At 44.9% G+C, this 114510-nt stretch overlaps 1 protein-coding gene and 71 non-coding genes across 74 annotated transcripts; 1 reads left to right on the plus strand and 71 right to left on the minus strand.

The window, feature by feature from the left end:
* The first annotated feature begins 7935 nt into the window (after nucleotides 1-7935).
* Nucleotides 7936-31128, plus strand: LOC144681928 (N-acylethanolamine-hydrolyzing acid amidase-like). Of its 3 annotated transcripts, XM_078544117.1 has the most exons (12): nucleotides 7956-8166; nucleotides 9885-10049; nucleotides 15104-15230; nucleotides 16812-16902; nucleotides 20647-20723; nucleotides 22503-22675; nucleotides 23832-23894; nucleotides 24009-24075; nucleotides 28198-28226; nucleotides 29420-29464; nucleotides 30486-30576; nucleotides 30662-31128. In XM_078544117.1, exons 1-11 carry the CDS (start codon nucleotides 7994-7996, stop codon nucleotides 30553-30555), a joined length of 1080 nt encoding a protein of 359 aa, XP_078400243.1. In that variant the 5' UTR covers nucleotides 7956-7993; the 3' UTR covers nucleotides 30556-30576; nucleotides 30662-31128. The 3 variants fall into 3 exon arrangements, with proteins under 3 accessions (XP_078400235.1, XP_078400243.1, XP_078400229.1); XM_078544109.1 differs by lacking the exon at nucleotides 29420-29464 and having other exon boundaries at nucleotides 7936-8166; XM_078544103.1 differs by lacking the exons at nucleotides 28198-28226; nucleotides 29420-29464.
* A 1927-nt stretch (nucleotides 31129-33055) lies between these two features.
* Nucleotides 33056-33126, minus strand: trnag-gcc (transfer RNA glycine (anticodon GCC)). Its single transcript has one exon. It is a non-coding gene; the product is annotated as a tRNA-Gly (tRNA).
* Nucleotides 33127-39889: 6763 nt separating this feature from the next.
* trnag-gcc (transfer RNA glycine (anticodon GCC)) lies at nucleotides 39890-39960 on the minus strand. Its single transcript has one exon. It is a non-coding gene; the product is annotated as a tRNA-Gly (tRNA).
* Nucleotides 39961-40119: 159 nt separating this feature from the next.
* trnag-gcc (transfer RNA glycine (anticodon GCC)) lies at nucleotides 40120-40190 on the minus strand. Its single transcript has one exon. It is a non-coding gene; the product is annotated as a tRNA-Gly (tRNA).
* A 1559-nt stretch (nucleotides 40191-41749) lies between these two features.
* Nucleotides 41750-41820, minus strand: trnag-gcc (transfer RNA glycine (anticodon GCC)). The gene has a single exon. It is a non-coding gene; the product is annotated as a tRNA-Gly (tRNA).
* A 159-nt stretch (nucleotides 41821-41979) lies between these two features.
* Nucleotides 41980-42050, minus strand: trnag-gcc (transfer RNA glycine (anticodon GCC)). The gene has a single exon. It is a non-coding gene; the product is annotated as a tRNA-Gly (tRNA).
* A 1561-nt stretch (nucleotides 42051-43611) lies between these two features.
* On the minus strand, nucleotides 43612-43682 carry trnag-gcc (transfer RNA glycine (anticodon GCC)). Its single transcript has one exon. It is a non-coding gene; the product is annotated as a tRNA-Gly (tRNA).
* A 159-nt stretch (nucleotides 43683-43841) lies between these two features.
* Nucleotides 43842-43912, minus strand: trnag-gcc (transfer RNA glycine (anticodon GCC)). Its single transcript has one exon. It is a non-coding gene; the product is annotated as a tRNA-Gly (tRNA).
* A 1561-nt stretch (nucleotides 43913-45473) lies between these two features.
* trnag-gcc (transfer RNA glycine (anticodon GCC)) lies at nucleotides 45474-45544 on the minus strand. The gene has a single exon. It is a non-coding gene; the product is annotated as a tRNA-Gly (tRNA).
* A 159-nt stretch (nucleotides 45545-45703) lies between these two features.
* On the minus strand, nucleotides 45704-45774 carry trnag-gcc (transfer RNA glycine (anticodon GCC)). Its single transcript has one exon. It is a non-coding gene; the product is annotated as a tRNA-Gly (tRNA).
* Nucleotides 45775-47332: 1558 nt separating this feature from the next.
* trnag-gcc (transfer RNA glycine (anticodon GCC)) lies at nucleotides 47333-47403 on the minus strand. Its single transcript has one exon. It is a non-coding gene; the product is annotated as a tRNA-Gly (tRNA).
* Nucleotides 47404-47562: 159 nt separating this feature from the next.
* On the minus strand, nucleotides 47563-47633 carry trnag-gcc (transfer RNA glycine (anticodon GCC)). Its single transcript has one exon. It is a non-coding gene; the product is annotated as a tRNA-Gly (tRNA).
* A 1559-nt stretch (nucleotides 47634-49192) lies between these two features.
* On the minus strand, nucleotides 49193-49263 carry trnag-gcc (transfer RNA glycine (anticodon GCC)). The gene has a single exon. It is a non-coding gene; the product is annotated as a tRNA-Gly (tRNA).
* A 159-nt stretch (nucleotides 49264-49422) lies between these two features.
* On the minus strand, nucleotides 49423-49493 carry trnag-gcc (transfer RNA glycine (anticodon GCC)). The gene has a single exon. It is a non-coding gene; the product is annotated as a tRNA-Gly (tRNA).
* Nucleotides 49494-51051: 1558 nt separating this feature from the next.
* On the minus strand, nucleotides 51052-51122 carry trnag-gcc (transfer RNA glycine (anticodon GCC)). Its single transcript has one exon. It is a non-coding gene; the product is annotated as a tRNA-Gly (tRNA).
* Nucleotides 51123-51281: 159 nt separating this feature from the next.
* trnag-gcc (transfer RNA glycine (anticodon GCC)) lies at nucleotides 51282-51352 on the minus strand. Its single transcript has one exon. It is a non-coding gene; the product is annotated as a tRNA-Gly (tRNA).
* A 1561-nt stretch (nucleotides 51353-52913) lies between these two features.
* Nucleotides 52914-52984, minus strand: trnag-gcc (transfer RNA glycine (anticodon GCC)). Its single transcript has one exon. It is a non-coding gene; the product is annotated as a tRNA-Gly (tRNA).
* A 159-nt stretch (nucleotides 52985-53143) lies between these two features.
* trnag-gcc (transfer RNA glycine (anticodon GCC)) lies at nucleotides 53144-53214 on the minus strand. Its single transcript has one exon. It is a non-coding gene; the product is annotated as a tRNA-Gly (tRNA).
* Nucleotides 53215-54775: 1561 nt separating this feature from the next.
* trnag-acc (transfer RNA glycine (anticodon ACC)) lies at nucleotides 54776-54846 on the minus strand. The gene has a single exon. It is a non-coding gene; the product is annotated as a tRNA-Gly (tRNA).
* Nucleotides 54847-55005: 159 nt separating this feature from the next.
* Nucleotides 55006-55076, minus strand: trnag-gcc (transfer RNA glycine (anticodon GCC)). The gene has a single exon. It is a non-coding gene; the product is annotated as a tRNA-Gly (tRNA).
* A 1556-nt stretch (nucleotides 55077-56632) lies between these two features.
* Nucleotides 56633-56703, minus strand: trnag-gcc (transfer RNA glycine (anticodon GCC)). Its single transcript has one exon. It is a non-coding gene; the product is annotated as a tRNA-Gly (tRNA).
* A 159-nt stretch (nucleotides 56704-56862) lies between these two features.
* On the minus strand, nucleotides 56863-56933 carry trnag-gcc (transfer RNA glycine (anticodon GCC)). The gene has a single exon. It is a non-coding gene; the product is annotated as a tRNA-Gly (tRNA).
* A 1561-nt stretch (nucleotides 56934-58494) lies between these two features.
* trnag-gcc (transfer RNA glycine (anticodon GCC)) lies at nucleotides 58495-58565 on the minus strand. Its single transcript has one exon. It is a non-coding gene; the product is annotated as a tRNA-Gly (tRNA).
* A 159-nt stretch (nucleotides 58566-58724) lies between these two features.
* On the minus strand, nucleotides 58725-58795 carry trnag-gcc (transfer RNA glycine (anticodon GCC)). The gene has a single exon. It is a non-coding gene; the product is annotated as a tRNA-Gly (tRNA).
* A 1558-nt stretch (nucleotides 58796-60353) lies between these two features.
* On the minus strand, nucleotides 60354-60424 carry trnag-gcc (transfer RNA glycine (anticodon GCC)). Its single transcript has one exon. It is a non-coding gene; the product is annotated as a tRNA-Gly (tRNA).
* Nucleotides 60425-60583: 159 nt separating this feature from the next.
* trnag-gcc (transfer RNA glycine (anticodon GCC)) lies at nucleotides 60584-60654 on the minus strand. Its single transcript has one exon. It is a non-coding gene; the product is annotated as a tRNA-Gly (tRNA).
* A 1561-nt stretch (nucleotides 60655-62215) lies between these two features.
* trnag-gcc (transfer RNA glycine (anticodon GCC)) lies at nucleotides 62216-62286 on the minus strand. Its single transcript has one exon. It is a non-coding gene; the product is annotated as a tRNA-Gly (tRNA).
* Nucleotides 62287-62445: 159 nt separating this feature from the next.
* On the minus strand, nucleotides 62446-62516 carry trnag-gcc (transfer RNA glycine (anticodon GCC)). The gene has a single exon. It is a non-coding gene; the product is annotated as a tRNA-Gly (tRNA).
* A 1558-nt stretch (nucleotides 62517-64074) lies between these two features.
* trnag-gcc (transfer RNA glycine (anticodon GCC)) lies at nucleotides 64075-64145 on the minus strand. The gene has a single exon. It is a non-coding gene; the product is annotated as a tRNA-Gly (tRNA).
* A 159-nt stretch (nucleotides 64146-64304) lies between these two features.
* On the minus strand, nucleotides 64305-64375 carry trnag-gcc (transfer RNA glycine (anticodon GCC)). Its single transcript has one exon. It is a non-coding gene; the product is annotated as a tRNA-Gly (tRNA).
* Nucleotides 64376-65936: 1561 nt separating this feature from the next.
* Nucleotides 65937-66007, minus strand: trnag-gcc (transfer RNA glycine (anticodon GCC)). The gene has a single exon. It is a non-coding gene; the product is annotated as a tRNA-Gly (tRNA).
* Nucleotides 66008-66166: 159 nt separating this feature from the next.
* trnag-gcc (transfer RNA glycine (anticodon GCC)) lies at nucleotides 66167-66237 on the minus strand. Its single transcript has one exon. It is a non-coding gene; the product is annotated as a tRNA-Gly (tRNA).
* A 1561-nt stretch (nucleotides 66238-67798) lies between these two features.
* trnag-gcc (transfer RNA glycine (anticodon GCC)) lies at nucleotides 67799-67869 on the minus strand. The gene has a single exon. It is a non-coding gene; the product is annotated as a tRNA-Gly (tRNA).
* Nucleotides 67870-68028: 159 nt separating this feature from the next.
* On the minus strand, nucleotides 68029-68099 carry trnag-gcc (transfer RNA glycine (anticodon GCC)). Its single transcript has one exon. It is a non-coding gene; the product is annotated as a tRNA-Gly (tRNA).
* A 1558-nt stretch (nucleotides 68100-69657) lies between these two features.
* On the minus strand, nucleotides 69658-69728 carry trnag-gcc (transfer RNA glycine (anticodon GCC)). The gene has a single exon. It is a non-coding gene; the product is annotated as a tRNA-Gly (tRNA).
* A 159-nt stretch (nucleotides 69729-69887) lies between these two features.
* On the minus strand, nucleotides 69888-69958 carry trnag-gcc (transfer RNA glycine (anticodon GCC)). Its single transcript has one exon. It is a non-coding gene; the product is annotated as a tRNA-Gly (tRNA).
* Nucleotides 69959-71519: 1561 nt separating this feature from the next.
* trnag-gcc (transfer RNA glycine (anticodon GCC)) lies at nucleotides 71520-71590 on the minus strand. The gene has a single exon. It is a non-coding gene; the product is annotated as a tRNA-Gly (tRNA).
* A 159-nt stretch (nucleotides 71591-71749) lies between these two features.
* trnag-gcc (transfer RNA glycine (anticodon GCC)) lies at nucleotides 71750-71820 on the minus strand. The gene has a single exon. It is a non-coding gene; the product is annotated as a tRNA-Gly (tRNA).
* Nucleotides 71821-73381: 1561 nt separating this feature from the next.
* Nucleotides 73382-73452, minus strand: trnag-gcc (transfer RNA glycine (anticodon GCC)). The gene has a single exon. It is a non-coding gene; the product is annotated as a tRNA-Gly (tRNA).
* A 159-nt stretch (nucleotides 73453-73611) lies between these two features.
* On the minus strand, nucleotides 73612-73682 carry trnag-gcc (transfer RNA glycine (anticodon GCC)). Its single transcript has one exon. It is a non-coding gene; the product is annotated as a tRNA-Gly (tRNA).
* Nucleotides 73683-75240: 1558 nt separating this feature from the next.
* Nucleotides 75241-75311, minus strand: trnag-gcc (transfer RNA glycine (anticodon GCC)). The gene has a single exon. It is a non-coding gene; the product is annotated as a tRNA-Gly (tRNA).
* A 159-nt stretch (nucleotides 75312-75470) lies between these two features.
* trnag-gcc (transfer RNA glycine (anticodon GCC)) lies at nucleotides 75471-75541 on the minus strand. Its single transcript has one exon. It is a non-coding gene; the product is annotated as a tRNA-Gly (tRNA).
* A 1561-nt stretch (nucleotides 75542-77102) lies between these two features.
* Nucleotides 77103-77173, minus strand: trnag-gcc (transfer RNA glycine (anticodon GCC)). The gene has a single exon. It is a non-coding gene; the product is annotated as a tRNA-Gly (tRNA).
* Nucleotides 77174-77332: 159 nt separating this feature from the next.
* On the minus strand, nucleotides 77333-77403 carry trnag-gcc (transfer RNA glycine (anticodon GCC)). Its single transcript has one exon. It is a non-coding gene; the product is annotated as a tRNA-Gly (tRNA).
* A 1558-nt stretch (nucleotides 77404-78961) lies between these two features.
* Nucleotides 78962-79032, minus strand: trnag-gcc (transfer RNA glycine (anticodon GCC)). Its single transcript has one exon. It is a non-coding gene; the product is annotated as a tRNA-Gly (tRNA).
* Nucleotides 79033-79191: 159 nt separating this feature from the next.
* On the minus strand, nucleotides 79192-79262 carry trnag-gcc (transfer RNA glycine (anticodon GCC)). The gene has a single exon. It is a non-coding gene; the product is annotated as a tRNA-Gly (tRNA).
* Nucleotides 79263-80823: 1561 nt separating this feature from the next.
* Nucleotides 80824-80894, minus strand: trnag-gcc (transfer RNA glycine (anticodon GCC)). The gene has a single exon. It is a non-coding gene; the product is annotated as a tRNA-Gly (tRNA).
* A 159-nt stretch (nucleotides 80895-81053) lies between these two features.
* Nucleotides 81054-81124, minus strand: trnag-gcc (transfer RNA glycine (anticodon GCC)). Its single transcript has one exon. It is a non-coding gene; the product is annotated as a tRNA-Gly (tRNA).
* A 1558-nt stretch (nucleotides 81125-82682) lies between these two features.
* Nucleotides 82683-82753, minus strand: trnag-gcc (transfer RNA glycine (anticodon GCC)). The gene has a single exon. It is a non-coding gene; the product is annotated as a tRNA-Gly (tRNA).
* A 159-nt stretch (nucleotides 82754-82912) lies between these two features.
* On the minus strand, nucleotides 82913-82983 carry trnag-gcc (transfer RNA glycine (anticodon GCC)). The gene has a single exon. It is a non-coding gene; the product is annotated as a tRNA-Gly (tRNA).
* Nucleotides 82984-84541: 1558 nt separating this feature from the next.
* Nucleotides 84542-84612, minus strand: trnag-gcc (transfer RNA glycine (anticodon GCC)). The gene has a single exon. It is a non-coding gene; the product is annotated as a tRNA-Gly (tRNA).
* A 159-nt stretch (nucleotides 84613-84771) lies between these two features.
* Nucleotides 84772-84842, minus strand: trnag-gcc (transfer RNA glycine (anticodon GCC)). Its single transcript has one exon. It is a non-coding gene; the product is annotated as a tRNA-Gly (tRNA).
* A 1561-nt stretch (nucleotides 84843-86403) lies between these two features.
* trnag-gcc (transfer RNA glycine (anticodon GCC)) lies at nucleotides 86404-86474 on the minus strand. The gene has a single exon. It is a non-coding gene; the product is annotated as a tRNA-Gly (tRNA).
* A 159-nt stretch (nucleotides 86475-86633) lies between these two features.
* On the minus strand, nucleotides 86634-86704 carry trnag-gcc (transfer RNA glycine (anticodon GCC)). The gene has a single exon. It is a non-coding gene; the product is annotated as a tRNA-Gly (tRNA).
* A 1558-nt stretch (nucleotides 86705-88262) lies between these two features.
* On the minus strand, nucleotides 88263-88333 carry trnag-gcc (transfer RNA glycine (anticodon GCC)). The gene has a single exon. It is a non-coding gene; the product is annotated as a tRNA-Gly (tRNA).
* A 159-nt stretch (nucleotides 88334-88492) lies between these two features.
* Nucleotides 88493-88563, minus strand: trnag-gcc (transfer RNA glycine (anticodon GCC)). The gene has a single exon. It is a non-coding gene; the product is annotated as a tRNA-Gly (tRNA).
* Nucleotides 88564-90124: 1561 nt separating this feature from the next.
* On the minus strand, nucleotides 90125-90195 carry trnag-gcc (transfer RNA glycine (anticodon GCC)). Its single transcript has one exon. It is a non-coding gene; the product is annotated as a tRNA-Gly (tRNA).
* A 159-nt stretch (nucleotides 90196-90354) lies between these two features.
* On the minus strand, nucleotides 90355-90425 carry trnag-gcc (transfer RNA glycine (anticodon GCC)). The gene has a single exon. It is a non-coding gene; the product is annotated as a tRNA-Gly (tRNA).
* A 1561-nt stretch (nucleotides 90426-91986) lies between these two features.
* Nucleotides 91987-92057, minus strand: trnag-gcc (transfer RNA glycine (anticodon GCC)). Its single transcript has one exon. It is a non-coding gene; the product is annotated as a tRNA-Gly (tRNA).
* A 159-nt stretch (nucleotides 92058-92216) lies between these two features.
* On the minus strand, nucleotides 92217-92287 carry trnag-gcc (transfer RNA glycine (anticodon GCC)). Its single transcript has one exon. It is a non-coding gene; the product is annotated as a tRNA-Gly (tRNA).
* A 1561-nt stretch (nucleotides 92288-93848) lies between these two features.
* Nucleotides 93849-93919, minus strand: trnag-gcc (transfer RNA glycine (anticodon GCC)). Its single transcript has one exon. It is a non-coding gene; the product is annotated as a tRNA-Gly (tRNA).
* Nucleotides 93920-94078: 159 nt separating this feature from the next.
* On the minus strand, nucleotides 94079-94149 carry trnag-gcc (transfer RNA glycine (anticodon GCC)). The gene has a single exon. It is a non-coding gene; the product is annotated as a tRNA-Gly (tRNA).
* Nucleotides 94150-95710: 1561 nt separating this feature from the next.
* Nucleotides 95711-95781, minus strand: trnag-gcc (transfer RNA glycine (anticodon GCC)). The gene has a single exon. It is a non-coding gene; the product is annotated as a tRNA-Gly (tRNA).
* A 159-nt stretch (nucleotides 95782-95940) lies between these two features.
* Nucleotides 95941-96011, minus strand: trnag-gcc (transfer RNA glycine (anticodon GCC)). Its single transcript has one exon. It is a non-coding gene; the product is annotated as a tRNA-Gly (tRNA).
* A 1561-nt stretch (nucleotides 96012-97572) lies between these two features.
* trnag-gcc (transfer RNA glycine (anticodon GCC)) lies at nucleotides 97573-97643 on the minus strand. Its single transcript has one exon. It is a non-coding gene; the product is annotated as a tRNA-Gly (tRNA).
* A 159-nt stretch (nucleotides 97644-97802) lies between these two features.
* trnag-gcc (transfer RNA glycine (anticodon GCC)) lies at nucleotides 97803-97873 on the minus strand. The gene has a single exon. It is a non-coding gene; the product is annotated as a tRNA-Gly (tRNA).
* A 1561-nt stretch (nucleotides 97874-99434) lies between these two features.
* Nucleotides 99435-99505, minus strand: trnag-gcc (transfer RNA glycine (anticodon GCC)). The gene has a single exon. It is a non-coding gene; the product is annotated as a tRNA-Gly (tRNA).
* Nucleotides 99506-99664: 159 nt separating this feature from the next.
* On the minus strand, nucleotides 99665-99735 carry trnag-gcc (transfer RNA glycine (anticodon GCC)). Its single transcript has one exon. It is a non-coding gene; the product is annotated as a tRNA-Gly (tRNA).
* A 1561-nt stretch (nucleotides 99736-101296) lies between these two features.
* Nucleotides 101297-101367, minus strand: trnag-gcc (transfer RNA glycine (anticodon GCC)). Its single transcript has one exon. It is a non-coding gene; the product is annotated as a tRNA-Gly (tRNA).
* Nucleotides 101368-101526: 159 nt separating this feature from the next.
* On the minus strand, nucleotides 101527-101597 carry trnag-gcc (transfer RNA glycine (anticodon GCC)). The gene has a single exon. It is a non-coding gene; the product is annotated as a tRNA-Gly (tRNA).
* A 1561-nt stretch (nucleotides 101598-103158) lies between these two features.
* trnag-acc (transfer RNA glycine (anticodon ACC)) lies at nucleotides 103159-103229 on the minus strand. Its single transcript has one exon. It is a non-coding gene; the product is annotated as a tRNA-Gly (tRNA).
* A 159-nt stretch (nucleotides 103230-103388) lies between these two features.
* On the minus strand, nucleotides 103389-103459 carry trnag-gcc (transfer RNA glycine (anticodon GCC)). The gene has a single exon. It is a non-coding gene; the product is annotated as a tRNA-Gly (tRNA).
* Between the last annotated feature and the right edge of the window lie 11051 nt (nucleotides 103460-114510).

Here is a 114510-nt window from a genome sequence, read left to right on the forward strand (position 1 = left end):
TTTATCAGGGCACATACCCACCCCATCCCCCCACCCCAGATGGAGAATGGGAGTCTGTCAGAGAGCATAGCAGACCAGGCTATGGCTCTGACTGCGGCTGCGAATCCCTGTAGGGGCACTCCTGACAGTGTGGACAAGGTTAAACGAATCCCTGAAGATAACCGGGATTTTATATCTGAAGGAAGGGTTTCCCCATTTCCCACATTTCCCCAGGGTGAGGTAAATAAGCCTGTAGTTATACAAAAGGATACAGGGGCCAGCCACACTCTACTGCTGGGAAAAGGCATGACCTTCCCACCAGAGAGCACCATAAGTACCAAGGTGCTGGTAAAGGGGATTGAAGGAGGTTACATGCCGATCCCACTATACTGGGTCCATCTGGAGTGCGACCTAGTATCGGGCCCATTGACCATGGGAGTCGTCCCCAGTTTGCCTGTGGACAGGGTCAACCTGCTCCTCGGCAATGACCTGGCAGGATGAAAGGTAATAGCATCTCCACTGGTCTCAGAGAAGCCAACTGAGGTCAGGGAGACAGAACAGCTGCAGGAGAAAGTGCCTGGCATTTTCCCTGACTGTGTGGTAACGTGGTCTATGGCCAGACAAGCTCCAACAGAGGAAACTGAAGTGGCACAACAGACGGAAGACGCTTCGGTCCGGTTATCTGAAGCCTTTATCAGGAGTCTAGAAGACCCTAAGGAGGTAATAAATAAATCTTCCTTGGTGGCTGCCCAGCAAGCTGACCCACAGTAAAACATTAGCTCAGACTGCTCACAATGAGGCCAAGGCAGAAGCAGTGCCTGAATGCTACTACATTAAAAATGAGGCACTAATGAGGAAATGGAGACGCCCTCACAGATCTGTAAACGAGGAGTGGACAGTGATCCACCCGATAGTGGTGCCACCGAGGCACCATGGGGAAATATTGCGGCTAGCTGACGAAATTCCGATACGCAGAACTCAAGCCTGCATCAGCCAGCATTTCTACTGGCCACACCTCCACAGGGACGTAGTAAGGTTTTGCAGAGCCTGCCCCACATGCCAGATTGTGGGAAAACCCAACCTGCAATAAAACCCGCACCTATGATTCCCGTGCGGCTTTTGGGGAACCATTCAGCAAGTGGACTGTGTGGGGCCCCGGCCCAAAACAAAGGGGGCCACAGGTATATCCTTACCATCATGGACATGGTTACCTGTTTCCCAGAGGCTGTTCCCCTGAGAACCATATCTGCCAGAACAGTGGTGAGGGAAATGACCCAATCTTTTACCAGGTATGGTCTGCCCACCCAGATCCAGTCGGATCAGAGCTCAAATTTCATGTCCAAGATATTCCAGGAAGTCATGGGTAATCTGGGCGTGACCCAACTGAAGTCTTCAGTGTATCACCCGCAGTCCCGGGGGGGCTAGAATGGTCCCACCTAGACCCTAAAAACAATGATCAGGGCATACTGCCGCAAGTACCCCCATGACTGGGATAAAGGACTAGGTTTCCTTCTGTTCGCTACCAGGGACTCACTCGATGAGTCCACCGGGTTTACTCTGTTTGAATTAGTTTACGGGCACCAAGTGTGAGGACCCCTGAAACTAATCAAGGGAAGGCTTTTAGAACAGAAGGAGGAAGTTTCCATGTTAGACTACGTAACAGTGTTCCGGGAGCGACTCATGAGTGCCTGCAAGGTGGCCCGAGCGCACTTGAAAATCTCCCAGACGGCTATGAAAAAAACAGGCAGACAAACTTGCCAAGGCCTGAACCTTTCAGCCAGAAGACTATGTGTTGTGCTCCTCCCAATACCAGGTGAACCTTTACAGGCCAGTTTCAGTGGCCTGTACAGAATAGCAAAGAAACTCAGAGAAGTGAACTATCTGATAGAGACCCCCAGATCGGGGGAAAAAGCAAAGGCTGTGTCATGTCAACATGATAAAGTGACATCACAGCCGAGAAGGGAACAAGCAGGTAACGGTCTGTCCCATTGCCACCGACCTAGAGGATGAGGGTAGCAGTGGGGATGAATCAGAGGGTGATGTGGGTGAGGCCCACACTGAACCCCCTACTACCCAGCTAACCAATACAGAGATACGAGCAAACTTAGACTCCGTGTTCTCCCACCTAGGTGCAGAACAGCAAGCAGACCTGACGAGGCTGCTCACTGTATTTGAATGCTTGTGCAGGGACAAGACAGGCTGCACCACACTAGCCCAACATGATGTGGGTGTGGGAGGTGGCCCCTCCCATAAGGCAACATCCCTATCGTTGAGGCCCAGAGAAGCAGGCCCAGGTGTGGGAGGAGATTAACTACATGCTGGAGCGCCAACTAATAGAGCCTAGCACAGAGCTGGAGCTCCCCAATTGTGCTCGTGCCCAAGCCGGACGGCTCCACAAGGTTCTGCACTGACTACCGAGAAGTTAATGCAGTGACCAGAGCTGACTCCTACCCAATACCCCGGCTGGAAGACTGCATTGATAGGGCAGACAAAGCAGCCTGTATCACAAAGATAGATTTACCCACGGGATACTGGCAAGTTCCCTTGACGACCCGCATGAAGGAAATCTCCACCTTCGTAACTCCGGATGGGTTATACCAGTGGCGAGTTATGCCCTTCGGACTCCGAAATGCCCCTGTCACCTTCCAAAAGCTAATGAACCAGGTAGTGGCGGGCTTATCCAATTGTGTCGTGTACCTGGATGACCTCCTAGTGTGCAGAGACATCTGGGGAACTCACTTAGAACAACTGGAAGCCCTCTTCCAGAAAGTAGTCAGCTGGCCTAGCGGTGAATCTTGCAAAGAGCGAGTTCGCTAAGGCTAAAGTGACCTGTCTGGAACACATAGTAGGTCAAGGACAGATACTGCCCAGGGCTGCCAAAGTACAAGCTGTAGCATAGTTCCCCATTCACACCACAAAACAGGAAATCATGAGGTTCCTGGTGTGGGTTCTATTGCAAGCTTTAGCGCAGTTGCCTCCCCACTTACAAACCTACTACAGAAAAAAGCAAAGGTAGTGTGGACTGAGAAATGCCAGACAGTTTTCGAAAGGCTGAAGGCCATTTAAATAAGCGAGCCTGTGCTTGCAGCCCCGGACTTTAATCAGGCATTTAAAGTAGCCATTGATGCGAGTGACCTCGGGTTGGGGGCTGTTCTCCTACAGGAAGACGATTACAGAATAGAGAGACCAATCGGGCACTTCTCTAAAAAACCAAACAAGCATCAGAAACGGTACTCCACAGTACAGAAGGAGACCCTCACTTTACTACTGGCTTTCAAACACTGAGATATCTGTCCGAAATGTGTACAGAGAAACCACACTCTATACTGAGCACAATCCATTAACTTTTGTGGAAAAATTTAAGAGCAAAAATGCCAGGTTATTCCATTGGAGTTTGTTCTTCCAGCCGTACCACTTAAAAATCATCCACATTCCTGGGAAATCAAATGTGATTGAGGACGCCCGATCCAGAAATTAAAGGAACCCAGTTAGAACCGGAAAGGGTAAATTGACCATTGCTAAAAGAATTAATGTTTGTATAAGAGTATTTTGTTATAAGTTTTTCCCTTTTTTGTAATGAAATGAGAATGAATCTCATTTCATTCCGGGGAGGAGGGGGAAGTGTCATGATAATGAAGGAAAAACACCAAATTGCGTCCGGAAATATTGGACTTTAAAAATAAGACATGAGTTTTTAAAAATGCACACAAGCCATTGCTGGAATGCTGTAGGGTGACTGCCTAAGAGGTAATGGAACCCCAACTTGTTGCAAGACAAAGTACTTCGAAAGACATCTAGAAACTAATTGCTCCCTCCGATAGAGACAGTGGGACATAATGGGGGATGAGTATTACCTTATCAAGAAATCCTGTGAGCAATGCCCAAACAGATTTGTGAATTTGCTTCCAACTTGAAATATACAAAGAAGGGGTTAAAATTGAGCTGAAAAGCTGCCCTGGTGTCTGTCTATTGGTGGGTATTCTGAGAGAGAGCAAGTGCTGGAAGTTTGACTCAGAAGTAACAGCCACACACAGTACCCCTGCAAATCGTAATTTTGCAGGTATCCTGATCTCTCTCCCTCTTTACTGAGTTCAACATTACTGGAACCGCGAAACCGACTATTCATCTACTGGAGTCAACTCCACTGGAACCTCAAAACTGACTATTCATCTACCAGACTCAATTCTACTGGAATCTCGAATCGCAACGCTCAATCACCTACTCCCCAAGAGTCAAGAACTGTTCTATATACCCTTATATATATTCATTTACTTCAAGCTAAATTCTTACTTTTAACCTGTATGACCGTATATGCATATGTTTTTATCCTTTCTTGCCTTTAGTAGTTAATAAACTTACTCTTACATTTAACTCAAGAAAGTCTGATCAAATTGTCTCCCTCAAAAGCAGAACAATTGGGCCTGAGAAAAAGGTATCCGCGAAAGGGACCCTTTTTAGATTACATCTTCTTGCGACCGAGGTGGGGAGGGCTGGGGGGTAAATAATGACAGGGAGCCAGTTCATCCTTCCTTACCCGGGGTATAACAATTTGGGGGTGTCCCAGCCAGACAGTGACAAATTGAGGGGCCCGCCTGAACAACAACTTTGGGGGACCTCACTTGGAGGTGGGTATGGAGCATGGTGAATGTGAAAGTTAGAATTCCCCTGCACGCTATGGGGGTGTTTAACTCACAGTGACTGGATTAACAGCCCTGAAGCAGAATCATATTCAACTGCTTTTCTCTATCCACAGACACTGCCAGACCTGCTGAGTGTTTCTTTCTGTGTCACTTTGCTTTTACACCAACAGATTCCCTGCCTGGAGGCCAACCTGATTGATGTGGAAGCAGTCCAGAGGAGGTTGGAGGCCTTGTTGAGGGGGCAGAGTGGGTCACCTGCATCCCTGCCTGTCCCTCCTCCATTAAAACCAGAAGTAGATGGGTTGAGAACTAAAACAGAATTACCTGGAAAAACTCAGCAGGTCTGGCAGCATCGGTGGAGAAGAAAAGAGTCGACGTTTCGAGTCCACATGAACCTTCAACAGAACTGAGTATAGTTAGGAGAGGGGTGAAATATAAGCTGGTTTAAGGTGGGGGGCGGGGGGAGAGAAGTTGAGGGTGGGGTGGTTATAGGGACAAGCAAGCAGTGATAGGAGCAGATAATCAAAAGATGTCACAGACAAAAGGATGTTGAAGATGGTGATATTATCTAAGAAAAGTGCTAATTAAGAATGGATGGCAGGACACTCAAGGTACAGCTCTAGTGGGGGTGGGGTGGAAAGGCTGACAAGGTATTAGTTGTAGATTTAAAAATAATGGAAATAGGTGGGAAAAGAAAAATCTATATAAATTATTGAAAAAAACAAAAGGGAGGGGGAAGAAACGGGGTGGGGATGGGGGGAGGGAGTTTAAGATCTAAAGTTGTTGAATTCAATATTGATCCCGGAAGGCTGTAAAGTGCCTAGTCGGAAGATGAGGTGCTGTTCCTCCAGTTTGCGTTGGGCTTCACTGGAACAATGCAGCAAGCCAAGGACAGACATGTGGGCAAAAGAGCAGGGTGGAGTGCTAAAATGGCAAGCGACAGGGAGGTTTGGGTCATTCTTGCGGACAGACCGCAGGTGTTCTGCAAAGCGGTCGCCCAGTTTGCGTTTGGTCTCTCCAATGTAGAGGAGACCGCATTGGGAGCAACGAATGCAGTAGACTAAGTTAGGGGAAATGCAAGTGAAATGCTGCTTCACTTGAAAGGAGTGTTTGGGCCCTTGGACGGTGAGGAGAGAGGAAGTGAAGGAGCAGGTGTTGCATCTTCTGCGTGGGCATGGGGAGGTGCCATAGGTGGGGGTTGAGGAGTAGGGGGTGATGGAGGAGTGGACCAGCGTGTCCCGGAGGGAACGATCCCTACGGAATGCCGCCGGGGGGGTGAAGGGAAGATGTGTTTGGTGGTGGCATCATGCTGGAGTTGGCGGAAATGGCGGAGGATGATCCTTTGAATGCGGAGGCTGGTGGGGTGATAAGTGAGGACAAGAGGGACCCTATCATGTTTCTGGGAGAAGGCGTGAGGACGGATGCACGGGAGATGGGCCGGACACAGTTGAGGGCCCTGTCAACGACCGTGGGTGGAAAACCTCGGTTAAGGAAGAAGGAGGACATGTCAGAGGAACTGTTTTTGAAGGTAGCGTCATCAGAACAGATGCGACGGAGGCGAAGGAACTGAGAGAATGGGATGGAGTCCTTACAGGAAGCGGGGTGTGAGGAGCTGTAGTCGAGTTACCTGTGGGAGTCGGTAGGCTTGTAATGGATATTGGTGGACAGTCTATCATCAGAAATTGAGACAGAGAGGTCAAGGAAGGGAAGAGAAGTGTCAGAGATGGAACATGTGAAAATGATGGAGGGGTGGAGATTGGAAGCAAAATTAATAAATTTTTCCAGGTCCCGATGAGAGCATGAAGCAGCACCGAAGTAATCATCGATGTACTGGAGAAAGAGTTGTGGGAGGGGGCCGGAGTAGGACTGGAACAAGGAATGTTCCACATACCCAATAAAGAGACAGGCATAGCTGGGGCCCATGCGGGTACCCATAGCCACACCTTTTATTTGGAGGAAGTGAGAGGAGTTAAAGGAGAAATTGTTCAGTGTGAGAACAAGTTCAGCCAGACGGAGGAGAGTAGTGGTGGATGGGGATTGTTCGGGCCTCTGTTCAAGGAAGAAGCTAAGGGCCCTCAGACCATCCTGGTGGGGGATGGAGGTGTAGAGGGATTGGACATCCATGGTGAAGAGGAAGCGGCTGGGGCCAGGGAACTGGAAATTGTTGATGTGACGTAAGGTGTCAGAGGAATCACGGATGTAGGTCGGAAGGGACTGGACAAGGGGAGAGAGAAGGGAGTCAAGATAACGAGAAATGAGTTCCGTGGGGCAGGAACAGGCTGACACGATCGGTCTGCCGGGACAGTTCTGTTTGTGGATTTTGGGTAGGAGGTAGAAGCGGGCTTTCCGAGGTTGGGTGACTATCAGGTTGGAAGCTGTGGGAGAAGATCTCCAGAGGAGATGAGGTCAGTGACAGTCCTGGAAACAATGGCTTGATGTTCCGTGGTGGGGTCATGGACCAGGGAGAGTTAGGTGGAAGTGTCTGCGAGTTGCTGTTCAGCCTCCGCGAGGTAGAGGTCAGTGCGCCAGACAACAACAGCACCACCCTTGTCAGCAGGTTTGATGACAATGTTGGGGTTGGACCTGAGAGAACGGAGTGCAGTAAGTTCAGAGAGAGACAGATTAGAATGGGTGAGAGGAGCAGAGAAATTGAGACGGCTAATGTCACGCCGACAGTTCTCAATGAAAAGATCAAGAGAAGGTAAGAATCCAGAGGGAGGGGTCCAGGTGGAGGGAGAATATTGGAGGTGGGTAAAAGGATCCATAGAACGGGGAGAGGACTCCTGCCCAAAGAAGTGAGCACGGAGACGAAGACGGCGGAAGAAGAGTTCAGCATCGTGCCGAGCCCGAAACTCATTGAGATGAGGGCGTAAGGGTATGAAACTAAGTCCTTTGCTGAGCACTGAACGTTCAGCATCGGAGAGGGGAAGGTCAGGAGGTATAGTGAATACGCGGCTGGGGCTGGGATTGGAAGATGGTGGCCTGGATTCAGATGTTTTAAGCTGTCGCCTGATCCAAACCCACCTGTTTTTTGGGGGTTAAATTCCTCCCCCCCCCCCCCCCCCGAATCTGGCACCTTGCAGCAAGCTCTCGACCATGGGCCTTTGAGTCTTTTTTTTAGCTATAACTTTTTTTGTGTGGTTGACAGCTACGTTTAAAGTAGGATATGGTCCTTCATGATCAAAGGGGCTGTAGTAAAGGAGCAACAGATGGTGTATGCTCACACCAAGAGTGTGTATATTCCATATGGAGCAAACAGTAATCTTGACGACAGTGAGGTTTCTTCGACATGTCCGGCAGCGAGAGAGGTTGGACTTCCTGCCACTGGAAGCTGTGCCCGGGTTAATCCACTCTGGTTCCTGTCCCTGTTTCAAATGTTGCTGTATTTACAGTTGCTGTCACTCTGTTTATTGCCCGGGGGCCGGGGGGATTTCTCTCCCCCGCGTTTCAATGTGAGTTTGGAGATGCCGCCTGACCAGCGCTGGGAGCCGGTGCTGAGACATTACGATGCGGCGCAGTTACGGCGGATCGTGCACCAGGTTATCGGGTGAGGACAGGGGCTGCTGTCCCCAGGCAATGATACTTTGTGTATTCTCTTCATGGTCATGTCTTTATACCTGGAACATCCAGCCACTCTGATCTCTCTCATTTCTGTTGATAGGATGTTCTTTGTTTTCATGTTGTCCCACTTGATTCTGTTGGGTTCTTCTTTCCAGTGTAATTCTTCGTGTATGTTTTACATCTAGTACCTAAACTCTCACTTGTGCTTTTGATTTTACTTTCCTGCAGTCTCTAGGTTTGTTCCGAGTGGTTATATTGTTTAGTATTATTTACTGGCTGAGTGAGTGTGTTGCCCCAATGGCCCAAAGCTTGCAGACAGCGGTGGAGAGGATGTGTCCGCCGCTGACTTTATTTAATCTGCCCATTTCCCATTTTACGCTGGATCATTTACACCTTCCGGTCTCGGCTCCTGCAACAGTCACTAGGTCAAATGAGTGTAAATCCATGGAAGCCACGTCCCCTTTTCATCATAAACTGAAGACACGCCGTTTAAGGTCTGTCTTGAGTTTATTGACTTGTACTGTTTTTAACTAGGGCTGTCGCTCCAAAACTGCACAGCCGCCTGCCCAACGATGTCACCCCTTCCCTTATCCTGGACACTTTCCTCCCCCACCCTCATTCCTGACACTGTTTCCCCCTCCTTCATCACCTGATAACATTCACCCCTCCCTCATCCCCGACAGCACTCACCTCCTCCCTCATCCTCGACACTTCCCGTCCTCCGACAGCACTCACCCCCTCCCTCATCCTCAACACTTCCCCTCCATTCCTGACACTGTTCCCCCTCCCTCATCCCCTGACAGCGCTCATCCCCCGACACTGTTGGTTGGCAAGTGGACTCTCATTGGTAGAGGCATTGTCACAGAGAATGCACCAGTTAACTGACAACTGACAGTTAACTGCCAAGCTGCAACACATCTACCAATCAGAATCTACTTGCCAACCAGTCAGCACTCCTCTCATGCAGTATAAATTGTTGTTTCCTTTACAATTTGGTGTTCTTGTGAACTGTCCTGATGAGTGCGAGAAGACAGCATGTGTCTTTTTTCAGCAATATGTCAAAATAATGCTGTCAAACTAACAGCAAGGCCAATTGTGTTGGCCGTTATTTATACACAAATGGCACAACATTTACATTTCCTTTTCAGTATTTGCACTGTAAATTTCACAACCCTTCAACCTGACCGGTTAAGGAGATGTACGGTTGTTTGCCCTGTTCACTCAGATCTCAGATGCCCTATAGAGTATGATGTGCTATTTCCATCTTGCACTTCCAGCTACTTGGTATTGTCAATATTAAATAGGCAACATGGGTCTAACTAACAGTGGCACCATTTCTTGCCTGCCACAGGAAATTGATAATAGAAGGTTTGCAAAAATATGAAATCCAACTGAATTTACCATCTTCTAATCAGAAGTTCGTCTTTCAGAACAAGACTTTTATGTTGGATCTGAAAAAATTGCTCCAGAAGATAATTGAGCCTTGACAGACTTTCCTAGTCCAGCATGTAAATTTTATGCATTCAGTATTTCCCAAGCATTTGTGCTTGGTATCTTGAAATACTTGTAGATTAATATTTTGTTACTTGTGAATAAGCTATTCTGTTTAGCAAATGTAATTGTTCATACTTGTATATTTTTCAACTGTGTTTTAACAAAATTAATGACAAATGTTCTTGAAACAATCGAATCTTTATGTTACAGTTCTGTTGCTCCCAAGTGGGTGATTTCCATTGTTGAACAGCTAGCAACCCAACTAGGCCATATATTACCACAACCCTACGAAGCAGAAATTCAAGGAATAAGTAAAGCCCTAGGTTTAAGCCTTGGAGATGGACTTCTTATCAATCTTGTTTATGAAATTTCTGGGTAGGTATTCTTTAACATGTAACTATTTAACAGTCAAACTGTTAAATTTTGATCAATTTTACACCTGAGCTACTTTAGTTTGCCCTACAAAGAAAGTCACACAGTCAGGTGCTATTATCCAAATAGTAGTTGGATCTGTAGTCACTCGGGAATAATTTACCTCGGAACATTCATACTTGTTTTTCATTGGAGTCTTACAAGCAAAACCTATTAGAAGACCAGATAATACTAATGGCCTGAGAACAAATACCTTACAATGTAACAGTGAAGAAAACAGTGCAATATGAACAAGTTGAACCCTGTAAAGGTACTTTACGTTGACCAAAATCTTCCAGTTGGTATTATTTTAAGACCAACATTGACCCATATAAATGGATTAACAGCAGTGTTAAAACAATAACAATTGGAAAATTTAGGCAACTAACCCTTTCTCACCACAAAAAATAAAGATTAACAAAACAATAAAAATAAAGTTATTTAAGCAAACATCTAAATCACATACCTTGTGTTAAGAAGCATATAACCTTTAGTTGTCAGTGGTACTAGCATTCAATAAAAACAGTAAATGGTAGCATACATAGGAAGAAAGTAATTAAAGTAAATTAACTAAATAACTTAAGTTAGAATGTGTTACGTTGCAGCTGTGAGGTGTGGGAGTTTTTGGACACCAAGGCAATCCATGACAAACATGTCTGCAGGAAGCGTAAGCAACTTGAGGAATTCCGGATCAGGATTATTGATCTGGAAATGCAAATACTGCGCAGCATAAGGCAGGGGGAGAAATACCTGGATACTGTGTTCCAGAAGACAGTCACACCTCTTAGAAGAGGGACATCTGTTTTGGCCAGCAGTGAGGGACAGGAGGATGTGACTGTCAGTGAGGCAGGTAATGGGGCGGAGCAGATAATAGTGGAGGAGCCTCAGACTTTGCAATTGTCAAACAGGTTTGAGGTGCTCCCAACCTGTGTGGATGAAAGCAAAGTCTGCAAGTTGGATGAGCTGGCTGGCCATGTCACTGTGGTACAGGAAGCCGTTCAAGCAGGGGGAGCAAAAGGGAATGTAGTGGTAGTAGGGGATAGCATAGTGAGGGGGATTGATACTGTTCTCTGCAGCAAAGAGTGAGAGTCCAGATGGCTATGTTGCCTGCCTGGTGCCAGGGTTCAGGATGTCTGCTCAGGGCTGGAGAGGAACTTGCAGTGAGAGGGGGAGGATCCAGTTGTCGTGGTCCATGTAGGTACCGGTGACATAGGTAGAACTAGGAAAGAGGTTCTGCAAAGTATGAGGAGCTAGGTACAAAATTAAGAAGCAGAACCTTAAAGGTAATAATCTCTGGATTATTACCTGAGCCACATGCAAATTGGCATAGGACAAATAAGATTTGAGACAAATGCATGGCTCAAAGACTGGCTTGGGAGTAGTGGGTTGCGGTTTGTGGGGCACTGGCATCAGTACTAGGGAAAGTGGGGGCTATACCATTGGGACGGTCTACACCTGAACCATGCTGAGACGAGTGTCCTTGCAAATTGCATAACTAGGGAAGTAGAGAGGTCTTTAAACTAAACAAGAGGGGTGAGGGATCAAGCTTGGGTGGAGGTAGCAATTCAAGGTGTAGAGTCAAGACAGGAGAGCAAAATAGTAATATGAGAAATCAGGGTCAGAGAATGGGAAGGTGCAGAGCGAAAAACCTAAGAATGCATCAACAGTCAAGACTAGATATTATAAAGGTAACAAAAAGACAAAATTGAAGGTTCTCTATCTGAATGCACGTAGTATTCATAACAAAGTAAATAAATTGATGGCCCACATTGAAGTAAATAAATATGATCTTATAGCAATTACGGAGACGTGGCTGCAGGACGACAAAGATTGGGTCCTTAATATTGAAGGGTACATGACATTCAAGAAGAATAGGAAGCCAGGTAAATATGGAGGGGTAGCACTGTTAATCAAAGAAGAAAGTGGTGCAATAGTTAGAGATGACCATGGTTCAGGAGATCAGGAAGTAGAATCAGTTTGGGTGGAGATGAGGAATAGGAGGGGAAGTAAGTCATTAGTGGGAGTGGTCTCCCTAACAGGCCCCCTAACAGTAGCCACAGTATAGGACAAAGTATTCAAGAGAAAATATTGTGTGCTTGTGATAAAGGAACAGCAACAATCATGGGTGATTTTAATCTACACATAAACTGTAAAAATCAGATTGGCAGTAGTAGCCTGGATGAGGAATTCTTAGAATACTTTCGAGATAGTTTCTTAATGCAGCATGTTCTGGAACCAACCAGAGAGCAGGTTATGATACACTTGGTATTGTGTAACATGACAGAACTAATTAATGACCTCAGAGTAAAGGCACCCCGAGGTAGCAGTGACCACAATATGATTGAATTTTACATCCAGTTTGAAAGGGAAAAGAGTGGGTCTAAGACTAGTATCTTAAACTTAAATAAGGGCAACTATGTGGGGAGGAAAGCTGAGCTAGCTGAAGTGAACTAGGAAACTAGGCTAGAGGACAGATCAATAGAGAAGCAGTGGCAGACATTTAAGGGGATATTTCAGAGTATTCAGAAAACTATAAAGAAAATTTCTAAGGGGAGGACCCACCATCCGTAGTTAACTACAGATGTTAAGGAAAGCATCAAACTCAAGGAAAAAGCATACAACACTGCAAAGGTGAGTGGCTTGAGAGATGATTGGACAGAATATAAAGAATGGCAGAGAATGATTAAAAGGTTAATCTGGAGAAAGAAATTAGAGTATGAGAGGAAGCTAGCTAGAAATGTAAAAACGGATAGCAAGAGTTTCTACAGGTATTTAAAAAGGGAAAGGGTAAGTAAAGTGAGTGTTGGTCCTCTAGAGAGTGATAGTGGAGAGTTAATAGTAGATAATAAGGAAATGGCAGAAGAAATGAACAAATATTTTGCTTCTGTGTTCACTGTAGAGGATACAAAAAACATTCCAGTAATAGCTGCAAATCAGGAGGTGAGCGGGAGAAAGGAATCTGGTGAAATTGAAATCACTAGGGAAATGACACTGAGCAAACTGATGGAGCTGCGGGCTGGCAAGTCTCCGAGTCCCAATGGACTACATCCTAGGGTCTTAGAAGAGGCGGCTAATGAAGTAGTCGATGTGCTGGTGTTAATTTTCCAAAATTCACTAGATTCTGGAAAGATTCCATCAGACTAGAAAGTAGCAAATATAACCCCTCTATTCAAGAAAGGAGGGAGGCAGAAAACAGGAAACTATAGGCCACTTAGCTTGACGTCTGTCATGGGTAAGTTATTAGAATCAATCATTAAGGAGGTTATAACTGGGCACTTAGAAGAGCTCAAGGCAATAGGGAAGAGTCAGCATGGTTTTGTTAAAAGGAAATTGTGTTTAACCAATTTATTGGATTTTTTGAAGGAGTAACACTAGCAGTGGATGAAGGGTAGACGTACTGTACTTGGATTTTCAGAGGCATGTGATAAGATGCCACATCAAGGATTATTATGGAAAATAAAAGCGCATGGTGTAGTGGGTAATATATTAGCATGGATAGATGATTGGCTGGCTGGCAGAAAGCAGAGAGTATGAGTAAACGTGTCTTTTTCTGATTGGCGGGATGTGAAGTGTGGTGCCCTACAGGGGCCTGTACTGAGGTCTCAACTTTTTACGATTTACATCAATGACTTAGATGAGGGGAGTGAAGACATGGTAGCTAAATTTGCAGAAGATACAAAGATAGGTAGGAAAGTATGTTGTGAAGAGGACATGAGGAGGTTGCAGATGGATATAGATAGGTTGAGTGAGTGGGCAAAGATCTGACAAATGGAGTTTAATGTGGGAAAATGTGAAGTTGTTCACTTTGACAGGAATAACAAAAAAGCAGAGTATTACTTAAATGGAGAACGCCTGCATAATTCTGAGGTGCAAAGGGATCTAGATGTTCTAGTACATGAGTCACAAAATGTTAGTGTGCAGGTACAGCATGTAATTAAGAAGGCTAATGGAATGCTATCCTTCATTACAAGAGGGATTGAACATAAAAGTAATGATGTTATTACTTCAGTTATACAGGGCATTGTTGAGACTGCACCTTGAATACTGTGTGCAGTTTTGGTCTCCTTATTTAAGGAAGGATGTAAATGCATTGGAGGTGGTCCAAAGGAGGTTTACTAGATTGATGCCTGGAATGAGTGGGTTGTCTTTTGAGGAAAGATTGGACAGATGGGGCTAGTTTCCACAGGAGTTTAGAAGAGTGAGGGGTGATTTGATTGAAGTATACAAGATCCTGAACGGCCTTGACAAGATGGACGTTGAAAGGATGTTTCCCCTTGTGGCTGAGTCCAGAACTAGGGGGCACTGTTTTAAAATTTGGGTTTGCCCTTTTAGGACAGAGATGAGAAGAATTTTTTTCTCTGAGGGTTGAACAACTTTGGAACTCTCTGCCTAAGAGGGTGGTGGAGGCGGGGTCATTGAATATTTTTAAGGGAGAGGTAGATAGATTCTTGTTAGGCAAGGGAACCAAAGGTTATCGGGGCTAGGTGGGAACGTAGAAATCAAAAGACAAGAAGATCAGCCGTGATCTTATTGAATGGCAGAGCATGCTCGAGGAGCCGAATGGTCTACTCATTCCTATTTCTTATGCCCTTATGTTCTCACTTGGTCTTTGTATCTCCCTGTTTGTAGGGAAATACTTACAAATTATCAGAATAAAATGGACTCTGAGCACTCCAAGTAAAAGGAACACTTCCTTTGACTCCAGTCTGTTATGCATTATCCCCTCCCTTTGCCCACCATAACTGACTGATGGCCAGTTCCCACACTTTGGCCGAATAGTTCTACCTCTATAGCTACCTCTCCTCCTTTAAAACATGGTAAAACCATCTCTTTGAGCAGGTTTCTGGCCATGTATCCCAGTATATCCTTTTGCTTGGGCATCATATTTTTTATTACATCTCTAAGAAGGATCTTGGCCATTTTCCTACATTAAAGACTCTAAATAAATACATGTTGTTGTGTCATTACTGAAAAGTTTGGACTCTGAACTGATGTGTAACTCATGTTATTGTTCTCAGCTTTTGCACTAGCATTGTTGCTCAAGACTCAAGAGGAAATATTTACCATGGTAGAAATTTGGATTTTGAATTCAGCAATACTTTAAGATCTCTCACAGTTGACCTACAATTTGTTAAGAATGGTCAGGTAGGTGTTGCATTAAAATTACAAGGTGGAATTTTAGAAATATATTGGAATCTCTCAGTTTGCTATGCTAGTACTAAAATGCACTTTTCAGACAAATTTTGAGAATTTCTTTGTTCATCAGTGGAAAAGATTCAGAAATTAGACTTAAAACAAATTACAACTTTTTCTTAAACTTGAGAAGGTTAAAGGGTGATCTGAAAGATCTTCAAGTTTGAGGGTAAATCGTAATGGATTATTCGCATTGGTCAGTGAGATGGGTAATAAGAAAGCACGAATTAAAGTACTACCACTTTCTCAAGGGCAGTTAGAGATGGACAATAAATTCTGGCCTTGCCAGGGATGCCTATATCCCATGAACAAGCAAAGAATTAATAGGGAAGTTAGAAAGAAGATTCTTAGCATGAAATTGCTTAGAATGTGGAAATCCCTTGTCAAACATAATTATTGAAGCAGAGTCTGTCAGTGAGTTTTAAAGGGAATTAGTTACTTGAAACAGACAAATATTCAAGGTTCCAGAAAGTGAGCAAGAGAAGTGACATTAGATGTAGTTGGGGCGGAGAGAAACCACTGGAACAGACTTGATAGGCTTGAATGGCTTGTTCCTGTCCTGTTACAGAATATAATTCCATAGTGAATGTGAGTGCTGGGGAATAAACCCCTCAAGTTTAGATATACTATGTCTAGGTTAGAGCAAAAGCTCTTCTGACCCTTGCCCAGCAATGTGCCTACACTTCCTACATCAAGCATTCTTTTGTTGTTGCTGCAGAGCGTTGATATTTTAGTACAATTTCTGTTGAATGCTAAGCAATTTTGTGTCCAGTGCCCTCTTGAAACTGAGTTATTTCACTTGGGATCCAGTAGAGATCAGAGAAGTTTATTCATCCATCTGAACTAGGTTTAAACGCAGGCCTCTACAGTCAAGATGCACATCTATTCATGTAATGGAACGACTGAGACTTCTTTTAAACAAAATTTTTGAATAGCCTAAAACAGACTGATAGCACTAGACTTTAACTTGGATGTTTAGCTGAATCAGAAATTGAATTTCAGATGGGCTTGTGTGAATGCAGTTTGGAAAAGCCTAAATAATGCCTAAATTGTTAACCTGCATTTAATTAATCTAATCGTCCCAGTGATATCACATTGCTGTTTGTCTTGTAAGCTATATTAGCCATGATCATCTCATGTTCATTTTACCTGTAACGGCATGGTTAACACTACAATGTATAATATGTATATAACATTGAAATATTGTTCCTGGTTGTGAAAATGCTTGAGTATTAATTATTTTTCTTGCGGGAAGATATATTTAATTATTTCATTGCGGACAGAGGTAGAATTAAATACAGGCAACACACTTTACCAGGACAATGCAAAAGCTAATATGTTAATTGTTTTGTCCTAATTTACACTTTTTCTCCCTTGCCATTCAGTCACTGCATTCGAACATTTCTCTCCTTGCTGATGAGCTGTTTAGTTCTTTTTGTTGAGCTGATAGCTCATAATCTGTTGCAAAATGCTGTTTCATTCACTGCTGAAATCTGAACTGTGTGTCTATCTTAATTAAAATCTTTCATTCAGATCATCTACAAAGGGACAACATTCATTGGCTTTGTCGGTTTATGGACTGGGCAAAGTCCAAACAAGTTTACCATTTCAGGGAATGCAAGAGGTGTGTTGAACTTTCTGGTTCTTTGAGTTAATATACCTGTGCTGCTCTTTAGATACTTTGCCAATTATCACATTTTAAATCTGACTCAGCAAATTACCTTGGGAGTTTGATAAATATGTCAAGGTGTTAATTTTGAAATGTTTGGATTAATGTGTATTAATCCCACAGACTGTAAAAGAGATTTAATCACATTACATTCCTGCTCTGAAGAAGAGTCATACAGACTTGAAACGTTAACTCTGTTTCTCTCTCTACAGATGCTGCTAGACCTACTGAGTTTTTCCAGCATTTTCTGTTTTTGTTTCAGATTTCTAGCATCCGCAGTATTTTTATATTCCAAAACATGTCTGTTTTTGTTCTCCCGCAGCATGGGAAGAATTCCATAGGTTCTAACAAGCAGAATTATACCAGGCCACTGCAGTATTAGTAACATTGTTCAAAATTATAATGATGGGATATTCCCAGACACTACAAATAATGGTAGATAGTGGAAACTATCTACAAATGGCCACATTGGAAAACATTGTTAGCACCATTATGTGTCGTATTTGACTAAAGAAAGCCTTGTAAACACTATTTGAAAAATATTATCAAAATCATCTGAACATTAGAGCGACCTATTTTAACATGCATCCCATTAGCATTTGCTAAACCCAGTGGATTTTGCCCCATGGATTTTGTTCAGCACCATGAACCTGCTTATTTATGCTATGCATATACCAACAACAAAAACAACAATGAACACAGCACCTTTTAGAATATGGTTAAGGTTTCTACTCAATAGATCTAATTTTTCCTGACTCTATTGGGATTAAGTGCACCAATGTTTTGGCGTATCATAATACTTATATTGAAATTGCATACTTTTGTACATTCTACTAAAAAAAGACCCCTCAAATTATTTAGCACAAAGCAGTGCTATACTTAAGTGATTTAAATTACTTTGCACTCTGTGACATTTGTGAAATAATCAAGATTGTTAAAATCGAATAAAAGAGCATAATTTTTCCAGAAAACCCATTTAACTTCTGTGGTAAACAAACATTAGATATTCCTGTAAAACTATGTAGCTTAGAGGCCTAGTCCTGCAAATCCCTGTTTCATACATGATGTAAGACAATGTAAAACATGCCACCATAAGAACAGAAGGTACAAACTCCACTGGAGAATCTTGCCAATAAGTCGGAAATGAATAGGGAGAGGCTCTATGCATTGCAGCACAGCTGCTAAGAATGTGCATATCTGGTAACAATGCAGACTATGCAATTTTTATTCCTTGGTTTAAGTCGCACTAATACTATGGGCATCTTAAAAGAGAGCAGCACATGGACTGGGTATGTTTTAAAGCTGAAACATACTGATAAATATGAAATTGTTTGTCAAGTTTTTATCAGTGCTGCCTCAGCCATGAATAAGATTATATCTGTGAAACACATCAAGTCTGTAAGTTGTACAATAGTTATGGGTGAAGCTAATATTGCCATGTTTTTCTTAGTTTTGCTGACAGCAGTTTTGTTTTATTTAAATCATGATTTGAACTCTAGTGGTGTTGGATCTTTTGAATTGGCTCCAATGAGCTCCTCCTTCTTTCCATTGCCTATCATTGGGGCAACGTCACACTATATGCAGTAATACACAATTAAACTGAAAGTATAACACAGAAACTGTCAGTTGCCCAACCGGACCATGTTGGTGTTTATCTTTCAATAGTTCTAGTCCATGTGCCTGCCCTGTCCTTATCAATCTTTATCACCCTTTCCTCCAACCACTCATCTAAGCCTTTCTTCATAATTGTATTTCTTGATATCGGGCAGAATCATGGTGAATCTATATATAACTTTTTTGACACCGTAACATCCTTTCTGTGCCATGGAACTCAAAACTGCATACTGTACTCCAGCTGTGGTCTTACTGAAGTTTACTGACTGATGTATTCATATCTACTTTTATGTTCTATACCTCTGTGCTTGAATGACTTGCGTGTTTAGAACAATTTTGTTCCGAGGGAAAAATGAATATAACAACAAGAGTTTATATTTATATTACCTCAGAGTGCAGTGGATGTTGGGATGCTGAATAAATTTAAGGAGGAGATAGACAGATTTTCAATTAATAACGGGTTGAAAGGTTATGGGGAGAGGGCGGGAAATTGGAGTTGAGTCCGAAATGAGATCAGCCATGATCGTAATGAATGGTGGTGCAGGCTCGAGGGGCTGAATTGCCTACTCCTGCTCCTAGTTCTTATGTTCTTATATGGCATCTCTAATATATTAAAACATCCCAAGGTGATTCACGGGAGCATTATAAAACAGAATATGTCACCGAGCCACATAAGGAGATATTAGGTAAGATTACCAAAAGCTTGGTCAAAAAGGTAGGTTTTAAGAAATGTCTTAAAAGAGGAAAGCAAGGTAGAGATGGAGTGAAGTGTAGGGAGTGAATTCCAGAGCCTAGGGCCTAGGCAGCTGAAGACGAGGCCGCCAATGGTGAAGCGTTAAAATCAGGGATGCACAAGAGGTCAGAATTGGATGATCACCAATTATCTCAGAGGATTGTGGGGCTGAAGGAGATTACAGATATTGGGAGAGGTGAGGCCATAGAGGGATTTGTAAGCGAGGATGGGGATTTTAAAATCAAGATGCCGCTTAACTGGAAGCTAGTGTAGATCAGCGAGCACAAGAATGATGGGTGAATGGGACTTGGTGCAGGTTAGAACATGGGTAGCAGAGTTTTGCATGACCTCAGGTTTATGGAGGGTAGAATGGGAGGCCAGGCAAGACTGCATCAAAATAGTCACGTCTAGAGGTATTAAAAGCATGAATAAGGGTTTCAGCAACAGATGAGCTGAAGCAAGAGCAAAGTTGGGCAATGGAGACGGGAGAAGGTGGTCTTAGTAATGGCATGAATATATAATTGGAAGTTCATTTCAGGGTCAAATATGACACCAAGGTTGTGAACAGTCTGGTTTAGACTCAGACCGTTGTCAGGCAGAGGGATGGAGTCGGTGGCTAGGGAACAGAGTTTGGATTGGATGAACTTTCTGCAGGAAGAGCAACCAAACACATTGGCTTTGGTAGTTATGATTGGCATAAAAAGATCTCTTCAACTCAGCTAAAATTATAATTTGTCTTTAAAAGTAGCAGTGTCAAAAATGTGAGCAAACCAATCAAGTGTCTCTAGTGAGAATTTTTACAACACACACTGTTCATTTGGAGCAGCTACCATCACAATTCACCGGCCTCTGTGGATGTGTCTAGGTTAGCCAGAATTACATTAGATATTTAAAATGTTACTTGTGATGCTGTTTTTGATGTCTTCTGAACTTGAACCCCAAAATTTCTCTGCTTTTCCATATCATCTAATCCTTTCCTAATTAAAATATAATTCTTACTTTTTAAACTAAAACATAGCAACTTACACCGACTGACGCTAAATTCAATGTACACCAGGAAGGAAAGCAGTCTCAGAGTAGAACCCTTTGCAATATCACTACCCAGTTTCATGCCTTTTGCACTCTATCAGATACTTATTGGAATTATATTTTAGTACTTGACTGTGGGTAATTATGATGTTTAAAGAAGTACATAACAAGTTACTTAATAGCTGAGAGGTCCTGGTGTAAATCTCTTGCAACTTGCCTGCACTTCGATATGTATTAGCTTATTGTACTAGCTATGTGGCTCAAACAAGACTCCATTATGCAGAATTCAGAATGATGCGTATATAATTGTCTTTTTATTAAAGCTAGAGGAGAATGGTGGAAAATTATAATCGCTGCTCTTTTGAAAAGAAGTCTTCCTCCTAGCTGGCTTATTAGAGATGTAAGTAATTTTCATTTTAATTTTGTCTATGTTTTGTTGATGAGCACCCTTATGCATAGCATGGTCACATGATCAGAACTGATACTAACAATCAGATAAGCTGTTTAATGGTGTTGCTTGAGGAATAGATTTTGGCCAAGACACCAAGAAAATTCCCTTACTCTTCTGTGAATAGCTCCATGGGATCTTTTACATCCATGTGAGAGGGAAGACTGAACTTAGGTTTAATATTTCATTTGAAAGTTGAGATTTCTAAGAGTTCAGCACTCCCTCGGTATTGCGCTGCACAACCTTAGTACTGTACTGAAGGGCCAGATTGCTACCGAAGTGGGTAGTTCAAGTCGGGAAGTTTCCGTATTGGCAGACCTGCATCAGTATAAAGGCCCCCCTTTACCCGCTATTTTCATTCGAGGAGGTGGGTACGGGTTGGAGTTGGGCCCTCTGCCCCCAGAGGTAGATTGGAGGTGGCCACAGGGGTGGGCAAGTGCTGAACAGCCCGCCTCGGTTCTCTGGGATTTCATCCCAGTCATTTGGATACATATTAGACTCTCTGGCTCTCACCCCTCACACCTCATCCCCACTCTCTTGCCACCATGGCCCCTCATGCTCTCCATGTCAACGCATAGCCCTTCCATGCCCATTCACCTGGCCTACTCTCTGTATAGAACCAATGAACCCTATAGTAACTATGGCATGTGTGAAACTGCTTTAAAAAAAAGCCCATTCATAATTGTTTTGAAAAGAATTGCTGTTGCTACAACCCTATAAAAGTGCCAATTAACCAGACCATTAAACTATCAATAGGAGATGTTTTAAGCACTTGACACCTCTTAACATTGTGCAAATAAATATTGAGTCATTAACAAAGGATATTACAGAAAAATATCTTATTGTATCCTCATAAAGCTGTCAGTCAAGCAACGTCCGAACCTCTGTTCAGTTGTGTAAACAGAGTTAATCCTTTATGGGGCTGGGCTCTCAGCCAAGCCTCATTATGCTATAAAGGGTCATGGAGAAGGTGGGGGCATGAGTTGGCATGTAGTTGGCATGGAGCCTGCAAGGGGCCATGGGACTCCCCTGAGGGACCGTGAACCATGAGTCATCCATGAAAATTACTGAGGGCTAGGAGATGCCTACCCCCACAATGGAGCCGGCCAGGTCAGGAGTGCAGGTGTGGGCTTGCTTCCCATACCCTTAACCCATACCAGCGAAAATTGGGGTACTGGGAATGGGGTGGGAATCCCAGAATTGGATCCTATCTGCTATTTTTAAATGGCTGAGGAGGTTTTTTGGCTGAAAATCCAGCCCGAAGTGCCAGCCTAGATTACGTGCTCAAGCCCCTGAAGTGGAACTTGAACCAATAACCACCTAATTCAGGTCAGAGTTCCACCAGTGAACAAAAGCTGATACATATGGCTTTAGTTCTGATATTTGTTATAATGAGGATGAAAAATTATTTAATAGTGATATAACTAAATCTCCGTAGCATAAGACAGTTGAATAAATGGGAGAAAAGCTGACATGTACTTTATAAATCAAGCATTTTAATTGTTCGCATTACCAGTTAACACTTTAGACTTCACAAATAGTCAACTCAAAAATTGGTCTGTGCTCATGGACCTGTTGCAACCCAAGGAGATGTTTTGGCAGGAAGAGTCATCTACAGTCAGAAAGGGGGCATTGGGTTGAGGGGTTTGGTGGAGAAACAAAGGGCAATGACAATAAAAGGGGAATTGACAAACTGATGTTAAAAAAAAGCACTGTTTTTCATTTCCTCAGACCCTTGTAGAAGCTGTGGATTTTCAAGCAGCTTTGATGAAGTTGGCCAATTCCCCAATCACTGCAAATGTATACTACATTTTAGGTGGAGTTAAACCAACTGAAGGCGTGATTATAACAAGAAATCTCAATGGGCCTGTTGACATCTGGCCTTTGATGCCTAAGAAAGGACAGTAAGTAGCAAATATACAAATAATGTTCCTATTTAAATTGTTTAACTACCAGTGAAAAACAGCCACCAGCATAATGTAATATTTTGACTGTAATGTTTTCTAAAAGTAAATGCTAGAGATGGCATATTTTGTGGAGATGGCTTTTAATTGACAAAATGATTTTAATGGTGATCGGAATTAAGTGGATTAAAATGTGTGTTAACATATTGAGTACTAATTTCATTGAAATATTCAATGTGCTAAATGTTGAAAAATATAAATATGTGAGGAATATTGTGTGCTTGCATCAGGGTTATGTATTTCATTGCAATGTCTCCTGCCAACACGAGATGGCCACTGATACCCGACTGCGCACGCGCACTAGTCCACGCCTGTGCAGAAATACAATGACATCATGCCTGTCGGGCTGGTAGGACAATGTAACAGGTTTGAATTTAATACCCCACACGGACACAAAACCCCCTCCCCTTGCCTGGGAAAACTCCCCCTCAGAGGTCTGGGCTGTGTGCCGGGCGTGGAAGGCCATAGTAAAGGCTGCAGCTGAGGAACAGTGAGATTAATGTGGCTGGAAGGAAGAGCTGGGTCAAGGCTGGGTCAGTGATGGGGCGTTCATGGAGGAGAGGGTTCACAGGTCGGCTTCATAGCCATCAGGGTCAATCTCTTTCACAATATTCAGGACTGCGTTGTGAAACACGATTCTAAAAATCGACAAACATAAAATATGAATTTATTTAATATTATACGTTGAAGCTGTAACGATGGACTGAGTTAGGGTCACATGCAATTACATTATTATAGATCAACATTCCTATAACAGTTAATATTACATTAAATGCCTAATTTATTATTTCCCTTTCCTAATTTTATCTGAGAAGTTGTTTCACATTGGCAGGAATTAAAACACAAAGACGGTCAAAGAAATCCAGGCCTCCTGGTTTCCAGACTATAACTCCGCTGCCCAGTGCATTGGCATCAAACATAGCCATTTCATTGTTCTGGCTGAATCATACATTTTGCATTGAGGGCTTAGATAGGATTATGTTAATAATTCTACAACCATATTCAGTTTCTAGGCAAGTGTATTGCTTTTGTTTTTATTCACCTTAATCTTGAGTGCATATATTGTGGTGAGTTTTGCATTTCTTCATTTACTTAGGTGGTACAGAGTGGAGACAAACTATGATCACTGGAAAGCCCCACCCTCATCCGATGACCGAAGGTGAACATTCTAAGACCTTTAAATCTGCACAATTGCTTACACATAAAAAAATTGGACTTATACTTCAGCTTTTCATACCACTTTGATTTTTATATGTTGCATTCTTTTCTTTAGAACACCAGCTAACCACGCTCTCAATGCTACAGGACAAAATGACATCAACCTACGTGCACTGTTTAAGGTGAATGCCAATGGAATCTAATTTTGCTACTTAATTTATTTTATTGGCAAGGTTAACATCTTGAATTACCATTAAAGATAACGTGTAAATGTCAGTTAAAGGAGAAAGAAAGCGGAAGAGGGACAAGGAGAATATTTGTGGTATCAATTACTCTCCTATCTGTATAAATTTCTTGTTTTTTTTTTACTTTTTCCTTTTCTATGAAAATCATTGACTGCACACCGACTTACTGTTCCACAGGCATCAAGTACTTTGATCAATTAATCCTTGGCATGTAGATGTCCCTGGCAAGGCAGGCATTTATTGCCCATCCCCAGTTGCCCTGATAAAGTGGTGGTGAGCTGCCTTCTTGAACTGCTATGGCAGCTTGATATAAATGAATGGCTTTCTAGGCAATATCAAAGAGTAGTTAAGAGTACTGTACATGGCACTGGTGTCATATATAACCCAAACCAGATCAGGATGACAGATTTCCTTCCCTAAAGGACTTCAATGAACCCGTTGGTTTTTAATGAAAATTTAACAGTTTAATTCAGTCACTTTTACTGTACCAATTTTTATTTCTGGATTTTCTTTCAAACAGAAGTCAAATTCTCAAACTGCTTACATTCTCTGAATCATTATTCCAGGCTGCTGGATTGCTTGTCCATTAACGCAACTGTCATACCCCTATCTGTCCACCTGTACTTCTAGCAATAGAGATCAGGATCAGATCACTGACCAGTTTCTTTTACCCCTTCACCTTAGACCAATTGTAGCACCTTTGTAAATAACCCAATTGAAATCATCCAAAAGCACTCATTAACAAATCTAGGACCTTGCTGGTCTGTATAGCCCACTGACTCACTGCCTTAACTGACTGAACCAGTCTGAACTGGTGGAGCCCCCATCTGTATTTTATTTAACTGGGATATTTTCACACTCTCCCATGCAGACCAGCTAATTGTACCTAGACCTCAGCCAGGCTAGGATGTAATCTGATTCAATTTACTGACCACCAGTCTGAAGGCCAACCAGAAGGTGTCCTGCCCTGTAAAATGAACAACAGGACCCAGTCAATGGGAGCAAGAAAGAGGCTGATTCTGTTGGACATTGAGGATATGTGGAAGGGAGCAATGTGAAGTAACAACGGATAAACAAAAGATAAATGACAGAAGTTTGACACAACCGGATGATGGGTTATTCTGGTAGAGACAAAGACACATAGGAGTAAAAACTCTCTAATAGCCACTCTTTATACTGTAAATAAATTAACAAAGTAAAGTAATATTAAGATTTCAGGTTGCTCTTGATCTATTTCCCAAGCTTTTATTAAATATTTGAATTTTTGAGATCACATCGTAAACTGTTTCTACAAATACTTGGGGAGATATTTATTTTAATCACAAAATCACAATTATCTGGAATCAGAATGGGAAATTTCAAAAGATTGATGAGTTCAGCCAGGCCCAGGAGAAAGGATTGATGAATGTGAAAAAAATCTCTGCGGGGGTCAAAAAGGAGGCTGGTGCTTTTAAGAATATTAATAATTTTAACCAGTGATTCGTGTGTTCTGGAAACAAAAAACTGATAATGCCAGAAGTAGACAATACTTCAGTCAGCATTTGTACAGACAAGTTTTTGTTTCAGCAATTACAGCTCTTCCTTCAGAACTCAAAAGTAAGAGGCAGATGGGCACATTAATACAATCAGAAACAGGATGGATGGAGAATAAAAGACCAAACACACAGAACAATCATGACTGAAATAATGTAATAGATCTTCTCAGAAATAGCCTGAAGCATTAAGACTTTAAAGGAACAAAGGATGTGTAAATAGCCTGTGATATAAAATAAGAGTTTTGAAAATGAAGATATGCTAAAGTTTGAAAACAGCGTTATGACCAGAGGGTTGTGACCATATAAGAAAAAAGCTAGATATTGTTCATGGAGCTCATGTTGAGCTTTGTTGCAACAGTGCACAGAGCCAATGATAAGAGGTCTGAGTGAGAATTGCAGGAAGTTCAAAGTGGTGAACCACAGGTAATTCAAAAGTCGAAGATGGAACAGATAAATTCCTCAAAATGGTTGGCTTACCTGGATTTTGTTTCAACAACGTAGAGGAAACCACACCATGAACAGAAAATATGTTACTGTAGGTTAGAGGAAATGTATGTCAATCACAACTCATATGGAAGGAGTGATTGGAACTTGGACAGCCCTGTGAGAGGCGATGAATGAGCACACGTGCATCTCATTAATTTTCTATGGAAGAGTAAGTAGAAACGAGTGAACTAAGGTGTGAACGTGGCCATGAAGTGAACAGTCCCTCTGGAAAATAGAGGGAGAAGAAGATATGATTGGTGGTAGAATCTTGGTGTAGGTGGAGAAAATGGCTGATCTGTACTTTCCATACCAGAACTTTGGAAAAGTCCAGCTTTTCCCTCAGCTGAGGATTCCCCTCTGATGTGGGCAACAAGACTCTAAACCTAGCTGTTTGCCTTCCCCGTTGCTGCCCTGACCTTCTTCCCTCCTCTCTCAGCTGTAACAGAAACACCAGGATCCTCACCCTCCATCCCACCAGCTCCTGCATTTGACAGATCATCTTCCTGCATTTCCGTCACCCACAACACAATCCAACCAGCAAATACACCTATCACTCCCCTCCCTCCTCAACTCCCTGGAGAATCATTCCCCCCATGACACCTTAATTCACTCCTGCACATCGCTGCTTCCAACTTCCCTTCCCAGATGCAACAGGAGATACAAGACATGCTGATTCACCTCCCCTCACACAATTGCCCAGCACTGCAAACACTTTTTCCGTGTGAAACAGCTACTGTATTCGATAATTATGGTATGATTTCCTCTACATTGAGGAAAACCAAATGAAGATTAGGTACCTGCTCTGCTGAACACCTCTGTTCTGTGCAACCTTGTGCTACCACTAATTCTTCCCCTTTGCCATTCTACCTCATACACTGTTCCAACAAAGCTCAATGCCGGCTTTGAGAAAAATATATCATCTTTTTACTGGTTGCTAGGAGGACTAGACTTAACGCTGACTTAAGTAACTTCAGATTTTTGCCATCTTCTTTACACCACTTTTAATTTCACAGCACAAGTCCGTCACTTCCTTAGTGATTAGTGCATCTTTATTTCTTTAATGCCTTAAAGCTTCATCCTATTACTTGACACCGGTCATTTGCTGCATCATTTCATTCATAGTTTGTTGTGTTTTATTTTTTTCTGATGTAACATGCCCCTCCCTTTTATGTGATGGTTTTAACATGCCTGACCACCTCTTGTTTATTTCAGTTCTGAAGGATCAGTATGCAAAATATTAACTTATTTGTTGTTCTCCAAGGGGAGGTTTTTCTCCTCGTTGAGCGAGCGCAGCTGGCGGGACCGGGAGTGGCCGCGCAACAGTCCACCGCCCGCCATCAGGCCCCAACCGCGATTTCGTGCTGGCTGGCCAATTAACGGCCAACCGGTGTGAAACGCACACTGAGAAGCTCAGCGCTGCCAGGGTGGGGTCGGGAGGAGCGCGAGCATTGAAGCCTGCGCATACGCATGGGGTGCGCTCAGTGAAAGCTTCCTGAAGGGGCAGAGCTACCTCAGGGAGTTGAAGATTTTTAACATGAAAAATAAAGATTTTAAAAATAAGGAAAACATGTCCCCTCATGTGACTCCATCACATGAACAGGGACATGTGAAAAATGAGTTTAAATTTTTTTTTGTGTCACTGTTGGAAACCTTGTCCTGCCTGTGGATGAGGTTTCGCAAAAAATGCAAAGGCCACTTGGCTTATTCGCCCACCCACCAACTGTAAGGTTGGATGGGCAGTGGAAAATTCAATTTAATTAATTGATTAATGGGCTTAATAGCCCTCTTGATTGTCGGCAGGCGCGCTGCCGACTCTTGCGTGTGCCTGTCAACCAAAGTATTGTGCGAATGCACGATGACGTCGGGACGCTCGCCCGACATCATCGCACGCTATTTCACGCTCGTGTGTGTCGGGCGTGTGCCTGCACGCTGAGCTGAAAATCCTGCCCCAAGGATACTAACCAAACAGCTTTCTATTTTTGTTTCAGATGTACAGCATCTACAGCATTTTGCTAATAGTGTCTTGTTTACATTGCAGGTTCTCTCTATTAAACCAGTATTAAATGAGTAAGTATTGCTCTGAAATGTATATTTTGAAACATTTTTGGTTTGATGAACTTTAAAGGGGACACTGCCCAAGGTACTGAAAGGCATTTAGAATAGTATGACGGAAATAGGTTTACAAATTTGCTGTCACACTGAAAAGCTTGGCAAAATATAACCTTCTAACTTTTAGCATAAACATGTTGTTTATAGTCATAAAAAATTGGAGTTCAACATATACAGAGTTATTTGGGGAAATCATAATGCATGGGGGGGTGGGGGTAAGGGTTAAATACTTTTGGTAATGTCTAAATGCAAGTGGCAGATATTTATTGCTAATTCATGTTATATGTTATTGTCTACATCCTTACTAGTTATTGCCAACAGTATCACAGAATTGGCCTTGCACAGAAAGAGCCATTTGGTCCAGTAACTTGACCACTGGCCTCAATTTTACTTCATACACTCTGGGTCAACTGGTTTCTTTCAAAAAAAGAACTTTCCTATGCCTATATTCAACCGTATGTTACAGTACTTTTTAGGATAAATCCTTACAACCCCCATCTTTTTTGAAAAGCTTGCGTAATATTTGCTCAATCCATCACGGATGTCAAACATGGCGGGAGTAATTTTGAAAAACTAAGTCTTTTCAGTAAAATTGTAATAAACCGTGCACCAGTAATTGAATAAACCTGACTCTCTCTATCCTGTGAATCCTCTAAAGAAAGCCTATTGGATTCCAAACTGAAGGATATTTTTCCAGTTGCCCAGAACGTTTGCTTGAGGATTTTTTTTTCAGTGTAACCTTCCATTAAACAAGCTGATACATGAAGTGTATATATTTGCTGTGGCAATATTTTTGAAAAACAAAATGCGATTTGCAACTTCCCCACCCCATGCAATCTACAACTCATGCTGGCCTCTTTCACCACCACACCAAGCAATATCACCACCAATCATCTCCAACCTGAAATTCAAGATAACAAAGAAGAAGAAGCATAAGGGAGAGCAGTAGAGAAAGAGAGAGAGAGAGGAAACAGGCAGCAGAATGAGCATATTCTGTTACTTACCATGCCATACATTAGTAAGATACTAAAAATCTTGCTTCAGGGTATATCTTCTGTCAGTGTTTCATGATTAATTCATATGCTCAACATTTGTACAGTACTAGCAACTCCTATTTTAACTTGTCACATTGTAATTACACACTCCCCAAGTGAAGCTGCAACAATCACACGTGGCAGGAGATTGGAATTAGTGCGGTGAGTTTACATTGCCAGTTTCCACTATAAATGTGGACATTGAAATTTATAATGAAAATAAGGACAGAACACTTGATTGAAAAGTGGGGACTGAATTTTACCCGCAGCCTTGGTCCAATTGACTCCTACTTCTAATCACACTTCATCTAGACTACACTTGCAATGTCACAGGAGATTGACGAATACCTTGGTAAGAAGTCATGCTGAAGGAGAAATCACTTATCCACTGCTGCCACTTTAAGAAGTTGCAGATTTTTAATTGTGCCTTCTCCCAACACTGCTTCACTGATGTTTTGCATAGGATTTAGATAAAACCTTGTGAGTTCCAGCAGAGTCCATGCTGGACATGACCAAGCAGAAGTCCCACTCCTCCTGCAACTCTGCTTTGTAAAAGGTCCTGAGGAATTTTTGGGCCATAAAATCTTTGGTTATACCTTCTGTCCTGCTGTAGATTTTGAGCTGCAAGCCCCAGCTAATAATGCAAGAGGTAGGCGTGATGTTCCCAACACAGTATTGATGAGGGAGTACCACCTTGTGGGTGATAGAAGCTTGCCATGCCCTGCAGTATGTGATATCAAATCAATTTAATAGCTGCAGTTCTTTTTTAATCTGCTTCAGTTATTTAATAACATAAGCTACATGAGCTGTATATTAATATCTGTCTGTCTCACACACAGGCACATGCGCACGTATATATATTTTCTGCTAGTGCCATTACTTTTTGTCCCTTGCATGTTGACATTTTATTGCAGAGTTGTTGCATTGTCTATTAAGTTGCAGGAAATTCCTTGCGTGTATGCACCATCATACAGCTTCTCCAAAGCTTTACAACATTGTAATTATGGTATCATTGTGAGTTAATATTGTACCTCCTGTGCAGTGGTCTTTACAAAAATTAAAAAATAAATTAAACCTGATTATTGTTGTATCTGTGAACTAGATACTGTTTTGTAATTATTAAGTGTGTGTAATAAGATGAATTCATTTGGTGATGTTTTCTAAAACAATCTTTAAATTTTAGTTTGACTATCTATACTACAATAATGTGTGCTGCTCAGCCATATGACTACAGGACTTTAGTTCGGACCTAAAACAGAATACTTTGGAAGTTGGTAAGTAAAGATCGGATCTAATTTTATTTTGGAATTCCTTCGCAAATGTGTCTATGTATTTTAATCGTTATGTTGTTATTCATAGGCCAAGGGTAACAGTCAAAAAATTTACACTGCTGCACTGAAGTAGAAGCCAAAGCAATCAAAGAATACTGGAGTGCTACTTATCAGTTTTTCCACTTGGCGTGATGCTCCTTTACAAATGTTGTACATACCTTGCATACGGATACATTTGAGTTTACTCTGCTTTCTACTGGACCTTTTCCAAAGCATTCAGTTTGGAAAGTTAACAGCAACTCACAGATTTGAAGTTAAATTCCTAGCAATTTTATTATCTAAGAGATTTCTATTTTTACTTTTGATATGAATGAAACGCTGTCAAGTAACTTGATTAATTTTTTAATTCACAGACATTTAAGAAGTAGATTTGGATTTAAATTTTAATGCTACCTGATTATTGATGGCAATTCAAACAGTATCAATAAAGCCAAATCAGCTGGAGGATGTAAAATTTCTATTAACAATCTTTAATAAATTGGAATGCCTAAAGAATGTTACGTTTACTGTGAACTTACTTTAATTCCTACAAGATGTGCAGGGATATGGAAGTGACAACTCTCAGGTCATAATTCTATCAAACCAATGGTTGTTTGTAAAATAAATGAAGTTTTTTTCTATAAAATTTTAGTCACACTGTAGCGATTAAAATTTAAATTACATTTTTAAAGAAAATACCGTTTTTCTAAAAAGTGATTTACAGAAGAACAATCATTGCAATGTCCAGTTCCACATTACAGGTGGAAAGTTAACATACTGAATGCTACCTGCCAATGGACACAGCTTCATCAGCCAATGCACTCAAGACCACACTGACCTTGTTCAAGTGTATGGTTTGTGAAGCAAAGACCACCTTCAGAAGATAGTCTTGTACAGCTTTGGCTCTGGCTGCCATGTAATTGCAACGGTTGAAAAGCAAGAATGGCGGCGGACAAGTTGGCAACTAACAGGAGGAGAAGGTACCATGAACATGCCTATCCCCAGTTATGGTGATGCCCAGCACGTGCGACAAGTGCAGAGGGGATACCTTTACTTTCTGTTCTTCTGGGATTCCCACCATTATAGATTCCACCACATGGCCAGTTTGGTTCATTTCATGTGACATTAAGACACTGTTGAATGCATTGGACACAGCAAAGGCTGTCAGCTCTAATATCATCATAGCTGTAATGTTGAAGACTGCTGCACCAGAGCCGCCCAATCATCTTGCCAGGCTTCTCCAGCTGTGACAGTGGTATTTACCTGACAATATAGAAGATTGCCCAGAAACGTGCCACCCACAAAAGAAAATCAGGAAAACAAATCATGCTGATAGCTGCCCTATCTGCCTTCTCGCAATCATTAGTAAAATAAAGGAAGGAGTCATCAATAATGGCATCAAGCAACATCTAATTACCAATAACAGGTTTTGCCAGAACCAATTGGGTACAGAACTCATTGCAGCCTTGATTGAGATATGGACATTCGAACTGAATGCCAGGGGAAAGATGCAGATGGCTACTCTCGACACCAAGGCACATTTGACCAAGGGTGGCAGCAAAGATTTCGAGCAAAACTGGGGTCAAGAGGGACAAATGGGAAAAGCCTGAGGTAGTTGGAGTCATAGCTGACATGAAGGAAGAAAGATAGTTGTGATTGTCAAATAGAAATCATCGCAGGCTCAGGAGTTCCTCAGGGAAACATCCACAGCCCAATATCTTCAGCTACTTCACTAATGATCCTCCTTCCATTATGAGGTCAAGAGAGGTACTGTTTGTGATGATTCCAGAGTTCTCAGAGGGTTGAAGCAGCCAAAGGCAGTCCTACAAAATGCAAGTAATGACCATCTCAAATAAAAGAAACCTGATCCGTTTTACAATTTTTTTTGTATTCTATTTATTAAACCTTTCAAATACTAACGAGGATCTGAACACAAAACTGAAGTACTTGTTTTTGTTTATTCTAAAACATTTGTCTGTGGTTTCTGCATTTCTTGTATGATTTGTTCTTCATAAGTAAAAGAGGCCATTTAAGATAAAAAAGCTAGGTCTTGAGTAACGTCTTAAAGGAAGAGAGAAAAGTAGAGACTTAGAGAGAATTCAAGAACTTAGGGTCCTAAGTAGCTGAAAAATGGGAGCAGAGATTGTGGTCTGAAATTGTTGACCTTAACATTGAGTCCAGAAGACTGCAAAGTGCCTAATCGAAAGATGAGGTAGTTTTCCTCGAGCTTGATTGAACTTCATTGGAGCGAGGACAGAGTGAGAGTGGAACCTAGCTAGGAAAGAATTGGAATGGTGAAGTTTCAAGGGAACAAAAGTTTTGATGAGGGTTTTAGCAGCAGATGAGCTATTATAACAATTTTTTTCCTGAATGATTCGGGAAGATAAATACTTTCAAAGCAGTCAGGAAGATTAAATGTGAGAAATTAAATGAAAAGTATAGCTGCATTGGCCGGGAATCGAACCCGGGCCTCCCGCGTGGCAGGCGAGAATTCTACCACTGAACCACCAATGCAATGTGTATGGAAAGCTTTTGTGCAGAGATTTCGTAGCTTTAGATCTAAAGTTTCCCAAATGATTTATGCATATGGTTTCAATTTTGTTTATTTAAGAATTAAACTGAAGTTAGAAACATTATTCCTTCTTGCTGAACTTCAATTTTAAAACATCTCAATGCATTTAATTTTGTTCTAGAAGTGGAAGAGGTATTGCAGAAGTAAAATATTCGAAAAAAATAAATTTTTGCATCTACAATTTCACTCCATTTGAAAGTTGTATAATATTGGCTAATGAGAGTAAAGTTAAATAAAGTACAGATAAGCAAGAACAAACTTTTTATTCTAAGCAAGAACAAATGTTTTATTCTCAGCAAAATGGCAAGAGGCTGTATGTAAGGCAGAGAGGCTTTGAAATAAGTTACTCAACCTGAGTGAACAAGTGATAATCACTGGGGTGCTGCTTCTATAATAATGTGGACATATTTTTTAAAAACTGTGAGGAGTTATATATTTTTATTATGAGAGAATCAGAGAACCCCTCACTATGTTGCAAAACTAACTTGTTTATATTCTTGATATCCAGCTAACATAGAAGCTGCAGATCCAGTAATCTGTGCCACCGCTCAAAAGGAATTTTGGTCTCCAGAACAGCAGAAATACAGGCTGAGGCCCTGTGAGGGGTGGAGTGGGGGCGAGGGAGGCAGAATTTAAAAAAAAACACAACTCTGGCACCATCTAGAGGTTGAAAATCTTTGCTGCCTTCTGATTCCTCGTGTCCCTATTTATCAGAAGGTCACATATTATAGAACTAAATTTCATAAATCTATGATGAAAGAGAATTTCAGCAAATATGATTCCTGAAATCATTACATTTTGGAATATGACATACCATATACCATAAACAATAAAAAAATGTAGATGCCATATTATTCACATCAAAATTATGCTTAAGTAAAATTTACAGTGCAGGAATGGGCCATTTGGCCCTGCTGGTCAATGCCAGTGTGAATGCTCAATTAAATGCATCATTTCCTTTTGGTCCATAATAATACATGTATGGTTTAATACATAAAGATTGTTGTGAATATTAAAAAGCAGCAAAACAGGGATGATGTCATAAACCAAAAGAATGAAATGTAAGGAATTGGTTGATGCTACTGCCTCTACCTGAGATGAGATGCTGATTTAGTCGCACTAGTACAATGGCAGATCCTTACCATTGCAATAGCTTGGTGTAAGAAGATGCAATTTCCCATATGTTAACATGTTAGATTCCCTTGCTTTCCATTCTGTCCTTATCTCAATGGGCTAAGGCCTTTATCACCAAATCTCGACTTGCTCCGACCCTTCACCCCTCTGGCACTTCTGCCTCTGTTCAGCATCTCACCTTTTCCAACCCCCTTGCTCCTTTCAAATCATTTATCGAAACCATCCACCCTAGACTCATGCAAAGTTTTTTTTTACAAAGATGGAGATATCCTCTATCCTCCCCTCCCTTAGCTTCTGCACCAACAACTTCTCATCCTTGGGCATTGAAACCTCCATCTGAACTCACCCCGCCCATGCTTCTCTGAATACGCTGCCCTCCTATCCTCCCTTAACCTTACCCTCCATATAAACCCACATTCCCATATTTATGGCCAAACGCCCAAACTTCCCACATCAATTCGCCTCTCCAATTCCTTCATTGTAGTCAGGTTCTTGTATTCCACACTCTTCACGTTGCCAATTCTATCTTACTACCTCTGTGCCGCCCTGAAAATAAACTCTGCAAATTTGATCAAAAGAGATGCAATTTGTTTTATCGGTCTTCTGGGCTTGAAGTAAGTCCCAACAAAGGTCATCAATAACTCCTGCTGCACAACAGAAAAATTTGCCATCAAAACAAAAACAACTTGCATTTACATCATACCTTTAACATAGTAAAACAACCTAAGGTACTTGAAAGAAACATTGTCAAAGAGGTGAGAATTCTACCACTGAGCCACCAATGCAACGCAACACCTTCTAATGCTCTTCTTTTTTCAAAAGCATTCACTTCTGAGCAATCCCATTTCCTAATATTGTCCCTTTATTCCTTAAATTGCAACCAATTTTCTCACTAACACATGAGCCACAACACCACAAACATCTCTCAAGCCGCTCTACACCCCCATTTCATTCACAACCACATTTCAAGCTTTCAACATTCTTCTAACCCACCTGCGCTGTGCCTCAAGTCCTCTCTCATGCAATCTGATTCTCCCCCAGTGCAGTTCTGCCTTCACCTCATCAATGTAAAAATGCTAACAACTTGTTCAAATCATTTGCGGCCTCTATTTTGACTCTCACTTCACACCACTGCGTTAGCACTTCATGCAATATGTCACCTTCTTCAAGCCACTACATTTCTTTACAGCCGCCTGACTGTGCTAGCATCGAGCCAAGTTACAACTTCAAGCTTTTTAGACCATAAAACCATAAGACATAGGAGCAGAAATTAGGCCATTTGGCCCATCGAGTCTGCTCCGCCATTCAATCATGGCTGATAAGTTTCTCAACCCCATTCTCCCGCCTTCTCCCCGTAACCTTTGATCCCCTTACCAATCAAGAACCTATCTATCTCGGTCTTAAATACACTCAATGACCTGGCCTCCACAGCCTTCTGTGGCAATGAATGCCATAGATTTACCACTCTCTGGCTAAAGAAGTTTCTCCTCATCTCTGTTCTAAAAGGTCTTCCCTTTACTCTGAGGCTGTGCCCTCGGGTACTAGTCTTTCCTACTAATGGAAACATCTTCCCCACGTCCACTCTATCCAGGCCTTTCAGTATTCTGTAAGTTTCAATCAGATCCCCCCCTCATCCTTCTAAACTCCATTGAGTATAGACCCAGAGTCCTCAAACGTTCCTCATATGTTAAGCCTTTCATTCCTGGGATCGTTCTCGTGAACCTCCTCTGGACCCTCTTCAGGGCCAAAACATCCTTCCTGAGATACGGGGCCCAAAATTGCTCACAATATTCTAAATGTGGTCTGACCAGAGCCTTATAAAGCCTCAGCAGCACATCCCTGCTTTTATATTCTAGTCCTCTCGAAATAAATGCCAACATTGCATTTGCCTTCCTAATTATTGACTCAACCCGCAAGTTAACCTTAAGAGAATCCTGGACCAGGACTCCCAAGTCCCTTTGCACTCCAGATTTCTGAATTCTCTCCCCATTTAGAAAATAGTCTATGCCTCTATTCTTCCTACCAAAGTGCATGACCTCGCACTTCCCCACGTTGTATTCCATCTGCCACTTCTTTGACCATTCTCCTAACCTATCCAAATCCTTCTGCAGCCTCCCCGCCTCTTCAATACTACCTGTCCCTCCACCTATCTTTGTATCATCTGCAAACTTAGCCAGGGTGCCCTCTGTTCCTTCATCTAGATCACTAATGTATAAAGTGAAAAGTTGTGGTCCCAACACTGACCCCTGCGGAACTCCATTAGTCACCGGCCGCCATCCTGAGAAGGACCCCCTTATCCCCACTCTCTGCCTCCTGCCAGACAGCCAATCTTCTATCCATGCTAGTACCTTGCCTCTAACACCATGGGCTCTTATCTTACTGAGCAGCCTCCTGTGCGGCACCTTGTCAAAGGCCTTCTGGAAGTCCAGGTAGATAACATCCATTGGCTCTCCTTTGTCTAACCTACTCGTTACCTCATCAAAGAATTCTAACAGATTTGTCAGGCATGACCTCCCCTTGATGAAACCATGCTGACTTTGCCCTATTTTACCATGCACTTCCAAGTATTCTGAAATCTCATCCTTAATAATGGACTCTAAAATCTTACCAACGACCGAGGTCAGGCTAATCGGCCTGTAATTTCCTGTCTTTGGTCTCACTCCCTTCTTAAACAGGGGGGTTACATTAGCGATTTTCCAGTCCTCTGGGACCTTCCCTGACTCCAGTGATTCCTGAAAGATCACCACTAATGCCTCCACTATCTCTTCAACCATCTCCTTCGGAACTTTGAGGTGTAATCCATCTGGTCCAGGTGATTTATCCACCTTCAGACCTTTCAGTTTTCCTAGCATCTTCTCCTTGGTAATGGCCACCATTCTCTTGAAATTTGGGGATGTTATTCATGTCTTCCACCGTGAAGACTGACACAAAGTACTTATTCAGTTCCTCCGCCATTTCTTTGTTCCCCACTACTACTTCTCCAGCGTCATTTTCCAGCGGCCCAATGTCCACTTTTGCTTCTCTCTTACCCTTTATATATCTAAAAAAACTCTTGCAATCTTCTTTTATATTACTGGCTAATTTACCCTTATATTTAATCTTCTCCCTCATTATTTCTTTTTTAGTTGTCCTCTGTTCGTCTTTGTAGGCTTCCCAATCCCCTGGTTTCCCACTGCTCTTCGCTGCATTGTATGCTTTCTCTTTAGCTTTTATACTGTCCCTGACCTCCCTTGTCAGCCATGGTTGCCTCGTCCTCCCTTTAGTATGCTTCTTCTTCCTAGAGATGAATTTTTGCTGTGTCTCCCAAAATACTCCCAGAAACTCCTGCCATTGCTGTTCCACTGTCTTTCCTGCTAGGCTCATCACCCAGTCAATTCTGGCCAGCTCCTACCTCATGCCTCTGTAGTTGCCTTTATTCAACTGTAATACCGTTACATCTGATTCCAGCTTTTTCCTCTCAAATGGCAGGGTAAATTCTATCATATTATGGTCACTTCCTCATAAGGGTTCCTTCACCTTAAGCTCCCTTATCAAATCTGCCTCATTACACGTCACTAAATCTAGAATTGCCTGTTCCCTAGTGGGCTCCACCACAAGCTGCTCCAAAAAGCCATCTCGTAGACATTCCACAAATTCCTTTTCTTGGGATCCACTACCAACCTAATTTTCCCAGTCTACCTGCATATTGAAATTCCCCCATGATCACTGTAACCTTGCCTTTCTTACACGCCGTTTCTATCTTCTGGTGTATCTTGTGCCCTACATCCTGACTACTGTTCGGAGGCCTGTACATAACTCCCATTATGGTTTTTTTACCATTGCGCTTCCTCAACTCTACCCACACAGATTCTACATCATCTGACCCTACGTCATTTCTTGCTATCGATTTAATTTCATTTCTTACTAACAAAGCAACCCCACCCTCTCTGCCAACCTGCCTATTTTTTCGATAGGGTGTATATCCTTGGATATTTAATCCCAGTCCTGATCTCCTTGCAGCCATGTCTCCGTGATACCCACCACATCATACCTACCAATTTCAATCTGCGCCACAAACTCATTTACCTTATTTCGTATACTGCGTGCATTCAGGTACAACACCTTCAGTCCTGTATTTCCTGTCCCCATTCTCATTGTCGTACCTTTATCTGATGTGCTTGAAGGTAGATTCCTAGCCCTTTCCAAACAACCACATTTCAAGCTTTCAACATTCTTCTAACCCACCAGCGCTGTGCCTCAGCTCCCCTCTCCTGCAATCTGATTCTCCCCCAGTGCAGCTCTGCCTTCACCTCATCAATATAAAAATGCTAACAACTTCTTCAAATCATTTGCGGCCTCTATTTTTACTGACACTTCACACCACTGCATTAGCGCTTCATGCAATATGTCACCTTCCTCAAGCCACAAGATTTCTGTACAGCCGCCTGACTGTGCTAGCATCGGGCAAAGTTGCAACTTCAAGCTTTTTGATGGAATCCAGCTCCTTCCGACCAAAGGTATATTCCTTGCGCCATTCCTGATTTCCTGCCAGCTATATTATTTCCCCTCATTCTCTCCTAAGAAATCTGTCAAGGGCAGAATGGGCCGTGAAACAAAGGAAAGTGTCAGCCCAATCCTCCACCAAACAAGTGTCATTTGGAACCTATGTTTATTTACACAATTGTTTTAAACCACTAGCAGCCTTGCTGGGATCTTAACTCACATCAGCATTTGAGTTATCCGGGCCTCTGCATCATGATGCCAACAGCATTAGCATCGTGCTATCACCTCCTGTGCCCTCGTGCCCTGAATGTCATTCTGGTCACCAAGCGTCAGGAAGGAACTCAAGGCTCCCGACTGAGGGAAAGAAGAGGTCAACCAGCTTCAGCTCAGGATGACGAACTTTGGCTCTTTGCAAAGATTTGAGAAGCTGGGATTCTGCAAACTGCAGCAGGTGTGGCTGATTAAGGGGAAAACTTACACATTTACAAAGACTCTCACACTTTCCTACCGACATCACCTCAGGTAAATGAGGTGTGAAACTCTGAACGGACTCTGATAAGAAGCAAATTGACATTCCGCCTCCTCCCAATACGGTTGGAAAACAGCACTGGGAAGAGCCTCGGATTGTTCTCCGACATGAAAGGCGGCATTTGCAAGCACTTTGTTGTTGTTGTTGTTGTTTGTGTGCGCAGCCAGATATTGCATTCTATGCAGAATAGTGGTGCCTGAGAAACAATTCATGGTAAGAAGTGAATTGGGTTAGGAAGAGTGAAAAGTGGACAAGTCTGAAGATGTGAGAAGTTTGTTTTAATTTTGCAGACGGTGATGAAGGTAGAAATGTTGTGAAAGTTGATGATGAGAGAGTGGCTTTAAGAGAAAATGAAAGGAGGAGCGTGGTGTTTAAAGACAAGTGTGTGAAGTGGGAGTGCTGAAGTGAGCTGAAAGTAAAAGGAAGGCTGTTATGAAGCAGATGTTGAAAAGTTGCATGAGCAAAGTGCTGAAGATATTGATGTGGTGGGAGCGGGTGTGCAGAGCAGTGAAGTATTTGGAGGAATGAAAGTGCAGAGGAAGAAGAAAAAAGGAGGGTCTTGCATTGGCCGGGAATCGAACCCGGGCCTCCCGCGTGGCAGGCGAGAATTCTACCACTGAACCACCAATGCCAGAGGCTGTCAAAAGACAGCCGATGCAGTCCATTTCTTGACAGGCTTCAATTTGTAGCCCCAGTGAATCTGTCAATGACATTGAGTGGTTGCACAGGACACAGTTCCATTGCAAGCGAGACTGCAGCAAGAATTGAAAGAGCAACTAAAGGCTGACCTTGCATTGGCCGGGAATCGAACCCGGGCCTCCCGCGTGGCAGGCGAGAATTCTACCACTGAACCACCAATGTAATCGCTGCTTCCCCTTTTCATCTTCTCCTTTTTACAAATGCATTCACTTCTCACCGATCCCATTTCCTTCTGCTGTCTTTTCAATCCCTAAATTGCATCCAATTTTCTCACTAATACCTGAGCCACAACACCACAAACATCTCTCAAGCCGCTCTACACCCCCATTTCATTCACAACCACATTTCAAGCTTTCAACATTCTTCTAACCCACCTGCGCTGTGCCTCAGCTCCCCTCTCCTGCAATCTCATTCTCCCCCACTGCAGCTCTGCCTTCACCTCATCAATGGAAAAACGCTAACAACTTCTTCAAATCATTTGCGGCCTCTATTTTTACTCTCACTTCACACCACTGCATTAGCACATCATGCAATATGTCACCTTCTTCAAGCCACTACATTTCTTTACAGCCGCCTGACTGTGCTAGCATCGGGCCAAGTTGTAACTTCAAGCTTTTTCATGGAGTCCTGCTCCTTCCGACCAAAGGAATATTCCTTGCGCCATTCCTGATTTCCTGCCAGCTATATTATTTCCACTCATTCTCTCCTAAGTAATCAGTCAAGGGTACAATTGGCCTTGAAACTAAGGAAAGTGTCAGCCCAATCCTCCACCAAACATGAGTCATTCGGAACCTATGTTTATTTACACGATTGTTTTAAACAACTAGCAGCCTTGCTGGGATCTTCACTCACATCAGCATTTGAGTTATCCGGGCCTCTGCGTCATGATGCCTGCAGCATTAGCACCGTGCTATCCCCTCCTGTGCCCACATGCCCTGAATGTCATTCCGGTCACCAAGCTCCAGGAAGGACCTCAAGGCTCCCGACTGAGGGAAAGAAGAGGTCAACCAGATTCAGCTCAGGATGACAAACTTTGGCTCTTTGCAAAGATTTGAGAAGCTGGGATTCTGCAAACTGCAGCAGGTGTGGCTGATTAAGGGGAAACCTTACACATTTACAAAGACTCTTACACTTTCCTACCGACATCACCTCAGATAAATGAGGTGTGAAACTCTGAACGGACTCTGATAAGAAGCAAAGTGACATTCCGCCTCCTCCCAATATGGTTGGAAAACAGCACTGGGAAGAGCCTCGGATTGTTCTCCGACATGAAAGGCGGCATTTGCAAGCACTTTGTTGTTGTTGTTGTTGTTTATGTGCGCAGCCAGATATTGCATTCTATGCAGAATAGTGGTGCCTGAGAAACAATTCATGGTAAGAAGTCAGTTGGGTTTAAAAGAGCGAAACGTGGCCAAGTCTGAAGATGTGAGAAGTTTGTTTTAATTTTGCAGACGATGATGAAGGTAGAAATGTTGTGAAAGTTGATGATGAGAGAGTGGCTTTAAGAGAAAATGAAAGGAGGAGCGTGGTGTTTAAAGACAAGTGTGTGAAGTGGGAGTGCTGAAGTGAGCTGAAAGTAAAAGGAAGGCTGTTATGAAGCAGATGTTGAAAAGTTGCATGAGCAAAGTGCTGAAGCTATTGATGTGGTGGGAGCGGGTGTGCAGAGCAGTGAAGTATTTGGAGGAATGAAAGTGCAGAGGAAGAAGAAAAAAGGAGGGTCTTGCATTGGCCGGGAATCGAACCCGGGCCTCCCGCGTGGCAGGCGAGAATTCTACCACTGAACCACCAATGCCAGAGGCTGTCAAAAGACAGCCGATGCAGTCCATTTCTTGACAGGCTTCAATTTGTAGCCCCAGTGAATCTGTCAATGACATTGAGTGGCTGCACAGGACACAGTTCCATTGCAAGCGAGACTGCAGCAAGAATTGAAGGAGCAACTAAAGGCTGACTTTGCATTGGCCGGGAATCGAACCCGGGCCTCCCGCGTGGCAGGCGAGAATTCTACCACTGAACCACCAATGCAATCGCTGCTTCCCCTTTTCACCTTCTCCTTTTTACAAATGCATTCACTTCTCACCGATCCCATTTCCTTCTGCTGTCTTTTCAATCCCTAAATTGCATCCAATTTTCTCACTAATACCTGAGCCACAACACCACAAACATCTCTCAAGCCGCTCTACACCCCCATTTCATTCACAACCACATTTCAAGCTTTCAACATTCTTCTAACCCACCTGCGCTGTGCCTCAGCTCCCCTCTCCTGCAATCTCATTCTCCCCCACTGCAGCTCTGCCTTCACCTCATCAATGGAAAAACGCTAACAACTTCTTCAAATCATTTGCGGCCTCTATTTTTACTCTCACTTCACACCACTGCATTAGCACATCATGCAATATGTCACCTTCTTCAAGCCACTACATTTCTTTACAGCCGCCTGACTGTGCTAGCATCGGGCCAAGTTGCAACTTCAAGCTTTTTCATGGACTCCAGCTCCTTCCGACCAAAGGGGAATATTCCTTGCGCCATTCCTGATTTCCTGCCAGCTATATTATTTCCACTCATTCTCTCCTAAGTAATCAGTCAAGGGCACAATTGGCCTTGAAACTAAGGAAAGTGTCAGCCCAATCCTCCACCAAACACGAGTCATTCGGAACCTATGTTTATTTACACGATTGTTTTAAACAACTAGCAGCCTTGCTGGGATCTTCACTCACATCACCATTTGAGTTATCCGCACCTCTGCGTCATGATGCCTGCAGCATTAGCACTGTGCTATCCCCTCCTGTGCCCTCGTGCCCTGAATGTCATTCCGGTCACCAAGCTTCAGGAAGGACCTCAAGGCTCCCGACTGAGGGAAAGAAGAGGACAACCAGCTTCAGCTCAGGATGACGAACTTTGGCTCTTTGCAAAGATTTGAGAAGCTGGGATTCTTCAAACTGCAGCAGGTGTGGCTGATTAAGGGGAAACCTTACACATTTACAAAGACTCTTACACTTTCCTACCGACATCACCTCAGGTAAATGAGGTGTGAAACTCTGAACGGACTCTGATCAGAAGCAAATTGACATTCCGCCTCCTCCCAATACGGTTGGAAAACAGCACTGGGAAGAGCCTCGGATTGTTCTCCGACATGAAAGGCGGCATTTGCAAGCACTTTGTTGTTGTTGTTGTTGTTTATGTGCGCAGCCAGATATTGCATTCTATGCAGAATAGTGGTGCCTGAGAAACAATTCATGGTAAGAAGTCAGTTGGGTTTAAAAGAGCGAAACGTGGCCAAGTCTGAAGATGTGAGAAGTTTGTTTTAATTTTGCAGACGATGATGAAGGTAGAAATGTTGTGAAAGTTGATGATGAGAGAGTGGCTTTAAGAGAAAATGAAAGGAGGAGCGTGGTGTTTAAAGTCAAGTGTGTGAAGTGGGAGTGCTGAAGTGAGCTGAAAGAAAAAGGAAGGCTGTTATGAAGCAGATGTTGAAAATGTGCATGAGCAAAGTGCTGAAAATATTGATGTGGTGGGAGTGGGTGTGCAGCGCAGTGAAGTATTTGAAGGAATGAAAGTGCAGAGGCAGAAGAAAAAAGGAGGGTTTTGCATTGGCCGGGAATCGAACCCGGGCCTCCCGCGTGGCAGGCGAGAATTCTACCACTGAACCACCAATGCCAGAGACTGTCAAAGGACAGCAGATGCAGTCCATTTCTTGACAGGCTTCAATTTGTAGCCCCAGTGAATCTGTCAATGACATTGAGTGGTTGCACAGGACAAAGTTCCATTGCAAGCGAGACTGCAGCAAGAATTGAAAGAGCAACTAAAGGCTGACCTTGCATTGGCCGGGAATCGAACCCGGGCCTCCCGCGTGGCAGGCGAGAATTCTACCACTGAACCACCAATGCAATCGCTGCTTCCCCTTTTCACCTTCTCCTTTTTACAAATGCATTCACTTCTCACCGATCCCATTTCCTTCTGCTGTCGTTTCAATCCCTAAATTGCATCCAATTTTCTCACTAATACCTGAGCCACAACACCACAAACATCTCTCAAGCCGCTCTACACCCCCATTTCATTCACAACCACATTTCAAGCTTTCAACATTCTTCTAACCCACCTGCGCTGTGCCTCAGCTCCCCTCTCCTGCAATCTCATTCTCCCCCACTGCAGCTCTGCCTTCACCTCATCAATGGAAAAACGCTAACAACTTCTTCAAATCATTTGCGGCATGTATTTTTACTCTCACTTCACACCACTGCATTAGCACATCATGCAATATGTCACCTTCTTCAAGCCACTACATTTCTTTACAGCCGCCTGACTGTGCTAGCATCGGGCCAAGTTGCAACTTCAAGCTTTTTCATGGACTCCAGCTCCTTCCGACCAAAGGGGAATATTCCTTACGCCATTCCTGATTTCCTGCCAGCTATATTATTTCCACTCATTCTCTCCTAAGTAATCAGTCAAGGGTACAATTGGCCTTGAAACTAAGGAAAGTGTCAGCCCAATCCTCCACCAAACACGAGTCATTCGGAACCTATGTTTATTTACACGATTGTTTTAAACAACTAGCAGCCTTGCTGGGATCTTCACTCACATCACCATTTGAGTTATCCGCACCTCTGCGTCATGATGCCTGCAGCATTAGCACTGTGCTATCCCCTCCTGTGCCCTCGTGCCCTGAATGTCATTCCGGTCACCAAGCTTCAGGAAGGACCTCAAGGCTCCCGACTGAGGGAAAGAAGAGGTCAACCAGATTCAGCTCAGGATGACAAACTTTGGCTCTTTGCAAAGATTTGAGAAGCTGGGATTCTTCAAACTGCAGCAGGTGTGGCTGATTAAGGGGAAACCTTACACATTTACAAAGACTCTTACACTTTCCTACCGACATCACCTCAGATAAATGAGGTGTGAAACTCTGAACGGACTCTGAAAAGAAGCAAAGTGACATTCCGCCTCCTCCCAATACGGTTGGAAAACAGCACTGGGAAGAGCCTCGGATTGTTCTCCGACACGAAAGGCGGCACTTGCAAGCACTTTGTTGTTGTTGTTGTTGTTTATGTGCGCAGCCAGATATTGCATTCTGTGCAGAATAGTGGTGCCTGAGAAACAATTCATGGTAAGAAGTGAATTGGGTTAGGAAGAGTGAAAAGTGGCCAAGTCTGAAGATGTGAGAAGTTTGTTTTAATTTTGCAGACGGTGATGAAGGTAGAAATGTTGTGAAAGTTGATGATGAGAGAGTGGCTTTAAGAGAAAATGAAAGGAGGAGCGTGGTGTTTAAAGACAAGTGTGTGAAGTGGGAGTGCTGAAGTGAGCTGAAAGTAAAAGGAAGGCTGTTATGAAGCAGATGTTGAAAAGTTGCATGAGCAAAGTGCTGAAGCTATTGATGTGGTGGGAGCGGGTGTGCAGAGCAGTGAAGTATTTGGAGGAATGAAAGTGCAGAGGAAGAAGAAAAAAGGAGGGTCTTGCATTGGCCGGGAAACGAACCCGGGCCTCCCGCGTGGCAGGAGAGAATTCGACCACTGAACCACCAATGCCAGAGGCTGTCAAAAGACAGCCGATGCAGTCCATTTCTTGACAGGCTTCAATTTGTAGCCCCAATGAGTCTGTCAATGACATTGAGTGGCTGCACAGGACACAGTTACATTGCAAGCGAGACTGCAGCAAGAATTGAAAGAGCAACTAAAGGCTGACCTTGCATTGGCCGGGAATCGAACCCGGGCCTCCCGCGTGGCAGGCGAGAATTCTACCACTGAACCACCAATGCAATCGCTGCTTCCCCTTTTCACCTTCTCCTTTTTACAAATGCATTCACTTCTCACCGATCCCATTTCCTTCTGCTGTCTTTTCAATCCCTAAATTGCATCCAATTTTCTCACTAATACCTGAGCCACAACACCACAAACATCTCTCAAGCCGCTCTACACCCCCATTTCATTCACAACCACATTTCAAGCTTTCAACATTCTTCTAACCCACCTGCGCTGTGCCTCAGCTCCCCTCTCCTGCAATCTCATTCTCCCCCACTGCAGCTCTGCCTTCACCTCATCAATGGAAAAACGCTAACAACTTCTTCAAATCATTTGCGGCCTCTATTTTTACTCTCACTTCACACCACTGCATTAGCACATCATGCAATATGTCACCTTCTTCAAGCCACTACATTTCTTTACAGCCGCCTGACTGTGCTAGCATCGGGCCAAGTTGCAACTTCAAGCTTTTTCATGGACTCCAGCTCCTTCCGACCAAAGGGGAATATTCCTTACGCCATTCCTGATTTCCTGCCAGCTATATTATTTCCACTCATTCTCTCCTAAGTAATCAGTCAAGGGTACAATTGGCCTTGAAACTAAGGAAAGTGTCAGCCCAATCCTCCACCAAACACGAGTCATTCGGAACCTATGTTTATTTACACGATTGTTTTAAACAACTAGCAGCCTTGCTGGGATCTTCACTCACATCACCATCTGAGTTATCCGCACCTCTGCGTCATGATGCCTGCAGCATTAGCACTGTGCTATCCCCTCCTGTGCCCTCGTGCCCTGAATGTCATTCCGGTCACCAAGCTTCAGGAAGGACCTCAAGGCTCCCGACTGAGGGAAAGAAGAGGACAACCAGCTTCAGCTCAGGGTGACGAAATTTGGCTCTTTGCAAAGATTTGAGAAGCTGGGATTCTTCAAACTGCAGCAGGTGTGGCTGATTAAGGGGAAACCTTACACATTTACAAAGACTCTTACACTTTCCTACCGACATCACCTCAGGTAAATGAGGTGTGAAACTCTGAACGGACTCTGATCAGAAGCAAATTGACATTCCGCCTCCTCCCAATACGGTTGGAAAACAGCACTGGGAAGAGCCTCGGATTGTTCTCCGACATGAAAGGCGGCATTTGCAAGCACTTTGTTGTTGTTGTTGTTGTTTATGTGCGCAGCCAGATATTGCATTCTATGCAGAATAGTGGTGCCTGAGAAACAATTCATGGTAAGAAGTCAGTTGGGTTTAAAAGAGCGAAACGTGGCCAAGTCTGAAGATGTGAGAAGTTTGTTTTAATTTTGCAGACGATGATGAAGGTAGAAATGTTGTGAAAGTTGATGATGAGAGAGTGGCTTTAAGAGAAAATGAAAGGAGGAGCGTGGTGTTTAAAGTCAAGTGTGTGAAGTGGGAGTGCTGAAGTGAGCTGAAAGGAAAAGGAAAGCTGTTATGAAGCAGATGTTGAAAAGGGGCATGAGCAAAGTGCTGAAGATATTGATGTGGTGGGAGCGGGTGTGCAGCGCAGTGAAGTATTTGAAGGAATGAAAGTGCAGAGGAATAAGAAAAGAGGGTCTTGCATTGGCCGGGAATCGAATCCAGGCCTCCCGCGTGGCAGGCGAGAATTCTACCACTGAACCACCAATGCCAGAGACTGTCAAAGGACAGCAGATGCAGTCCATTTCTTGACAGGCTTCAATTTGTAGCCCCAGTGAATCTGTCAATGACATTGAGTGGTTGCACAGGACACAGTTCCATTGCAAGCGAGACTGCAGCAAGAATTGAAAGAGCAACTAAAGGCTGACCTTGCATTGGCCGGGAATCGAACCCGGGCCTCCCGCGTGGCAGGCGAGAATTCTACCACTGAACCACCAATGCAATCGCTGCTTCCCCTTTTCACCTTCTCCTTTTTACAAATGCATTCACTTCTCACCGATCCCATTTCCTTCTGCTGTCTTTTCAATCCCTAAATTGCATCCAATTTTCTCACTAATACCTGAGCCACAACACCACAAACATCTCTCAAGCCGCTCTACACCCCCATTTCATTCACAACCACATTTCAAGCTTTCAACATTCTTCTAACCCACCTGCGCTGTGCCTCAGCTCCCCTCTCCTGCAATCTCATTCTCCCCCACTGCAGCTCTGCCTTCACCTCATCAATGGAAAAACGCTAACAACTTCTTCAAATCATTTGCGGCCTCTATTTTTACTCTCACTTCACACCACTGCATTAGCACATCATGCAATATGTCACCTTCTTCAAGCCACTACATTTCTTTACAGCCGCCTGACTGTGCTAGCATCGGGCCAAGTTGTAACTTCAAGCTTTTTCATGGAGTCCTGCTCCTTCCGACCAAAGGAATATTCCTTGCGCCATTCCTGATTTCCTGCCAGCTATATTATTTCCACTCATTCTCTCCTAAGTAATCAGTCAAGGGTACAATTGGCCTTGAAACTAAGGAAAGTGTCAGCCCAATCCTCCACCAAACATGAGTCATTCGGAACCTATGTTTATTTACACGATTGTTTTAAACAACTAGCAGCCTTGCTGGGATCTTCACTCACATCAGCATTTGAGTTATCCGGGCCTCTGCGTCATGATGCCTGCAGCATTAGCACCGTGCTATCCCCTCCTGTGCCCACATGCCCTGAATGTCATTCCGGTCACCAAGCTCCAGGAAGGACCTCAAGGCTCCCGACTGAGGGAAAGAAGAGGTCAACCAGATTCAGCTCAGGATGACAAACTTTGGCTCTTTGCAAAGATTTGAGAAGCTGGGATTCTGCAAACTGCAGCAGGTGTGGCTGATTAAGGGGAAACCTTACACATTTACAAAGACTCTTACACTTTCCTACCGACATCACCTCAGATAAATGAGGTGTGAAACTCTGAACGGACTCTGATAAGAAGCAAAGTGACATTCCGCCTCCTCCCAATATGGTTGGAAAACAGCACTGGGAAGAGCCTCGGATTGTTCTCCGACATGAAAGGCGGCATTTGCAAGCACTTTGTTGTTGTTGTTGTTGTTTATGTGCGCAGCCAGATATTGCATTCTATGCAGAATAGTGGTGCCTGAGAAACAATTCATGGTAAGAAGTGAATTGGGTTAGGAAGAGTGAAAAGTGGACAAGTCTGAAGATGTGAGAAGTTTGTTTTAATTTTGCAGACGGTGATGAAGGTAGAAATGTTGTGAAAGTTGATGATGAGAGAGTGGCTTTAAGAGAAAATGAAAGGAGGAGCGTGGTGTTTAAAGACAAGTGTGTGAAGTGGGAGTGCTGAAGTGAGCTGAAAGTAAAAGGAAGGCTGTTATGAAGCAGATGTTGAAAAGTTGCATGAGCAAAGTGCTGAAGCTATTGATGTGGTGGGAGCGGGTGTGCAGAGCAGTGAAGTATTTGGAGGAATGAAAGTGCAGAGGAAGAAGAAAAAAGGAGGGTCTTGCATTGGCCGGGAAACGAACCCGGGCCTCCCGCGTGGCAGGAGAGAATTCGACCACTGAACCACCAATGCCAGAGGCTGTCAAAAGACAGCCGATGCAGTCCATTTCTTGACAGGCTTCAATTTGTAGCCCCAATGAATCTGTCAATGACATTGAGTGGCTGCACAGGACACAGTTACATTGCAAGCGAGACTGCAGCAAGAATTGAAAGAGCAACTAAAGGCTGACCTTGCATTGGCCGGGAATCGAACCCGGGCCTCCCGCGTGGCAGGCGAGAATTCTACCACTGAACCACCAATGCAATCGCTGCTTCCCCTTTTCACCTTCTCCTTTTTACAAATGCATTCACTTCTCACCGATCCCATTTCCTTCTGCTGTCTTTTCAATCCCTAAATTGCATTCAATTTTCTCACTAATACCTGAGCCACAACACCACAAACATCTCTCAAGCCGCTCTACACCCCCATTTCATTCACAACCACATTTCAAGCTTTCAACATTCTTCTAACCCACCTGCGCTGTGCCTCAGCTCCCCTCTCCTGCAATCTCATTCTCCCCCACTGCAGCTCTGCCTTCACCTCATCAATGGAAAAACGCTAACAACTTCTTCAAATCATTTGCGGCCTCTATTTTTACTCTCACTTCACACCACTGCATTAGCACATCATGCAATATGTCACCTTCTTCAAGCCACTACATTTCTTTACAGCCGCCTGACTGTGCTAGCATCGGGCCAAGTTGCAACTTCAAGCTTTTTCATGGACTCCAGCTCCTTCCGACCAAAGGGGAATATTCCTTGCGCCATTCCTGATTTCCTGCCAGCTATATTATTTCCACTCATTCTCTCCTAAGTAATCAGTCAAGGGTACAATTGGCCTTGAAACTAAGGAAAGTGTCAGCCCAATCCTCCACCAAACACGAGTCATTCGGAACCTATGTTTATTTACACGATTGTTTTAAACAACTAGCAGCCTTGCTGGGATCTTCACTCACATCACCATTTGAGTTATCCGCACCTCTGCGTCATGATGCCTGCAGCATTAGCACTGTGCTATCCCCTCCTGTGCCCTCGTGCCCTGAATGTCATTCCGGTCACCAAGCTTCAGGAAGGACCTCAAGGCTCCCGACTGAGGGAAAGAAGAGGACAACCAGCTTCAGCTCAGGATGACGAAATTTGGCTCTTTGCAAAGATTTGAGAAGCTGGGATTCTTCAAACTGCAGCAGGTGTGGCTGATTAAGGGGAAACCTTACACATTTACAAAGACTCTTACACTTTCCTACCGACATCACCTCAGGTAAATGAGGTGTGAAACTCTGAACGGACTCTGATCAGAAGCAAATTGACATTCCGCCTCCTCCCAATACGGTTGGAAAACAGCACTGGGAAGAGCCTCGGATTGTTCTCCGACATGAAAGGCGGCATTTGCAAGCACTTTGTTGTTGTTGTTGTTGTTTATGTGCGCAGCCAGATATTGCATTCTATGCAGAATAGTGGTGCCTGAGAAACAATTCATGGTAAGAAGTCAGTTGGGTTTAAAAGAGCGAAACGTGGCCAAGTCTGAAGATGTGAGAAGTTTGTTTTAATTTTGCAGACGATGATGAAGGTAGAAATGTTGTGAAAGTTGATGATGAGAGAGTGGCTTTAAGAGAAAATGAAAGGAGGAGCGTGGTGTTTAAAGTCAAGTGTGTGAAGTGGGAGTGCTGAAGTGAGCTGAAAGGAAAAGGAAAGCTGTTATGAAGCAGATGTTGAAAAGGGGCATGAGCAAAGTGCTGAAGATATTGATGTGGTGGGAGCGGGTGTGCAGCGCAGTGAAGTATTTGAAGGAATGAAAGTGCAGAAGAATAAGAAAAGAGGGTCTTGCATTGGCCGGGAATCGAATCCAGGCCTCCCGCGTGGCAGGCGAGAATTCTACCACTGAACCACCAATGCCAGAGACTGTCAAAGGACAGCAGATGCAGTCCATTTCTTGACAGGCTTCAATTTGTAGCCCCAGTGAATCTGTCAATGACATTGAGTGGTTGCACAGGACACAGTTCCATTGCAAGCGAGACTGCAGCAAGAATTGAAAGAGCAACTAAAGGCTGACCTTGCATTGGCCGGGAATCGAACCCGGGCCTCCCGCGTGGCAGGCGAGAATTCTACCACTGAACCACCAATGCAATCGCTGCTTCCCCTTTTCACCTTCTCCTTTTTACAAATGCATTCACTTCTCACCGATCCCATTTCCTTCTGCTGTCTTTTCAATTCCTAAATTGCATCCAATTTTCTCACTAATACCTGAGCCACAACACCACAAACATCTCTCAAGCCGCTCTACACCCCCATTTCATTCACAACCACATTTCAAGCTTTCAACATTCTTCTAACCCACCTGCGCTGTGCCTCAGCTCCCCTCTCCTGCAATCTCATTCTCCCCCACTGCAGCTCTGCCTTCACCTCATCAATGGAAAAACGCTAACAACTTCTTCAAATCATTTGCGGCCTCTATTTTTACTCTCACTTCACACCACTGCATTAGCACATCATGCAATATGTCACCTTCTTCAAGCCACTACATTTCTTTACAGCCGCCTGACTGTGCTAGCATCGGGCCAAGTTGCAACTTCAAGCTTTTTCATGGACTCCAGCTCCTTCCGACCAAAGGGGAATATTCCTTGCGCCATTCCTGATTTCCTGCCAGCTATATTATTTCCACTCATTCTCTCCTAAGTAATCAGTCAAGGGCACAATTGGCCTTGAAACTAAGGAAAGTGTCAGCCCAATCCTCCACCAAACACGAGTCATTCGGAACCTATGTTTATTTACACGATTGTTTTAAACAACTAGCAGCCTTGCTGGGATCTTCACTCACATCACCATTTGAGTTATCCGCACCTCTGCGTCATGATGCCTGCAGCATTAGCACTGTGCTATCCCCTCCTGTGCCCTCGTGCCCTGAATGTCATTCCGGTCACCAAGTTTCAGGAAGGACCTCAAGGCTCCCGACTGAGGGAAAGAGGAGGTCAACCAGATTCAGCTCAGGATGACAAACTTTGGCTCTTTGCAAAGATTTGAGAAGCTGGGATTCTGCAAACTGCAGCAGGTGTGGCTGATTAAGGGGAAACCTTACACATTTACAAAGACTCTTACACTTTCCTACCGACATCACCTCAGATAAATGAGGTGTGAAACTCTGAACGGACTCTGAAAAGAAGCAAAGTGACATTCCGCCTCCTCCCAATACGGTTGGAAAACAGCACTGGGAAGAGCCTCGGATTGTTCTCCGACACGAAAGGCGGCACTTGCAAGCACTTTGTTGTTGTTGTTGTTGTTTATGTGCGCAGCCAGATATTGCATTCTGTGCAGAATAGTGGTGCCTGAGAAACAATTCATGGTAAGAAGTGAATTGGGTTAGGAAGAGTGAAAAGTGGACAAGTCTGAAGATGTGAGAAGTTTGTTTTAATTTTGCAGACGGTGATGAAGGTAGAAATGTTGTGAAAGTTGATGATGAGAGAGTGGCTTTAAGAGAAAATGAAAGGAGGAGCGTGGTGTTTAAAGACAAGTGTGTGAAGTGGGAGTGCTGAAGTGAGCTGAAAGTAAAAGGAAGGCTGTTATGAAGCAGATGTTGAAAAGTTGCATGAGCAAAGTGCTGAAGCTATTGATGTGGTGGGAGCGGGTGTGCAGAGCAGTGAAGTATTTGGAGGAATGAAAGTGCAGAGGAAGAAGAAAAAAGGAGGGTCTTGCATTGGCCGGGAATCGAACCCGGGCCTCCCGCGTGGCAGGCGAGAATTCTACCACTGAACCACCAATGCCAGAGGCTGTCAAAAGACAGCCGATGCAGTCCATTTCTTGACAGGCTTCAATTTGTAGCCCCAGTGAATCTGTCAATGACATTGAGTGGCTGAACAGGACACAGTTACATTGCAAGCGAGACTGCAGCAAGAATTGAAGGAGCAACTAAAGGCTGACCTTGCATTGGCCGGGAATCGAACCCGGGCCTCCCGCGTGGCAGGCGAGAATTCTACCACTGAACCACCAATGCAATCGCTGCTTCCCCTTTTCACCTTCTCCTTTTTACAAATGCATTCACTTCTCACCGATCCCATTTCCTTCTGCTGTCTTTTCAATCCCTAAATTGCATCCAATTTTCTCACTAATACCTGAGCCACAACACCACAAACATCTCTCAAGCCGCTCTACACCCCCATTTCATTCACAACCACATTTCAAGCTTTCAACATTCTTCTAACCCACCTGCGCTGTGCCTCAGCTCCCCTCTCCTGCAATCTCATTCTCCCCCACTGCAGCTCTGCCTTCACCTCATCAATGGAAAAACGCTAACAACTTCTTCAAATCATTTGCGGCCTCTATTTTTACTCTCACTTCACACCACTGCATTAGCACATCATGCAATATGTCACCTTCTTCAAGCCACTACATTTCTTTACAGCCGCCTGACTGTGCTAGCATCGGGCCAAGTTGCAACTTCAAGCTTTTTCATGGACTCCAGCTCCTTCCGACCAAAGGGGAATATTCCTTGCGCCATTCCTGATTTCCTGCCAGCTATATTATTTCCACTCATTCTCTCCTAAGTAATCAGTCAAGGGTACAATTGGCCTTGAAACTAAGGAAAGTGTCAGCCCAATCCTCCACCAAACACGAGTCATTCGGAACCTATGTTTATTTACACGATTGTTTTAAACAACTAGCAGCCTTGCTGGGATCTTCACTCACATCACCATTTGAGTTATCCGCACCTCTGCGTCATGATGCCTGCAGCATTAGCACTGTGCTATCCCCTCCTGTGCCCTCGTGCCCTGAATGTCATTCCGGTCACCAAGCTTCAGGAAGGACCTCAAGGCTCCCGACTGAGGGAAAGAAGAGGTCAACCAGATTCAGCTCAGGATGACGAACTTTGGCTCTTTGCAAAGATTTGAGAAGCTGGGATTCTTCAAACTGCAGCAGGTGTGGCTGATTAAGGGGAAACCTTACACATTTACAAAGACTCTCACACTTTCCTACCGACATCACCTCAGGTAAATGAGGTGTGAAACTCTGAACGGACTCTGATAAGAAGCAAATTGACATTCCGCCTCCTCCCAATACGGTTGGAAAACAGCACTGGGAAGAGCCTCGGATTGTTCTCCGACATGAAAGGCGGCATTTGCAAGCACTTTGTTGTTGTTGTTGTTGTTTATGTGCGCAGCCAGATATTGCATTCTATGCAGAATAGTGGTGCCTGAGAAACAATTCATGGTAAGAAGTCAGTTGGGTTTAAAAGAGCGAAACGTGGCCAAGTCTGAAGATGTGAGAAGTTTGTTTTAATTTTGCAGACGATGATGAAGGTAGAAATGTTGTGAAAGTTGATGATGAGAGAGTGGCTTTAAGAGAAAATGAAAGGAGGAGCGTGGTGTTTAAAGACAAGTGTGTGAAGTGGGAGTGCTGAAGTGAGCTGAAAGAAAAAGGAAGGCTGTTATGAAGCAGATGTTGAAAATGTGCATGAGCAAAGTGCTGAAAATATTGATGTGGTGGGAGCGGGTGTGCAGCGCAGTGAAGTATTTGAAGGAATGAAAGTGCAGAGGAAGAAGAAAAAAGGAGGGTTTTGCATTGGCCGGGAATCGAATCCGGGCCTCCCGCGTGGTAGGCGAGAATTCTACCACTGAACCACCAATGCCAGAGACTGTCAAAGGACAGCAGATGCAGTCCATTTCTTGACAGGCTTCAATTTGTAGCCCCAGTGAATCTGTCAATGACATTGAGTGGCTGCACAGGACACAGTTACATTGCAAGCGAGACTGCAGCAAGAATTGAAAGAGCAACTAAAGGCTGACCTTGCATTGGCCGGGAATCGAACCCGGGCCTCCCGCGTGGCAGGCGAGAATTCTACCACTGAACCACCAATGCAATCGCTGCTTCCCCTTTTCACCTTCTCCTTTTTACAAATGCATTCACTTCTCACCGATCCCATTTCCTTCTGCTGTCTTTTCAATCCCTAAATTGCATCCAATTTTCTCACTAATACCTGAGCCACAACACCACAAACATCTCTCAAGCCGCTCTACACCCCCATTTCATTCACAACCACATTTCAAGCTTTCAACATTCTTCTAACCCACCTGCGCTGTGCCTCAGCTCCCCTCTCCTGCAATCTCATTCTCCCCCACTGAAGCTCTGCCTTCACCTCATCAATGGTAAAACGCTAACAACTTCTTCAAATCATTTGCGGCCTCTATTTTTACTCTCACTTCACACCACTGCATTAGCACATCATGCAATATGTCACCTTCTTCAAGCCACTACATTTCTTTACAGCCGCCTGACTGTGCTAGCATCGGGCCAAGTTGTAACTTCAAGCTTTTTCATGGAGTCCTGCTCCTTCCGACCAAAGGAATATTCCTTGCGCCATTCCTGATTTCCTGCCAGCTATATTATTTCCACTCATTCTCTCCTAAGTAATCAGTCAAGGGTACAATTGGCCTTGAAACTAAGGAAAGTGTCAGCCCAATCCTCCACCAAACATGAGTCATTCGGAACCTATGTTTATTTACACGATTGTTTTAAACAACTAGCAGCCTTGCTGGGATCTTCACTCACATCAGCATTTGAGTTATCCGGGCCTCTGCGTCATGATGCCTGCAGCATTAGCACCGTGCTATCCCCTCCTGTGCCCACGTGCCCTGAATGTCATTCCGGTCACCAAGCTCCAGGAAGGACCTCAAGGCTCCCGACTGAGGGAAAGAAGAGGTCAACCAGATTCAGCTCAGGATGACAAACTTTGGCTCTTTGCAAAGATTTGAGAAGCTGGGATTCTGCAAACTGCAGCAGGTGTGGCTGATTAAGGGGAAACCTTACACATTTACAAAGACTCTTACACTTTCCTACCGACATCACCTCAGGTAAATGAGGTGTGAAACTCTGAACGGACTCTGAAAAGAAGCAAAGTGACATTCCGCCTCCTCCCAATATGGTTGGAAAACAGCACTGGGAAGAGCCTCGGATTGTTCTCCGACATGAAAGGCGGCACTTGCAAGCACTTTGCTGTTGTTGTTGTTGTTTATGTGCGCAGCCAGATATTGCATTCTATGCAGAATAGTGGTGCCTGAGAAACAATTCATGGTAAGAAGTGAGTTGGGTTTGGAAGAGTGAAAAGTGGACAAGTCTGAAGATGTGAGAAGTTTGTTTTAATTTTGCAGACGGTGATGAAGGTAGTAATGTTGTGAAAGTTGATGATGAGAGAGTGGCTTTAAGAGAAAATGAAAGGAGGAGCGTGGTGTTTAAAGACAAGTGTGTGAAGTGGGAGTGCTGAAGTGAGCTGAAAGGAAAAGGAAAGCTGTTATGAAGCAGATGTTGAAAAGGGGCATGAGCAAAGTGCTGAAGATATTGATGTGGTGGGAGCGGATGTGCAGCGCAGTGAAGTATTTGAAGGAATGAAAGTGCAGAGGAATAAGAAAAGAGGGTCTTGCATTGGCCGGGTATCGAATCCAGGCCTCCCGCGTGGCAGGCGAGAATTCTACCACTGAACCACCAATGCCAGAGACTGTCAAAGGACAGCAGATGCAGTCCATTTCTTGACAGGCTTCAATTTGTAGCCCCAGTGAATCTGTCAATGACATTGAGTGGTTGCACAGGACACAGTTCCATTGCAAGCGAGACTGCAGCAAGAATTGAAAGAGCAACTAAAGGCTGACCTTGCATTGGCCGGGAATCGAACCCGGGCCTCCCGCGTGGCAGGCGAGAATTCTACCACTGAACCACCAATGCAATCGCTGCTTCCCCTTTTCACCTTCTCCTTTTTACAAATGCATTCACTTCTCACCGATCCCATTTCCTTCTGCTGTCGTTTCAATCCCTAAATTGCATCCAATTTTCTCACTAATACCTGAGCCACAACACCACAAACATCTCTCAAGCCGCTCTACACCCCCATTTCATTCACAACCACATTTCAAGCTTTCAACATTCTTCTAACCCACCTGCGCTGTGCCTCAGCTCCCCTCTCCTGCAATCTCATTCTCCCCCACTGCAGCTCTGCCTTCACCTCATCAATGGAAAAACGCTAACAACTTCTTCAAATCATTTGCAGCCTCTATTTTTACTCTCACTTCACACCACTGCATTAGCACATCATGCAATATGTCACCTTCTTCAAGCCACTACATTTCTTTACAGCCGCCTGACTGTGCTAGCATCGGGCCAAGTTGCAACTTCAAGCTTTTTCATGGACTCCAGCTCCTTCCGACCAAAGGGGAATATTCCTTGCGCCATTCCTGATTTCCTGCCAGCTATATTATTTCCACTCATTCTCTCCTAAGTAATCAGTCAAGGGCACAATTGGCCTTGAAACTAAGGAAAGTGTCAGCCCAATCCTCCACCAAACACGAGTCATTCGGAACCTATGTTTATTTACACGATTGTTTTAAACAACTAGCAGCCTTGCTGGGATCTTCACTCACATCACCATTTGAGTTATCCGCACCTCTGCGTCATGATGCCTGCAGCATTAGCACTGTGCTATCCCCTCCTGTGCCCTCGTGCCCTGAATGTCATTCCGGTCACCAAGCTTCAGGAAGGACCCCAAGGCTCCCGACTGAGGGAAAGAAGAGGTCAACCAGCTTCAGCTCAGGATGACGAACTTTGGCTCTTTGCAAAGATTTGAGAAGCTGGGATTCTTCAAACTGCAGCAGGTGTGGCTGATTAAGGGGAAACCTTACACATTTACAAAGACTCTCACACTTTCCTACCGAAATCACCTCAGGTAAATGAGGTGTGAAACTCTGAACGGACTCTGATAAGAAGCAAATTGACATTCCGCCTCCTCCCAATACGGTTGGAAAACAGCACTGGGAAGAGCCTCGGATTGTTCTCCGACACGAAAGGCGGCATTTGCAAGCACTTTGTTGTTGTTGTTGTTGTTTATGTGCGCAGCCAGATATTGCATTCTATGCATAATAGTGGTGCCTGAGAAACAATTCATGGTAAGAAGTGAGTTGGGTTTAAAAGAGCGAAACGTGGCCAAGTCTGAAGATGTGAGAAGTTTGTTTTAATTTTGCAGACGGTGATGAAGGTAGAAATGTTGTGAAAGTTGATGATGAGAGAGTGGCTTTAAGAGAAAATGAAAGGAGGAGCGTGGTGTTTAAAGACAAGTGTGTGAAGTGGGAGTGCTGAAGTGAGCTGAAAGTAAAAGGAAGGCTGTTATGAAGCAGATGTTGAAAAGTTGCATGAGCAAAGTGCTGAAGCTATTGATGTGGTGGGAGCGGGTGTGCAGAGCAGTGAAGTATTTGGAGGAATGAAAGTGCAGAGGAAGAAGAAAAAAGGAGGGTCTTGCATTGGCCGGGAAACGAACCCGGGCCTCCCGCGTGGCAGGCGAGAATTCTACCACTGAACCACCAATGCCAGAGGCTGTCAAAAGATAGCCGATGCAGTCCATTTCTTGACAGGCTTCAATTTGTAGCCCCAGTGAATCTGTCAATGACATTGAGTGGCTGCACAGGACACAGTTACATTGCAAGCGAGACTGCAGCAAGAATTGAAGGAGCAACTAAAGGCTGACCTTGCATTGGCCGGGAATCAAACCCGGGCCTCCCGCGTGGCAGGCGAGAATTCTACCACTGAACCACCAATGCAATCGCTGCTTCCCCTTTTCACCTTCTCCTTTTTACAAATGCATTCACTTCTCACCGATCCCATTTCCTTCTGCTGTCTTTTCAGTCCCTAAATTGCATCCAATTTTCTCACTAATACCTGAGCCACAACACCACAAACATCTCTCAAGCCGCTCTACACCCCCATTTCATTCACAACCACATTTCAAGCTTTCAACATTCTTCTAACCCACCTGCGCTGTGCCTCAGCTCCCCTCTCCTGCAATCTCATTCTCCCCCACTGCAGCTCTGCCTTCACCTCATCAATGGAAAAACGCTAACAACTTCTTCAAATCATTTGCGGCCTCTATTTTTACTCTCACTTCACACCACTGCATTAGCACATCATGCAATATGTCACCTTCTTCAAGCCACTACATTTCTTTACAGCCGCCTGACTGTGCTAGCATCGGGCCAAGTTGCAACTTCAAGCTTTTTCATGGACTCCAGCTCCTTCCGACCAAAGGGGAATATTCCTTGCGCCATTCCTGATTTCCTGCCAGCTATATTATTTCCACTCATTCTCTCCTAAGTAATCAGTCAAGGGCACAATTGGCCTTGAAACTAAGGAAAGTGTCAGCCCAATCCTCCACCAAACACGAGTCATTCGGAACCTATGTTTATTTACACGATTGTTTTAAACAACTAGCAGCCTTGCTGGGATCTTCACTCACATCACCATCTGAGTTATCCGCACCTCTGCGTCATGATGCCTGCAGCATTAGCACTGTGCTATCCCCTCCTGTGCCCTCGTGCCCTGAATGTCATTCCGGTCACCAAGCTTCAGGAAGGACCTCAAGGCTCCCGACTGAGGGAAAGAAGAGGACAACCAGCTTCAGCTCAGGATGACGAAATTTGGCTCTTTGCAAAGATTTGAGAAGCTGGGATTCTTCAAACTGCAGCACGTGTGGCTGATTAAGGGGAAAACTTACACATTTACAAAGACTCTTACACTTTCCTACCGACATCACCTCAGGTAAATGAGGTGTGAAACTCTGAACGGACTCTGATCAGAAGCAAATTGACATTCCGCCTCCTCCCAATACGGTTGGAAAACAGCACTGGGAAGAGCCTCGGATTGTTCTCCGACATGAAAGGCGGCATTTGCAAGCACTTTGTTGTTGTTGTTGTTGTTTATGTGCGCAGCCAGATATTGCATTCTATGCAGAATAGTGGTGCCTGAGAAACAATTCATGGTAAGAAGTCAGTTGGGTTTAAAAGAGCGAAACGTGGCCAAGTCTGAAGATGTGAGAAGTTTGTTTTAATTTTGCAGACAATGATGAAGGTAGAAATGTTGTGAAAGTTGATGATGAGAGAGTGGCTTTAAGAGAAAATGAAAGGAGGAGCGTGGTGTTTATAGTCAAGTGTGTGAAGTGGGAGTGCTGAAGTGAGCTGAAAGGAAAAGGAAGGCTGTTATGAAGCAGATGTTGAAAAGGGGCATGAGCAAAGTGCTGAAGATATTGATGTGGTGGGAGCGGGTGTGCAGCGCAGTGAAGTATTTGAAGGAATGAAAGTGCAGAGGAATAAGAAAAGAGGGTCTTGCATTGGCCGGGAATCGAATCCAGGCCTCCCGCGTGGCAGGCGAGAATTCTACCACTGAACCACCAATGCCAGAGACTGTCAAAGGACAGCAGATGCAGTCCATTTCTTGACAGGCTTCAATTTGTAGCCCCAGTGAATCTGTCAATGACATTGAGTGGTTGCACAGGACACAGTTCCATTGCAAGCGAGACTGCAGCAAGAATTGAAAGAGCAACTAAAGGCTGACCTTGCATTGGCCGGGAATCGAACCCGGGCCTCCCGCGTGGCAGGCGAGAATTCTACCACTGAACCACCAATGCAATCGCTGCTTCCCCTTTTCACCTTCTCCTTTTTACAAATGCATTCACTTCTCACCGATCCCATTTCCTTCTGCTGTCGTTTCAATCCCTAAATTGCATCCAATTTTCTCACTAATACCTGAGCCACAACACCACAAACATCTCTCAAGCCGCTCTACACCCCCATTTCATTCACAACCACATTTCAAGCTTTCAACATTCTTCTAACCCACCTGCGCTGTGCCTCAGCTCCCCTCTCCTGCAATCTCATTCTCCCCCACTGCAGCTCTGCCTTCACCTCATCAATGGAAAAACGCTAACAACTTCTTCAAATCATTTGCAGCCTCTATTTTTACTCTCACTTCACACCACTGCATTAGCACATCATGCAATATGTCACCTTCTTCAAGCCACTACATTTCTTTACAGCCGCCTGACTGTGCTAGCATCGGGCCAAGTTGCAACTTCAAGCTTTTTCATGGACTCCAGCTCCTTCCGACCAAAGGGGAATATTCCTTGCGCCATTCCTGATTTCCTGCCAGCTATATTATTTCCACTCATTCTCTCCTAAGTAATCAGTCAAGGGCACAATTGGCCTTGAAACTAAGGAAAGTGTCAGCCCAATCCTCCACCAAACACGAGTCATTCGGAACCTATGTTTATTTACACGATTGTTTTAAACAACTAGCAGCCTTGCTGGGATCTTCACTCACATCACCATTTGAGTTATCCGCACCTCTGCGTCATGATGCCTGCAGCATTAGCACTGTGCTATCCCCTCCTGTGCCCTCGTGCCCTGAATGTCATTCCGGTCACCAAGCTTCAGGAAGGACCCCAAGGCTCCCGACTGAGGGAAAGAAGAGGTCAACCAGCTTCAGCTCAGGATGACGAACTTTGGCTCTTTGCAAAGATTTGAGAAGCTGGGATTCTTCAAACTGCAGCAGGTGTGGCTGATTAAGGGGAAACCTTACACATTTACAAAGACTCTCACACTTTCCTACCGAAATCACCTCAGGTAAATGAGGTGTGAAACTCTGAACGGACTCTGATAAGAAGCAAATTGACATTCCGCCTCCTCCCAATACGGTTGGAAAACAGCACTGGGAAGAGCCTCGGATTGTTCTCCGACACGAAAGGCGGCATTTGCAAGCACTTTGTTGTTGTTGTTGTTGTTTATGTGCGCAGCCAGATATTGCATTCTATGCATAATAGTGGTGCCTGAGAAACAATTCATGGTAAGAAGTGAGTTGGGTTTAAAAGAGCGAAACGTGGCCAAGTCTGAAGATGTGAGAAGTTTGTTTTAATTTTGCAGACGGTGATGAAGGTAGAAATGTTGTGAAAGTTGATGATGAGAGAGTGGCTTTAAGAGAAAATGAAAGGAGGAGCGTGGTGTTTAAAGACAAGTGTGTGAAGTGGGAGTGCTGAAGTGAGGTGAAAGTAAAAGGAAGGCTGTTATGAAGCAGATGTTGAAAAGTTGCATGAGCAAAGTGCTGAAGCTATTGATGTGGTGGGAGCGGGTATGCAGAGCAGTGAAGTATTTGGAGGAATGAAAGTGCAGAGGAAGAAGAAAAAAGGAGGGTCTTGCATTGGCCGGGAATCGAACCCGGGCCTCCCGCGTGGCAGGCGAGAATTCTACCACTGAACCACCAATGCCAGAGGCTGTCAAAAGACAGCCGATGCAGTCCATTTCTTGACAGGCTTCAATTTGTAGCCCCAGTGAATCTGTCAATGACATTGAGTGGCTGAACAGGACACAGTTACATTGCAAGCGAGACTGCAGCAAGAATTGAAGGAGCAACTAAAGGCTGACCTTGCATTGGCCGGGAATCGAACCCGGGCCTCCCGCGTGGCAGGCGAGAATTCTACCACTGAACCACCAATGCAATCGCTGCTTCCCCTTTTCACCTTCTCCTTTTTACAAATGCATTCACTTCTCACCGATCCCATTTCCTTCTGCTGTCTTTTCAATCCCTAAATTGCATCCAATTTTCTCACTAATACCTGAGCCACAACACCACAAACATCTCTCAAGCCGCTCTACACCCCCATTTCATTCACAACCACATTTCAAGCTTTCAACATTCTTCTAACCCACCTGCGCTGTGCCTCAGCTCCCCTCTCCTGCAATCTCATTCTCCCCCACTGCAGCTCTGCCTTCACCTCATCAATGGAAAAACGCTAACAACTTCTTCAAATCATTTGCGGCCTCTATTTTTACTCTCACTTCACACCACTGCATTAGCACATCATGCAATATGTCACCTTCTTCAAGCCACTACATTTCTTTACAGCCGCCTGACTGTGCTAGCATCGGGCCAAGTTGCAACTTCAAGCTTTTTCATGGAATCCAGCTCCTTCCGACCAAAGGGGAATATTCCTTGCGCCATTCCTGATTTCCTGCCAGCTATATTATTTCCACTCATTCTCTCCTAAGTAATCAGTCAAGGGTACAATTGGCCTTGAAACTAAGGAAAGTGTCAGCCCAATCCTCCACCAAACACGAGTCATTCGGAACCTATGTTTATTTACACGATTGTTTTAAACAACTAGCAGCCTTGCTGGGATCTTCACTCACATCACCATCTGAGTTATCCGCACCTCTGCGTCATGATGCCTGCAGCATTAGCACTGTGCTATCCCCTCCTGTGCCCTCGTGCCCTGAATGTCATTCCGGTCACCAAGCTTCAGGAAGGACCTCAAGGCTCCCGACTGAGGGAAAGAAGAGGACAACCAGCTTCAGCTCAGGGTGACGAAATTTGGCTCTTTGCAAAGATTTGAGAAGCTGGGATTCTTCAAACTGCAGCACGTGTGGCTGATTAAGGGGAAAACTTACACATTTACAAAGACTCTTACACTTTCCTACCGACATCACCTCAGGTAAATGAGGTGTGAAACTCTGAACGGACTCTGATCAGAAGCAAATTGACATTCCGCCTCCTCCCAATACGGTTGGAAAACAGCACTGGGAAGAGCCTCGGATTGTTCTCCGACATGAAAGGCGGCATTTGCAAGCACTTTGTTGTTGTTGTTGTTGTTTATGTGCGCAGCCAGATATTGCATTCTATGCAGAATAGTGGTGCCTGAGAAACAATTCATGGTAAGAAGTCAGTTGGGTTTAAAAGAGCGAAACGTGGCCAAGTCTGAAGATGTGAGAAGTTTGTTTTAATTTTGCAGACGATGATGAAGGTAGAAATGTTGTGAAAGTTGATGATGAGAGAGTGGCTTTAAGAGAAAATGAAAGGAGGAGCGTGGTGTTTAAAGTCAAGTGTGTGAAGTGGGAGTGCTGAAGTGAGCTGAAAGGAAAAGGAAAGCTGTTATGAAGCAGATGTTGAAAAGGGGCATGAGCAAAGTGCTGAAGATATTGATGTGGTGGGAGCGGGTGTGCAGCGCAGTGAAGTATTTGAAGGAATGAAAGTGCAGAGGAATAAGAAAAGAGGGTCTTGCATTGGCCGGGAATCGAATCCAGGCCTCCCGCGTGGCAGGCGAGAATTCTACCACTGAACCACCAATGCCAGAGACTGTCAAAGGACAGCAGATGCAGTCCATTTCTTGACAGGCTTCAATTTGTAGCCCCAGTGAATCTGTCAATGACATTGAGTGGTTGCACAGGACAAAGTTCCATTGCAAGCAAGACTGCAGCAAGAATTGAAAGAGCAACTAAAGGCTGACCTTGCATTGGCCGGGAATCGAACCCGGGCCTCCCGCGTGGCAGGCGAGAATTCTACCACTGAACCACCAATGCAATCGCTGCTTCCCCTTTTCACCTTCTCCTTTTTACAAATGCATTCACTTCTCACCGATCCCATTTCCTTCTGCTGTCGTTTCAATCCCTAAATTGCATCCAATTTTCTCACTAATACCTGAGCCACAACACCACAAACATCTCTCAAGCCGCTCTACACCCCCATTTCATTCACAACCACATTTCAAGCTTTCAACATTCTTCTAACCCACCTGCGCTGTGCCTCAGCTCCCCTCTCCTGCAATCTCATTCTCCCCCACTGCAGCTCTGCCTTCACCTCATCAATGGAAAAACGCTAACAACTTCTTCAAATCATTTGCAGCCTCTATTTTTACTCTCACTTCACACCACTGCATTAGCACATCATGCAATATGTCACCTTCTTCAAGCCACTACATTTCTTTACAGCCGCCTGACTGTGCTAGCATCGGGCCAAGTTGCAACTTCAAGCTTTTTCATGGACTCCAGCTCCTTCCGACCAAAGGGGAATATTCCTTGCGCCATTCCTGATTTCCTGCCAGCTATATTATTTCCACTCATTCTCTCCTAAGTAATCAGTCAAGGGCACAATTGGCCTTGAAACTAAGGAAAGTGTCAGCCCAATCCTCCACCAAACACGAGTCATTCGGAACCTATGTTTATTTACACGATTGTTTTAAACAACTAGCAGCCTTGCTGGGATCTTCACTCACATCACCATTTGAGTTATCCGCACCTCTGCGTCATGATGCCTGCAGCATTAGCACTGTGCTATCCCCTCCTGTGCCCTCGTGCCCTGAATGTCATTCCGGTCACCAAGCTTCAGGAAGGACCCCAAGGCTCCCGACTGAGGGAAAGAAGAGGTCAACCAGCTTCAGCTCAGGATGACGAACTTTGGCTCTTTGCAAAGATTTGAGAAGCTGGGATTCTTCAAACTGCAGCAGGTGTGGCTGATTAAGGGGAAACCTTACACATTTACAAAGACTCTCACACTTTCCTACCGAAATCACCTCAGGTAAATGAGGTGTGAAACTCTGAACGGACTCTGATAAGAAGCAAATTGACATTCCGCCTCCTCCCAATACGGTTGGAAAACAGCACTGGGAAGAGCCTCGGATTGTTCTCCGACACGAAAGGCGGCATTTGCAAGCACTTTGTTGTTGTTGTTGTTGTTTATGTGCGCAGCCAGATATTGCATTCTATGCATAATAGTGGTGCCTGAGAAACAATTCATGGTAAGAAGTGAGTTGGGTTTAAAAGAGCGAAACGTGGCCAAGTCTGAAGATGTGAGAAGTTTGTTTTAATTTTGCAGACGGTGATGAAGGTAGAAATGTTGTGAAAGTTGATGATGAGAGAGTGGCTTTAAGAGAAAATGAAAGGAGGAGCGTGGTGTTTAAAGACAAGTGTGGGAAGTGGGAGTGCTGAAGTGAGCTGAAAGTAAAAGGAAGGCTGTTATGAAGCAGATGTTGAAAAGTTGCATGAGCAAAGTGCTGAAGCTATTGATGTGGTGGGAGCGGGTGTGCAGAGCAGTGAAGTATTTGGAGGAATGAAAGTGCAGAGGAAGAAGAAAAAAGGAGGGTCTTGCATTGGCCGGGAAACGAACCCGGGCCTCCCGCGTGGCAGGCGAGAATTCTACCACTGAACCACCAATGCCAGAGGCTGTCAAAAGATAGCCGACGCAGTCCATTTCTTGACAGGCTTCAATTTGTAGCCCCAGTGAATCTGTCAATGACATTGAGTGGCTGCACAGGACACAGTTACATTGCAAGCGAGACTGCAGCAAGAATTGAAGGAGCAACTAAAGGCTGACCTTGCATTGGCCGGGAATCGAACCCGGGTCTCCCGCGTGGCAGGCGAGAATTCTACCACTGAACCACCAATGCAATCGCTGCTTCCCCTTTTCACCTTCTCCTTTTTACAAATGCATTCACTTCTCACCGATCCCATTTCCTTCTGCTGTCTTTTCAATCCCTAAATTGCATCCAATTTTCTCACTAATACCTGAGCCACAACACCACAAACATCTCTCAAGCCGCTCTACACCCCCATTTCATTCACAACCACATTTCAAGCTTTCAACATTCTTCTAACCCACCTGCGCTGTGCCTCAGCTCCCCTCTCCTGCAATCTCATTCTCCCCCACTGCAGCTCTGCCTTCACCTCATCAATGGAAAAACGCTAACAACTTCTTCAAATCATTTGCGGCCTCTATTTTTACTCTCACTTCACACCACTGCATTAGCACATCATGCAATATGTCACCTTCTTCAAGCCACTACATTTCTTTACAGCCGCCTGACTGTGCTAGCATCGGGCCAAGTTGCAACTTCAAGCTTTTTCATGGAATCCAGCTCCTTCCGACCAAAGGGGAATATTCCTTGCGCCATTCCTGATTTCCTGCCAGCTATATTATTTCCACTCATTCTCTCCTAAGTAATCAGTCAAGGGTACAATTGGCCTTGAAACTAAGGAAAGTGTCAGCCCAATCCTCCACCAAACACGAGTCATTCGGAACCTATGTTTATTTACACGATTGTTTTAAACAACTAGCAGCCTTGCTGGGATCTTCACTCACATCACCATCTGAGTTATCCGCACCTCTGCGTCATGATGCCTGCAGCATTAGCACTGTGCTATCCCCTCCTGTGCCCTCGTGCCCTGAATGTCATTCCGGTCACCAAGCTTCAGGAAGGACCTCAAGGCTCCCGACTGAGGGAAAGAAGAGGACAACCAGCTTCAGCTCAGGGTGACGAAATTTGGCTCTTTGCAAAGATTTGAGAAGCTGGGATTCTTCAAACTGCAGCAGGTGTGGCTGATTAAGGGGAAACCTTACACATTTACAAAGACTCTCACACTTTCCTACCGAAATCACCTCAGGTAAATGAGGTGTGAAACTCTGAACGGACTCTGATAAGAAGCAAATTGACATTCCGCCTCCTCCCAATACGGTTGGAAAACAGCACTGGGAAGAGCCTCGGATTGTTCTCCGACACGAAAGGCGGCATTTGCAAGCACTTTGTTGTTGTTGTTGTTGTTTATGTGCGCAGCCAGATATTGCATTCTATGCATAATAGTGGTGCCTGAGAAACAATTCATGGTAAGAAGTGAGTTGGGTTTAAAAGAGCGAAACGTGGCCAAGTCTGAAGATGTGAGAAGTTTGTTTTAATTTTGCAGACGGTGATGAAGGTAGAAATGTTGTGAAAGTTGATGATGAGAGAGTGGCTTTAAGAGAAAATGAAAGGAGGAGCGTGGTGTTTAAAGACAAGTGTGGGAAGTGGGAGTGCTGAAGTGAGCTGAAAGTAAAAGGAAGGCTGTTATGAAGCAGATGTTGAAAAGTTGCATGAGCAAAGTGCTGAAGCTATTGATGTGGTGGGAGCGGGTGTGCAGAGCAGTGAAGTATTTGGAGGAATGAAAGTGCAGAGGAAGAAGAAAAAAGGAGGGTCTTGCATTGGCCGGGAAACGAACCCGGGCCTCCCGCGTGGCAGGCGAGAATTCTACCACTGAACCACCAATGCCAGAGGCTGTCAAAAGATAGCCGACGCAGTCCATTTCTTGACAGGCTTCAATTTGTAGCCCCAGTGAATCTGTCAATGACATTGAGTGGCTGCACAGGACACAGTTACATTGCAAGCGAGACTGCAGCAAGAATTGAAGGAGCAACTAAAGGCTGACCTTGCATTGGCCGGGAATCGAACCCGGGTCTCCCGCGTGGCAGGCGAGAATTCTACCACTGAACCACCAATGCAATCGCTGCTTCCCCTTTTCACCTTCTCCTTTTTACAAATGCATTCACTTCTCACCGATCCCATTTCCTTCTGCTGTCTTTTCAATCCCTAAATTGCATCCAATTTTCTCACTAATACCTGAGCCACAACACCACAAACATCTCTCAAGCCGCTCTACACCCCCATTTCATTCACAACCACATTTCAAGCTTTCAACATTCTTCTAACCCACCTGCGCTGTGCCTCAGCTCCCCTCTCCTGCAATCTCATTCTCCCCCACTGCAGCTCTGCCTTCACCTCATCAATGGAAAAACGCTAACAACTTCTTCAAATCATTTGCGGCCTCTATTTTTACTCTCACTTCACACCACTGCATTAGCACATCATGCAATATGTCACCTTCTTCAAGCCACTACATTTCTTTACAGCCGCCTGACTGTGCTAGCATCGGGCCAAGTTGCAACTTCAAGCTTTTTCATGGAATCCAGCTCCTTCCGACCAAAGGGGAATATTCCTTGCGCCATTCCTGATTTCCTGCCAGCTATATTATTTCCACTCATTCTCTCCTAAGTAATCAGTCAAGGGTACAATTGGCCTTGAAACTAAGGAAAGTGTCAGCCCAATCCTCCACCAAACACGAGTCATTCGGAACCTATGTTTATTTACACGATTGTTTTAAACAACTAGCAGCCTTGCTGGGATCTTCACTCACATCACCATCTGAGTTATCCGCACCTCTGCGTCATGATGCCTGCAGCATTAGCACTGTGCTATCCCCTCCTGTGCCCTCGTGCCCTGAATGTCATTCCGGTCACCAAGCTTCAGGAAGGACCTCAAGGCTCCCGACTGAGGGAAAGAAGAGGACAACCAGCTTCAGCTCAGGGTGACGAAATTTGGCTCTTTGCAAAGATTTGAGAAGCTGGGATTCTTCAAACTGCAGCACGTGTGGCTGATTAAGGGGAAAACTTACACATTTACAAAGACTCTTACACTTTCCTACCGACATCACCTCAGGTAAATGAGGTGTGAAACTCTGAACGGACTCTGATCAGAAGCAAATTGACATTCCGCCTCCTCCCAATACGGTTGGAAAACAGCACTGGGAAGAGCCTCGGATTGTTCTCCGACATGAAAGGCGGCATTTGCAAGCACTTTGTTGTTGTTGTTGTTGTTTATGTGCGCAGCCAGATATTGCATTCTATGCAGAATAGTGGTGCCTGAGAAACAATTCATGGTAAGAAGTCAGTTGGGTTTAAAAGAGCGAAACGTGGCCAAGTCTGAAGATGTGAGAAGTTTGTTTTAATTTTGCAGACGATGATGAAGGTAGAAATGTTGTGAAAGTTGATGATGAGAGAGTGGCTTTAAGAGAAAATGAAAGGAGGAGCGTGGTGTTTAAAGTCAAGTGTGTGAAGTGGGAGTGCTGAAGTGAGCTGAAAGGAAAAGGAAAGCTGTTATGAAGCAGATGTTGAAAAGGGGCATGAGCAAAGTGCTGAAGATATTGATGTGGTGGGAGCGGGTGTGCAGCGCAGTGAAGTATTTGAAGGAATGAAAGTGCAGAGGAATAAGAAAAGAGGGTCTTGCATTGGCCGGGAATCGAATCCAGGCCTCCCGCGTGGCAGGCGAGAATTCTACCACTGAACCACCAATGCCAGAGACTGTCAAAGGACAGCAGATGCAGTCCATTTCTTGACAGGCTTCAATTTGTAGCCCCAGTGAATCTGTCAATGACATTGAGTGGTTGCACAGGACACAGTTCCATTGCAAGCGAGACTGCAGCAAGAATTGAAAGAGCAACTAAAGGCTGACCTTGCATTGGCCGGGAATCGAACCCGGGCCTCCCGCGTGGCAGGCGAGAATTCTACCACTGAACCACCAATGCAATCGCTGCTTCCCCTTTTCACCTTCTCCTTTTTACAAATGCATTCACTTCTCACCGATCCCATTTCCTTCTGCTGTCTTTTCAATCCCTAAATTGCATCCAATTTTCTCACTAATACCTGAGCCACAACACCACAAACATCTCTCAAGCCGCTCTACACCCCCATTTCATTCACAACCACATTTCAAGCTTTCAACATTCTTCTAACCCACCTGCGCTGTGCCTCAGCTCCCCTCTCCTGCAATCTCATTCTCCCCCACTGCAGCTCTGCCTTCACCTCATCAATGGAAAAACGCTAACAACTTCTTCAAATCATTTGCGGCCTCTATTTTTACTCTCACTTCACACCACTGCATTAGCACATCATGCAATATGTCACCTTCTTCAAGCCACTACATTTCTTTACAGCCGCCTGACTGTGCTAGCATCGGGCCAAGTTGCAACTTCAAGCTTTTTCATGGACTCCAGCTCCTTCCGACCAAAGGGGAATATTCCTTGCGCCATTCCTGATTTCCTGCCAGCTATATTATTTCCACTCATTCTCTCCTAAGTAATCAGTCAAGGGCACAATTGGCCTTGAAACTAAGGAAAGTGTCAGCCCAATCCTCCACCAAACACGAGTCATTCGGAACCTATGTTTATTTACACGATTGTTTTAAACAACTAGCAGCCTTGCTGGGATCTTCACTCACATCACCATTTGAGTTATCCGCACCTCTGCGTCATGATGCCTGCAGCATTAGCACTGTGCGATCCCCTCCTGTGCCCTCGTGCCCTGAATGTCATTCCGGTCACCAAGTTTCAGGAAGGACCTCAAGGCTCCCGACTGAGGGAAAGAGGAGGTCAACCAGATTCAGCTCAGGATGACAAACTTTGGCTCTTTGCAAAGATTTGAGAAGCTGGGATTCTGCAAACTGCAGCAGGTGTGGCTGATTAAGGGGAAACCTTACACATTTACAAAGACTCTTACACTTTCCTACCGACATCACCTCAGATAAATGAGGTGTGAAACTCTGAACGGACTCTGAAAAGAAGCAAAGTGACATTCCGCCTCCTCCCAATACGGTTGGAAAACAGCACTGGGAAGAGCCTCGGATTGTTCTCCGACACGAAAGGCGGCACTTGCAAGCACTTTGTTGTTGTTGTTGTTGTTTATGTGCGCAGCCAGATATTGCATTCTGTGCAGAATAGTGGTGCCTGAGAAACAATTCATGGTAAGAAGTGAATTGGGTTAGGAAGAGTGAAAAGTGGACAAGTCTGAAGATGTGAGAAGTTTGTTTTAATTTTGCAGACGGTGATGAAGGTAGAAATGTTGTGAAAGTTGATGATGAGAGAGTGGCTTTAAGAGAAAATGAAAGGAGGAGCGTGGTGTTTAAAGACAAGTGTGTGAAGTGGGAGTGCTGAAGTGAGCTGAAAGTAAAAGGAAGGCTGTTATGAAGCAGATGTTGAAAAGTTGCATGAGCAAAGTGCTGAAGCTATTGATGTGGTGGGAGCGGGTGTGCAGAGCAGTGAAGTATTTGGAGGAATGAAAGTGCAGAGGAAGAAGAAAAAAGGAGGGTCTTGCATTGGCCGGGAAACGAACCCGGGCCTCCCGCGTGGCAGGAGAGAATTCGACCACTGAACCACCAATGCCAGAGGCTGTCAAAAGTCAGCTGATGCAGTCCATTTCTTGACAGGCTTCAATTTGTAGCCCCAATGAATCTGTCAATGACATTGAGTGGCTGCACAGGACACAGTTACATTGCAAGCGAGACTGCAGCAAGAATTGAAAGAGCAACTAAAGGCTGACCTTGCATTGGCCGGGAATCGAACCCGGGCCTCCCGCGTGGCAGGCGAGAATTCTACCACTGAACCACCAATGCAATCGCTGCTTCCCCTTTTCACCTTCTCCTTTTTACAAATGCATTCACTTCTCACCGATCCCATTTCCTTCTGCTGTCTTTTCAATCCCTAAATTGCATCCAATTTTCTCACTAATACCTGAGCCACAACACCACAAACATCTCTCAAGCCGCTCTACACCCCCATTTCATTCACAACCACATTTCAAGCTTTCAACATTCTTCTAACCCACCTGCGCTGTGCCTCAGCTCCCCTCTCCTGCAATCTCATTCTCCCCCACTGCAGCTCTGCCTTCACCTCATCAATGGAAAAACGCTAACAACTTCTTCAAATCATTTGCGGCCTCTATTTTTACTCTCACTTCACACCACTGCATTAGCACATCATGCAATATGTCACCTTCTTCAAGCCACTACATTTCTTTACAGCCGCCTGACTGTGCTAGCATCGGGCCAAGTTGCAACTTCAAGCTTTTTCATGGACTCCAGCTCCTTCCGACCAAAGGGGAATATTCCTTGCGCCATTCCTGATTTCCTGCCAGCTATATTATTTCCACTCATTCTCTCCTAAGTAATCAGTCAAGGGTACAATTGGCCTTGAAACTAAGGAAAGTGTCAGCCCAATCCTCCACCAAACACGAGTCATTCGGAACCTATGTTTATTTACACGATTGTTTTAAACAACTAGCAGCCTTGCTGGGATCTTCACTCACATCACCATTTGAGTTATCCGCACCTCTGCGTCATGATGCCTGCAGCATTAGCACTGTGCTATCCCCTCCTGTGCCCTCGTGCCCTGAATGTCATTCCGGTCACCAAGCTTCAGGAAGGACCTCAAGGCTCCCGACTGAGGGAAAGAAGAGGACAACCAGCTTCAGCTCAGGATGACGAAATTTGGCTCTTTGCAAAGATTTGAGAAGCTGGGATTCTTCAAACTGCAGCAGGTGTGGCTGATTAAGGGGAAACCTTACACATTTACAAAGACTCTTACACTTTCCTACCGACATCACCTCAGGTAAATGAGGTGTGAAACTCTGAACGGACTCTGATCAGAAGCAAATTGACATTCCGCCTCCTCCCAATACGGTTGGAAAACAGCACTGGGAAGAGCCTCGGATTGTTCTCCGACATGAAAGGCGGCATTTGCAAGCACTTTGTTGTTGTTGTTGTTGTTTATGTGCGCAGCCAGATATTGCATTCTATGCAGAATAGTGGTGCCTGAGAAACAATTCATGGTAAGAAGTCAGTTGGGTTTAAAAGAGCGAAACGTGGCCAAGTCTGAAGATGTGAGAAGTTTGTTTTAATTTTGCAGACGATGATGAAGGTAGAAATGTTGTGAAAGTTGATGATGAGAGAGTGGCTTTAAGAGAAAATGAAAGGAGGAGCGTGGTGTTTAAAGTCAAGTGTGTGAAGTGGGAGTGCTGAAGTGAGCTGAAAGGAAAAGGAAAGCTGTTATGAAGCAGATGTTGAAAAGTTGCATGAGCAAAGTGCTGAAGCTATTGATGTGGTGGGAGCGGGTATGCAGAGCAGTGAAGTATTTGGAGGAATGAAAGTGCAGAGGAAGAAGAAAAAAGGAGGGTCTTGCATTGGCCGGGAATCGAACCCGGGCCTCCCGCGTGGCAGGCGAGAATTCTACCACTGAACCACCAATGCCAGAGGCTGTCAAAAGACAGCCGATGCAGTCCATTTCTTGACAGGCTTCAATTTGTAGCCCCAGTGAATCTGTCAATGACATTGAGTGGCTGAACAGGACACAGTTACATTGCAAGCGAGACTGCAGCAAGAATTGAAGGAGCAACTAAAGGCTGACCTTGCATTGGCCGGGAATCGAACCCGGGCCTCCCGCGTGGCAGGCGAGAATTCTACCACTGAACCACCAATGCAATCGCTGCTTCCCCTTTTCACCTTCTCCTTTTTACAAATGCATTCACTTCTCACCGATCCCATTTCCTTCTGCTGTCTTTTCAATCCCTAAATTGCATCCAATTTTCTCACTAATACCTGAGCCACAACACCACAAACATCTCTCAAGCCGCTCTACACCCCCATTTCATTCACAACCACATTTCAAGCTTTCAACATTCTTCTAACCCACCTGCGCTGTGCCTCAGCTCCCCTCTCCTGCAATCTCATTCTCCCCCACTGCAGCTCTGCCTTCACCTCATCAATGGAAAAACGCTAACAACTTCTTCAAATCATTTGCGGCCTCTATTTTTACTCTCACTTCACACCACTGCATTAGCACATCATGCAATATGTCACCTTCTTCAAGCCACTACATTTCTTTACAGCCGCCTGACTGTGCTAGCATCGGGCCAAGTTGCAACTTCAAGCTTTTTCATGGAATCCAGCTCCTTCCGACCAAAGGGGAATATTCCTTGCGCCATTCCTGATTTCCTGCCAGCTATATTATTTCCACTCATTCTCTCCTAAGTAATCAGTCAAGGGTACAATTGGCCTTGAAACTAAGGAAAGTGTCAGCCCAATCCTCCACCAAACACGAGTCATTCGGAACCTATGTTTATTTACACGATTGTTTTAAACAACTAGCAGCCTTGCTGGGATCTTCACTCACATCACCATCTGAGTTATCCGCACCTCTGCGTCATGATGCCTGCAGCATTAGCACTGTGCTATCCCCTCCTGTGCCCTCGTGCCCTGAATGTCATTCCGGTCACCAAGCTTCAGGAAGGACCTCAAGGCTCCCGACTGAGGGAAAGAAGAGGACAACCAGCTTCAGCTCAGGGTGACGAAATTTGGCTCTTTGCAAAGATTTGAGAAGCTGGGATTCTTCAAACTGCAGCACGTGTGGCTGATTAAGGGGAAAACTTACACATTTACAAAGACTCTTACACTTTCCTACCGACATCACCTCAGGTAAATGAGGTGTGAAACTCTGAACGGACTCTGATCAGAAGCAAATTGACATTCCGCCTCCTCCCAATACGGTTGGAAAACAGCACTGGGAAGAGCCTCGGATTGTTCTCCGACATGAAAGGCGGCATTTGCAAGCACTTTGTTGTTGTTGTTGTTGTTTATGTGCGCAGCCAGATATTGCATTCTATGCAGAATAGTGGTGCCTGAGAAACAATTCATGGTAAGAAGTCAGTTGGGTTTAAAAGAGCGAAACGTGGCCAAGTCTGAAGATGTGAGAAGTTTGTTTTAATTTTGCAGACGATGATGAAGGTAGAAATGTTGTGAAAGTTGATGATGAGAGAGTGGCTTTAAGAGAAAATGAAAGGAGGAGCGTGGTGTTTAAAGTCAAGTGTGTGAAGTGGGAGTGCTGAAGTGAGCTGAAAGGAAAAGGAAAGCTGTTATGAAGCAGATGTTGAAAAGGGGCATGAGCAAAGTGCTGAAGATATTGATGTGGTGGGAGCGGGTGTGCAGCGCAGTGAAGTATTTGAAGGAATGAAAGTGCAGAGGAATAAGAAAAGAGGGTCTTGCATTGGCCGGGAATCGAATCCAGGCCTCCCGCGTGGCAGGCGAGAATTCTACCACTGAACCACCAATGCCAGAGACTGTCAAAGGACAGCAGATGCAGTCCATTTCTTGACAGGCTTCAATTTGTAGCCCCAGTGAATCTGTCAATGACATTGAGTGGTTGCACAGGACAAAGTTCCATTGCAAGCAAGACTGCAGCAAGAATTGAAAGAGCAACTAAAGGCTGACCTTGCATTGGCCGGGAATCGAACCCGGGCCTCCCGCGTGGCAGGCGAGAATTCTACCACTGAACCACCAATGCAATCGCTGCTTCCCCTTTTCACCTTCTCCTTTTTACAAATGCATTCACTTCTCACCGATCCCATTTCCTTCTGCTGTCGTTTCAATCCCTAAATTGCATCCAATTTTCTCACTAATACCTGAGCCACAACACCACAAACATCTCTCAAGCCGCTCTACACCCCCATTTCATTCACAACCACATTTCAAGCTTTCAACATTCTTCTAACCCACCTGCGCTGTGCCTCAGCTCCCCTCTCCTGCAATCTCATTCTCCCCCACTGCAGCTCTGCCTTCACCTCATCAATGGAAAAACGCTAACAACTTCTTCAAATCATTTGCAGCCTCTATTTTTACTCTCACTTCACACCACTGCATTAGCACATCATGCAATATGTCACCTTCTTCAAGCCACTACATTTCTTTACAGCCGCCTGACTGTGCTAGCATCGGGCCAAGTTGCAACTTCAAGCTTTTTCATGGACTCCAGCTCCTTCCGACCAAAGGGGAATATTCCTTGCGCCATTCCTGATTTCCTGCCAGCTATATTATTTCCACTCATTCTCTCCTAAGTAATCAGTCAAGGGCACAATTGGCCTTGAAACTAAGGAAAGTGTCAGCCCAATCCTCCACCAAACACGAGTCATTCGGAACCTATGTTTATTTACACGATTGTTTTAAACAACTAGCAGCCTTGCTGGGATCTTCACTCACATCACCATTTGAGTTATCCGCACCTCTGCGTCATGATGCCTGCAGCATTAGCACTGTGCTATCCCCTCCTGTGCCCTCGTGCCCTGAATGTCATTCCGGTCACCAAGCTTCAGGAAGGACCCCAAGGCTCCCGACTGAGGGAAAGAAGAGGTCAACCAGCTTCAGCTCAGGATGACGAACTTTGGCTCTTTGCAAAGATTTGAGAAGCTGGGATTCTTCAAACTGCAGCAGGTGTGGCTGATTAAGGGGAAACCTTACACATTTACAAAGACTCTCACACTTTCCTACCGAAATCACCTCAGGTAAATGAGGTGTGAAACTCTGAACGGACTCTGATAAGAAGCAAATTGACATTCCGCCTCCTCCCAATACGGTTGGAAAACAGCACTGGGAAGAGCCTCGGATTGTTCTCCGACACGAAAGGCGGCATTTGCAAGCACTTTGTTGTTGTTGTTGTTGTTTATGTGCGCAGCCAGATATTGCATTCTATGCATAATAGTGGTGCCTGAGAAACAATTCATGGTAAGAAGTGAGTTGGGTTTAAAAGAGCGAAACGTGGCCAAGTCTGAAGATGTGAGAAGTTTGTTTTAATTTTGCAGACGGTGATGAAGGTAGAAATGTTGTGAAAGTTGATGATGAGAGAGTGGCTTTAAGAGAAAATGAAAGGAGGAGCGTGGTGTTTAAAGACAAGTGTGGGAAGTGGGAGTGCTGAAGTGAGCTGAAAGTAAAAGGAAGGCTGTTATGAAGCAGATGTTGAAAAGTTGCATGAGCAAAGTGCTGAAGCTATTGATGTGGTGGGAGCGGGTGTGCAGAGCAGTGAAGTATTTGGAGGAATGAAAGTGCAGAGGAAGAAGAAAAAAGGAGGGTCTTGCATTGGCCGGGAAACGAACCCGGGCCTCCCGCGTGGCAGGCGAGAATTCTACCACTGAACCACCAATGCCAGAGGCTGTCAAAAGATAGCCGACGCAGTCCATTTCTTGACAGGCTTCAATTTGTAGCCCCAGTGAATCTGTCAATGACATTGAGTGGCTGCACAGGACACAGTTACATTGCAAGCGAGACTGCAGCAAGAATTGAAGGAGCAACTAAAGGCTGACCTTGCATTGGCCGGGAATCGAACCCGGGTCTCCCGCGTGGCAGGCGAGAATTCTACCACTGAACCACCAATGCAATCGCTGCTTCCCCTTTTCACCTTCTCCTTTTTACAAATGCATTCACTTCTCACCGATCCCATTTCCTTCTGCTGTCTTTTCAATCCCTAAATTGCATCCAATTTTCTCACTAATACCTGAGCCACAACACCACAAACATCTCTCAAGCCGCTCTACACCCCCATTTCATTCACAACCACATTTCAAGCTTTCAACATTCTTCTAACCCACCTGCGCTGTGCCTCAGCTCCCCTCTCCTGCAATCTCATTCTCCCCCACTGCAGCTCTGCCTTCACCTCATCAATGGAAAAACGCTAACAACTTCTTCAAATCATTTGCGGCCTCTATTTTTACTCTCACTTCACACCACTGCATTAGCACATCATGCAATATGTCACCTTCTTCAAGCCACTACATTTCTTTACAGCCGCCTGACTGTGCTAGCATCGGGCCAAGTTGCAACTTCAAGCTTTTTCATGGAATCCAGCTCCTTCCGACCAAAGGGGAATATTCCTTGCGCCATTCCTGATTTCCTGCCAGCTATATTATTTCCACTCATTCTCTCCTAAGTAATCAGTCAAGGGTACAATTGGCCTTGAAACTAAGGAAAGTGTCAGCCCAATCCTCCACCAAACACGAGTCATTCGGAACCTATGTTTATTTACACGATTGTTTTAAACAACTAGCAGCCTTGCTGGGATCTTCACTCACATCACCATCTGAGTTATCCGCACCTCTGCGTCATGATGCCTGCAGCATTAGCACTGTGCTATCCCCTCCTGTGCCCTCGTGCCCTGAATGTCATTCCGGTCACCAAGCTTCAGGAAGGACCTCAAGGCTCCCGACTGAGGGAAAGAAGAGGACAACCAGCTTCAGCTCAGGGTGACGAAATTTGGCTCTTTGCAAAGATTTGAGAAGCTGGGATTCTTCAAACTGCAGCACGTGTGGCTGATTAAGGGGAAAACTTACACATTTACAAAGACTCTTACACTTTCCTACCGACATCACCTCAGGTAAATGAGGTGTGAAACTCTGAACGGACTCTGATCAGAAGCAAATTGACATTCCGCCTCCTCCCAATACGGTTGGAAAACAGCACTGGGAAGAGCCTCGGATTGTTCTCCGACATGAAAGGCGGCATTTGCAAGCACTTTGTTGTTGTTGTTGTTGTTTATGTGCGCAGCCAGATATTGCATTCTATGCAGAATAGTGGTGCCTGAGAAACAATTCATGGTAAGAAGTCAGTTGGGTTTAAAAGAGCGAAACGTGGCCAAGTCTGAAGATGTGAGAAGTTTGTTTTAATTTTGCAGACGATGATGAAGGTAGAAATGTTGTGAAAGTTGATGATGAGAGAGTGGCTTTAAGAGAAAATGAAAGGAGGAGCGTGGTGTTTAAAGTCAAGTGTGTGAAGTGGGAGTGCTGAAGTGAGCTGAAAGGAAAAGGAAAGCTGTTATGAAGCAGATGTTGAAAAGGGGCATGAGCAAAGTGCTGAAGATATTGATGTGGTGGGAGCGGGTGTGCAGCGCAGTGAAGTATTTGAAGGAATGAAAGTGCAGAGGAATAAGAAAAGAGGGTCTTGCATTGGCCGGGAATCGAATCCAGGCCTCCCGCGTGGCAGGCGAGAATTCTACCACTGAACCACCAATGCCAGAGACTGTCAAAGGACAGCAGATGCAGTCCATTTCTTGACAGGCTTCAATTTGTAGCCCCAGTGAATCTGTCAATGACATTGAGTGGTTGCACAGGACACAGTTCCATTGCAAGCGAGACTGCAGCAAGAATTGAAAGAGCAACTAAAGGCTGACCTTGCATTGGCCGGGAATCGAACCCGGGCCTCCCGCGTGGCAGGCGAGAATTCTACCACTGAACCACCAATGCAATCGCTGCTTCCCCTTTTCACCTTCTCCTTTTTACAAATGCATTCACTTCTCACCGATCCCATTTCCTTCTGCTGTCTTTTCAATCCCTAAATTGCATCCAATTTTCTCACTAATACCTGAGCCACAACACCACAAACATCTCTCAAGCCGCTCTACACCCCCATTTCATTCACAACCACATTTCAAGCTTTCAACATTCTTCTAACCCACCTGCGCTGTGCCTCAGCTCCCCTCTCCTGCAATCTCATTCTCCCCCACTGCAGCTCTGCCTTCACCTCATCAATGGAAAAACGCTAACAACTTCTTCAAATCATTTGCGGCCTCTATTTTTACTCTCACTTCACACCACTGCATTAGCACATCATGCAATATGTCACCTTCTTCAAGCCACTACATTTCTTTACAGCCGCCTGACTGTGCTAGCATCGGGCCAAGTTGCAACTTCAAGCTTTTTCATGGACTCCAGCTCCTTCCGACCAAAGGGGAATATTCCTTGCGCCATTCCTGATTTCCTGCCAGCTATATTATTTCCACTCATTCTCTCCTAAGTAATCAGTCAAGGGCACAATTGGCCTTGAAACTAAGGAAAGTGTCAGCCCAATCCTCCACCAAACACGAGTCATTCGGAACCTATGTTTATTTACACGATTGTTTTAAACAACTAGCAGCCTTGCTGGGATCTTCACTCACATCACCATTTGAGTTATCCGCACCTCTGCGTCATGATGCCTGCAGCATTAGCACTGTGCGATCCCCTCCTGTGCCCTCGTGCCCTGAATGTCATTCCGGTCACCAAGTTTCAGGAAGGACCTCAAGGCTCCCGACTGAGGGAAAGAGGAGGTCAACCAGATTCAGCTCAGGATGACAAACTTTGGCTCTTTGCAAAGATTTGAGAAGCTGGGATTCTGCAAACTGCAGCAGGTGTGGCTGATTAAGGGGAAACCTTACACATTTACAAAGACTCTTACACTTTCCTACCGACATCACCTCAGATAAATGAGGTGTGAAACTCTGAACGGACTCTGAAAAGAAGCAAAGTGACATTCCGCCTCCTCCCAATACGGTTGGAAAACAGCACTGGGAAGAGCCTCGGATTGTTCTCCGACACGAAAGGCGGCACTTGCAAGCACTTTGTTGTTGTTGTTGTTGTTTATGTGCGCAGCCAGATATTGCATTCTGTGCAGAATAGTGGTGCCTGAGAAACAATTCATGGTAAGAAGTGAATTGGGTTAGGAAGAGTGAAAAGTGGACAAGTCTGAAGATGTGAGAAGTTTGTTTTAATTTTGCAGACGGTGATGAAGGTAGAAATGTTGTGAAAGTTGATGATGAGAGAGTGGCTTTAAGAGAAAATGAAAGGAGGAGCGTGGTGTTTAAAGACAAGTGTGTGAAGTGGGAGTGCTGAAGTGAGCTGAAAGTAAAAGGAAGGCTGTTATGAAGCAGATGTTGAAAAGTTGCATGAGCAAAGTGCTGAAGCTATTGATGTGGTGGGAGCGGGTGTGCAGAGCAGTGAAGTATTTGGAGGAATGAAAGTGCAGAGGAAGAAGAAAAAAGGAGGGTCTTGCATTGGCCGGGAAACGAACCCGGGCCTCCCGCGTGGCAGGAGAGAATTCGACCACTGAACCACCAATGCCAGAGGCTGTCAAAAGACAGCCGATGCAGTCCATTTCTTGACAGGCTTCAATTTGTAGCCCCAATGAATCTGTCAATGACATTGAGTGGCTGCACAGGACACAGTTACATTGCAAGCGAGACTGCAGCAAGAATTGAAAGAGCAACTAAAGGCTGACCTTGCATTGGCCGGGAATCGAACCCGGGCCTCCCGCGTGGCAGGCGAGAATTCTACCACTGAACCACCAATGCAATCGCTGCTTCCCCTTTTCACCTTCTCCTTTTTACAAATGCATTCACTTCTCACCGATCCCATTTCCTTCTGCTGTCTTTTCAATCCCTAAATTGCATCCAATTTTCTCACTAATACCTGAGCCACAACACCACAAACATCTCTCAAGCCGCTCTACACCCCCATTTCATTCACAACCACATTTCAAGCTTTCAACATTCTTCTAACCCACCTGCGCTGTGCCTCAGCTCCCCTCTCCTGCAATCTCATTCTCCCCCACTGCAGCTCTGCCTTCACCTCATCAATGGAAAAACGCTAACAACTTCTTCAAATCATTTGCGGCCTCTATTTTTACTCTCACTTCACACCACTGCATTAGCACATCATGCAATATGTCACCTTCTTCAAGCCACTACATTTCTTTACAGCCGCCTGACTGTGCTAGCATCGGGCCAAGTTGCAACTTCAAGCTTTTTCATGGACTCCAGCTCCTTCCGACCAAAGGGGAATATTCCTTGCGCCATTCCTGATTTCCTGCCAGCTATATTATTTCCACTCATTCTCTCCTAAGTAATCAGTCAAGGGTACAATTGGCCTTGAAACTAAGGAAAGTGTCAGCCCAATCCTCCACCAAACACGAGTCATTCGGAACCTATGTTTATTTACACGATTGTTTTAAACAACTAGCAGCCTTGCTGGGATCTTCACTCACATCACCATTTGAGTTATCCGCACCTCTGCGTCATGATGCCTGCAGCATTAGCACTGTGCTATCCCCTCCTGTGCCCTCGTGCCCTGAATGTCATTCCGGTCACCAAGCTTCAGGAAGGACCTCAAGGCTCCCGACTGAGGGAAAGAAGAGGACAACCAGCTTCAGCTCAGGATGACGAAATTTGGCTCTTTGCAAAGATTTGAGAAGCTGGGATTCTTCAAACTGCAGCAGGTGTGGCTGATTAAGGGGAAACCTTACACATTTACAAAGACTCTTACACTTTCCTACCGACATCACCTCAGGTAAATGAGGTGTGAAACTCTGAACGGACTCTGATCAGAAGCAAATTGACATTCCGCCTCCTCCCAATACGGTTGGAAAACAGCACTGGGAAGAGCCTCGGATTGTTCTCCGACATGAAAGGCGGCATTTGCAAGCACTTTGTTGTTGTTGTTGTTGTTTATGTGCGCAGCCAGATATTGCATTCTATGCAGAATAGTGGTGCTTGAGAAACAATTCATGGTAAGAAGTCAGTTGGGTTTAAAAGAGCGAAACGTGGCCAAGTCTGAAGATGTGAGAAGTTTGTTTTAATTTTGCAGACGATGATGAAGGTAGAAATGTTGTGAAAGTTGATGATGAGAGAGTGGCTTTAAGAGAAAATGAAAGGAGGAGCGTGGTGTTTAAAGTCAAGTGTGTGAAGTGGGAGTGCTGAAGTGAGCTGAAAGGAAAAGGAAAGCTGTTATGAAGCAGATGTTGAAAAGGGGCATGAGCAAAGTGCTGAAGATATTGATGTGGTGGGAGCGGGTGTGCAGCGCAGTGAAGTATTTGAAGGAATGAAAGTGCAGAAGAATAAGAAAAGAGGGTCTTGCATTGGCCGGGAATCGAATCCAGGCCTCCCGCGTGGCAGGCGAGAATTCTACCACTGAACCACCAATGCCAGAGACTGTCAAAGGACAGCAGATGCAGTCCATTTCTTGACAGGCTTCAATTTGTAGCCCCAGTGAATCTGTCAATGACATTGAGTGGTTGCACAGGACACAGTTCCATTGCAAGCGAGACTGCAGCAAGAATTGAAAGAGCAACTAAAGGCTGACCTTGCATTGGCCGGGAATCGAACCCGGGCCTCCCGCGTGGCAGGCGAGAATTCTACCACTGAACCACCAATGCAATCGCTGCTTCCCCTTTTCACCTTCTCCTTTTTACAAATGCATTCACTTCTCACCGATCCCATTTCCTTCTGCTGTCTTTTCAATCCCTAAATTGCATCCAATTTTCTCACTAATACCTGAGCCACAACACCACAAACATCTCTCAAGCCGCTCTACACCCCCATTTCATTCACAACCACATTTCAAGCTTTCAACATTCTTCTAACCCACCTGCGCTGTGCCTCAGCTCCCCTCTCCTGCAATCTCATTCTCCCCCACTGCAGCTCTGCCTTCACCTCATCAATGGAAAAACGCTAACAACTTCTTCAAATCATTTGCGGCCTCTATTTTTACTCTCACTTCACACCACTGCATTAGCACATCATGCAATATGTCACCTTCTTCAAGCCACTACATTTCTTTACAGCCGCCTGACTGTGCTAGCATCGGGCCAAGTTGCAACTTCAAGCTTTTTCATGGACTCCAGCTCCTTCCGACCAAAGGGGAATATTCCTTGCGCCATTCCTGATTTCCTGCCAGCTATATTATTTCCACTCATTCTCTCCTAAGTAATCAGTCAAGGGCACAATTGGCCTTGAAACTAAGGAAAGTGTCAGCCCAATCCTCCACCAAACACGAGTCATTCGGAACCTATGTTTATTTACACGATTGTTTTAAACAACTAGCAGCCTTGCTGGGATCTTCACTCACATCACCATTTGAGTTATCCGCACCTCTGCGTCATGATGCCTGCAGCATTAGCACTGTGCTATCCCCTCCTGTGCCCTCGTGCCCTGAATGTCATTCCGGTCACCAAGTTTCAGGAAGGACCTCAAGGCTCCCGACTGAGGGAAAGAGGAGGTCAACCAGATTCAGCTCAGGATGACAAACTTTGGCTCTTTGCAAAGATTTGAGAAGCTGGGATTCTGCAAACTGCAGCAGGTGTGGCTGATTAAGGGGAAACCTTACACATTTACAAAGACTCTTACACTTTCCTACCGACATCACCTCAGATAAATGAGGTGTGAAACTCTGAACGGACTCTGAAAAGAAGCAAAGTGACATTCCGCCTCCTCCCAATACGGTTGGAAAACAGCACTGGGAAGAGCCTCGGATTGTTCTCCGACACGAAAGGCGGCACTTGCAAGCACTTTGTTGTTGTTGTTGTTGTTTATGTGCGCAGCCAGATATTGCATTCTGTGCAGAATAGTGGTGCCTGAGAAACAATTCATGGTAAGAAGTGAATTGGGTTAGGAAGAGTGAAAAGTGGACAAGTCTGAAGATGTGAGAAGTTTGTTTTAATTTTGCAGACGGTGATGAAGGTAGAAATGTTGTGAAAGTTGATGATGAGAGAGTGGCTTTAAGAGAAAATGAAAGGAGGAGCGTGGTGTTTAAAGACAAGTGTGTGAAGTGGGAGTGCTGAAGTGAGCTGAAAGGAAAAGGAAAGCTGTTATGAAGCAGATGTTGAAAAGGGGCATGAGCAAAGTGCTGAAGATATTGATGTGGTGGGAGCGGATGTGCAGCGCAGTGAAGTATTTGAAGGAATGAAAGTGCAGAGGAATAAGAAAAGAGGGTCTTGCATTGGCCGGGTATCGAATCCAGGCCTCCCGCGTGGCAGGCGAGAATTCTACCACTGAACCACCAATGCCAGAGACTGTCAAAGGACAGCAGATGCAGTCCATTTCTTGACAGGCTTCAATTTGTAGCCCCAGTGAATCTGTCAATGACATTGAGTGGTTGCACAGGACACAGTTCCATTGCAAGCGAGACTGCAGCAAGAATTGAAAGAGCAACTAAAGGCTGACCTTGCATTGGCCGGGAATCGAACCCGGGCCTCCCGCGTGGCAGGCGAGAATTCTACCACTGAACCACCAATGCAATCGCTGCTTCCCCTTTTCACCTTCTCCTTTTTACAAATGCATTCACTTCTCACCGATCCCATTTCCTTCTGCTGTCGTTTCAATCCCTAAATTGCATCCAATTTTCTCACTAATACCTGAGCCACAACACCACAAACATCTCTCAAGCCGCTCTACACCCCCATTTCATTCACAACCACATTTCAAGCTTTCAACATTCTTCTAACCCACCTGCGCTGTGCCTCAGCTCCCCTCTCCTGCAATCTCATTCTCCCCCACTGCAGCTCTGCCTTCACCTCATCAATGGAAAAACGCTAACAACTTCTTCAAATCATTTGCAGCCTCTATTTTTACTCTCACTTCACACCACTGCATTAGCACATCATGCAATATGTCACCTTCTTCAAGCCACTACATTTCTTTACAGCCGCCTGACTGTGCTAGCATCGGGCCAAGTTGCAACTTCAAGCTTTTTCATGGACTCCAGCTCCTTCCGACCAAAGGGGAATATTCCTTGCGCCATTCCTGATTTCCTGCCAGCTATATTATTTCCACTCATTCTCTCCTAAGTAATCAGTCAAGGGCACAATTGGCCTTGAAACTAAGGAAAGTGTCAGCCCAATCCTCCACCAAACACGAGTCATTCGGAACCTATGTTTATTTACACGATTGTTTTAAACAACTAGCAGCCTTGCTGGGATCTTCACTCACATCACCATTTGAGTTATCCGCACCTCTGCGTCATGATGCCTGCAGCATTAGCACTGTGCTATCCCCTCCTGTGCCCTCGTGCCCTGAATGTCATTCCGGTCACCAAGCTTCAGGAAGGACCCCAAGGCTCCCGACTGAGGGAAAGAAGAGGTCAACCAGCTTCAGCTCAGGATGACGAACTTTGGCTCTTTGCAAAGATTTGAGAAGCTGGGATTCTTCAAACTGCAGCAGGTGTGGCTGATTAAGGGGAAACCTTACACATTTACAAAGACTCTCACACTTTCCTACCGAAATCACCTCAGGTAAATGAGGTGTGAAACTCTGAACGGACTCTGATAAGAAGCAAATTGACATTCCGCCTCCTCCCAATACGGTTGGAAAACAGCACTGGGAAGAGCCTCGGATTGTTCTCCGACACGAAAGGCGGCATTTGCAAGCACTTTGTTGTTGTTGTTGTTGTTTATGTGCGCAGCCAGATATTGCATTCTATGCATAATAGTGGTGCCTGAGAAACAATTCATGGTAAGAAGTGAGTTGGGTTTAAAAGAGCGAAACGTGGCCAAGTCTGAAGATGTGAGAAGTTTGTTTTAATTTTGCAGACGGTGATGAAGGTAGAAATGTTGTGAAAGTTGATGATGAGAGAGTGGCTTTAAGAGAAAATGAAAGGAGGAGCGTGGTGTTTAAAGACAAGTGTGTGAAGTGGGAGTGCTGAAGTGAGCTGAAAGTAAAAGGAAGGCTGTTATGAAGCAGATGTTGAAAAGTTGCATGAGCAAAGTGCTGAAGCTATTGATGTGGTGGGAGCGGGTGTGCAGAGCAGTGAAGTATTTGGAGGAATGAAAGTGCAGAGGAAGAAGAAAAAAGGAGGGTCTTGCATTGGCCGGGAAACGAACCCGGGCCTCCCGCGTGGCAGGCGAGAATTCTACCACTGAACCACCAATGCCAGAGGCTGTCAAAAGATAGCCGATGCAGTCCATTTCTTGACAGGCTTCAATTTGTAGCCCCAGTGAATCTGTCAATGACATTGAGTGGCTGCACAGGACACAGTTACATTGCAAGCGAGACTGCAGCAAGAATTGAAGGAGCAACTAAAGGCTGACCTTGCATTGGCCGGGAATCGAACCCGGGCCTCCCGCGTGGCAGGCGAGAATTCTACCACTGAACCACCAATGCAATCGCTGCTTCCCCTTTTCACCTTCTCCTTTTTACAAATGCATTCACTTCTCACCGATCCCATTTCCTTCTGCTGTCTTTTCAGTCCCTAAATTGCATCCAATTTTCTCACTAATACCTGAGCCACAACACCACAAACATCTCTCAAGCCGCTCTACACCCCCATTTCATTCACAACCACATTTCAAGCTTTCAACATTCTTCTAACCCACCTGCGCTGTGCCTCAGCTCCCCTCTCCTGCAATCTCATTCTCCCCCACTGCAGCTCTGCCTTCACCTCATCAATGGAAAAACGCTAACAACTTCTTCAAATCATTTGCGGCCTCTATTTTTACTCTCACTTCACACCACTGCATTAGCACATCATGCAATATGTCACCTTCTTCAAGCCACTACATTTCTTTACAGCCGCCTGACTGTGCTAGCATCGGGCCAAGTTGCAACTTCAAGCTTTTTCATGGACTCCAGCTCCTTCCGACCAAAGGGGAATATTCCTTGCGCCATTCCTGATTTCCTGCCAGCTATATTATTTCCACTCATTCTCTCCTAAGTAATCAGTCAAGGGTACAATTGGCCTTGAAACTAAGGAAAGTGTCAGCCCAATCCTCCACCAAACACGAGTCATTCGGAACCTATGTTTATTTACACGATTGTTTTAAACAACTAGCAGCCTTGCTGGGATCTTCACTCACATCACCATCTGAGTTATCCGCACCTCTGCGTCATGATGCCTGCAGCATTAGCACTGTGCTATCCCCTCCTGTGCCCTCGTGCCCTGAATGTCATTCCGGTCACCAAGCTTCAGGAAGGACCTCAAGGCTCCCGACTGAGGGAAAGAAGAGGACAACCAGCTTCAGCTCAGGATGACGAAATTTGGCTCTTTGCAAAGATTTGAGAAGCTGGGATTCTTCAAACTGCAGCACGTGTGGCTGATTAAGGGGAAAACTTACACATTTACAAAGACTCTTACACTTTCCTACCGACATCACCTCAGGTAAATGAGGTGTGAAACTCTGAACGGACTCTGATCAGAAGCAAATTGACATTCCGCCTCCTCCCAATACGGTTGGAAAACAGCACTGGGAAGAGCCTCGGATTGTTCTCCGACATGAAAGGCGGCATTTGCAAGCACTTTGTTGTTGTTGTTGTTGTTTATGTGCGCAGCCAGATATTGCATTCTATGCAGAATAGTGGTGCCTGAGAAACAATTCATGGTAAGAAGTCAGTTGGGTTTAAAAGAGCGAAACGTGGCCAAGTCTGAAGATGTGAGAAGTTTGTTTTAATTTTGCAGACAATGATGAAGGTAGAAATGTTGTGAAAGTTGATGATGAGAGAGTGGCTTTAAGAGAAAATGAAAGGAGGAGCGTGGTGTTTAAAGTCAAGTGTGTGAAGTGGGAGTGCTGAAGTGAGCTGAAAGGAAAAGGAAGGCTGTTATGAAGCAGATGTTGAAAAGGGGCATGAGCAAAGTGCTGAAGATATTGATGTGGTGGGAGCGGGTGTGCAGCGCAGTGAAGTATTTGAAGGAATGAAAGTGCAGAGGAATAAGAAAAGAGGGTCTTGCATTGGCCGGGAATCGAATCCAGGCCTCCCGCGTGGCAGGCGAGAATTCTACCACTGAACCACCAATGCCAGAGACTGTCAAAGGACAGCAGATGCAGTCCATTTCTTGACAGGCTTCAATTTGTAGCCCCAGTGAATCTGTCAATGACATTGAGTGGTTGCACAGGACACAGTTCCATTGCAAGCGAGACTGCAGCAAGAATTGAAAGAGCAACTAAAGGCTGACCTTGCATTGGCCGGGAATCGAACCCGGGCCTCCCGCGTGGCAGGCGAGAATTCTACCACTGAACCACCAATGCAATCGCTGCTTCCCCTTTTCACCTTCTCCTTTTTACAAATGCATTCACTTCTCACCGATCCCATTTCCTTCTGCTGTCGTTTCAATCCCTAAATTGCATCCAATTTTCTCACTAATACCTGAGCCACAACACCACAAACATCTCTCAAGCCGCTCTACACCCCCATTTCATTCACAACCACATTTCAAGCTTTCAACATTCTTCTAACCCACCTGCGCTGTGCCTCAGCTCCCCTCTCCTGCAATCTCATTCTCCCCCACTGCAGCTCTGCCTTCACCTCATCAATGGAAAAACGCTAACAACTTCTTCAAATCATTTGCAGCCTCTATTTTTACTCTCACTTCACACCACTGCATTAGCACATCATGCAATATGTCACCTTCTTCAAGCCACTACATTTCTTTACAGCCGCCTGACTGTGCTAGCATCGGGCCAAGTTGCAACTTCAAGCTTTTTCATGGACTCCAGCTCCTTCCGACCAAAGGGGAATATTCCTTGCGCCATTCCTGATTTCCTGCCAGCTATATTATTTCCACTCATTCTCTCCTAAGTAATCAGTCAAGGGCACAATTGGCCTTGAAACTAAGGAAAGTGTCAGCCCAATCCTCCACCAAACACGAGTCATTCGGAACCTATGTTTATTTACACGATTGTTTTAAACAACTAGCAGCCTTGCTGGGATCTTCACTCACATCACCATTTGAGTTATCCGCACCTCTGCGTCATGATGCCTGCAGCATTAGCACTGTGCTATCCCCTCCTGTGCCCTCGTGCCCTGAATGTCATTCCGGTCACCAAGTTTCAGGAAGGACCTCAAGGCTCCCGACTGAGGGAAAGAAGAGGTCAACCAGATTCAGCTCAGGATGACAAACTTTGGCTCTTTGCAAAGATTTGAGAAGCTGGGATTCTTCAAACTGCAGCAGGTGTGGCTGATTAAGGGGAAACCTTACACATTTACAAAGACTCTTACACTTTCCTACCGACATCACCTCAGATAAATGAGGTGTGAAACTCTGAACGGACTCTGAAAAGAAGCAAAGTGACATTCCGCCTCCTCCCAATACGGTTGGAAAACAGCACTGGGAAGAGCCTCGGATTGTTCTCCGACACGAAAGGCGGCACTTGCAAGCACTTTGTTGTTGTTGTTGTTGTTTATGTGCGCAGCCAGATATTGCATTCTGTGCAGAATAGTGGTGCCTGAGAAACAATTCATGGTAAGAAGTGAATTGGGTTAGGAAGAGTGAAAAGTGGACAAGTCTGAAGATGTGAGAAGTTTGTTTTAATTTTGCAGACGGTGATGAAGGTAGAAATGTTGTGAAAGTTGATGATGAGAGAGTGGCTTTAAGAGAAAATGAAAGGAGGAGCGTGGTGTTTAAAGACAAGTGTGTGAAGTGGGAGTGCTGAAGTGAGGTGAAAGTAAAAGGAAGGCTGTTATGAAGCAGATGTTGAAAAGTTGCATGAGCAAAGTGCTGAAGCTATTGATGTGGTGGGAGCGGGTGTGCAGAGCAGTGAAGTATTTGGAGGAATGAAAGTGCAGAGGAAGAAGAAAAAAGGAGGGTCTTGCATTGGCCGGGAATCGAACCCGGGCCTCCCGCGTGGCAGGCGAGAATTCTACCACTGAACCACCAATGCCAGAGGCTGTCAAAAGACAGCCGATGCAGTCCATTTCTTGACAGGCTTCAATTTGTAGCCCCAGTGAATCTGTCAATGACATTGAGTGGCTGAACAGGACACAGTTACATTGCAAGCGAGACTGCAGCAAGAATTGAAGGAGCAACTAAAGGCTGACCTTGCATTGGCCGGGAATCGAACCCGGGCCTCCCGCGTGGCAGGCGAGAATTCTACCACTGAACCACCAATGCAATCGCTGCTTCCCCTTTTCACCTTCTCCTTTTTACAAATGCATTCACTTCTCACCGATCCCATTTCCTTCTGCTGTCTTTTCAATCCCTAAATTGCATCCAATTTTCTCACTAATACCTGAGCCACAACACCACAAACATCTCTCAAGCCGCTCTACACCCCCATTTCATTCACAACCACATTTCAAGCTTTCAACATTCTTCTAACCCACCTGCGCTGTGCCTCAGCTCCCCTCTCCTGCAATCTCATTCTCCCCCACTGCAGCTCTGCCTTCACCTCATCAATGGAAAAACGCTAACAACTTCTTCAAATCATTTGCGGCCTCTATTTTTACTCTCACTTCACACCACTGCATTAGCACATCATGCAATATGTCACCTTCTTCAAGCCACTACATTTCTTTACAGCCGCCTGACTGTGCTAGCATCGGGCCAAGTTGCAACTTCAAGCTTTTTCATGGAATCCAGCTCCTTCCGACCAAAGGGGAATATTCCTTGCGCCATTCCTGATTTCCTGCCAGCTATATTATTTCCACTCATTCTCTCCTAAGTAATCAGTCAAGGGTACAATTGGCCTTGAAACTAAGGAAAGTGTCAGCCCAATCCTCCACCAAACACGAGTCATTCGGAACCTATGTTTATTTACACGATTGTTTTAAACAACTAGCAGCCTTGCTGGGATCTTCACTCACATCACCATTTGAGTTATCCGCACCTCTGCGTCATGATGCCTGCAGCATTAGCACTGTGCTATCCCCTCCTGTGCCCTCGTGCCCTGAATGTCATTCCGGTCACCAAGCTTCAGGAAGGACCTCAAGGCTCCCGACTGAGGGAAAGAAGAGGACAACCAGCTTCAGCTCAGGATGACGAACTTTGGCTCTTTGCAAAGATTTGAGAAGCTGGGATTCTTCAAACTGCAGCAGGTGTGGCTGATTAAGGGGAAACCTTACACATTTACAAAGACTCTTACACTTTCCTACCGACATCACCTCAGGTAAATGAGGTGTGAAACTCTGAACGGACTCTGATCAGAAGCAAATTGACATTCCGCCTCCTCCCAATACGGTTGGAAAACAGCACTGGGAAGAGCCTCGGATTGTTCTCCGACATGAAAGGCGGCATTTGCAAGCACTTTGTTGTTGTTGTTGTTGTTTATGTGCGCAGCCAGATATTGCATTCTATGCAGAATAGTGGTGCCTGAGAAACAATTCATGGTAAGAAGTCAGTTGGGTTTAAAAGAGCGAAACGTGGCCAAGTCTGAAGATGTGAGAAGTTTGTTTTAATTTTGCAGACGATGATGAAGGTAGAAATGTTGTGAAAGTTGATGATGAGAGAGTGGCTTTAAGAGAAAATGAAAGGAGGAGCGTGGTGTTTAAAGTCAAGTGTGTGAAGTGGGAGTGCTGAAGTGAGCTGAAAGAAAAAGGAAGGCTGTTATGAAGCAGATGTTGAAAATGTGCATGAGCAAAGTGCTGAAAATATTGATGTGGTGGGAGCGGGTGTGCAGCGCAGTGAAGTATTTGAAGGAATGAAAGTGCAGAGGAAGAAGAAAAAAGGAGGATTTTGCATTGGCCGGGAATCGAACCCGGGCCTCCCGCGTGGCAGGCGAGAATTCTACCACTGAACCACCAATGCCAGAGACTGTCAACAAACAGCAGATGCAGTCCATTTCTTGACAGGCTTCAATTTGTAGCCCCAGTGAATCTGTCAATGACATTGAGTGGCTGCACAGTACACAGTTCCATTGCAAGCGAGACTGCAGCAAGAATTGAAAGAGCAACTAAAGGCTGACCTTGCATTGGCCGGGAATCGAACCCGGGCCTCCCGCGTGGCAGGCGAGAATTCTACCACTGAACCACCAATGCAATCGCTGCTTCCCCTTTTCACCTTCTCCTTTTTACAAATGCATTCACTTCTCACCGATCCCATTTCCTTCTGCTGTCTTTTCAATCCCTAAATTGCATCCAATTTTCTCACTAATACCTGAGCCACAACACCACAAACATCTCTCAAGCCGCTCTACACCCCCATTTCATTCACAACCACATTTCAAGCTTTCAACATTCTTCTAACCCACCTGCGCTGTGCCTCAGCTCCCCTCTCCTGCAATCTCATTCTCCCCCACTGCAGCTCTGCCTTCACCTCATCAATGGAAAAACGCTAACAACTTCTTCAAATCATTTGCGGCCTCTATTTTTACTCTCACTTCACACCACTGCATTAGCACATCATGCAATATGTCACCTTCTTCAAGCCACTACATTTCTTTACAGCCGCCTGACTGTGCTAGCATCGGGCCAAGTTGCAACTTCAAGCTTTTTCATGGACTCCAGCTCCTTCCGACCAAAGGGGAATATTCCTTGCGCCATTCCTGATTTCCTGCCAGCTATATTATTTCCACTCATTCTCTCCTAAGTAATCAGTCAAGGGCACAATTGGCCTTGAAACTAAGGAAAGTGTCATCCCAATCCTCCACCAAACACGAGTCATTCGGAACCTATGTTTATTTACACGATTGTTTTAAACAACTAGCAGCCTTGCTGGGATCTTCACTCACATCACCATTTGAGTTATCCGCACCTCTGCGTCATGATGCCTGCAGCATTAGCACTGTGCTATCCCCTCCTGTGCCCTCGTGCCCTGAATGTCATTCCGGTCACCAAGTTTCAGGAAGGACCTCAAGGCTCCCGACTGAGGGAAAGAGGAGGTCAACCAGATTCAGCTCAGGATGACAAACTTTGGCTCTTTGCAAAGATTTGAGAAGCTGGGATTCTTCAAACTGCAGCAGGTGTGGCTGATTAAGGGGAAACCTTACACATTTACAAAGACTCTTACACTTTCCTACCGACATCACCTCAGATAAATGAGGTGTGAAACTCTGAACGGACTCTGAAAAGAAGCAAAGTGACATTCCGCCTCCTCCCAATACGGTTGGAAAACAGCACTGGGAAGAGCCTCGGATTGTTCTCCGACACGAAAGGCGGCACTTGCAAGCACTTTGTTGTTGTTGTTGTTGTTTATGTGCGCAGCCAGATATTGCATTCTGTGCAGAATAGTGGTGCCTGAGAAACAATTCATGGTAAGAAGTGAATTGGGTTAGGAAGAGTGAAAAGTGGACAAGTCTGAAGATGTGAGAAGTTTGTTTTAATTTTGCAGACGGTGATGAAGGTAGAAATGTTGTGAAAGTTGATGATGAGAGAGTGGCTTTAAGAGAAAATGAAAGGAGGAGCGTGGTGTTTAAAGACAAGTGTGTGAAGTGGGAGTGCTGAAGTGAGGTGAAAGTAAAAGGAAGGCTGTTATGAAGCAGATGTTGAAAAGTTGCATGAGCAAAGTGCTGAAGCTATTGATGTGGTGGGAGCGGGTGTGCAGAGCAGTGAAGTATTTGGAGGAATGAAAGTGCAGAGGAAGAAGAAAAAAGGAGGGTCTTGCATTGGCCGGGAATCGAACCCGGGCCTCCCGCGTGGCAGGCGAGAATTCTACCACTGAACCACCAATGCCAGAGGCTGTCAAAAGACAGCCGATGCAGTCCATTTCTTGACAGGCTTCAATTTGTAGCCCCAGTGAATCTGTCAATGACATTGAGTGGCTGCACAGGACACAGTTACATTGCAAGCGAGACTGCAGCAAGAATTGAAGGAGCAACTAAAGGCTGACTTTGCATTGGCCGGGAATCGAACCCAGGCCTCCCGCGTGGCAGGCGAGAATTCTACCACTGAACCACCAATGCAATCGCTGCTTCCCCTTTTCACCTTCTCCTTTTTACAAATGCATTCACTTCTCACCGATCCCATTTCCTTCTGCTGTCTTTTCAATCCCTAAATTGCATCCAATTTTCTCACTAATACCTGAGCCACAACACCACAAACATCTCTCAAGCCGCTCTACACCCCCATTTCATTCACAACCACATTTCAAGCTTTCAACATTCTTCTAACCCACCTGCGCTGTGCCTCAGCTCCCCTCTCCTGCAATCTCATTCTCCCCCACTGCAGCTCTGCCTTCACCTCATCAATGGAAAAACGCTAACAACTTCTTCAAATCATTTGCGGCCTCTATTTTTACTCTCACTTCACACCACTGCATTAGCACATCATGCAATATGTCACCTTCTTCAAGCCACTACATTTCTTTACAGCCGCCTGACTGTGCTAGCATCGGGCCAAGTTGCAACTTCAAGCTTTTTCATGGAATCCAGCTCCTTCCGACCAAAGGGGAATATTCCTTGCGCCATTCCTGATTTCCTGCCAGCTATATTATTTCCACTCATTCTCTCCTAAGTAATCAGTCAAGGGTACAATTGGCCTTGAAACTAAGGAAAGTGTCAGCCCAATCCTCCACCAAACACGAGTCATTCGGAACCTATGTTTATTTACACGATTGTTTTAAACAACTAGCAGCCTTGCTGGGATCTTCACTCACATCACCATTTGAGTTATCCGCACCTCTGCGTCATGATGCCTGCAGCATTAGCACTGTGCTATCCCCTCCTGTGCCCTCGTGCCCTGAATGTCATTCCGGTCACCAAGCTTCAGGAAGGACCTCAAGGCTCCCGACTGAGGGAAAGAAGAGGACAACCAGCTTCAGCTCAGGATGACGAACTTTGGCTCTTTGCAAAGATTTGAGAAGCTGGGATTCTTCAAACTGCAGCAGGTGTGGCTGATTAAGGGGAAACCTTACACATTTACAAAGACTCTTACACTTTCCTACCGACATCACCTCAGGTAAATGAGGTGTGAAACTCTGAACGGACTCTGATCAGAAGCAAATTGACATTCCGCCTCCTCCCAATACGGTTGGAAAACAGCACTGGGAAGAGCCTCGGATTGTTCTCCGACATGAAAGGCGGCATTTGCAAGCACTTTGTTGTTGTTGTTGTTGTTTATGTGCGCAGCCAGATATTGCATTCTATGCAGAATAGTGGTGCCTGAGAAACAATTCATGGTAAGAAGTCAGTTGGGTTTAAAAGAGCGAAACGTGGCCAAGTCTGAAGATGTGAGAAGTTTGTTTTAATTTTGCAGACGATGATGAAGGTAGAAATGTTGTGAAAGTTGATGATGAGAGAGTGGCTTTAAGAGAAAATGAAAGGAGGAGCGTGGTGTTTAAAGTCAAGTGTGTGAAGTGGGAGTGCTGAAGTGAGCTGAAAGAAAAAGGAAGGCTGTTATGAAGCAGATGTTGAAAATGTGCATGAGCAAAGTGCTGAAAATATTGATGTGGTGGGAGCGGGTGTGCAGCGCAGTGAAGTATTTGAAGGAATGAAAGTGCAGAGGAAGAAGAAAAAAGGAGGATTTTGCATTGGCCGGGAATCGAACCCGGGCCTCCCGCGTGGCAGGCGAGAATTCTACCACTGAACCACCAATGCCAGACACTGTCAACAAACAGCAGATGCAGTCCATTTCTTGACAGGCTTCAATTTGTAGCCCCAGTGAATCTGTCAATGACATTGAGTGGCTGCACAGTACACAGTTCCATTGCAAGCGAGACTGCAGCAAGAATTGAAAGAGCAACTAAAGGCTGACCTTGCATTGGCCGGGAATCGAACCCGGGCCTCCAGCGTGGCAGGCGAGAATTCTACCACTGAACCACCAATGCAATCGCTGCTTCCCCTTTTCACCTTCTCCTTTTTACAAATGCATTCACTTCTCACCGATCCCATTTCCTTCTGCTGTCTTTTCAATCCCTAAATTGCATCCAATTTTCTCACTAATACCTGAGCCACAACACCACAAACATCTCTCAAGCCGCTCTACACCCCCATTTCATTCACAACCACATTTCAAGCTTTCAACATTCTTCTAACCCACCTGCGCTGTGCCTCAGCTCCCCTCTCCTGCAATCTCATTCTCCCCCACTGCAGCTCTGCCTTCACCTCATCAATGGAAAAACGCTAACAACTTCTTCAAATCATTTGCGGCCTCTATTTTTACTCTCACTTCACACCACTGCATTAGCACATCATGCAATATGTCACCTTCTTCAAGCCACTACATTTCTTTACAGCCGCCTGACTGTGCTAGCATCGGGCCAAGTTGCAACTTCAAGCTTTTTCATGGACTCCAGCTCCTTCCGACCAAAGGGGAATATTCCTTGCGCCATTCCTGATTTCCTGCCAGCTATATTATTTCCACTCATTCTCTCCTAAGTAATCAGTCAAGGGCACAATTGGCCTTGAAACTAAGGAAAGTGTCAGCCCAATCCTCCACCAAACACGAGTCATTCGGAACCTATGTTTATTTACACGATTGTTTTAAACAACTAGCAGCCTTGCTGGGATCTTCACTCACATCACCATTTGAGTTATCCGCACCTCTGCGTCATGATGCCTGCAGCATTAGCACTGTGCTATCCCCTCCTGTGCCCTCGTGCCCTGAATGTCATTCCGGTCACCAAGTTTCAGGAAGGACCTCAAGGCTCCCGACTGAGGGAAAGAGGAGGTCAACCAGATTCAGCTCAGGATGACAAACTTTGGCTCTTTGCAAAGATTTGAGAAGCTGGGATTCTTCAAACTGCAGCAGGTGTGGCTGATTAAGGGGAAACCTTACACATTTACAAAGACTCTTACACTTTCCTACCGACATCACCTCAGATAAATGAGGTGTGAAACTCTGAACGGACTCTGAAAAGAAGCAAAGTGACATTCCGCCTCCTCCCAATACGGTTGGAAAACAGCACTGGGAAGAGCCTCGGATTGTTCTCCGACATGAAAGGCGGCACTTGCAAGCACTTTGTTGTTGTTGTTGTTGTTTATGTGCGCAGCCAGATATTGCATTCTGTGCAGAATAGTGGTGCCTGAGAAACAATTCATGGTAAGAAGTGAATTGGGTTAGGAAGAGTGAAAAGTGGACAAGTCTGAAGATGTGAGAAGTTTGTTTTAATTTTGCAGACGGTGATGAAGGTAGAAATGTTGTGAAAGTTGATGATGAGAGAGTGGCTTTAAGAGAAAATGAAAGGAGGAGCGTGGTGTTTAAAGACAAGTGTGTGAAGTGGGAGTGCTGAAGTGAGGTGAAAGTAAAAGGAAGGCTGTTATGAAGCAGATGTTGAAAAGTTGCATGAGCAAAGTGCTGAAGCTATTGATGTGGTGGGAGCGGGTGTGCAGAGCAGTGAAGTATTTGGAGGAATGAAAGTGCAGAGGAAGAAGAAAAAAGGAGGGTCTTGCATTGGCCGGGAATCGAACCCGGGCCTCCCGCGTGGCAGGCGAGAATTCTACCACTGAACCACCAATGCCAGAGGCTGTCAAAAGACAGCCGATGCAGTCCATTTCTTGACAGGCTTCAATTTGTAGCCCCAGTGAATCTGTCAATGACATTGAGTGGCTGCACAGGACACAGTTCCATTGCAAGCGAGACTGCAGCAAGAATTGAAGGAGCAACTAAAGGCTGACCTTGCATTGGCCGGGAATCGAACCCGGGCCTCCCGCGTGGCAGGCGAGAATTCTACCACTGAACCACCAATGCAATCGCTGCTTCCCCTTTTCACCTTCTCCTTTTTACAAATGCATTCACTTCTCACCGATCCCATTTCCTTCTGCTGTCTTTTCAATCCCTAAATTGCATCCAATTTTCTCACTAATACCTGAGCCACAACACCACAAACATCTCTCAAGCCGCTCTACACCCCCATTTCATTCACAACCACATTTCAAGCTTTCAACATTCTTCTAACCCACCTGCGCTGTGCCTCAGCTCCCCTCTCCTGCAATCTCATTCTCCCCCACTGCAGCTCTGCCTTCACCTCATCAATGGAAAAACGCTAACAACTTCTTCAAATCATTTGCGGCCTCTATTTTTACTCTCACTTCACACCACTGCATTAGCACATCATGCAATATGTCACCTTCTTCAAGCCACTACATTTCTTTACAGCCGCCTGACTGTGCTAGCATCGGGCCAAGTTGCAACTTCAAGCTTTTTCATGGAATCCAGCTCCTTCCGACCAAAGGGGAATATTCCTTGCGCCATTCCTGATTTCCTGCCAGCTATATTATTTCCACTCATTCTCTCCTAAGTAATCAGTCAAGGGTACAATTGGCCTTGAAACTAAGGAAAGTGTCAGCCCAATCCTCCACCAAACACGAGTCATTCGGAACCTATGTTTATTTACACGATTGTTTTAAACAACTAGCAGCCTTGCTGGGATCTTCACTCACATCACCATTTGAGTTATCCGCACCTCTGCGTCATGATGCCTGCAGCATTAGCACTGTGCTATCCCCTCCTGTGCCCTCGTGCCCTGAATGTCATTCCGGTCACCAAGCTTCAGGAAGGACCTCAAGGCTCCCGACTGAGGGAAAGAAGAGGTCAACCAGCTTCAGCTCAGGATGACGAACTTTGGCTCTTTGCAAAGATTTGAGAAGCTGGGATTCTTCAAACTGCAGCAGGTGTGGCTGATTAAGGGGAAACCTTACACATTTACAAAGACTCTCACACTTTCCTACCGACATCACCTCAGGTAAATGAGGTGTGAAACTCTGAACGGACTCTGATAAGACGCAAATTGACATTCCGCCTCCTCCCAATACGGTTGGAAAACAGCACTGGGAAGAGCCTCGGATTGTTCTCCGGCATGAAAGGCGGCATTTGCAAGCACTTTGTTGTTGTTGTTGTTGTTTATGTGCGCAGCCAGATATTGCATTCTATGCAGAATAGTGGTGCCTGAGAAACAATTCATGGTAAGAAGTCAGTTGGGTTTAAAAGAGCGAAACGTGGCCAAGTCTGAAGATGTGAGAAGTTTGTTTTAATTTTGCAGACGATGATGAAGGTAGAAATGTTGTGAAAGTTGATGATGAGAGAGTGGCTTTAAGAGAAAATGAAAGGAGGAGCGTGGTGTTTACAGACAAGTGTGTGAAGTTGGAGTGCTGAAGTGAGCTGAATGAAAAAGGAAGGCTGTTGTGAAGCAGATGTTGAAAATGTGCATGAGCAAAGTGCTGAAAATATTGATGTGGTGGGAGCGGGTGTGCAGCGCAGTGAAGTATTTGAAGGAATGAAAGTGCAGAGGAAGAAGAAAAAAGGAGGGTCTTGCATTGGCCGGGAATCGAACCCGGGCCTCCCGCGTGGCAGGCGAGAATTCTACCACTGAACCACCAATGCCAGAGGCTGTCAAAAGACAGCCGATGCAGTCCATTTCTTGACAGGCTTCAATTTGTAGCCCCAGTGAATCTGTCAATGACATTGAGTGGCTGCACAGGACACAGTTACATTGCAAGCGAGACTGCAGCAAGAATTGAAAGAGCAACCAAAGGCTGACCTTGCATTGGCCGGGAATCGAACCCAGGCCTCCCGCGTGGCAGGCGAGAATTCTACCACTGAACCACCAATGCAATCGCTGCTTCCCCTTTTCACCTTCTCCTTTTTACAAATGCATTCACTTCTCACCGATCCCATTTCCTTCTGCTGTCGTTTCAATCCCTAAATTGCATCCAATTTTCTCACTAATACCTGAGCCACAACACCACAAACATCTCTCAAGCCGCTCTACACCCCCATTTCATTCACAACCACATTTCAAGCTTTCAACATTCTTCTAACCCACCTGCGCTGTGCCTCAGCTCCCCTCTCCTGCAATCTCATTCTCCCCCACTGCAGCTCTGCCTTCACCTCATCAATGGAAAAACGCTAACAACTTCTTCAAATCATTTGCAGCCTCTATTTTTACTCTCACTTCACACCACTGCATTAGCACATCATGCAATATGTCACCTTCTTCAAGCCACTACATTTCTTTACAGCCGCCTGACTGTGCTAGCATCGGGCCAAGTTGCAACTTCAAGCTTTTTCATGGACTCCAGCTCCTTCCGACCAAAGGGGAATATTCCTTGCGCCATTCCTGATTTCCTGCCAGCTATATTATTTCCACTCATTATCTCCTAAGTAATCAGTCAAGGGCACAATTGGCCTTGAAACTAAGGAAAGTGTCAGCCCAATCCTCCACCAAACACGAGTCATTCGGAACCTATGTTTATTTACACGATTGTTTTAAACAACTAGCAGCCTTGCTGGGATCTTCACTCACATCACCATTTGAGTTATCCGCACCTCTGCGTCATGATGCCTGCAGCATTAGCACTGTGCTATCCCCTCCTGTGCCCTCGTGCCCTGAATGTCATTCCGGTCACCAAGCTTCAGGAAGGACCCCAAGGCTCCCGACTGAGGGAAAGAAGAGGTCAACCAGCTTCAGCTCAGGATGACGAACTTTGGCTCTTTGCAAAGATTTGAGAAGCTGGGATTCTTCAAACTGCAGCAGGTGTGGCTGATTAAGGGGAAACCTTACACATTTACAAAGACTCTCACACTTTCCTACCGAAATCACCTCAGGTAAATGAGGTGTGAAACTCTGAACGGACTCTGATAAGAAGCAAATTGACATTCCGCCTCCTCCCAATACGGTTGGAAAACAGCACTGGGAAGAGCCTCGGATTGTTCTCCGACACGAAAGGCGGCATTTGCAAGCACTTTGTTGTTGTTGTTGTTGTTTATGTGCGCAGCCAGATATTGCATTCTATGCATAATAGTGGTGCCTGAGAAACAATTCATGGTAAGAAGTCAGTTGGGTTTAAAAGAGCGAAACGTGGCCAAGTCTGAAGATGTGAGAAGTTTGTTTTAATTTTGCAGACGGTGATGAAGGTAGAAATGTTGTGAAAGTTGATGATGAGAGAGTGGCTTTAAGAGAAAATGAAAGGAGGAGCGTGGTGTTTAAAGACAAGTGTGTGAAGTGGGAGTGCTGAAGTGAGCTGAAAGTAAAAGGAAGGCTGTTATGAAGCAGATGTTGAAAAGTTGCATGAGCAAAGTGCTGAAGCTATTGATGTGGTGGGAGCGGGTGTGCAGAGCAGTGAAGTATTTGGAGGAATGAAAGTGCAGAGGAAGAAGAAAAAAGGAGGGTCTTGCAATGGCCGGGAAACGAACCCGGACCTCCCGCGTGGCAGGCGAGAATTCTACCACTGAACCACCAATGCCAGAGGCTGTCAAAAGACAGCCGATGCAGTCCATTTCTTGACAGGCTTCAATTTGTAGCCCCAGTGAATCTGTCAATGACATTGAGTGGCTGCACAGGACACAGTTACATTGCAAGCGAGACTGCAGCAAGAATTGAAGGAGCAACTAAAGGCTGACCTTGCATTGGCCGGGAATCGAACCCGGGCCTCCCGCGTGGCAGGCGAGAATTCTACCACTGAACCACCAATGCAATCGCTGCTTCCCCTTTTCACCTTCTCCTTTTTACAAATGCATTCACTTCTCACCGATCCCATTTCCTTCTGCTGTCTTTTCAATCCCTAAATTGCATCCAATTTTCTCACTAATACCTGAGCCACAACACCACAAACATCTCTCAAGCCGCTCTACACCCCCATTTCATTCACAACCACATTTCAAGCTTTCAACATTCTTCTAACCCACCTGCGCTGTGCCTCAGCTCCCCTCTCCTGCAATCTCATTCTCCCCCACTGCAGCTCTGCCTTCACCTCATCAATGGAAAAACGCTAACAACTTCTTCAAATCATTTGCGGCCTCTATTTTTACTCTCACTTCACACCACTGCATTAGCACATCATGCAATATGTCACCTTCTTCAAGCCACTACATTTCTTTACAGCCGCCTGACTGTGCTAGCATCGGGCCAAGTTGCAACTTCAAGCTTTTTCATGGACTCCAGCTCCTTCCGACCAAAGGGGAATATTCCTTGCGCCATTCCTGATTTCCTGCCAGCTATATTATTTCCACTCATTCTCTCCTAAGTAATCAGTCAAGGGTACAATTGGCCTTGAAACTAAGGAAAGTGTCAGCCCAATCCTCCACCAAACACGAGTCATTCGGAACCTATGTTTATTTACACGATTGTTTTAAACAACTAGCAGCCTTGCTGGGATCTTCACTCACATCACCATTTGAGTTATCCGCACCTCTGCGTCTTGATGCCTGCAGCATTAGCACTGTGCTATCCCCTCCTGTGCCCTCGTGCCCTGAATGTCATTCCGGTCACCAAGCTTCAGGAAGGACCTCAAGGCTCCCGACTGAGGGAAAGAAGAGGACAACCAGCTTCAGCTCAGGATGACAAACTTTGGCTCTTTGCAAAGATTTGAGAAGCTGGGATTCTTCAAACTGCAGCAGGTGTGGCTGATTAAGGGGAAACCTTACACATTTACAAAGACTCTTACACTTTCCTACCGACATCACCTCAGGTAAATGAGGTGTGAAACTCTGAACGGACTCTGATCAGAAGCAAATTGACATTCCGCCTCCTCCCAATACGGTTGGAAAACAGCACTGGGAAGAGCCTCGGATTGTTCTCCGACATGAAAGGCGGCATTTGCAAGCACTTTGTTGTTGTTGTTGTTGTTTATGTGCGCAGCCAGATATTGCATTCTATGCAGAATAGTGGTGCCTGAGAAACAATTCATGGTAAGAAGTCAGTTGGGTTTAAAAGAGCGAAACGTGGCCAAGTCTGAAGATGTGAGAAGTTTGTTTTAATTTTGCAGACGATGATGAAGGTAGAAATGTTGTGAAAGTTGATGATGAGAGAGTGGCTTTAAGAGAAAATGAAAGGAGGAGCGTGGTGTTTAAAGTCAAGTGTGTGAAGTGGGAGTGCTGAAGTGAGCTGAAAGAAAAAGGAAGGCTGTTATGAAGCAGATGTTGAAAATGTGCATGAGCAAAGTGCTGAAAATATTGATGTGGTGGGAGCGGGTGTGCAGCGCAGTGAAGTATTTGAAGGAATGAAAGTGCAGAGGAAGAAGAAAAAAGGAGGGTTTTGCATTGGCCGGGAATCGAATCCGGGCCTCCCGCGTGGTAGGCGAGAATTCTACCACTGAACCACCAATGCCAGAGACTGTCAAAGGACAGCAGATGCAGTCCATTTCTTGACAGGCTTCAATTTGTAGCCCCAGTGAATCTGTCAATGACATTGAGTGGCTGCACAGGACACAGTTACATTGCAAGCGAGACTGCAGCAAGAATTGAAGGAGCAACTAAAGGCTGACTTTGCATTGGCCGGGAATCGAACCCGGGCCTCCCGCGTGGCAGGCGAGAATTCTACCACTGAACCACCAATGCAATCGCTGCTTCCCCTTTTCACCTTCTCCTTTTTACAAATGCATTCACTTCTCACCGATCCTATTTCCTTCTGCTGTCTTTTCAATCCCTAAATTGCATCCAATTTTCTCACTAATACCTGAGCCACAACACCACAAACATCTCTCAAGCCGCTCTACACCCCCATTTCATTCACAACCACATTTCAAGCTTTCAACATTCTTCTAACCCACCTGCGCTGTGCCTCAGCTCCCCTCTCCTGCAATCTCATTCTCCCCCACTGCAGCTCTGCCTTCACCTCATCAATGGAAAAACGCTAACAACTTCTTCAAATCATTTGCGGCCTCTATTTTTACTCTCACTTCACACCACTGCATTAGCACATCATGCAATATGTCACCTTCTTCAAGCCACTACATTTCTTTACAGCCGCCTGACTGTGCTAGCATCGGGCCAAGTTGCAACTTCAAGCTTTTTCATGGACTCCAGCTCCTTCCGACCAAAGGGGAATATTCCTTGCGCCATTCCTGATTTCCTGCCAGCTATATTATTTCCACTCATTCTCTCCTAAGTAATCAGTCAAGGGCACAATTGGCCTTGAAACTAAGGAAAGTGTCAGCCCAATCCTCCACCAAACACGAGTCATTCGGAACCTATGTTTATTTACACGATTGTTTTAAACAACTAGCAGCCTTGCTGGGATCTTCACTCACATCAGCATTTGAGTTATCCGGGCCTCTGCGTCATGATGCCTGCAGCATTAGCACCGTGCTATCCCCTCCTGTGCCCACGTTTCAAGCTTTCAACATTCTTCTAACCCACCTGCGCTGTGCCTCAGCTCCCCTCTCCTGCAATCTCATTCTCCCCCCCTGCAGCTCTGCCTTCACCTCATCAATGTTAAAACGCTAACAACTTCTTCAAATCATTTGGGGTCTGTATTTTTACTCTCACTTCACACCTTTATGGATGTGTCATTCCATGTTCTCTATGTACTAGTTGGGCAAGTATAATCTACATAGGAGTTTTCCAGAAAGCGATTACTTTACATTCTCAGGCAGCTTTTGCTTGTATGTATTTTTTTAAAAAACACATGTCTTCCTTATGCAGTTCAATATACCTGTAATTAATCCAGGGCTGTTATCTGCTGTCAGGACAATGTCAATGGTGGAAAACTGGTGGAATTTCTTCTGTAACCGAAATGCCTGACAGCGGAAAGAAAATTATACTACTGAAGAGGCAGTTACAGAGCAAAAGGGCAGGACAGCCCTTAAGATTTATCAATGTGTAGCCTCATAGTTCACAGCAGATACTAAGGCCTACACGTGTAAATCAATGCAGGCTAGGAGAAAGTAAAGACTGCCACATGGCCATTTTTCTCCATTAAGGCCATAAGGTCCATTACCGCTGCTTCATGTGGCCGACCATTACCAATACATTGCAACTTGTGAAACCATCAGTAAATGGAGCAGACTGGAGGGAAGCTCTTTAGGGACCTGGGACCATGTACTAGGCCCTGCTTATTTTAATGGGGAGATGGGTGAGTAGTGGGGTGTATCTTGGGGGAAGGAAAACCTGGTCACTTTGATAAAGTGTTGATGCAGGCCTTACCCACCAGATTTTCCATCGTTATTCATTGTGATACCTCCCTGTAATCTCAGGTGGGCTCATTGAGGAAAACCCTGACCACAACCTACAAAACAATAGGGATGCTCCTAAGATATACTGTTGCTATGGAATTGCTATCTTTAAATGCAAGTGGTGCAGACGGAGCACCTGATAGCATAGTAGAATAGAATATGGATGTGATATTTCTATTTAAGCAAGTTGACTTTCTTGGCAACTTCAAGTAATATATTATGTTAACAGAGACTAGAGTATCCAATGATATTTGCGATTAGTTTTTCTTTATTCATTCACAGGATGTGAGCTTCGCTGGCTGGGCCAGCATTTATTGCCCATCCCTACTTGCCCTTGAGAAGGTGGTGGTGAGCTGCCTTCTTGAACCGCTGCAGTCCATGTGGTGTAGGTACACCCACTGTGATGTTAGGAAGGGAGTTCCAGGGTTTTGACCCAGCGACAGTGAAGGAACGGCGATATATTTCCAAGTCAGGATGGTGAGTGACCTGAAGGGGAACTTCCAGGTGGTGGTGTTCCCATCTGTCTGCTGCCCTCGTCCTTCTAGATGGTCGTGGTCGTGGGTTTGGAAGGTGCTGTCCATGGAGCCTTGGTGAATTCCTGCAGCGCATCTTGTAGATGGTACACTGTGTATATACGCTACTGTGCGTCAGTGGTGGAGGGAGTGAATGTTTGTGGATGGGGTGCCAATCAAGTGGCTGCTTTGCCCTAGACGGTGTCAAGCTTCTTGAGTGTTATGGGAGCTGCACTCATCCAGGCAAGTGGGGATTATTCCATCACACTCCTGAATTGTGCCTTGTAGATGGTGGACAGGCTTTGGGGAGTCAGGTGAGATACTCAATGCAGGATTCCTAGCCTCTGACCTGCTCTTGTAGCCACAGTAATTATATGGCTCATTCAGTTCAGTTTCTCTTCAATGGTAACCCCCAGGATGTTGATAGTGGAGGATTCAATGATGATATGGCCATTGATCATCAAGGGGCGATGGTTGGATTCTCTCTTGTTGGAGATGGTCAGTGCCTGGCACTTTTGTGACGTGAATGTTACTTGCCACTTGTCTGCCCAAGCCTGGATATTGTCCAGGTCTTGCTGCATATGGACATGAACTGCTTCAGTATCTGAGGAGCCGCAAATGGTGCTGAACATTGTGCAATCATCAGTGAACAACCCCACTTCTGACCTTATGATGGAAGGAAGGTCATTGATAAAGCAGCTGAAGATGGTTGGGCTGAGGACACCAAGCTGAGGAACTCCTGCAGTGATGTCCTGGAGCTGAGATGACTGATCTCCAACAACCACAACCATCTTCCTTTATGCTAGGTATGACTCCAACCAGCGGAGAGTTTTCCCCCTGATTCCCGTTGACTGCAGTTTTGCTAGGGTCCCTTGATGCCACACTTTGTCAAATGCTGCCTTGATGTCAAGGGCAGTCACTCTCACCTCATTATATGATAATTAGAGGAGGAGAGGATTTTTGCAAGCAATGTTGATGTGTGAAATTTTTCAAGTAAAGCTAATTTAAAAGCATTTTCATATGCTATTGATGCCATTAGGCCTTTCAGTGCTCCCTCTGAATGTTAGTCCCTTAGACAACGTATTTATGTATGTTTTTCACATTATTAGCAATAGTAAGCAGTTCTGAAACCATGTGAGATACTTAGCTGAGCACAGCCAAGGATACATCATAACTCATCAGTCAAAAGTATGAGAAATAAAACAAAAATCACAACGTCTCTGACATTTTGGGAGAGATTTTGAATCCAGCTTCTCACTGAATATTGGCACAGACTGCATCAAGTCTCACAAGCTCAGACCTATATATGAGCTATTGTCATTGGCAGGAGGTTTAAATTAAAAAGAAGTTCTTCTATAATCCCAATCCACTTGAGCGTGTTAGCTCAATTAAACTAGTCACATGGGGACATGAAGCCACTTAGAATAGCTCAAAATAAGTGCCATACTGCTCTGTGTTCCTCAGCCTGTCATCAGGAGAAAACAAGAATATAATGATTTTGGCAAGAGCACACTTGCATAACTATTAGGCAAAAACTGGGCTTGGAGCCTGAGCTCATCTTTTTGTGACGTGACAAGAATATGAAACAGAATTTACTTCATCTGGCATCCAGTACAAGGAGTTGCTTCACAGGTTTAAGCAATTTATCTCACATTAGAGAGAGCCACAGCGAACCTGTTTCAAACGCTGATCAGTGTTAAGTAAGACATAGCACTGTGAATAAGCCAGCTTGCAGAGAATTTGTGGAGAATCTTACTAGGGTCGCTCCTGGGATATATACAGCAAACAGTCACCAGGTAAGCAAGTTATGTTTACCATTCCTATCAGTGCCTCTCTATTTCCTTTCTCTGATCTGCAGCAGTAACTAGTTATGAATAAACAGTAATTAAGGTTAATAAGGCTTAACACGATGGAGTTTATTTCTGTGGCAGATTGGTAGGTCACTGAAGTTGGGTCTTTGATATCACACAGAAAATGTTCTAACACCAGTTCCAATGACTCACATCCAGTAATTTGTTTATTTTCACTCCTCTTCACCTCTCGCACTGTTATATATACAATACTTATGCTGCATCTATTATTCCAGTTTTGGTATAATGAAAGATATAAAGCCAATTTTAAAATGCTGATTGTTCTTAATCGTTATGCACCTCCACAAGCACAGGACGGCTAATCACTCAATGCTTTGGTCACAGATTCTCGTCTGCACTTAGTCAGCCTGGAAAGAGTGCGTTAGCTTTTTTTTGGGAACTATGTATCTTCCTGCAAGGATGCAGGTGCTTTTTTTTTGCGATTTGTTTTTTCTCTCCAATTCCTAATCTCCTAGGCCACATACTTCCTTTTACCAAGAGCTTTCCCACCCCCACCACCCCCAACCCCAAACTTCTGGGCAACGACCAATGGTGCTCTTGGAGAGGGGCCAGGCTGGTTGATGGGGATGGTTATCCTCAATTTTACCCATTCCTTACACTGCACCACAGTCATGATTAGGAACTGAGGAGAATGGGAGATTGAACCTGTGGTCTTCTATTCCATGATACCACGCATTATTGCTGCAATGCATAAAAGCCAATATTAACCTTGCCTATCTGGTGAACTTCAGGCAGTTAAAATGGCATATGAGACTTACCTACATTGATCCACCTTTTTGAGGGTTTGATCATAACCTGCTCCTCTGAGTGGGACACACACCTTTAGCCAGTGGGATCATTCTTTAAGTATGTAAAGCATGCTCCAATGATGTCACTGGGGCTCAACTACAATTTTAACTGAAGGTATTCCCAGGGAATCTATTGTGGTTTCCCTATCAGGCCCAACATAGCATGGAGCTGGGGCCAGAAGAGGCCTAAAAAGATAACTGGATTTTATATTTTTGCTTCTCCTCATGGAGCAGGAAGATCTTTTCCAGGCCCCACATTGAAAATGTAGACCTCTGCTGCCTCAGACTTTCCCCTATCCCAACTGCAAATCTGCCGCCCTGCCCCACCCCTCCCCACCCCACGTAACACTCATCCAACCCATTAGCTGAGTGCCAGAGACCATTCCTTCAGCTCCCAGTAACTCGCTGCCACCACGATTGTGCTCCTGTCTAGTCAAGTTCAGGCAGTTAAAATCTCTTCAAGATAATCTTAGTTCCCCATGTGGCTCAGCCCCCCTTTTCTTACTTCTACTTTCGGTCCTCTTGTCCCCTACAAACCCTTCATTATTTCCCATCCCAGCTATTCCCACTGGTGCAACCCTCTTCACCATTTCCTTAAATCATAGGAACCTTAATGAACCTTGCATTCAACTGGTTTAACCTTTCACCACAAATTACTGCTTGAGTACATCCAGTGTTGCCGGGCTCATTGTTACCAAAACTGCACACTATCCTAGGATTATCCTGGGCAGAAAGAGTAACCCCAGCACCTTTGCTCGATAACTGCTCACTTCCTTAGACTTTCCCCCATCCAGCCATCACTCTCAACTCAAATGCAAGGTGCCAATCTATTTCTTTGACGTCAAGAGACTCTCCATTCAGCAGCCTCCGTTTTCTCCCATCCTGCCCCTTGCCTTCTTGGACAACCTTTGCCATTCCTCCTCCTATCCCAGCCCTGATCCACTGTCTCCCTTTACTTTCTCTGGGGACAATTTGTGCATAAGATTTACCATTTGCACCATTGACTCTACTCCCATTAAATCCCTATATACTCAAACCCCTTTCTTCACCCCAAGCCAGCTGACATAGTAAACAGTTCTTTCTCTCTTCTCTGTTCTTGCTAATGTTATGAGCAGGTGAGAAGGAGTGAACTGGTTCCCCTCTATTCAGCCTCCTCCATTGGTCACAACAAAGGTTTTGAAATTTATTTCCCCATGGTTGCCTTTTCCAAATCCACATGTATTTTTTACCATCTATGCAGTGAACAATAAGAACCCAATTAATCAGGTTTTCTTGAGACAAAGAAAGAGCAAGTTTATTAGCCACTAAACCCAAGAAGAAGAATAAAAGACATAATGTCACACACACAGGTATCAAGAGTAAGGAAAGTTAGAGTCCGAATAAAAGGTAAAAGAATGTAAGGCTCGAAGTACTCGCTTGTCTTTGAGGCGTAGATTATTAAACGTTGCAGCCGATGGAAGTTTTATGGTTTCTTGGAGCAGGTAGATGTAGAAGATGTTGCAATTCTTACAAGATCTCAGTTCATTGGTAGATCTTGGGTACGCTGATTTCTTGAACCAGCTGCTGCATCTATTCCCAGGGAGAGAGAGAGAGTGATTCCTTACTGCTCCATTAGCAGTTTCTCCAGGTTCCTTTGCTTCTGCTTGGCAACCCCAGTTCTTAAAGCCCTGCTCACTGTATATTCCAAAGGAATTCAATTACCATGTCTGTTGTAGTTATTGTTGTAGAACAAGTAATCACATCTTGATGTTTCATCTCAGAAACTTTTGACATATTTCAAGGTAGTAGAAACCAACGGGACATGTTGTTCTTTCATCATCCACAGTGTGTTTTGAGTGTCTGTTGGTTGTATATCCTGGCTAGCTAGTAGTTTCCCATTTTCTTGATGGGATTTTCTTCCCATTTTACCTCTGCTGGAGAGGTAAACTCATAAATATGCAAATGACATGACCATTCTTTTCAATATTCCTTTCTGAAGTGGATCTTGACACCCCTAGGTGTGACATTCCATAACCAACATGTCAGGGCATATATGCTGTGCAATCCATATAGTAACTTTCCAGAAAATGTCAACTTACAATTCCAGACATCAGATGACTTGTGGCAGCCATCTTTAGTTAGTCCTTTTCTTCTTGTTTTAAAAAAGGTCCCTTTTAAACAATTCAGTAAGTTTTTGGTTAGCTGGTGAAATTATTGGCTGATATCACTCAGTCACAATTTCCCATCATCGTAACACTAACTTCTATCGAAGATCATTGAACATAACATTGTCTTCAAAATCTGTACCCATGGGCAGGAATTTGAATTTTGCGTCAACCTCTTCCCCTCCACCCCCTTCCCCAACCCTCCACCACTATGTGGGGAACAGTCAACTAACACTGAGTTTTCTCGAATTAGCCAATTAGTGGCCAGAGGATGAGCTTTCTGTCCAATTAAGGACAGTGGGTGTGCACTCAAAGCTGGAGGACCAATAGGAGGCTCTCCAATACTGAAGAGCAGCCTGCAGTTCAGGGAAGAGAGAGAGAGACAGAGGAGCGGGTGAGGCACCTCCATTCTGAGGTGCCCTCTGCAACTTTTAGAAGATTTAAATTTAAAAATAGGTTCAGGATCCTGGCTGACATTGTGGGGAGTGAGTCCCTCCACAGTACTCTGTGGCTGCCTGCAGGCAGCTGGCCTACTCCCAACGCAGTTGTGACCCACCCACAGGCTGACTGGAAAATTCCAGTCAGCCATTCCAGTCAGCCTTTGACAATAGGATTAAAAGGCCTTTGCTTCCCTTTAATTGGCTGCCTGCTGCTTGTGGGCAGTTACCCTTACCTACCCCCATCCTGCCTCCAGAAAATGGCACAAGGACGGGATGGCACCAACAAAACATGACTTTGGCCAAATGTTCGCACCCACCCACCTCTGTACCTGACCCCATTTGGGGGCGAAGGTTGTGCCTCATCTCTCTCTCTCTCAACTCCCTGTTTGAATCCCTCCAGTCTGGTTTGTGCCTCTCCCCCAAATCAACCTTAACCAAAGTCACAAATGGCATTCTTTTGTGACAGTGACAATGAAGCATAATCCCTTATCCTCCTCCTTAAGATATGCTTCTACTTGTGGAACCGTTTATTTTCTGTCTTCAGCAAGGTTCTTCTCTAGTAACGGATGTCAAGGTAACAGTAGCAGGTGTTAACGATTAAATCACATGATTTGAAGACTAGTCAGTTGAAACACAGTGATACAGTGATCTACTTTATCGCACAGTGCAGGCAAATATGTCATGTATATTGTTCTGAAGATGTGCTTATATTAAATGTTGATTTTTAATTCATTGGCTGGAAACAGGAATGGGACTTTTAAGAAGATGTTTTTTTTTGATAAAGTGACTTCAACCAACATCAAGATGGCTGTCACTAATTTACATGCTATATATATAAAATATTCTACACACTAACCCTATGGAAAGGACAAGACAAGTCTTCAAAGTTCAACCAAAGACAATGACCCCCTCCCCTGGGGACAGTGAAAGACCTTCCTTCCTGCCCTATTGACAATATATCTATGGAAATCACTGTATTCAACAACTGAAGGTGGACCATTCAAAGGTTAATTGCTTAGACAAAAGACCTTGATTTGCAAGATAGCTCTCTAGATGAGCTCAACAAGTTATAATTGGAATATACATTTATTGTTTGAATTGCTCGCAGTTGAAAAAGAGAAGTCACATGAAGCACACAGAAGCCAAGCTCTTTGCGTGTGTTTTAAGTACATGGTTTTCAGCAGAACTAGACTAGTAGTTGAGCAAAGTGATAGCTCCTGTCTAACTCTCTCCCTCCACCCACCTAAAAGCTTGGACTGTGCCTACTATTTTGACCATGACTCCATTCTGCAGTAGGCAGAGATTTTTAAAGAAAGAATTCAGTTCCAAAGTGGCATCTCCAGAGAGGAAGAAATACCAGCCACAGCTTTTTAAACCACCTCAGCCCTGGAAGCAAGACCACTGGATTTTACCTACAGCCAGTGAAGACCAAGCTACAAAGTGTGAACTTTTTTATTTTTGCAAACTCTAATTTGGCCAAATCTATCCTCCCCTACCCTGTCACCTGTATTTGTGTTTTTGAGTTTTGAGTGTGCATATGCAGAAATCAAAACATGCTTTATTAGATTACTTAGATCTGTTTAAGTATAAATCAAACTAACTTCTTTTAAACTCAAGTATACCCGTCCAACCAGTTCTTTATGATCACAGCGTGTAAACAGTTAAGTACACATTAAACCCTTATAAGAACATAAGAACAAGGAGCAGGAGTAGGCAATTCAGCCCCTCGAGCCTGCCCCGCCATTCAATACAATCACTTCCCTTTCCATAAAAACCCATGCGGAAGAACAAAAAATCAAGAACCTGTTAGGCAGCCCCCACATAGCAGATGACTATGAGTTACCCCACAGACCCCTACCTCAAAGTAAACTGGGATCTGGGCTCTTAAGGGCTAGGGAGAGATAGAAGAGAGGTAGCTGAGACTGAAGCAGACTTGAGAGAAAAGAGGAATATTGAAGAAAATGTAGAGATATCCCCAACTTTTAAAAGAAGGAACCAAGATGGGAAACTGGTAGGAAACCACCCAGTGTGTTTTCAGTGTGGTAGCCAGACCACCTAAAAGAGAACTGCTGACGTGCAAAAAAAACCACAGGATACACTGTATTCAAGATAGTGTCTGTGGCCATGAAAGTAGCGAGCCTATGTTTGAATGTGGCTGAAGGCTGGAATAGCTACCAGGATTTTGTATTTAAGCGGAAAATGGCCCCTGGTTTTTCAAAGGAGCTGGAGAAGGAGATTGGTACTCTCTGAGATATTGGCTGTTTGCAGACACTGCTAGTGACAGGAATTGATGAGTTTGTGCCCGAGAGCCAAGTGAATACCAGTGTGCTGGTAAAGGGGCTCACTGGAGAGTGTGTAGAGGTGCCATTCATGAAAATTTTCTTCGAGTTAGCTAGCTGCAGCACTAGTAATGGTGGGTGTGATCCCAAACTTGTTTATGCAAGGGGTAGACATTTTGTTAGGAAACAACTTGGCTGGTTGGAAGGTAGTAAATCCAAAGAGTACAGGGCAGAAGAGGGAGACTGGGAAGGCTGGGAAAAACAAAAAAAATTCTGTGCAGGGGCAGAGGGCTGAGGAAAGGTTAAAGGTCCGACAGCAGGTGATAGAGCCCGTGAGAATTAAAGATGCTAACAAAAAGCCAGAAGACTTAACAGGGGCCAGGTTTGAGCACGAGGAGTTAGAAAAGGTCACATTAGAGCCTTTGAGTTTATGATGGCCAAGACAGGGCCAGGGGAAAGCTGAAATACTAAAACAGGAAAGGCCGAAGTTGAAGGGAATGAGCCTGAGATATAGCCATTAGAAACCTTCATTCCAGATTTAAACAGGAACCTCAAGCAGACAATCTGAAAGTGAGGGAGATGCCTCACCTAGTTGAAGAGCTACAAGGGAGTACAACAGAACTGGACAGCCAGCTGATGGAAGTAGTGTCCCAGAGGACATGGGACAGATTAGGGGAAAATCCATTCCCAAGGCAAAAGGGAAAGAGAAGGTAAAGCACCCTAAAATGAAGCCACAAGGAACATACCAATGAAATCCATGCAAAATTATCCACTGGTGAATCAAATGGATAAATCTGAATAACCAAACCCAATAGCCTAGTTTCCAACCTCGCTGAAGATGAGGTGAAGGGGGTAAATCCAGACACATTACAGGGATTAAAAAACAGGTTACAGCCCACAACCACTCTAGAAATAAAATTTGTAACTATGCCCAAAACAGAACAATTAAGACCCATGGGTTGTGGATGTGGCCATTGAAGAATGAATAACTGTGCAGGCAGTGCACCCAGGCAGTCAGAGAAATTTGCATAATACAAGCAGCTCTCTCTAGCAGCTTGTGGGTGTCGACCCCTTTGACTGCAGAGACAAACCTAGATCTTCCCTTCGTAGTATCAGAGCCAGAGCACTAACACCAGAAGCTGTTTGTAGTATCAGAGCCAGAGCACTAACACCAGAAGCTGTTTGTAGTATGAGAGCCAGAGCACTAACACCAGAAGCTGTTTGTAGTATCAGAGCCAGAGCACTAACACCAGATGCTAGTGAACACCCACACTCCCTAGATAATACCTGACCAGAAAATGGAAAAAAGGGACTGCAAAAGACACCAGGTGCAGAAACAATGTCTTCCCTAAGCCAGAACCCAAAACACAGCAAAGAAATTCAGAACCCTAATGCAAGGTT

The sequence above is a fragment of the Cetorhinus maximus genome, chromosome 1, assembly GCF_964194155.1.
Source record: "Cetorhinus maximus chromosome 1, sCetMax3.hap1.1, whole genome shotgun sequence".
Taxonomy (NCBI): Eukaryota; Metazoa; Chordata; class Chondrichthyes; order Lamniformes; family Cetorhinidae; genus Cetorhinus; species Cetorhinus maximus.

Coding starts and splice junctions, on each gene's coding strand:
- LOC144681928 (XM_078544117.1), top strand. CDS start 7,994: ATGTTGCTGTATTTACAGTTGCTGTCACTCTGTTTATTGCCCGGGGGC. Junction 8,167..9,884: donor ATCGTGCACCAGGTTATCGG/GTGAGGACAGGG, acceptor TTTATGTTACAG/TTCTGTTGCTCCCAAGTGGG. Junction 28,227..29,419: donor ATTAAACCAGTATTAAATGA/GTAAGTATTGCT, acceptor ACACTCCCCAAG/TGAAGCTGCAACAATCACAC.